At 39.6% G+C, this 144,179-nt stretch overlaps 6 protein-coding genes across 15 annotated transcripts in view; 3 read left to right on the top strand and 3 right to left on the bottom strand.

The window, feature by feature from the left end:
* Positions 1–22,509: 22,509 nt before the first annotated feature.
* On the top strand, positions 22,510–23,569 carry LOC117596625 (uncharacterized). The gene is made up of 3 exons (XM_053231905.1): positions 22,510–22,543; positions 22,649–22,740; positions 22,963–23,569. Exons 1-3 carry the CDS (start codon positions 22,522–22,524, stop codon positions 23,101–23,103), a joined length of 255 nt encoding a protein of 84 aa, XP_053087880.1. The 5' UTR covers positions 22,510–22,521; the 3' UTR covers positions 23,104–23,569.
* Positions 23,570–50,143: 26,574 nt separating this feature from the next.
* Positions 50,144–61,584, top strand: LOC117596615 (carcinoembryonic antigen-related cell adhesion molecule 6). Its single transcript, XM_034302154.2, has 5 exons — positions 50,144–50,250; positions 50,746–51,081; positions 53,828–54,106; positions 55,874–56,140; positions 57,100–61,584. Exons 1-5 carry the CDS (start codon positions 50,193–50,195, stop codon positions 57,219–57,221), a joined length of 1,062 nt encoding a protein of 353 aa, XP_034158045.1. The 5' UTR covers positions 50,144–50,192; the 3' UTR covers positions 57,222–61,584.
* Positions 61,585–71,361: 9,777 nt separating this feature from the next.
* On the bottom strand, positions 71,362–91,198 carry LOC117595718 (histone-lysine N-methyltransferase PRDM9). 2 transcript variants are annotated; one of them, XM_053231883.1, is made up of 7 exons: positions 90,977–91,198; positions 86,387–86,474; positions 85,962–86,124; positions 84,613–84,884; positions 79,569–79,636; positions 79,216–79,406; positions 71,362–74,078 (listed from the first exon to the last, which is right to left on the bottom strand). In XM_053231883.1, the coding sequence occupies exons 2-7, from the start codon at positions 86,453–86,455 to the stop codon at positions 72,970–72,972; spliced, it is 1,872 nt and encodes a 623-aa protein (XP_053087858.1). In that variant the 5' UTR covers positions 86,456–86,474; positions 90,977–91,198; the 3' UTR covers positions 71,362–72,969. The 2 variants fall into 2 exon arrangements, with proteins under 2 accessions (XP_053087858.1, XP_053087859.1); XM_053231884.1 differs by lacking the exon at positions 90,977–91,198 and adding an exon at positions 89,280–90,880.
* Positions 91,199–93,652: 2,454 nt separating this feature from the next.
* Positions 93,653–123,827, bottom strand: LOC113528801 (putative C-type lectin domain family 20 member A). Of its 3 annotated transcripts, none has more exons than XM_026917524.3 (7): positions 123,360–123,827; positions 110,976–111,089; positions 102,258–102,310; positions 101,543–101,914; positions 95,540–95,872; positions 95,343–95,434; positions 93,653–95,136 (listed from the first exon to the last, which is right to left on the bottom strand). In XM_026917524.3, exons 2-7 carry the CDS (start codon positions 111,002–111,004, stop codon positions 95,026–95,028), a joined length of 990 nt encoding a protein of 329 aa, XP_026773325.1. In that variant the 5' UTR covers positions 111,005–111,089; positions 123,360–123,827; the 3' UTR covers positions 93,653–95,025. The 3 variants fall into 3 exon arrangements, with proteins under 3 accessions (XP_026773325.1, XP_026773327.1, XP_034158431.1); XM_026917526.3 differs by lacking the exon at positions 123,360–123,827 and adding an exon at positions 115,929–116,052; XM_034302540.2 differs by lacking the exons at positions 110,976–111,089; positions 123,360–123,827 and adding an exon at positions 109,337–109,449.
* LOC128317881 (uncharacterized) lies at positions 96,134–101,148 on the top strand. 7 transcript variants are annotated; one of them, XM_053231864.1, is made up of 3 exons: positions 96,134–97,175; positions 97,278–97,368; positions 100,565–101,148. In XM_053231864.1, the coding sequence occupies exons 1-2, from the start codon at positions 96,439–96,441 to the stop codon at positions 97,363–97,365; spliced, it is 825 nt and encodes a 274-aa protein (XP_053087839.1). In that variant the 5' UTR covers positions 96,134–96,438; the 3' UTR covers positions 97,366–97,368; positions 100,565–101,148. The 7 variants fall into 7 exon arrangements, with proteins under 7 accessions (XP_053087839.1, XP_053087840.1, XP_053087841.1 ...); XM_053231865.1 differs by having other exon boundaries at positions 100,659–100,978; XM_053231866.1 differs by lacking the exon at positions 100,565–101,148 and adding an exon at positions 100,474–100,492.
* Positions 123,828–140,018: 16,191 nt separating the features above from the next.
* The window catches only part of tshr (thyroid stimulating hormone receptor), a 25,242-nt gene continuing 21,081 nt past the window's right edge, over positions 140,019–144,179 (bottom strand). Inside the window, exons 9-10 of the mRNA XM_026917399.3 lie at positions 143,266–143,454; positions 140,019–142,884 (exon numbers count right to left, since the gene is read on the bottom strand). Of these exons, the coding sequence (XP_026773200.1) occupies positions 141,435–142,884; positions 143,266–143,454 (1,639 nt within the window). The 3' untranslated portion in view covers positions 140,019–141,434. The remainder of the gene's footprint in view (positions 142,885–143,265; positions 143,455–144,179) is intronic.

The raw sequence follows: 144,179 nt of genomic DNA, 5'->3' as shown, positions 1-144,179 counted from the left end.
GAAGAAGCTCCTCCTGAGGATCTCAGAAGTGCTTGTTTCTGCTTCTACAGACAGTTACCAGGGTGGGTGGAGTTATTTTAGCAGCTCTTATACTGCATCGCCTGGTGTAGATGTCATGCAGGGAGGAGAGAGCTAAGCACACCACTCTCTGCAGGGCTTTGTGGTCCTGGGTTGAGCATTTTCCGTGCCACGCTGAGATGCACTGAGTCAGTAAACTTTCTATAGCCCCAGTATAGAATGTTTTCAGGATCACTGGGGAGACCCTGAATTTCCTCAGCAGTCTCAGATGGTACTACCTTTGTCTGGCTTTGTTCTCCTGAGCTTGGATATGATGAGCCCAGGTCAGGTCCTCAGAGTTGTGTACTCCAAGGTCCCTGAAGCTGTGCACCCTCTCCATGGGGGTCTTGCTGATCTCAAGTGGAGTGTAGTTCTGCTGCTGACTCTTCCTGAAGTCCACAACCAGCTCCTTGGTTTTGCTGATATTCAGAGAGAGACAGTTAGCCTGGTATCAAGCTACTAGCTTCTCCACCTTATCAAGGTTGGGGGGCCTTGTTGTTAAGATCTTATGGTCCGATATGTTATATTAGGATTTTTCTCAAATTCATATTACAAAAGCAAATCTTAATTTAGGATTCTTATCTTATCTTACAAAATCTTATCTCTAGTTAGGAAATCTTCAATCTTCAGCTCCATCGAGTTCGATAATCAACTCTCAAATCTGTTACCAAGCAACCAACAATGTGCAAGCTGCTGCTCTGACATAAACATTAGATTAAAATGGAAAAACAAAATTGACATGCTTTTAATTTCAATGGTGCAAAAATAGAAGTTTTGATAAGCTCGGTAGAAAAGGCAAAGCCTATTATATTCGGTAAGTTTTCACCTTCACTCACGAAGACAAAGACAGACAGTGGGCAAGAGTCCCTGAAAAATGTGTCTGCAGTGTCTGGAATTTACCACCAGAGTCAAAGAAAAAAATGACAACTCTAGCAATTGAAACAAAAAAAAGGCTGCTCTACAGGCAAGGGAGAAAATGGGAGGGGGAATGAGCGAGACTCCATCTAACCCCTTCGGAAACATGAATGTTGGGTGTCATTGTGAAGGTGCACTATGAAGTTAAGACAAAACAGAGCAGGTTGTTTTTGTAATGTTTGGATTGAAGGTAACTAATAAATGTTACGGTTAATATGAAATTTATGTAGCTATACATGTGATTATTGACACAGGCATCCCTGGTGGTTATGAGGTAGGACTGGAGTTGGAGCAGCATGAACTGACAACAATACAGCTGTCAGATCTGGTGGAGGGAACAGCAGTAGAGCCTCATCAATTACCACTCCAGTGTACATCATTATGCATTAATTCTCAACTTGTCTATGTTTATTGCTGTGCATGTAAGTCAGTATTATGTCCTTGAGGTTGAGGTCTTGCTTCATCCTCCTCCACTACATCCACTTCTGGGTCAGTCAGTTTTGTCATTTTACACATGTTGTACAGACAGCTGTGGCTTTGATGAAAAGCAATCTTCTCTGGGGAATACTGGAGGTAGCCTCCACTAGTGTCATGGCATATAAGTTAATAAATAAGATTTATTCATTTTAGCCATTTTGAGTTGTCTGTTTACTTTAAATGCTTTTGTTTGGGAATACCTGCTCTTCCAAACTCCAAAGACAAGGCCCTGTCTGGCCCTGCATCATTTATGTGCCTGGTTATATCTTGATTGTAAACAGGACAAAATATAATAACCACATTGCTTACCTGTTATCACCACTGCCATTACTTTATTATTTCTCATATAGTGTAATATGGTATAGAATTATAGAATGCAGTACAGTATAGTACACACCAACCCCCTTATTAAACATCTACATCCTTATGTCATATCGCATTTCTGCTGGTGTTTGCTCACTGATCACAGGAGTCATCAGGAATGGCTTTAAAGGATATCATGAATCACCTAGCAGGGAACACTTTCCTTCAGATATGCATTGATGTCACTGCAATAAAATCTTTTGTGTTAAGAACTATACAGATAACACATAAGGTAATGAGGTGATCATAATAGTATACTGTCAGGAACAACTAATAATATATGATAACTGTATTCCAGTAATTTTATTAATGAGTTATAATGGTATATATTAATCACAATTGTATAAATAACCTTTAAAAGTCCAGTATTTTGTAATTTAAATGGGCAGGAAGTGAGTGGCTAGGCACCAGTAAACAAATGTTTAGGTTATGACTGCAATAATGTACTAAATATTTATTAATTAAATTAATGAAATTAGTAAGCTAACTGTAACCTATGTTGTATAAAAATTAAGGCATCATGTGTTGCCCCAGGCCACCCGACCAACATCGTCAAGCCTACCCTGAAAAAATGGAATGTGTGGTTGGTTGGATTTAGCTCATGCTAAACCTAATCTAAACAAGTTTCTATTTACAAGATTGAATTATGTAAAGTGAGTGTGATCAAGTCACATAGTACAGGTACTATAACTATATTATTTAAACATACACTATATTACCAAAAGTATTCGGTCACCCATCCAAATGATCAGAATCAGGTGTCCTAATCACTTGGCCTGGCCACAGGTGTATAAAATCAAGCACTTAGGCATGCAGACTGTTTTTACAAACATTTGTGAAAGAATGGGCCGCTCTCAGGAGCTCAGTGAATTCCAGCGTGGAACTGTCATAGGATGCCACCTGTGCAACAAATCCAGTCGTGAAATTTCCTCGCTCCTAAATATTCCACAGTCAACTGTCAGCTTTATCATAACAAAATGGAAGAGTTTGGGAACAACAGCAACTCAGCCACGAAGTGGTAGGCCACGTAACCTGACGGAGAGGGGTCAGCGGATGCTGAAGCGCATAGTGCAGAGAGGTCGTCTACTTTCTTCACAGTCAATTGCTACAGAGCTCCAAACTTCATGTGACCTTCAGATTAGCCCAAGTACAGTACGCAGAGAGCTTCATGGAATGGGTTTCAATGGCCGAGCAGCTGCATCCAAGCCACACATCACCAAGTGCAATGCAAAGCGTCGGATGCAGTGGTGTAAAGCACGCCGCCACTGGACTCTAGAGCAGTGGAGACGCGTTCTCTGGAGTGATGAATCACGCTTTTCCATCTGGCAATCTGATGGACGAGTCTGGGTTTGGAGGTTGCCAGGAGAACGGTACATTTCGGACTGCATTGTGCCGAGTGTGAAATTTGGTGGAGGAGGAATTATGGTGTGGGGTTGTTTTTCAGGAGTTGGGCTTGGCCCCTTAGTTCCAGTGAAAGGAACTTTGAATGCTTCAGGATACCAAAACATTTTGGACAATTCCATGCTCCCAACCTTGTGGGAACAGTTTGGAGCGGGCCCCTTCCTCTTCCAACATGACTGTGCACCAGTGCACAAAGCAAGGTCCATAAAGACATGGATGAACTTGATTGGCCTGCACAGAGTCCTGACCTGAACCCGATAGAACACCTTTGGGATGAATTAGAACGGAGACTGAGAGCCAGGCCTTCTCGTCCAACATCAGTGCCTGACCTCACCAATGCGCTTTTGGAAGAATGGTCAAAAATTCCTATAAACACACTCCTCAACCTTGTGGACAGCCTTCCCAGAAGAGTTGAAGCTGTAATAGCTGCAAAAGGTGGACTGACATCAAATTGAACCCTATGGGTTAGGAATGGGATGGCACTTAAGTTCATATGTGAGTCAAGGCAGGTGACCGAATACTTTTGGTAATATAGTGTATGTGGTAGAATAGCGCAGCAGTAATGTGGTTGCTGTAGAATGCCAGCAACCTGGGTTTGATCTTCACCTCAGCAGGGTGTGGATTCAGTGAGCTTTTTTCAGTGTAGAAAGTGTTGAATGAATTCCATTTTCAGTTCAATTCAGTTCAGTTTTATTTGTATAGCGCTTTTAGCAATGGATATTGTCACAAAGCAGCTTTATAGAAATAAATGGAATCAAAAAATATATTGTAAATATGTGACTTTATCCCTAATGAGCAAGTCAGAGGCAAGGGTGGCAAGGAAAAATTCCCTGAGATGATATGAGGAAGAAACTTTGAGAGGAACCAGACTCAAAAGGGAACCCATCCTCATCTGGGTGACACAACTGATGTATTGTTTCTCTGTCTGATATCACTGACTAGCTCAAATCTCAACTTTTCAAGGCTCTCGCTGGTTTTCCCAGTAGAATAAGCTAGACAATAGTTAACTTAAGCTTTTTTAGGTTTCCTGACATTTTTGGCTGGAAATCATTCATCAGGGGATTTGTTCTTCAGTCAATTTAGAGTAATTTCTGGGCAACCAATGCTTCACATCTTTGCCCTATAGTCCGCCATTTTATATGAATGGAATGGGTAATAAAAAAGAAGAACAGCATCCCATTATCAGAAACTTTCTTTTGATAGATGAGGATTAACACGTGTGCATGAAAAAGAGCTATGCTCTCTAACTCTAGCCATAAGTGCTAAGATGGTAGATGTGCCTAAAAAGTGGATAGGAAATATAAATAATGCTTACCACCTTACATGAATGGCATGAAATATCATGATCTAATCTTTTGCGTGTATGAATCTGAGAGTGTATGAATTTGAGAGTCACCATTCGCTGGCCTCTAACTTTGTAATATACCAATGGGTACATGTCTTCAAGAGCCTCAAGCTGAATGAGAGACTTGAATTGTAGGACACAACTCAAAAGCCCTAAAATGTTCCCTATATCGTGCAATGAACTCTCACAATGAAGCTCAAACTCTTCCCCACAACAACTATCTGGACAATTGCAGCAAATTCTGCCAAGCCACCAGATGATCCATGTATAACAATCATGCCACACTTGTAGTTTATTCCATTAACAGACACATTCTTCATGAGATGAACATGAATGAGATCGGTGTATGTCCACTTAAGAGCCTCCACTACAGTCTGATTCAAAATGCCAACAGGTACGGTTGAGACAGCTGAGACAATCAAGCTAGACTTGTCTACAGAGGTTGATTCCAAGAGATACACGATCATAAACTGATGTTTCCTTGTCAGAAGGTATGTTTTTAAAGCAGTGGGTGTAAGAATAACTTGTTTGAATAACCTATGCTTCACCTCAAATCTTACTGTTTACATCCCTACTAAAGGACCAAAGGGCGTGATCATTTGTGGATAATGTTCCACATAATGATGTTTTGGCAAAATATTTATACCTATAAAAATCTCTTTCAACCAAGCCCTATGATCACAAATTTTGCTTTCAAGGAAAGCAACTGATTTGGCTGTATGCAATGGTGTAACAACTAGTTCCACAATGTTTTTAATGTCCAAAATGACCTGCCAAGCCACCCCGGTCCCTTACGGAGACCAACTCTCTCTGTCCCAAATCGCAGACATGGCAAAATTGCAAGCAGAGTTTTCCGACATGTTCTCGCCTCTCTCTGGTTGCATCTCATAGAGCACCAAATATAGACAACCCCAGGGGTAGTAGTACGCAACTGCCCCTATTGTCTGCCTGAACACAAGAAAAATGTGGTTCAGGAGGAACTCAAGGCTATGCTCGACATGGGCGTAATCGAGGAGTCCCACAGTGACTGGAGCAGCCCAGTAGTTTTGGTGCCCAAAGCCGATGGGACTGTCCATTTTTGTGTGGACTTTAGATAAGTCAACGCAGTGTCTAAGTTTGATGCATAATCAATGCCTTGCATTGATGAACTGCTCGATCAGTTAGGTGCGACTCGCTTTTATTCGATACTGGCTTTGACAAATGGATATTGACTCCAATATCTCACGAAAAAACAGCCTTTTCCACTCTGTTTGTGTTACATCAATTAGTGACCCTTCCTTTTGGGTTGTTCGGGGCCCCCGCAACGTTTCAGTGACTCATGGACAGAAACCTCCGCCTGCACGCTACTTATGCCGCTGCTTATTTGGATGACATTATTATCTACAGTAATGATGGCAGCAGCACATGCAGCACCTGAGGGCTGTCCTGAGATGGCTGAGACGAGCGGGACTCACAGCAAACCCAAAGAAGTGTGCTATTGGATTGGTGGAAGTACGGTATTTGAGCTTCCACTTGGGTCATGGACAGGTGCGTCCCCAAATTGATGAGACAGCAGCGATTGTGGCCTGCCCGAGACCCAAGACCAAAAAGGAGGTGAGACAGTTTCTGGGTCTGGCTGGCTGTTCGAGGTGGTCCACAGGCCAGGGGCACAGATGGCTGTAGCAGATTTCCTCTCTCGGCAAAGGAGGAGGGAGTCAGCAGCAGGCCGGATGGCTCCCCGGCCTGAGTTGGGCAGTGGGGGTATGTGGAAGCGGGGGCGTGGTTGAGTGCCAATTTGTGAATGGAGGGCGGAGCCGGAGAAGGTGAGTGGTAAGGAATGCACATCTGTGGAGAATTTTACTAACGAGGATTCTGTGTTGCAGTGAGCTGGGACGAGAATAAGAGGGAGAGAGAGAGAGGAGTGCCTTGAGAGAGAAAGCATGACCCAGCACAGAGCCATGTGCGTGCAGACGTATGTGTGTGTGTGTAAATAAAAGAGACCACTGAAAGTGGAAGAAAAAAATTGGGGAATAAATCACCTGTGAGTTGTTCAAAGCTTGCCTCCTGCTTCCTCATTTCCGCCAGAACTTGGAAGACTGCTACAGTGGAATAAAAACAATTTTTCATGCTTACCTGAAACGTGTGGTCTAGCCTACACATTTACTGGTTATTAGAATTGCAGATGTTAGCTAGATAGGTAGTTAGCCAATATTCACAGTAGCTAACTAATGTGATCAAGTGAATACAATTGTAGAAGATGCTAGCTAGCTGGCGAATGATAAGGCTTGCTAAGTCTTCCCTTGCCTTAACCCTTTGGCATCAAAATATGTACATCTAATGCTGCATTACATGGAACTGTGAAAAGCAATAAATAACACTGTAACATATAATCTGTATAAATGTAAGATGATGGAACAGCAAAATCCACTGAAGAGCAGTAAACCGAAGTGGAGAAAATGGCCACTTTTGTCCTGTGCAAAAGCATCGCCATAGGGCTTGCACTTGCACACTGTAACCATCAAGCGCCACAGGCCTAATTATTTCTTGTTGATATGAAGTAACTTAAATGTGCTTATTTTACTGCTTTTAAAATTTTTTATTTTTATTTTGTAGAACCAAAAACACGTTTAAATTAAATAAACATATGAGATTTAATCATGTTCAATTTACTAAAGCTCAAAGTAATTTTTTTGAGTGTAGGTCTAATGTTCTCCCTGTGTTCATGTGGGTTTCCTCCAGTGACAGCACATATGGCTGTACATCAAAACAGGAATTCAAAAGTGAAGCCAAAATGTCTCTGAGGCTCTTAGTGGCTGGCTGTAGTACAAATTATAACCCCACCCATTCCCATATTAAGCACTGCATGTTACTGCCGGAATCGGCGTTCAACTCCATTTCCCACAATGCACCTCAGACTGCAAACATGGACATTACTATGTTCACAGTCACCCAATTTCTGATTTCACACACCTGGACTCATTTACCAGCACACCCTATATAAACACATTCATCACAATCACTATTTGTTCAGCTCTGTGCATACAACTGACATACCAAGCCTTTGCTTGTAATTGCTCATGGTTCTTGGATTTTTTCTCTGGTTCTTGATTCTGCCTTGCTCTCTGATCATCTGACTGTGTGCCTGTCCCTCCACCTTGTTTATTGTCTACTGTTTTGGATCTGTATGCAATTTGCCAGTTCCTTTAATTAAAACATTTCCCACAACTGTTGCCATCTTTGCCACTTGACACAGGGATAGCAGAGATGTAGGGTGCACATAGAGGGCAAGTTTACTCTTGTGAAAGAAAACAAAGCCAAAGAAAAAAATACAGTACAATTTGTTGCTGGTACTTTTCTGAACATCAGCAATAAATTTGTTTTGGTACTTTGTTTAAACACTTTGCATGGCTGCTTCACTGCACATTTCAGTGCACCATGTCTTCGACCAAGTCTAGTATAACAGGGAATAGTTACAAAGCTTAAAAACATGTGAAATGCAGTTTTAATTTGTAAAATGTTAAATAAAATTGTAAATAATAACTCAAACAATGAAGATTTAAATAGTCCTGTCAAATATGTCCTGGATTAGTTTGCCTAAAAAATATCCAAACATGGAGAGCTGTTTTTTTAATATTATCAATATATTAATACAATTTATAATTAACCAAATATATTATCATTTGATTACCAATTCATTTTGTTATTTGTTTTTTTTTCCAACCCTGTTGGTTTAATATTGTACAGTTCTTGTTGCATAGTACAGGCCTACTGGTGTCCAATCAACTAAAATTATTTGTTGTTAGAGTAGTATTGGGCTAGTAACAGTCTGCTGTACTATGGTGTAAAAAACATAGCCTTCAGTTAAACCAGGCACACCAGCACATGCGAATTTATCTAAGAAGGGGTACTTTGATACATAAGGGAAATTTTAATACAACCCCTTTTTTTAAGATAGGGGCACTTAATTTTAGACTAGGGCCCCTTCTGTATAAAACTGAATAAAGATCCATTGGTAAATGTCCACAAACATGAAACACACACACACACTACTAGATCAACTACTTGAGTTGGTTTGAACGGTGACCCTTATGGAAATTGAAATGGAAATCCGTGTTGACCATTCAAATCTAAATGTCCAAAAAAGTACCTGTTCCTGTCATGTGGGGAAGAAGACCAGATGTTTTGCATGAGATATTTTATAAACAGGCAGATAAACTTGTCAGACATTAGAAACAGCTCAGACAACACATCATCATCATCAGATGATCCATCATCATCTCTTTTATATTACAGGTACGTTTCAGTAGTAGACTCTCATTCTTTATCTTTATTCAGACTGAATCTATTTCCTATCGTTTAGTAAAGCATTAATATTTTATCACTTAGATTAGGTTTGCATGTAGTGTCCTTTAAAAATGCTTGCTAATCAATATAATTATTGGGGAAATTTAGTTTTTAAACTAGCTTTATGCAGTCCCCTGCGAAGTATTGGAATGACAAGACCAATTCTTTTGTTTTTGGTATACCTTGAAAACATTTGGTTTTGAGTTCAAAAGATGAATATAAGATGATAGATCAGGATTTCCACTTTCATTTCTTGATATTTACATCTAGACGTGTTAAACAACTAAGAACATGGCACCTTTGGTGGCAGACCACCCAATTTTTAGGTGATCAAAAAACACATCAAAAAACAACAAACTGTTGCAGTCTTCTTCTGTGATGCTTTTCCAGGCTTGTAGCGCAGCTTCTTTCAGTTGTTGTTAGTTTTGAGGGGTTTCTCCCTTCAGTCTCCTCTTCAGGAGGTGAAATGCTGCTCAGTTGGGTTAAGGTCTGCTGATGGACTTGTCCAGTCTAAAACCTTCCACTTTTCCCCCTGATGAAGTGCTTTGTTGTGTTGCAGTGTGTTTTGGGTCGTTGTCTTGCTGCATGTTGAAGTTCCTCCCAATTAAATTGGATGCATTTCTCCGTAAATCGGCAGACGGAATGTTTCTGTAGACTTCTGAATTCATTCTGCTGCTACCATCATGAGTTGCATCATCAATAATGATTAGTGAGTCTGATCCAGAAGCAGCCATGCAAGCCCAAGCCATGACACTACCTTGAATTTCATCCATCACTTGGTGGTTAATCTTGATTCCAGAATTTTGTAGCTCATCTCTGTATTTCTTTGTGAATTCCAGTCTGGCCTTCTGATCTTACTGCTGATGAGAGGTTTGCATCTTGTGGTATGGCCTCTATATTTCTGCTGTCGAAGTCTACTCCAAACGATTGTGATACCTTCACCCCTGCCCTGTGGAGGTTGTTGGTGATGTCACTGACTGTTGTTTTTGGGTTTGTTTTTTATTCACAGCTCTCACAATGTTTCTGTTATCAGCTGCCTTTTTTTTCCTTGGCCGACCTGTTCCATGTCTAGTACACCAGTGGTTTATTTCTTTTTCAGGACATTCCAAATTGTTGTACTGACTATGCCTAATGCTTGTGCAATGGCCCTGATTGATTTTCCCTCTTTTCTCAGATTCAAAATGACTTGTTTTTCTCCCATAGGCAGCTCTCTGGTTTTCATGGGCAACAAGAAACACCTGTCACTCACATGTTCCAATATTTTCAATCATAGAAAAATGATTCAAACAAAAGGTGTTCTAAGTTGTTTAACATATCTAGATGTAAATATCAGGAAATGAAATCTGAAGTTTTGCTTTGTAGTCTCATATTCATCTTTTGATCTCAACCCCCGAATGTCTTGGGAATGCCTTGCCATTCCAATACTTTCAGAAGTATTGGACATATACACTAGTATTATAGGTTTATTCTGTGGGACAATTTGAGTTTAGAAGACTTGCTCTCAGATAGATTACATTATAGTAGTGAAAGCTCAGTTTGCTTAAAATTATTATATACTGTATAGTCAGGTGTTCCGATCAAAGTGGATGGTGTGTGTATACTTGCAGTTATTATTCTTTTTTCTGCTGGAATATCATTAAGTAGGAGTGCTAAGAGATTTCTCACCTTCTCATTAACTTCATTACTTTTCAGAGTCTGAGATCCCAGCAACACATCAGTAATGAAGAATTTTGTGTTTCTGCTCATGATTTACACAGGTAAGAGGAACAATAAGTGTGTCCACAGTCTGTCAGAGTCCACATCCAATTTGACCTGTTAAATCCATAGTCGTTTGGACTAATTACAAAATTAATACACAGAACAGTGCACATTAACTACACAGGACAGCAGAACAGTGTTGTAGGGAGAAACAGTTGCAAAAATTATCTGTAAACTGGTAAATGTAAAATGGTAGCAGCAGTGGTAGCAGTAATAAAAGTGTATCATAATAGTAAATAAGTGTCTATTAGCAGTATTATAAAGTGCAGGTGTGCAGTGATGGAAGTACAACAATAGCTGCTGGGAAGTTTTGACTTGTTTAGGTGAGTGTCGGGAGGCAACAGTGTGTTGAATAATATGACTGGTTTAGGAAAGAAGCTGTTGCAGAGTCTGGTGTTGGTGGCATGGTGACAATGGTGACAATGCTCCGGAGCCTTGTGCCAGATGGCAGGAGGGTGAAAATTCCATGTGAGGGGTGGGAGGTGGTGGTCTTATGGATGCAGCAATTATTGAAGGAGTCATCAATAGTGGGCATAGAGACCCTGATGATCTTCTCAGCTAACCTCACAATTCTCTGTAGGGTCTTGGAGTCTGAAACTGTGCAGTTCCAGCACCAAATGGTGAGACAGCCTGTCTGGAGGTAGTGTTGCCAATCCTGATGGACTGGGGTCTTCCAGTTAGAAAGTCCATGATCCAGTTGCAGAGAGAGGTGGTCAATCCCAGCAGGCTCATCTTTCTTATGGGCTGATGTGGAGTGATTGTGTTGAATGCTGAAGTGAAGTCTATGAATAGTATCCTCACATAAGGGGCTAACGAGCTGGTAGTCATCAAGGTCATGGGTGATTTCTTTTGGCTGATGTTGGTTGTCATAAAGTACACAGGGATAAGTGCTTGGCTGAAGGAGATTTTGGCTAACATATGTCTACAAGGTGATCAGCAAATTCCCTGAGCACTTCCCTTCTGGCATGTTGTTTTGTGCTTATATCCATGCTCTCGTTCAGTCCATCAAGGAGTGCGGTAGAACTTTGTAGATGTAGATGATTGCCTTGCCACATACACTGTATGGCCAAATGTTTGTGGACATCTGACCATCACACCAATATGGCTGGAAAATCCCATTCCAGATTTAGTCCCCCTTTGCTTTATTTTAAAAATAACCTCCACTTTTCTGGGAAGCTTTCCACTAGATTTTGGAGCGTGGCTGTGAGGATTTTTGTTCATTCAGCTAAAGAGAATTAGTGAGGTCTGACACTGAGGTTGAGAAGGCTTGGGGTGCACTTGGCATTCCAGTTCATCCCAAAGTAGTTCAGTGAGGTCGAGGTTAGGGCCCTGTGCACTGGAATTCTTCGACTCTTGGCAGACCATGTCTTCATGTATGCATCAGCAAGACTCTTAATGGGCCTTCGTAAATTCACCCATATCACTCCTGTCCTAGCTTCTCTGCATTGGCTGCCTGTGCGGTTTAGAGTGGAGTTTAAAATCCTTGTTTTTGTTTTTAAGTCCTTAAACAACTTAGCTCCCTCATATTTATCTGAACTGCTTTCCTTACATAACCCTGCTCGAGCTCTTAGATCTGGTAGTCTTAGATTGCTCACTGTTCCTAGAGTTAAATTAAAGAAAAGGGGGGAACGTGCCTTTGCTGTTTTAGGCCCTAAACTCTGGAATAGCTTACCAGTTCATGTTAGATCTGCTCCTACTTTACAGGTTTTTAAATCTCTACTCAAAACACATTACTTCTCCATCGCTTTCAATGTCCCTTGATGTTTCATCTCTGTTTTTGACTTGATGGCAATCCTGGTTTTATTTCTTATATTTTGTTATATTTTAAAATAGAGTTATTGATGTAATTTGGTTCTTAGCTGTGATTTTATTTATTAACTTTGTTTTATTTACTACTTATTTTATTTTATGCTGTAAAGCACATTGGTCAGCTGCTGCTGTTGTAAATGGTGCTATATAAATAAATTAAACTTGAAACTTCATGAAGCTCACTTTGTGCACAGGGGCATTGTCCTGCTGGTCCTGCTTGTGTCCTTTATATGCCATTTGTCCTTGATGTTTTGGAATTAACTCTGAATACTTTCTGCAAAGTTTTACTTTTTCTCTCCGTTAGCCCAGGACAGGTGGGTCTTAGCTGTGCAGAGGGGTGCCTTGTCATCAGTACTGAAGGCAATGTCTTGGTTTTCAGTAGTGTGCGCACCTCTACAGTTATCCATGGCTGCTGGATTGCACATATGCTGATGTTGCTGAAGGAAGTCAGATCATCTATGCACTTGCCGATGAAGCCACTGATAGTGTGTGTTCCTCCAAATCTGTGATGTAGACATATACACTGATCAGCCATAACATGAAAACCACCTGCCTAATATTGTGTAGGTCCCCCTTGTGCTGCCAAAACAGCTCTGACCCGTCAAGGCATTTATGCCACAAGACCTCTGATGGTGTGCTGTTGTATTTGGCACCAAGACATTAGCAGCAGATTCTATAAGTCCTGTAATTTCTGAGGTGGGGCCTCCATGGATTGAACTTGTGTGTACAGCACACACCACAGATGCGGGATTGGATTGAGATGTGGGGAATTTGGAGGCCAAGTCAACACCTTGAACTCTTTGTCATGTTCCTCAAACAGTTCCTGAACAATTTTTGCAATGTGGCAGGGAGCATTATCCTGCTGAAAGAGGCCACTGCCATTAGGGAATACCATTTCCATGAAGGGGTGTACTTAGTCTGTAACAATGTTTAGGTAGGTGGTACATGTCACAGTAACATCCACATGGACCTGAGGTTTCCCAGCAGAACATTGCCCAGAGCATCACACTTCTTTCCCAGGTAAGCGATGCACACGCACCCGGGCCATCCACATGATGTAAAAGACAATGTGATTCATCAGACCAGGCCACCTTCTTCCATTACTCCATGGTCAAGTTATGATGCTCACATGCCCATTGTAGGAGCTTTTGGTGGAGGACAGGGTCAGCATGGGCTCTCTGACCAGTCTGCAGCTACGCAGCAAGCTGCGCTGCACTGTGTGTTCTGACACCTTTCTATCAGAGCCAGCATTCACTTTTTCAGCAGTTTGTGTAGCTTTTCTGTGGGATTGGACCAGACAGGCTAGCCTTCACTCCCCATGTGCATCAATGAGCCTTAGGAACCCATGACCTTGTCGTCAGTTCACCAGTTGTCCTTCCTTGGACCACTTTTGGTAGGTACTAACCACTGCATCCCAGGAACACCCCACAACAAATGCCATTTTTAAGATGATCTGACCCAGTTGCCTAGCTATCACAATTTGGCTCTTGTCAAAGATGCTAAGAGCCTTCTAAATCCTTCATGCAGATATTCTGTCTGTTGTGGTACTCAGACTATCAAGCTATCATGGCAGTGTATCATGGCTCCAGCTCCTAGTTCTCATGGTCAAACTAAGCTACTTTTATTTCTGGAGTACTCCAGTCACAAAACTGCTCAGTGCAGAGCATTTGTCCCAGTGATTGCGTCACTGAGACAGAAAGAGGCTGAACAATTTCTTCTCTGTCCATCAAACCTCAAGGTTTAAATCTGAGTTGCATGTTTTTGAGAAACACAGAAAATAAGCATTTGAAAAGTCGAAACATTGAAGACTAAAAGTTATTATTGGCCTAACGACTAAGTGGAAGGCTGTTCCATTAGAGAAAGCTCTACGCCTTCATTATTCAAGATACCAAAAAATAGCCTGCACCTTTTGATCTAAGTAGGCATGGCAGATCATAAAAGACCAAAAGTTCGCTCAGGTACTGTGGCGAAAGACCATTCAGTGCTTTATAGGTCAATAGTAGTATTTTATAATCAATATGAAATATGATTGGGAGCCAATGCAGTGTGGATAAGATAGGGTTGATGTGGTCATATCTTCTGGTTCTAGTAAGGACTCTCGCTGCTGCATTCTGGACTAACTGGAGCTTGTTTATGCTCCTACTGGAACATCTAGACAGTAAGGCATTACAATAATCCAACCTAGAGGTAACAAAAGCATGAACTAATTTTTCTGCATTGTTTATTGACATTACAGTATGTTTCTTTTCTTAGCAATATTTCTGAGATGAAAGAAAGCGATCCTAGTGATATTATCTACATGAGCTTCAAAAGAAAGACTGGAGTCAATAATCACACCAAGGTCTTTTACTGCTGCAGATGATGAAACAGAAAGGCCATCCAGAGTTACTACGTAATCAGAAAGCTTACTTCTAGCTGCATGTGGTCCTAGTACAAGTACTTCTGTTTTGTCAGAATTAAGTAGAAGGAAGTTAATAAGCATCCAGTTTATAATGTCTTTTACACATTTCTCAACTTTATTAAGCTGGTGTCTGTCATCTGGCTTTGCTGAAACATACATCAGCATAACAGTAGAATCTAATACCATGTTTACGAATAATTTTGCCCAGAGGTACCATATATAGAGAAAAGAGCAGTGGGCCTAAAACAGAGCCTTGCGGGACAGCAAACTTTACCTTAGTATGAGAAGAGAAATCACCATTTATGTCTACAAACTGATAACGATCAGTCAAATAAGACAATATAGATAATTGGACTAACTTTGAGGGCAAGGCTGGCCTGTTAGGGCGGGACGGTGTCCATCCCACTCGGGAAGGTGCTGCTCTCATTTCTTGCAGCATAGCACATAGTCTCAGAACAGGCCTAGTTAATCGGTGACAATCCAGGGCCAAGGCCAGGGAGCAGACAAGCAGGCTAAACCGACCGTCTGCTAGCTGCACTGAGTCGTCACTTAGGTTCCACCGTATTGAGACTGTGTCTGTTCCCCGAGCTAAACAAAATTATAGACATACTCAGACAGTTTGTTTTAGTAATCTAATTAACATAAAATTAAACCATACCGAATGCATAGCCAGCACCGTTGATCTGAAGCTAGGACTGTTGAATATTAGATCTCTTACGTCTAAAGCGCTTATTGTTAATGAAACCATTACTGATCAGGAGTTTGATGTACTGTGTTTAACAGAAACGTGGATTAAACCAAACGAGTTTGTAGCATTAAATGAAGCTAGTCCTCCCGGGTACAGTTACATACATCAGCCCCGTCTAACTGGCAAAGGAGGAGGCGTCGCAGTCATTTATAATGATAATCTAGCCGTCACACCAAAACCTATTCATAAATTCAACGCATTTGAAGTTCTTTATTCTAACATAACATACGTAGCCACTAAAAATAAGTCTACCCAGGTGATTCCAGTAATTATTATTTACAGACCCCCAGGGCCATATTCTGAATTCCTGTGTGAATTTGCGGATTTCATCTCTAACCTGGTTGTTTCTTTAGACAAGGCATTAATTGTTGGAGACTTTAATATTCATTTTGATAATCCAGATGACCCTCTGAGAACAGCAGTTGTGTCCATTCTAGATTCTGTAGGGGTTAATCAGAATGTAATAGGACCCACCCATAGTGGTGGTCACACTCTTGATTTAATACTAACATTCGGATTAAATATAGAAAATATAGTCTCATGTCCACAGTCTGAAGCTATCTCAGATCATTACCTCATCTCATTTAAAATGTGTATTAATCATAGTATATGCACCTTGCCACGTCACCATGTCAAACGTACGTTCACGTCAACAACTGCACAAAGTTTTATCAGTAATCTCCCAGATTTATCAACCATGATTGGATCACCGTCTGATCCCGAACAACTTGACCAGGCAACTGAATGTTTAGAATCAACGTTCTGCAACTCGCTAGATAAGGTAGCTCCACTTAAAAGAAAAATAATTAGGGAGAAAAAGCTAGCACCCTGGTATAGCGATCACACACGAACTTTAAAACAGACCACTCGAAAACTAGAACGTAAATGGCGTCAAACTAACTTGGTAGTATTTCAAATAGCATGGAAGGAGAGCCTATTGAGCTATAAGAAAGCTCTTAGTGCTGCTAGATCAATGTATCTCTCCACCCTAATTGAAGATAACAGAAATAATCCTAGATTCTTATTTAATACTGTAGCAAAATTAACTAGGAATAAGACCACAATAGAAACACGCACACAATCATTATATAGCAGCGATGACTTCATGAATTTTTTCAATGGTAAAATTGAAAATATCAGGCTAGAAATTCAGACTATTAATTTAAAACCGGACAGTTCTATAACTAACCCTGTAGATGATAATATGATAATATTAGATAAACAACTACAACGCTTTAGTCCCCTTGAAGAGACTGAACTAATTTCACTAATTTCATCATCAAAATCATCAACCTGTATGCTAGATCCTTTACCTACTTGTTTCCTCAAACAGATAATTCCTGAAACAATCAAACCTCTTTTAAAGATAATCAATTCTTCCCTTAGCATTGGCTATGTACCTAAATCTTTTAAATTAGCAGTTATCAAGCCCCTGATTAAAAAACCTGACCTCAATCCCTGTCAACTGTCCAACTACAGGCCAATATCAAACCTCCCCTTTATTTCCAAGGTCCTTGAAAAGGTTGTAGCACAGCAGCTATGCTCATACTTACATAGGAATAACATTCATGAAATGTATCAGTCAGGATTTAGGCCTCATCATAGCACAGAGACAGCACTGGTAAAAGTTATAAATGACTTACTACTGGCCTCTGATCAGGGTTGTGTCTCCTTGCTGGTGCTGCTTGACCTTAGTGCAGCTTTTGATACCATTGATCATGCTATTCTCCTCAATAGACTAGAAAATGTAGTAGGCATTAAGGGAACAGCCCTTTCCTGGCTCAGGTCTTATTTGACTGATCGTTATCAGTTTGTAAACGTAAATGGTGACTTCTCTTCTCATGCTAAGGTAAAGTTTGGTGTTCCGCAAGGCTCTGTTTTAGGCCCACTGCTCTTTTCTCTATATATGCTACCTCTGGGCAAAATTATTCGTAAGCATGGTATTAGCTTCCACTGTTACGCTGATGACACACAGTTGTATGTTTCAGCAAAGCCAGATGACAGACACCAGCTTAATAAAGTTGAGGAATGTGTAAAAGACATTAGAAACTGGATGCTTATTAACTTTCTCTTACTTAATTCTGACAAGACAGAAGTACTTGTACTAGGACCACATGCAGCTAGAAGTAAGCTTTCTGATTACATAATAACTCTGGATGACCTTTCCGTTTCATCATGTGCAGCAGTAAAAGACCTTGGTGTGATTATCGACTCTAGTCTTTCTTTTGAAGCTCATGTAGATAATATAACTAGGATTGCTTTCTTTCATCTCAGAAATATTGCTAAAATAAGAAATATATTGTCGCTACACGATGCAGAAAAATTAGTTCATGCTTTTGTTACCTCTAGGTTGGATTATTGTAATGCCTTACTGTCTGGATGTTCCAGTAGATGCATAAACAAGCTCCAGTTAGTCCAGAATGCAGCAGCGAGAGTCCTTACTAGAACCAGAAGATATGACCACATCACCCCTATCTTATCCACACTGCATTGGCTCCCAATCAAATTTCGTATTGATTATAAAATACTACTATTGACCTATAAAGCACTAAATGGTCTCGCGCCACAGTACCTGAGCGAACTTTTGGTCTTTTATGATCCGTCACGCCTACTCAGATCAAAAGATGCAGGCTATTTGTTGGTACCTCGAATAATGCGGGCTACAGCTGGGGGTAGAGCTTTCTCATACAAAGTCCCACAGTTATGGAACAGCCTTCCACTTAGTGTTCGGGGCTCAGACACAGTCTCAGTGTTTAAGTCTAGGCTGAAAACATATTTGTTTAGTCAAGCCTTTTGTGAATAGTTTTCTTAGGTACAGGGGCAGGTCTGGAGGGTTTCACAGGCATAGAGTGTTGTGGTGAAATGGGATGTTTGGATGCTGTCGCCCCCCCACTCTCACACGTTCACTCAGGTTTGTCGACGGTGGAGTGGCTGGCTGCCTTATGTCCCAGGGTGCCCTCATGTCTGTGTTAGCTTCTGGCTCTCCCTTTCAGTTATGCTGTCATAGCTAGTCTTGCCGGAGTCCCTGCTTGCACTCTGCATGCAAAGTACATCGTGCTTAACCATTAGAGGACAAAAGCTCACCTAACAATCTCTTCCTTTCTCTCCATCTCTCTCTCTCCCTCACTCTCTGTCGAGCTACACATGCTACTTCTGAGATGCCAATGATGCCAGTGATCCTGACCCCTTCTGCTCCTCCTCGCTGCCTGACCCATCCTGATGCCCTACTTCTGGTTGGAGTTCTCATCGGTTGAGTTCGCTCGCTGCTGCTGGGGGTGGCCCCATATGGACTGCCTGAAGAACTGTTTGGATTGCTGGGGATGGTGCCACCTGGGGGCTGTGGAGATGGCTTGGGGATCACATATGGGGAGCTGTACTGTAATGGCTTGGGACTGCGATTGCTGTAGTGGCTTTGGGGCTGCAGTTGCCACGAGCAGCTTCGTACTCAGGACTCCATCAGTGGACAGTGGATAGATTTTAACCAGCCGGACCTCTTGCAAATACTGCGATGAATTTATTGGTTGCACAATTGCACTATTTGTCCATATAGTACACAATAGAAGGGATTTATTTATAATTGCACTATCCATTGCACCCAGATGAGGATGGGTTCCCTTTTGAGCCTGGTTCCTCTCAAGGTTTCTTCCTCATATCATCTCGGGGAGTTTTTCCTTGCCACCGTCGCCACTGGCTTGCTCATTAGGGATAAATTCACAGTGATAAATTTAAATATTTACAATATATTTTTGTGAATCCATTTATTTCTGTAAAGCTGCTTTGTGACAATGTCCATTGTTAAAAGCGCTATACAAATAAAATTGAATTGAATTGAATTGAAATAAGACTGGAGAGGGCCGTTCCCTTAACGCCTACTACATTTTCCAGTCTATCGAGGAGAATAGCATGATCAGTGGTATCAAAAGGTGCGTATATGATCATTATACCAGGGTGCTAGCTTTTTCTCTCTAATTGTTTTTCTTTTAAGTGAAGCTACCTTATCTAGCCTGTAGCGGAACACTGAATCCAAGTATTCAGTTGCCTGGTCAAGTTCTTCGGGATTAGACAGTGAATCCAATCATGGTTGGTAACTCTGGGAGATTACTGATAAACCTCTGTGCCTTAACTGACATGAATGACGCGGTAGCTTGGCAAGGGGCATATATTATGATTAAGACACATTTTAAATGAAATGAGACCTATAATATTGTTGGGAGTGTACCATATAATATTGTCTTTATTATCATATATCTTTATTATTTAAAAAATAATCTATTAATGTCTGTAAAGTAAAATTGTAATGAATTTGTCTTTACAGTACTCTGAGCTTTTGTGGTAAAGACATGTTGCAGTAAAGATAATTTCTGTGCTTTTTTGAGTAGAAATAGCATCTGCTACATTAGCTTTAGTATATCTTGTGTAATGGGTGTGACAGGGGAGGGATGCCTGATGGGTGGGAATTGGCCATGAATAAATTAGGGAGAAAATCAGGGGGAAGGGGAAAAAGCCCTTTCGCATTGAAAAGATAAAATTGAACCAGAAATTTAGTGGAATTTCTGACACAGACCTAACATTGCATACAATCTGTAAACTCTCCTCCACAGGAGTCGCCCCCCTCATCCTGTCTGTCTCTCGTAAGTACTATCTGATCCAGCAGGGGAAAACATGGAGTGAGGCTCAGGTTTGCTGCCAAGCCGAACACACTGACCTGGCTATCATCGCAAGTAATGATGACATTGTTCAACTTCAGAATGAAATACAGAGTGAACAATTCAGTTCCAGTGCTTGGATTGGACTGTACAATGACATCAACAGCTGGCGCTGGTCTCTTGGAAATGAGCCACTGGGAAGTATGAGACCATGGTATCCAGGAGAGCCTGACAACAGGCTCGGACTTCAGGAGTGTGGTGCAATATTTTCCAATGGTTGGCTGGATCTGAACTGTATTAAACCACTCCCCTTTTTGTGCTTTGATGGTGAGAATCTACATATTATTCTCTTTTTATCAGTAGACAATTCTTAACTGTGTGCTTCTAGTGTGCTAATTGTACATTACTGTGCTTAAGTGCCAAAAACATTAAAATATTAGGCCACATTTGAGTTATCAGATAAAAACAACTGAGCTTTATGAACATTTATGTCACTTGAAAAATGGTTTACTGCAGGAGAGGCTACTAATTTTAGGTAACGGGCCACATTACACTTGTACAGTAGTCCAATGTACGAAAAATCAGTTTAGCGGACGAACAACACATCAACAACTCCTCTTAAATGTGTTCTTGCAAAATGCAACATTATTTACAATAAAAAACATAACAGTTGTAATTGAATTAGAAATGACTCTTGCCACTGTGAAACCATTAAAATGTAGCCTGCTAATCAAGAATTACATCATTAACATAATTTGTCAGTGACAGAGTGACCCTAAATTTATTGCTCTTTTGCCCCCTAATGCAGGAGTATAAAATTTGTGAGGGGCCAGTTACATAAAATTGACAACAGTTACCTTTTAATGCTTAAGCATTTGTGATTAATTCATGCATACTAATGATATCAAATATTTTACACCTGTTTTATTTTGAATATATTAACATACCATTATAAACAAATAAGCATTTCAAATTATAGGATTATTCATTTACACAAAGTTACATGGGAAAATCTTTCAAGAAAATTTTTTAAAATATATATTTTAAAAATAATAATACTGAGTATTAGAAGTAAATTGGTTCTTATGTTTTGCTAAAACTCAGGCTTTTTTTAAGGAGCATTCATTTTGCTCTGGCACTGTAAGAGAATGGCCTAGCAAGCTGGTTCACCTTTTATAATAAACTTTGATATATTTAATTTGTCCTGAGATCCAAATTTTGTGGCTTGGTTAATTTGAAGAGGTTTTGTTTTATTTCATAGTGACCCTTCACTTTTGAGTAATGCAGAGGACTTGGACCAGATAAAACACTTTGGTTTTTTATTTAAATCAGGGAGAATAAACACATAACATACTTCTCTTTCCATTTGTCCTTAAACATTCTGTTTTTGTTATCAGCTTTTTTCTCTCTTTTTGAACAAGCCATGCCATCACTACACATTAATCAGACCATAACTGAAATAATAAAAAATCTACAAGATGCTGCAACATTCAGCCCTTTCTGAGCAAATGTCTCCAATGCTGTAGTGAGTCTTTAAATTCCATGAATAAATGTGGTTGGATAAATAGCAACTGAGGATCCACTGCAGAAGGCACCATGGCTCAAATGAAGAGTCGCTGAACTACGGACAGTTTTTTTTCCATAGGTTTATCGGATGTATTACAGTAGAGGTTCCATCCACTGAAATACTTTGTAGAGTCTACCAATTGACCACCCAGTCCTAATGAAATAACTAGGACTAGATGTTTTTTAATCTTTCCACAACACAATTTTAATTCAGAGCACAGGCTCTAAATTCACTTGGCATGGGCAGTATATTTCACACCCCTAGTTTACTGGTTCAGTCTATCTTAGTGCAAAATGTGTGCAATGTTTTTGCTCTGTTTTCACCTTTAATCATTTCTGAGAAAAATCCTTTTAGTGTTTCTATAGATTATAAAAACCTTTTACTTTTTGGAAGTTTTATCCTGTGTTTTCTTTCTCATAGACAGCAAAACTGGAAATGAAAGGTACATATACATCTCTAACAGTATGACATGGCATGAAGCTCAGGCTTACTGCAGAACACATCATACAGACCTGGCCAGTGCTAGAGATGAAACAGAAAACTCAGTTATAATGGGACTGATCCCTGACTGGACTTGGTTTGGTCTGTTCAGAGACTCCTGGAAGTGGACAGACCAAACCAACTTCTCCACCATCAGCTGGATGTCTGGACAACCTGATAATGCCCTGTGGAATGAAAATTGTGGTTTCTGATACACAGTGTTCAGCCATAATGCCTTTCTTCTGTTACTCAGGTGAGTTTAAGTTTCATTCAGTCTCATATTTAGATCAGTTGCTTTTGAATGTAAGTTTGTGTGTTCATGTTTGTGTTTTTATGTGGCTTACATTTCTACATTCAGTAATCACGGGACAACAACATATCCTAAGGGTGAAAGTCCGGTCCAACCAGGATGTGAACGATCCTGCAGTAAAGGTGGCCATCTTAGAGCAGGTGAGTCTCATCCTCTCATCCTCCTCAAGACTTATAATATACATCCTCCTCCTCAGTACTGCAGCCAGAACCTGAGACTTCATCAAGCTCGGACACTCTCACACTGTATTGTAATCAGAATCTCACTGTTGTGTTCAGTTTCTGTTGAATTTTTACAGGTTTCACAGATTAGAGTCTCTGTCCTGTATTATTTAGTAACAAAAGTATTATTCTGTTCTTCAGATCAAACAGAAAGTGAAGGATCAAGGGATGGCAGAGAACATCACAGTGAAATGGAGACAACAACCAGATGGTGTGGTGTTTCACAAGAAGAAAGAAAATCAGGCTGCAGTAGAAAATGAAACCAGGGGAAAATGTCTTTAAAACCTCTAAATCTTTATTACTTTTAAATGATTTTCTTTAGATTCATGCTCATTTTGGAATACCTGTCTAGCTTTTACAGGAAGATTTTAGATTAAATTTAAATTAAACAAAATTGTCAAAAGTACTTAAAATACTTCTGGTTTTACCTTTGTATTGTCATAATAAGGTAAATACTTAATATTGGAATTTCAGACTATAACGTCAATTGTAAGTACACAATAAGCACCTCTGGAAGCTATATTAAGGGATTTGAGCCCTGTGAATGTTTGAAATTTTAATATAAATAATCTGTAGTGTAATATCAAGTCAAGTCAAGTCAAGCCTTGTTGTCATTCTGCTACATGTGTGGACATATAGTTGAACGAAATGTTGTGTCTCGCAGGACCATGATGCTACAAAATTTGTAATTTGTAATACATAATCTGTAATTTGTACTTCAAACTGTAATAAAAATTCAATTATTGTATTATTCTATTATTATTGTTGAAGTTATGTCCATTTTCCTGGCCAAGGCTCATGGGTGTGTCAGTATACCTGTGAGTCATTTCTAATCTCTAATATTACTAGCCTACCATGCACAAAATTCTGCTGTCGTTTTTCCTACTCTGCATCCTACACCACAGATCACATTTAAACTATTTCATGATTTTATCACATTATTTTTTATCTGAGGAGTCTATATATCACTTCTTTTCAGTCAAGCTTGTGAGATGCACATTTTCAATTTTTGATCCATCATCCTCATGGACATTTAAATCATTACACCTCATACACTGAGGGCACATTTTTATCATAAATAAAATCATAAACCTGTGTAAATATGTGCTGCCCAGTCCCATTTTTTGGTTACCAAGAAACCTAGGTCCCTACACTAAGAAGTGGTACACATTATAAAATATAATTTAAGACTAAAGTACAACCAGGTAAACAGCTATTGAATTGCATTTATACAAACTAACAAATATGAGCAAGTCTTTTAACTCCCAGAGAGAATGCTTCAATATAGCCATAGTCTTTATTCTGTCCTGGTGTCTTTTTGTATTGACAAAATGATGGTCTAGCATGAAGTTGTCTGGGCTGGATATTATGTAAAGCCCCGCACCCCACGACCCCATCTCCCAAAGCCAAACCATCTTCTAGATCTGGGTACTGGGTGGTCAGGATGTTCCCAATGAAAGTCAGCAATCAGAGATTGGTCTAAGATATCTTTAGCTGAGACCCATGATTTTTCTTTAGGGCCATAATCCTCCCAGTCCACCAACTAGTACGTGGTGTTACCCTGCCGCTTGGAATTGAAGAGCTTGTTGATGCTGTATGCTAGTGCTCCCTCAATCTCCAATGGTGGTGGAAGTTCAGTTTGGTGAAGATTTGAGCACCTCTTAACTGATTTGTGGTTGACAGGACCAGGGAGGTACTAGATAGCGATTTATTGGGAAGCCGGTGGATGATACCATGATACCATCATCAGAATGTTTCCCAACGAGAAGCTGTGGGTGGGTAAAACCATCCGCGATCCTCTGAAGTCTCACACTACTGCGTATAATGCTGGGCTTGCCACCGGAAACATGGATGGGTACAAAGCTACATCCTACCATGTGCACAGAGTGGTGAAGGAGGCGAAGTGGTGCTAGGGGAGAAAATTAGAATCACAGATCCAACATGGTGGCTCTAGAAGCCTGTGGCAGGGACTGAGAATGATAATGGTCTATATACACCATCCACCAGAATGGTGAATGTGGACGTGTCTCTGGCAGATGAGCCGGGAGTTTCTTGCCTGCGTCGGTGTCTTAACTATACTGTTTCTTTCTTTTTTAAATCAATAATTTTGCACTATTGTTTTCATCTGTTGTATTTTTGACGTTCTCTTCTACCGTATTTTCATTTGCTTTTGTATTTTATCAAGACAGCGAGCGGAGGCCATCCTCTCCGGATCCACGCCGTCTAAAATAATATCAACAAATCTTCGACTAAGGTGCGTTAAACAACATATCAGACATTCAGCTTGTTCAGTTTGTTGAGTGCAGGATGTTTAGTCACTCTTCCTCCGTCGTTAGTAATTGCTTTATTTGTGATAAATGCATGTTAGTTAGCTCTCTGATGGAGAAAAATCACAGCATTAGAGGTGCGCATCCAGTCTCTAGAGAGGGTTAGTGAGAGAGAGAGCAGTGTAGTTTCTGTAGGGGAAAGTCTGGATGCCTTAGGACGGAGTTAGTAATCCCCCAACTCCGGCATTAGAGCCCTCACAGCGGGGCGAATGGGTGACGACTCGGCGGCATAATCGCAAAGCCAAAGCTAACGCTAAGGCTCGCCCACAGGAGCACCACTCCTCTCCGCTTCACGTGTCCAACAGGTTTGCTCTCCTCAGTGAAGCACCCACCAAGAAACCTGAAAGAGCTCTGGTTATAGGAGACTCTATCTTGCGGCACGTGAAATTAGCTAGGCCTTTAGGGGCACCAGCAGCTTTAGTTAGGTGTATACCGGGAGCCAGGGCACCGGACATAGCAGGTAATCCTAGGGTCTTAGGCAAGCACAGGTTCTCAAAGATAGTTATTCATGTAGGAGCTAATGATATACACCTTCGTCAGTCTGAGGTTACTAAGAGTAACATTGTAGAGGTGTGTAAATTAGCGAAGGTGATGTCCAATGCTGTAATATGCTCTGGCCCCATCCCAATGCGGCGTGGCGATGTAGCTTACAGCAGGTTACGGTCGCTGAACTGCTGGATGTCCAGGTGGTGCTCCGAAAACAATGTGGGCTTTGTAGATAATTGGACTAACTTTGAGGGCAAGGCTGGCCTGTTAGGGCGGGACAGTGTCCATCCCACTCGGGAAGGTGCTGCTCTCATTTCTTGCAGCATAGCACATAGTCTCAGAACAGGCCTAGTTAATCGGTGACAATCCAGGGCCAAGGCCAGGGAGCAGACAAGCAGGCTAAACCGACCGTCTGCTAGCTGCACTGAGTCGTCACTTAGGTTCCACCGTATTGAGACTGTGTCTGTTCCCCGAGCTAAACAAAATTATAGACATACTCAGACAGTTTGTTTTAGTAACCTAATTAACATAAAATTAAATCATACCGAATGCATAGCCAGCACCTTTGATCTGAAGCTAGGACTGTTGAATATTAGATCTCTTACGTCTAAAGCGCTTATTGTTAATGAAACCATTACTGATCAGGAGTTTGATGTACTGTATTTAACAGAAACGTGGATTAAACCAAACGAGTTTGTAGCATTAAATGAAGCTAGTCCGCCCGGGTACAGTTACATACATCAGCCCCGTCTAACTGGCAGAGGAGGAGGCGTCGCAGTCATTTATAATGATAATCTAGCCGTCAACACAAAAACCTAGTCATAAATTCAACGCATTTGAAGTTCTTTATTCTAACATAACATACGTAGCCACTAAAAATAAGTCTACCCAGGTGATTCCAGTAATTATTATTTACAGACCCCCAGGGCCATATTCTGAATTCCTGTGTGAATTTGCGGATTTCATCTCTAACCTGGTTGTTTCCTTAGACAAAGCATTAATTGTTGGAGACTTTAATATTCATTTTGATAATCCAGAAGACCCTCTGAGAACAGCAGTTGTGTCCATTCTAGATTCTGTAGGGGTTAATCAGAATGTAATAGGACCCACCCATAGTGGTGGTCCCACTCTTGACTTAATACTAACATTCGGATTAAATATAGAAAATATAGTCTCATGTCCACAGTCTGAAGCTATCTCAGATCATTACCTCATCTCATTTAAAATGTGTATTAATCATAGTATATGCACCTTGCCACGTCACCGTGTCAAACGTACGTTCACGTCAACAACTGCACAGAGTTTTATCAGTAATCTCCCAGATTTATCAACCATGATTGGATCACCGTCTGATCCCGAACAACTTGACCAGGCAACTGAATGTTTAGAATCAACGTTCTGCAACTCGCTAGATAAGGTAGCTCCACTTAAAAGAAAAATAATTAGGGAGAAAAAGTTAGCACCCTGGTATAGCGATCACACACGAACTTTAAAACAGACCACTCGAAAACTAGAATGTAAATGGCATCAAACTACCGATTTAGTATTTCAAACAGCATGGAAGGAGCGCCTTCTGAGCTATAGAAAAGCTTTTAGTGCTGCTAGATCAATGTATCTCTCCACCCTAATTGAAGATGAACAGAAATAATCCTAGATTCTTATTTAATACTGTAGCAAAATTAACTAGGAATAAGACCACAATAGAAACACGCACACAATCATTATATAGCAGCGATGACTTCATGAATTTTTTCAATGGTAAAATTGAAAATATCAGGCAAAAAATTCAGACTATTAATTTAAAACCAGACAGTTTTATAACTAACCCTGTAGATGATATTATTATATTATCAGATCAACAATTACAATGTCTTACTCCCCTTGAAGAGACCGAACTAATTTCAATAATTTCATCATCAAAATCATCAACCTGTATACTAGATCCCTTACCTATTTGTTTCTTCAAACAGATAATTCCTGAAACAATTAAACCTCTTTTAAAGATAATCAATTCTTCCCTTAGCATTGGCTATGTACCTAAATCTTTTAAATTAGCAGTTATCAAGCCCTTGATTAAAAAAACCTGACCTTGACCCCTGTCAGCTGTCTAACTATAGACCAATATCAAACCTCCCCTTTATCTCCAAGGTCCTAGAAAAGGTTGTAGCACAGCAGCTATGCTCATACTTACATAGGAATAACATTCATGAAATGTATCAGTCAGGATTTAGGCCTCATCATAGCACAGAGACAGCACTGGTAAAAGTTGTAAATGACTTACTACTGGCCTCTGATCAGGGTTGTGTCTCCTTGCTTGTGCTGCTTGACCTTAGTGCAGCTTTTGATACCATTGATCATGCTATTCTCCTCGATAGACTGGAAAATGTAGTAGGCATTAAGGGAACAGCCCTTTCCTGGCTCAGGTCTTATTTGACTGATCGTTATCAGTTTGTAAACATAAATGGTGACTTCTCTTCTCATGCTAAGGTAAAGTTTGGTGTTCCACAAGGCTCTGTTTTAGGCCTACTGCTCTTTTCTCTATATATGCTACCTCTGGGTAAAATTATCCGTAAGCATGGTATTAGCTTCCACTGTTACGCTGATGACACACAGTTGTATGTTTCAGCAAAGCCAGATGATAGACACCAGCTTAATAAAGTTGAGGAATGTGTAAAAGACATTAGAAACTGGATGCTTATTAACTTTCTCTTACTTGATTCTGACAAGACAGAAGTACTTGTACTAGGACCACATGCAGTTAGAAGTAAGCTTTCTGATTACATAATAACTCTGGATGGTCTTTCTGTTTCATCATGTGCAGCAGTAAAAGACCTTGGTGTGATTATCGACTCTAGTCTTTCTTTTGAAGCTCATAATATAATAATAATATACATAATAGTTATAGTAGATAATATAACTAGGATCGCTTTCTCTCATCTCAGAAATATTAATAAGCTAAGAAATATATTGTCACTACACGATGTAGAAAAATTAGTTCATGCTTTTGTTACCTCTAGGTTGGATTATTGTAATGCCTTACTGTCTGGATGTTCCAGTAGGAGCATAAACAAGCTCCAGTTAGTCCAGAATGCAGCAGTGAGAGTCCTTACTAGAACCAGAAGATATGACCACATCACCCCTATCTTATCCACACTGCACTGGCTCCTAATAAATTTTCACATTGATTATAAAATACTACTATTGACCTATAAAGCACTGAATGGTCTCGCGCCACAGTACCTGAGCGAACCTTTGGTCTTTTATAATCCACCACGCCTACTCAGATCAAAAGATGCAGGCTATTTTTTGTTATCTTGAATAGTGCGTGCTACAGCTGGGGGTAGAGCTTTCTCTTACAAAGCCCCACAGTTATGGAACTGTTATGGGGCTAGGCGATAAGATGTTCAAGTGTTGCGCAGGCCCCGCTTGCCCGGGAGGACAATATATATGGTGTGAAAGGAGCCAAGTGCGGAGACGGATCAAAAGACTCCGCCTAAAATGCGGCCGTCTAGAGCGGGACACGAACCGGAGAGGCTGTGAACCCCAAGCCGTAACGTTACCCACTGAACTAATTCTATTGTATGGGATTTGTGAGTGTTGCAGTGCTTGTGAAACTGGATCGGGAAGCTCAGAGCCAACGGCTGAACTCAAAAGCGCCGCAGCGCGGCGGAAAAACACAACTCAAAACTGGCCTTCCTTCTGGCCGAACTTAAAGGCACCAAATGAGACAAAAAATAATCTCTAACTTAAGATGGCTGAATCTTTATCTGGGAGTGAGGACTCTCAGTCTGTCCTCCTCTTTAGTTTTGTGCCTACTTTCTCTTTAATCCTGAGCTCCCTTTTCTTTCTTCCCCTCAATAATTTCTCTCCCTTTCCTTTTCTTTCTAAACCTAAATATTTTATTTTATTTCTTTTCTTTTCTTCTTTTTTTTACATATCAAAATCACCGATCAGAGTAGCGTGGCGCTGCTCTGTTACCTGGCACAGCTCTATGTCCGCACGCGGAGTGAGGCAATCAGAGGGCTTATAAAGAGGCGCGGCCAGGTGCTGCACGTTTACGCTGATTACCTTCCTGAGATCACCGCGTTATAAAAGCCCGTGCAGGTGGCCGCGGATCTGCCTGAGAAGGCACCTACCGCGTTACAGGAACAGCCTTCCACTTAGTGTTTGGGGCTCAGACACAGTCTCAGTGTTTAAGTCTAGGCTGAAAACATATTTGTTTAGTCAAGCCTTTTGTGAATAGTTTTCTTAGGTACAGGGGCAGGTCTGGAGGGTTTCACAGGCATAGAGTGTTGTGGTGAACTGGGATGTTTGGATGCTGTCGCCCCCCCACTCTCACACGTTCACTCAGGTTTGTCGACGGTGGAGTGGCTGCTGCTTTATGTCCCAGGACTCCCTCATGTCTGTGTTAGCTTCTGGCTCTCCCTTTTAGTTATGCTGTCATAGCTAGTCTTGCTGGAGTCCCTGCTTGCACTCTGCATGCAAAGTACATCGTGCTTAACCATTAGAGGACAAAAGCTTACCTAACAATCTCTTCCTTTCTCTCTCTCTCTCCCTCACTCTCTGTCGAGCTACACATGCTACTTCTGAGATGCCAGTGATGCCAGAGATCCTGACCCCTTCTGCTCCTCCTCGCTGCCTGACCCATCCTGATGCCCTACTTCTGGTTGGAGTTCTCATCGGTTGAGTTGCTCGCTGCTGCTGGGGCCCCATATGGACGGCCTGAAGAACTGTTTGGATTGCTGGGGATGGTGCCACCTGGGGGCTGTGGAGATGGCTTGGGGATCACATATGGGGAGCTGTACTGTAGTGGCTTGGGACTGCGATTGCTGTAGTGGCTTTGGGACTGCAGTTGCCACGAGCAGCTTCGTACTCAGGACTCCATCAGTGGACAGTGGATAGATTTTAACCAACCGGACTTCTTGCAAAAACTGTGATGAATTTACTGGTTGCACATTTGCACTATTTGTCCTTATAGTACACAATAATAGAAGGGAATGATTTATAATCGCACTATCCGTTGCACCCAGATGAGGATGGGTTCCCTTTTGAGCCTGGTTCCTCTCAAGGTTTCTTCCTCATATCGTCTCAGGGAGTTTTTCCTTGCCATCGTCGCCTCTGGCTCACTCATTAGGGATAAATTCACACATTTACAATATATTTTTTTGAATCCATTTATTTCTGTAAAGCTGCTTTTTGACAATATCCATTGTTAAAAGCGCTATACAAATAAAATTTAATTGAATGAATTGAACACTTTTTATACTTGCGTTGTGACTGCAGCTAAGAGCACTAACAGTGCTAGCAGTGCTAGCAGTGCTAACAGCAAACCAGTGCTAATGCTGGAATGCATGTGGAGTGTGTCAGCGCAGGAATCGCTTTTATTACCTTGGAGCATGACCTGAGGAAGGCTTTCAGGAGAGTGAACATCAGGAAGGCAGCAGGACAACACAGCATCTCAGGTCAGGCCTTTAGAGCCTGTGCTGACCAACTAGCACCAGTGCTCACGGAGATATATTCAACCTCTCCCTGGCACAGTCGGTAATTCCTACATGCTTTAAACAGTCCATTATCGTTCCTGTCACAAAGAAACCCCAGCCCGCCCGCCTCAATGACTATCGCCCAATAGCCCTGACCTCAGTCGTGATGAAGTGTTTTGAAAGGCTGGTCAGAGACTTCATCACCTCTTCATTACCTGACACCCTGGACCCATTACAATTCGCATACCGTCCCAATCACAAGAGATAGAGTCATACACAATTATACAATTGCGATAAAAACAGTTCAGAACTTATAAGAGTGATAGGCAAATTGTAAGCCTTTGTGAGGAGACTAAGAATCCATGTGCTTATACAGTATATATACAGAACATGAAGTGAGCAGAACTACAGAAGAAGTTGTTAGAATTCGGGGAAGGTGTGTCTGGAATGGGGTTGTATGGGCTGAATTTTACAGCATGCTAATAGTGTGTCACCATAAAATATATGAACCAGCTGGAGTGTGTTGCCTTTAAACCTACATATGAAGTAAAAAAAAAAAAGATCAGTAAGAGCAGTTTTATATTCTCTGTTATATTCTCTGTTCGACACATGAAAAAGCTGGTTACTTAACCTACTTGTCCAGTCAGCAACTATACTTAAAAAAAGCTTTAGGGTTAGGGTTAGGTAATGTGTTTATCCTGGGTGCAAATACTTTTAAAAATTTGCATTTTTTATTATTATAATCTGAAACTGAAATGGGCCTAAGTATGGGCCTAAAGTGTCAGATGTGTTAATGATTGCTCTGAAAACATTGCAGTACACTCTTAATCACACTCCTAATTGTGAAACACTTTCTTATCATTCCCAGTCATTTATTCACAAAGGCGCCAGCTGTTGATATCATTATACAGAGCAATCCAAGTGCTGGAACTGAATTGTTGTCTCTCTTGTTGTCTCTCTCTATCATCACTTTTGATGGTAGCCAGGTCAGTGTCATGACAGACAGATGACGAGGGAGATGATCACTGTGGATAGCTTCAGTCTGAAAGATATTTTACACTTAAATTCATTTTGGTGCATTGGACATTTTGTCCAAAGTGACAAATAAAGCTTAAACAGTTGAGGATTATGAATCTTGCTCAAGGACCTAACATTGTTGTAGCCCATCTGCCTCAAGGATTGACGTGTTGTGCTTTCTATGATGCTTTTCTTCTCACTGTGGTTTTAAACTGTGCTTATTTGCGTTACTGTGGCCTTTCTGTCAGCTCAAACCAGTCTGACATGCATTATACATGGAAGATCAAGGCCAGGGGAAATCCGCCATTCAAGGTTGCATCTGAAGCTCCACCACAACTGGCAACCAGTAGACAAATGAAAAAAAAAAATTTTAATAAAACAAAAGACAGAAGAATAAAGCCAAAAACAAACATTAAATATAGAAATTGAATAATAATAAAAACAGAAAAAGAAAGAAAGAAAAAGCTCTGCTGACAAGTGGCAGCAAAAATGTGCACAGTGTACTGTCAAGCAGAAAAGGAAATGCAAATCAGTAATTTAAAAAACAGTAGTTTAAAAATTAACATTAACAACTTTATTTTTTTTAAGCCTTTTTTCCTTCTTGAAAATATTGTTATTATGCTCCACTGAGCCCTTGAGTAGTGCAAAGACAACACACCTGTAGAGTGCACATAGAGGGCAAATTTATTTGTTAAAGAAAACAAAGACAAACAATGAAATGCAAAATGTTACTGATACTTTCCTGTGCATCAAATTTTCCAGGCCAGGGAGTCATTTGCACTGGTACTTTGTTTGAACACTTTGCATGGATGCTTCACTGCACATTTCAGCACGTCTTAGAAAGAAAAATATCCATTAATATATAAAATATATGGCAATGGAAAATATATACAAAAGTTGTGAAAGTAATTGATAGACAATTGCATAATGAATAGAATGAAGCTGAATGACCGACATACACAGTGAGTGTAAGCAGCCGTTAGGATCTTATTATGTGACAGTCCAATCCAAGTGCTGGAACTGAATTGTTGTCTCTCTTGTTGTCTCTCTCTATCATCACTTTTGATGGTAGCCAGGTCAGTGTCATGACAGACAGATGACGAGGGAGATGATCACTGTGGATAGCTTCAGTCTGAAAGATATTTTACACTTAAATTCATTTTGGTGCATTGGACATTTTGTCCAAAGTGACAAATAAAGCTTAAACAGTTGAGGGTTATGAATCTTGCTCAAGGACCTAACATTGTTGTAGCCCATCTGCCTCAAGGATTGACGTGTTGTGCTTTCTGAGATGCTTTTCTTCTCACTGTGGTTTTAAAGTGTGCTTATTTGCGTTACTGACCTCGTCCTCTGACCTCACTCATCACCAAAGCCTTTTCTCCATCAGAGCTGTCCCTCACTGGATACTTTTTGTTTTTTTGCACCATGCTTTGTAAACTTTAAAGACTGTTGCATGTGAAAATCCCAAGAGATCAGCAGTTTCTAAAATACTCAAACCAGCCCGTGTGGCATCAATAACCATGCCAAGGTTAAAGTTACAGAGATCAAATTTTTTCCCGTTCTGATGTTTGCTGTGAAAATTAACTGAAGCTCTTGATCAGTATTTGTACGATTTTATTCATTGTGCTGCTGCCACATGATCGGCTGATTTGGTAACTGCATGAATGTGCACCTGTACAGGTGATTTTATGTATGTTTTTCCCCTATGTTTTTTAAAGATTCTGTTAAAATTTAAATTCCTGTCAATAGGGGTTTTTTTATCATAGACTCGAACAGTATATGAAGTCATGTGCCTATTAAGATTATTATTTTAAAGCAGAAGATCACACGCAGAAGATCAGTGTAGGTGAGTGCTAACTCACCTGTCTTAGCTTGAGTTCTGTCTCTAGCTCAGTGTAGGGGTTGCTTGACAATATTGGGAAAAGTAAGACAAAGACGTAAAATAGTGAATAAACAAACAGACAGACAGACAGAAAGGTTAGCAGATCAAATTTAAAAGTTATCGTGTTAGCAAGCACAGACACATCACAGCAGAGAGGACTGAGCAGCCCGAGTAGACAACTCAGAACACCATTATCACCTTCAGTAACCTCTTTATCCGGGTCAGGGTCGAGGTGGATCTGGAGCCAGTCCCATGATCACTGGGTGCAAGGCAAGAGAATTCACCCCAGTTGGGACGCCAGTCCATTGCAAGACACCATGAAAACACACACACAAAAAATTCTGGTGTTAATTGTTTAATTAGCTATCATTACAAAAGATTTTTGTCTGCAAATCCAGCCATACTTTAGAATATAACAGAATATGAAACCTGTGTGCATGTATATGAGAAGATTTAAAGTAACCATCAGAGCTTCATACTGCTGCTCTAATTTTTCACTTCTTGAATTTTCAATTACTTGACCTAACCCTAACCCTGAATTTTTTTACTGCCTTGAATTTTCAACAGCTTGAATATTTTTAACTCAGTTGAATTAATAAACTAATAAATTTAAATATCTAAAGATTTTTTAAAGCATTACAAATTTTTCAAGCAGTACAAATTCAGGCTCAGTTTCTGTTGACTGATTTCATTTCATATATTTCACCTTTCATCTCACATTGTCATGTATCTGCAATTTACATAGCCCTGTGTACTGTGCTACTATGTTGTTATGTGTTGAACCATGGTCCTGGACAATTTGAGATTAGCATGGCGCATTTCATCACTTGTACACCAAGCATACACTATTGCTCCTGAGTAAAACAACAAAATACACAGATATATGCCAGTGTTGGCTTGTAATCAAACAGATGGAAACAGATTTCACATGACCTTTAGTAATGTAGTCAGGTAGTATTTCAAATAGCATGGAAGGAGAGCCTTTTGAGCTATAGGAAAGCTCTTAGTGCTGCTAGATCGATGTATCTCTCCACCCTAATTGAAGATAACAGAAATAATCCTAGATTCTTATTTAATATTGTAGCAAAATTAACTAGGTGTAACACGGAGTCAACAGAATGGGGATCCATTAGCAGCGTTTTAATAAAAGGCAGACACAGTCGTACAGGCGTGGTCGGGCAACAGCGAAACAGGGTAATCAGAGGCAAAACAAAGGCAGAGTGATCAAACAGGCAGATGGTCAGGGCAGGCAGCAAGGAATCAGAAACGAGAAGAAACAGTCCAAGGTCAAACACGGTAATCCAACAAAGAAGATATAAACGCTCAGAAATGTCAGCCGGGGCAAAACAAGACTTCGCAATGAGTGAGCGAGAGGCGGAGGCTTAAGTAGTCCCGGTAATAGGCTGCAGGTGAGCTCGTAATCAGTGCTGGGTGCGGGGTGAAGGGAAATGTAGTTTCGAGGGGAAAGTCAATACTCGGGTGATGGTGACCTCTGGTGACGATCAGGGGGAACCACAGAGGCCGGATTCGTTACAGAGCCCCCCTCCTGCGAGCGGCTCCTGACGTGAGAAGGCAGACGACGCCGGGGTCTTCCGCGAGGACGAGGGGCCGGTTTATCCGGATGGGTCCTGTGGAAGTCAGTAGTAAGAGACGGGTCAAGAATGTCCTTGGCATCGACCCAGGACCTCTCCTCTGGTCCTTACCCCTCCCAGTCCACGAGATATTGCAGGACTCCTCCCCGGCGCCGAGAGTTTAAGATTTCCTGCACCTGATACGCCTCCTCACCGTCGATGATGAGGGGAGGGGGTCCCTGGTTCCGGGCCTCATCTAGGTCGTCCGCCCTTCTCGGAGCACCAGCGGCCTTGAGCAGGGAGACATGAAAAGTGGGTGAGATACGATATTGAGGAGGTAAGGCCAAACGATAAGAAACAGGGGTTATTTGTTTAATGACTTTGAAAGGACCCACGTACCTGGGACTGAGTTTGCGGCAGGGTAGTCGGAGCCGGAGGTCTCTAGTGGAGAGCCAGACCCATGATCCCGGGACATACTCAGGGTTGGGACGTCGGTGGTGATCTGCCTGTTCCTTCTGTCTCCTGATGGCGCGTTGGAGATGGGTATGGGCCTCGTTCCAGGTGGTTTCACTCCTCCTGAACCAGTCATTAACTGCAGGTAATTCTGTGGGCTCCCCGGACCAGGGAAAGAGAGGTGGTTGGAACCCCAGCACGCATTGGAAGGGTGTAAGCCCGGTGGATTGTTTGCGCAGGGAATTTTGCGCGTATTCTGCCCAAAACAGATATCGCCTCCAATCAGCTTGGTTGCGGTGACAGTAGGATCTTAGAAAGCGGGTGATCTCTTGGTTGAGCCGCTCGGTTTGCCCATTGGATTCAGGATGGTAGCCCGAGGTAAGGCTTATGTTAATGTTGAGATGTTTAAAGAAGGCTGTCCATACGCGAGAAGTGAACTGAGGGCCTCTGTCCGAGACGATATCTTCAGGGAGTCCGTAGAAGCAGAACACATAACTGCACAGAGCCTCTGCTGTTTCTAGGGCTGTGGGTAGTTTGGGTAAGGGTATTAGGCGACAGGACTCAGAGAAGCGGTCAACCACAGTAAGAATGGTGGTATTGCCTCTGGAGTTGGGGAGGTCGGTGACAAAGTCGATGGCGATGTGGGACCAGGGTCTCTGAGGGATGGGTAGAGGCTGGAGCAAACCTGCCGGTAACTGTTTGGAGGATTTGGTGGCGTTGCAAGTTACACAGTTCTTAATGTATGCAATGGTGTCAGTACGGAGTGAGGGCCACCAGAATTTGTTGGTGAGGAGTTGGATGGAAGCCGTTATTCCGGGGTGTCCGGAGCCGGGGAGGTCATGAGCCAGTTGAATAGCTCTGTTCCTCAGGGAAAGAGGTACAAAGGTCCTATTAGGAGGACATGCAGCCGGTATGGGATCGGTGCCCTGTGTCTCCGCAATTTCGGTCATGATGTCCCACTGCACTGGTGCCACGATGAGAGTGGTAGGTAAGATGGGATCGGGAGAAAGGGGTTCGTAAGCGGACTCAAACTGGCGAGAAAGCGCATCTGCTTTGGTGTTCTTGGAACCTGGACGATAAGTTACTGTGAACTGGAACCGTGTGAAGAACAACGCCCACCTAGCCTGTCTGTGATTGAGTCTTTTTGCAGAGCGGAGATATTCCAGATTGCGATGGTCGGTGAGAACCGAGAAGGGAAATTTGGCTCCCTCGAGCCAGTGTCGCCACTCCTCCAGCGCCGCCTTCATAGCCAATAGTTCGCGGTTCCCCACATCATAATTCTGTTCTGCTTGGTTAAGCTTGCGAGAGAAGTAGGCACAGGGGAAGAGTTTGGGTGGACTGCCATGACGTTGCGAAAGAATGGCCCCGACGCCTGTGCTGGAGGCATCTACCTCCACTATGAATTCGCGTTCAGGATCAGGGTGATGGAGTATAGGTGCAGTAGAGAACCGTTCCTTGAGGTGATTAAAGGCTCTGTCGGCTACGGGCGACCAGGTTAAGCGTCCTCCCCTCCTCTTGGTCATTGAAGTCAGGGGGCCTGCGATGGAGCTGAAGTCTCTGATGAATCGTCTGTAGAAGTTGGCGAATCCAAGGAATCTCTGCATCTCCTTAACAGTCGTAGGTTGGGGCCAGTTCAGGACGGCCTGCACTTTACGATCATCCATCGCCACTCCCTCAGGACTGACCACATATCCCAGGAACGTGGTGGAAGTCTGGTGAAATTCACATTTCTCTGCTTTAGCATATAACTGGTGGGAGATCAAACGTCGTAGTACGGCTCTGACATGGTGAATGTGTGTTTCAAGAGAGGCGGAGTAGATGAGAATGTCATCCATGTAGACGATGACCCATCTATTCAGCATGTCACGGAATACATCGTTTATGAATGCCTGGAAAACTGAGGGACTGTTGACGAGGCCGAACGGCATGACCCGGTACTCATAGTGCCCAGAAGTGGTGGAGAAGGCAGTCTTCCACTCGTCCCCCTCCTTTATGCGAATCAGATTGTAGGCATTGCGCAGATCGAGCTTGGTGAAGTATTTGGCGGAGCGAAGCTGCTCTAGAGCCGGTGGAACTAGAGGTAAAGGATACCGGAACTTGACAGTTATTTCGTTTAAACCTCTATAATCAATACAGGGCCGAAGACCCCCCATCTCTCTTTTTGACAAAGAAGAATCCGGCGGAAGCAGGAGACATAGATGGAACGATGAAGCCCTTAGCCAGTTCTTCCTCAATGTAGGCTTTCATGGCTTCAGTCTCTGGTTGCGAAAGAGGGAAGATTCTGCCTCTGGGTGGTGTAGAACCAGGGAGCAGCTCGATGGCGCAGTCGCTAGACCGATGTGGCGGTAATTGGGCAGCGTTGGACTTGCTGAATGCCTCAGCTAGATCAGCATACTCCAAAGGAAGGTTGGCTGAGGGCGGAGGGTCCTTCTTAACGATGACTGCTTTAAGTGACGTTGGTTCCAGGGTCTGAAGACACTGTACAAAACACTTGGCCGACCAGTGAATGATTTGACCCTCAGTCCATGAGATCTGTGGTTCGTGGAGCTGAAGCCAGGGTAGTCCAAGAATAACTGGGTTATTGGGAGCTTGTATGATGAAGAAACGAATGGTTTCTGAGTGCATGGCGCCAGTAGTCAGGCAGATGTCATTGGTGGTGTGTAGGACCTGACCGGCGCCCAGAGGTCTTCCGTCTAACGCTGCCACTGCCAAAGGAGATTTACAAGGTATGAGAGGGAGGTCATGAGCTTTGGCGAAACCAGCATCAATAAAATTTCCTGCTGCTCCAGAATCGATTAGAGCCATTGTCTCTACCATCCCATTACTAAAGGCTAATGTAACAGGTACCTTAATACACTTTGAAATATGAGATGATTGACTCACCGCAGAGGGAGCGTGTTGCTTGGGTCTTGTGGGGCAGGAAGCTTTCACATGACCGGCTTGGCCGCAGTAGAGGCAGAGGTTTCTACGATAACGGCGCTCTCTTTCCTCAGGGGAGATACGAGCGTGCCCCACCTGCATCGCCTCTTGCTCAGGCATTAGCGGAGGGCTCGGTGAACGAAGCGCCGAACCCCTGCTGGGTCTCCTAGAGCGAATCAGATTGTCAATGCGAATGGCAAGATTAATCAGCTGATCCAAGGTCTTGCCCTCATCTCGACAGGCGAGCTCAGCCTGTAGCTCCAGGTTTAGACCCTTGCGGAAAAGCAGCTTTAACGGGTCATCAGACCATCCGGTTTGTGCAGCCAGTGTGCGAAATGATAGGGCAAAATCCGCCGCCGTTTTTTCCCCCTGACGCAGCGTGAGAATTTGTTCACCAGCTCCGTCTCCTCCTTCAGGCAGATCAAACACCTCTCGAAATCGCTGCAAAAACGCCTCGAACGAGGAAAAGGCTGGTCGAGTGAAATTCCACACGGCGGTGGCCCAGTCTAACGCCTTGCCAGACAGGAGAGAGCAGACAAAAGCGATGCGACTCTCTTCCGTGGGATATAGCGCCGGCTGTTGCGAGACAAACAAGGAGCATTGGAGCAGAAAGCCCTTACACTTCGCCGGTGTGCCGTCGAACTTTTCCGGGTAAGCTAAGCGAGGGCTAGCCGTAGCATGACTCGGGGGAGGTGCTTGGGGTGCTGGCTCTACCGACGGTGAGGCAGATTCGGAAGGAGGTAGCCGTATCGCTTGCAAAGTTTTTACTAATTCCTCCGTGAGTGATGTGAGACGTGCTAGCTGTTGTTGATGGGCGGCTAGTACGTTAGCCTGGGCAGAGACTTTGGTAGAGAGTCTGTAGACCGCTGCTGGATCGAGAGGTGGCGAAGTCTTCTGTAACGCGGAGTCAACAGAATGGGGATCCATTAGCAGCGTTTTAATAAAAGGCAGACACAGTCGTACAGGCGTGGTCGGGCAACAGCGAAACAGGGTAATCAGAGGCAAAACAAAGGCAGAGTGATCAAACAGGCAGATGGTCAGGGCAGGCAGCAAGGAATCAGAAACGAGAAGAAACAGTCCAAGGTCAAACACGGTAATCCAACAAAGAAGATATAAACGCTCAGAAATGTCAGCCGGGGCAAAACAAGACTTCGCAATGAGTGAGCGAGAGGCGGAGGCTTAAGTAGTCCCGGTAATAGGCTGCAGGTGAGCTCGTAATCAGTGCTGGGTGCGGGGTGAAGGGAAATGTAGTTTCGAGGGGAAAGTCAATACTCGGGTGATGGTGACCTCTGGTGACGATCAGGGGGAACCACAGAGGCCGGATTCGTTACACTAGGAATAAGACCACAATAGAAACACGCACACAATCATTATATAGCAGCGATGACTTCATGAATTTTTTCAACCACAAAACTGAAAATATCAGGCAAGAAATTCAGACTATTAATTTAAAACCAGACAGTTTTATAACTAACCCTGTAGATGATAATATAATAATATTAGATCAACAATTACAATGTTTTACTCCCCTTGAAGAGACTGAACTAATTTCACTAATTTCATCATCAAAATCATCAATACTAGATCCTTTACCTACTTGTTTCCTCAAACAGATAATTCCTGAAACAATCAAACCTCTTTTAAAGATAATCAATTCTTCCCTTAGCATTGGCTATGTACCTAAATCTTTTAAATTAGCAGTTATCAAGCCCTTGATTAAAAAACCTGACCTTGATCCCTGTCAGCTGTCTAACTATAGACCAATATCAAACCTCCCCTTTATCTCCAAGGTCCTAGAAAAGGTTGTAGCACAGCAGCTATGCTCATACTTACATAGGAATAACATTCATGAAATGTATCAGTCAGGATTTAGGCCTCATCATAGCACAGAGACAGCGCTGGTTAAAGTGGTAAATGACTTACTACTGGCCTCTGATCAGGGTTGTGTCTCCTTGCTGGTGCTGCTTGACCTTAGTGCAGCTTTTGATACCGTTGATCATGCTATTCTCCTTGATAGACTAGAAAATGTAGTAGGCATTAAGGGAACAGCCCTTTCCTGGCTCAGGTCTTATTTGACTGATCGTTATCAGTTTGTAAACATAAATGGTGACTTCTCTTCTCATACTAAGGTAAAGTTTGGTGTCCCGCAAGGCTCTGTTTTAGGCCCACTGCTCTTTTCTCTATATATGCTACCTCATGGTAAAATTATCCGTAAGCATGGTATTAGCTTCCACTGTTACGCTGATGACACACAGTTGTATATTTCAGCAAAGCCAGATGACAGACACCAGCTTAATAAAGTTGAGGAATGTGTAAAAGACATTAGAAACTGGATGCTTATTAACTTTCTCTTACTTAATTCTGACAAAACAGAAGTACTTGTACTAGGACCACATGCAGCTAGAAGTAAGCTTTCTGATTACATAATAACTCTGGATGACCTTTCTGTTTCATCATCTGCAGCAGTAAAAGACCTTGGTGTGATTATCGACTCTAGTCTTTCTTTTGAAGCTCATGTAGATAATATCACTAGGATTGCTTTCTTTCATCTAAGAAATATTGCTAAAATAAGAAATATAATGACACTACACGATGTAGAAAAATTAGTTCATGCTTTTGTTACCTCTAGGTTGGATTATTGTAATGCCTTACTGTCTGGATGTTCCAGTAGGAGCATAAACAAGCTCCAGTTAGTCCAGAATGCAGCAGCCAGAGTTCTTACTAGAACCAGAAGATATGACCACATCACCCCTATCTTATCCACACTGCATTGGCTCCCAATCAAATTTCGTATTGATTATAAAATACTACTATTGACCTATAAAGCACTAAATGGTCTCGCGCCACAGTACCTGAGCGAACTTTTGGTCTTTTATGATCCGTCACGCCTACTCAGATCAAAAGGTGCAGGCTATTTGTTGGTACCTCGAATAATGCGGGCTACAGCTGGGGGTAGAGCTTTCTCTTACAAAGCCCCACAGTTATGGAACAGCCTTCCACTTAGTGTTCGGGGCTCAGACACAGTCTCAGTGTTTAAGTCTAGGCTGAAAACATATTTGTTTAGTCAAGCCTTTTGTGAATAGTTTTCTTAGGTACAGGGGCAGGTCTGGAGGGTTTCACAGGCATAGAGTGTTGTGGTGAACTGGGATGTTTGGATGCTGTCGCCCCCCCACTCTCACACGTTCACTCAGGTTTGTCGACGGTGGAGTGGCTGCTGCTTTACGTCCCAGGGTGCCCTCATGTCTGTGTTAGCTTCTGGCTCTCCCTTTTAGTTATGCTGTCATAGCTAGTCTTGCCGGAGTCCCTGCTTGCTCTCTGCATGCAAAGTACATCGTGCTTAACCATTAGAGGACAAAAGCTTACCTAACAATCTCTTCCTTTCTCTCCATCTCTCTCTCTCCCTCACTCTCTGTCGAGCTACACATGCTACTTCTGAGATGCCAGTGATGCCAGAGATCCTGACCCCTTCTGCTCCTCCTCGCTGCCTGACCCATCCTGATGCCCTACTTCTGGTTGGAGTTCTCATCGGTTGAGTTCGCTCGCTGCTGCTGGGGCCCCATATGGACGGCCTGAAGAACCGTTTGGATTGCTGGGGATGGTGCCACCTGGGGGCTGTGGAGATGGCTTGGGGATCACATATGGGGAGCTGTACTGTAGTGGCTTGGGACTGCGATTGCTGTAGTGGCTTTGGGGCTGCAGTTGCCACGAGCAGCTTCGTACTCAGGACTCCATCAGTGGACAGTGGATAGATTTTAACCAACCGGACTTCTTGCAAAAACTGTGATGAATTTATTGGTTGCACAATTGCACTATTTGTCCATATAGTACACAATAATAGAAGGGATTTATTTATAATCGCACTATCCGTTGCACCCAGATGAGGATGGGTTCCCTTCTGAGCCTGGTTCCTCTCAAGGTTTCTTCCTCATATCGTCTCAGGGAGTTTTTCCTTGCCACCGTCGCCACTGGCTCACTCATTAGGGATAAATTCACAGTGATAAATTCAAATATTTACAATATATTTTTGTGAATCCATTTATTTCTGTAAAGCTGCTTTGTGACAATGTCCATTGTTAAAAGCACTATACAAATAAAATTGAATTGAATTGAATTGAATGACCTGAAACAATTTTAATACAGAACGCTATTTTAACATTTATCTGTAAGAGAGTCTGTCCACTTTTGAACTCTTCTGAAGCATGTCATGTGTTGTTGTTTTTTTCAGTGTATTGCATTGTTCAATGATACTTTATAAAATAAATAAATGGCCTCATAAAGAAGTTACTGTGAGGATGAAACAAAAATGAAACAAAAAACTAAAAAAAAAGACTAAAAAAAAAGAAAACAAATGAAATGAAATGTCTGTTATGCAAGAAAAAGATCCATTTGAAAGAATGTACCATCACAAAGAATGCTTATCGAGGGTAAGCATTTAATTTCAGCAGACACGAAATTAGGCTTTTGACAGATCTGAACTTGTGACATTGGAAATACAACTTAAAAGTCATTTGTAAAGTGTGGAATCTGAAATCATGCATTAAGTTTTTTTTTTAATTATTATTTTGAGGTCAATTATCTAATGTCTGCTAGGTCAAAGACCCAATTTTAAAGACATTTGTTTGTGAATAGTACAGCACGTGTTGCATGGATGTACAGATCTGTGGATCTGTTTTTTGCAGAAGCCACATTCCACTGATATCCTACATGAAGTACTTTCATAGGTAGATAAATCACACATAACCTAATCCCTGTTCTGTTTTTAATAAAGAGATATTAATTTCACTTAATCTATGCTTATACACTTCATGCAGTTATCTAATCAGCCAATCATGTGGCAGCAGCACAATGCATAAAATTATGCAGATACAGGTCAAGAGCTTCAGTTAATGTTCACAGCAAACATCAGAATGAAGAAAAAGTGTGATCTCAGTGACTTTAACCGTCCTGTGAGCGGCGGGTCTGCAGGCTGAAACACGTTGCTGATCAGAGGAGAATGACCAGAAGCTGACAGGAAGTCCATAGTAACTCAAATAAGCCAAAAAAAAAAAAAAAATACAGAATATCTAAATTCAGAATACAAGGCTTAGTGAGTTCAGGTAAAGGCACACTGAGCGTTACTTCGCAACAAGTCTTTCTTTCTTTCTTTCTTTCTTTCGGGTTTTACAGCAGTTGGGAAACCAACTTTTGGTGCATTTTCGCCACCTACTGGGATGGAGCGTGAAGCGTTGGCGTAGAAGGGAAAAAAAAAACCTTGACCTCTGAATAATTCTTCTAAAGTATATAAAGTTCTTTTAAATTACTTTAAAGAACTTTATATACTTTAGAAGAATTATTCAGAAGGCTCTGTAATGTCAGACAATTGATACCAAAGCTTTTTATTCTTCTCTGACCTGGAGTCTTTCTGTTTCATATACCATACAATTTAGCAGCACATGCACAACAGTCTCTGGAACACAACATTTATTACAATTAGATTCATGTTTTCCTATGATATAAATTTGAGTTATTCGGTGCAGAGTGTCCAGTTTGTAGTCGAGATATTACTGTATCTTTCCTTCTATTACCATATTCAACCATTTCACAACCAACTTGTTTTTGAATATTATACAGATGACGCCCCTTTTTTCCTTGTCCCATCTCTCTTGTCACGTTTTTTGGACAGCTACTTTAATTAATCCTTTGACTTCTGACTTCCTTAATGGTATATTTATATCGATTTTTGAATGCTTGAGAGCCTGCTTAGCTATAATATCCACCTCCTCCCTTCCACTCCAACATAAGCAGGTACCCATAAGAAGACAAGTGTAATTCTTAGTTGGCATATTCTGAACAAACTTTGAAATATTTCCATTAAAATGCCTTGCCTTGATGATGATTTTCCACTCAATAAACTTGCAAGTGCTGAGTAGGAATCAGAACAAATCACGACAATTAGTGGTATGATTTCTTCTGCCCACTGTAGAGCTAACTGTAACTGAATAGCAACCATCTCTGCTGTATATACTGATAGATGATTAGATGTTCTTTTAGCAATTTTATATTTAAACTGAGGAACGCGCGTTGCCGCAGCTGTACGCCCAGATTCTAGCCATCAGTATATACTCACAGGTAAAGAGAGTACTTCCAAACACTGCTGCACTAATATATCCTTTGCACCATACCTTTGATTATCGTTTATAATATTTGATAGCTGGAGATCAACTGATGGCATTGGGAAGAACCACAGTTGAGCTAACATCAATGTTATGTATTCCTATTTGTTGAACCTCCTTATTTGCAGTCCATCCAAAGCTATCCAATTGTGTATTCTCATATTCCCAGCACTTCTCTAATATTTTTTTAACTGGATGACTAATTAGATGACCTTTTACAGACGTCCAGTAAATCATTTTAGTTTAAGTCCATGAATGGCTAAAGGCATTTCCCCCATTTCCACCTGCAGTGCTTATACAGGTGATGATCTAATAGCTGATATTGAATCACATTTATCTTCACTTAACAATGATGATGATGCTAGTCTGCCATAATCGATTTTTGATCTAATTAATGCACAATAAATTCTTCTTAGTGAATGATGTTTGGCACCCCAATCCACCCCTGCCATACACCTCAAAACATTTATCCCCTTCTGACATTTGTCTACTCCTTTCTGTATATGTGTCTCAAATGTTAATTTAGAGTCCATCCAAATCCCCATATACCTGATTAGTGAAACATGATCTAAGGTATGATTATATAATTTTATTTTAACTATGGGAGTTTTCTTTTTTTTTTTTTTTTTTAACATATCACCTGAGTTTTTGCATCAGAAAACCAAAATCCCCATTGATTAGCCCAATTTTTGACTTCTACTGCATCCTGCATTTCCCTCTCTACCTATTACACATTTCATCCTCTCTTCCATAAAGCTCCTTCATCATCATATAATGATTTGCCTATTCCTGGTCCAATTTTCTCAAATATGTCATTTATCATAATATTAAAAAGAATGGGGCTACAAACACTGCCTTGAGTGGTTCCGTTATCTGTGGAATATACATTTGAATAGGAAGTTCCCACGCATACTCGTATTATACATTCTAGTAAAAAATTAATTATCCAGTTATGTAACCTCCTCCTAATGCCCATTCGATCTAGTTTAATTAACAGTCCTTCCTTCCACACCATATCGTAAGCTTTTTCAATATCAAAGAATACTCCATTAACAATTCTTTTTTAACTTGGACTTTCCTAATTTCAGCTTCTAAACATATGATTGCATCTAATGTGCTGTGTCCCCTTCTGGACATACATCAGCCAAGACATAACCATTCGCTCCATTAGTTTACACAGATTAGAAGTTAAGGCTATAGGTCTGTAGTTTATTGGTATAGAGTGATCTTTCCCAGGCTTTGCAATAGGAACCACAATTCCATGTTTGCAGAAGGAGGGAGTTTTCTTAATTTCCATGTTTCATAATATAATCTTAAAATAACATTTAATGAATTCTCTGATAAATGTTTAATCATATCATAACACAGTTCATCCTTTCCAGGAGAAGTATGTCTTACCCATTCAAGAGCCTGTTTAAGTGCATACAAGGAAAAAGCAGCATCAAGAGTGCTTCCAGAGGGGCCTGTTTGAACCAAAATTTCAGGATTCTCTCTCAGGCTCTGCTATTTATATCTTCTCATATCATCTGATATGTTTCCATTACTACGCACTTTAATAAAGGCCTTAGCCAATATTTCTGCCTTTTCACTATTATTGATCATTTTTTTATTCCCACTAATTAAAACAGGAAATTCTGGATCCCTCCCATCTTCCTAATCATTCCCAATATTTCAATGATGTCAGTATTCTCTCCAGTGATTTCTTTTGGCTGATTTCCTTACTACTATGTGAGCTCTCTCATACGAAATAAAATAATAAAAAAGAGTATGACTTTCTTACCTTTCTTAATAATCTGTTTCTAATTTTAATTACTACATTCATCTATCCACCAAGGCACATCTTTCTTTCTCTGCCTCCCAGTACTTTTACCAATCACTTCTTCTGCTGTGTCACAAACAGTCGCACAAATTCTATCATTATATTGCTCTACATCATCTATGGTCTTGTTTAATAATCTTAAGTCGCATACCTCTTTAAATTTATTCCAGTCCGTTGATTTAAACTTCCATCTGGGGATTCTTTCCATACCTGTCTCGGATATTTCTAACCCCATCTTACAATATATTGGGAAATGGTCACTGCCTATTAGATTATGATGCAACACTTCTCACACACATTCTTTAGCTAATTTTTGAGACATGAGTGTTAAAACTATGACAGAGTATCGCCCTTTAGATATAATCAATCTAGTAGCATTACCATTGTTTATACATACTAGATTTTTTAAATCTAGGAATTCTTCCACTTCTCTCCCTGTCTGATCAGTATACATGCTACACCATACTGTACTGCGTGCATTAAAGTCCCCACACCAAAACTCACCATGGTTACATTCACCGCCTTTATTTCCTAATGCTTCACTATTTAGCCTTTCGCAAGGATTATAAAAATGAATTATTCTGATATTCTGTGTTCCAGCCCAAACCTCCACTACCACTTCACATTCTTCCTTCACAGCCACTCTTTTAAACGCTACCCCTAATTTAATAAACGTTATCACCCCTCCACCATTTCCAACTTTCCTGTCCCTTCTCACTGCTGAGTAATCTTGCAACACAAAATTCAGATGTCATTTGAGCCATGATTCCTGAATACATATAACATGAGGTTTATTATTAATATCATCTGTTAATTTCTTAATTTCTTTTCCGTTCAATATCAAACTTCTAGCATTCCACTGAAGAATGATCAACACCATTAAGAGCCACCACATACTGTCTGTTTGCCACTTAAACTCTTCATTTATATGATCCACAGTTATACCTTCTGCATCCAAATATTTTCCAACTGCTCTAAGAATAACTCAAATTATCTCTTTTCTGCTTTCTGCTTTCCACACAGCAATTGACTACTCCTGCTATGAATGCAATAAATAACATTTTATCAACCATCATTACATTTTCATTCACTCTGCAACAATTCACACATTTCTCAACCATTACAGGGGATTTTTGCATCTGATCTTCCTGCTGTGTTGTTTTCTGAACATGCGTTATTGCGTCTGCATATGTTATTCCTTCTGAAACTCTGATTTTCTGAAATTTCACAGCATCCTTTCTGACCCGACAGCCACAATAACCCGCACTGTGATCACCTCCACAGTTACATGTCGGATTTACTCCACGCTCACACCTTCCGTACTCATGGTCTCCACCACACCTTGCGCAATACATGCCGCTGCCACATGACCATACTTCTGACACTTCAGGCATTGGCGGTGGTACATACGGGTGGACCACATAAATTAAAAAGCCAACAAACACTTTATCTGGCAGTTTTTCTGCATCAGTGAATCATTACAGAAAGACTATCCATCTTCTGCTTATTCTGCTGATTGTAGTCAGATTTTGGAGCCAGAGGCCAATGCAAATATTTAATTAGTGCAATACAGGAAAACAAACAATAAGAAGATGAACAAGAACAAGGCAAGCATGGAAACACACAAACATAAAGTGAACATGACAAACACTAGCACAGGAGTGCTACCAATGTCAGAACTTTGAATAGAATACGAGTGCTCATTAGAACTGAACGTGACTCATGTGCTCATGTGATGTGCAGGGGCTGATGGGTAATGTAGTCTGGCACTGCTTTCAGCACTGAGATGACACCTCCAATGTATGCAATATAAAAATTGATCATTAAACAGACAGAACAAGGAAACTTTTCATTTATTCTAACTTAGTTTAAGGCAAGAAAAACAATTTACGGTCAGCTGCATTAGAAGGGAACAGAAGGTGGCCAACTGCAGTTCAATAAGAGATTATTTTTCTTATTGTTGTGTAACATGGAGAAAGCACTCGTTACAGGGATTTGCTCAGTGACATCCCACAAATACACTTTCATGATACTGTCATATAAAATTCCTATTTGTAAAGCATACCATGAAGCTGTAAAAAATAAACACTATGTTCTGTTAGATATGTTTTGACTACTTTTAAATGTACATCTATCTATCTATCTATTTAATATATATATATAAATAACATGAAGAATAACAACAAAAATCTGTCAGAAGAACCCGATGCATACAGGAATAGAGAGAATCACAGAGCATATACATCACAAGGTGAGTGTGAATAGAGAGTCCTTTTATACTGTTGTCTGTAATTGTGAACAGGTGTGTGTAATCAGTAAGATGGCGAACTTGAACATGGCAGACTCTGTTGGTGCTGGGTGTTGTAGTCTGTAGCAGCCATGTTTGTAAGCTGTGTAGTACTCTGGGTAGTGTAGTTGAATGCCGTTTCTGGCGTCGACGTGACCTCTTTCTGTCAGGTTAGCTTTAGCTAATATTTTTACTTGATTTTTTCATGAATATATTCATCTTTAGGTATTTTTACATGAAATTACATTTTCTGATCTTATGTAATTTTCTTATTGCTAATATTTATGCTATGTAAATAAAACTGTTCTTGGATCTTTTATCAATTAGATTATTACAGGGATTTTTATTTATTTAAGTAGTGTAGTAGATGTAAATGTATAAGTAAGAGTAACAGCATAACTGTTAACTGCAAAATGCTTGCTAAAGACTGATAGATCTTATGCAGTTATAATCATAATCATAATCGAGATTTTACTTTATTTATTTGGTAGTTAATATATTTGGTAAAATGAACCAGTTTAAAAACTGACTGTGTATATATATATATATATATATATGTCTGAAATTACTCAAAATTTTGTGTGTAAGATCACTGCTTCAGATTTTTAAGTACATATTACATTTTACAGTGTAGGTATTAAGCAGAACAAGACATGGCTTTGCTGCAGAACATTTGCTCATCAAATAACACCAATAAAACACATTTATCATAAGGAAAATGTTGGGGCAGTTATCATGGTCAACTGCAAACAGAACACTATTCCCAAAAATAATTTGTAGTGATGTAACTTAAAATGTAAGCTTGGCTTATTTTCCATTCACTAAAATAGGAACAGGACCATTTAAAGACCACTAGAGGGCCTCACTACATGTTGGCTTCACTTTTCCGGCCCTGTTGGAGCAGCCACACATATATACACTCTTTACATCAAACTGACATATTATAACCAAACCTGGTTCCCAGCTGTGGCTCAGGGTATGTTTACAATGGATTTGTACAATTTGTGGTTGCTTTTGTTACTTCTGGCAGAAATGGGTAAGTATCTATACATCAGAAATTTTATGCCTCCCAATAAATGAATTCAAAATGTAAGTTGTTAATCTTTATAAAGAAAGGATCAGCATATGTGTTCAGCTCCACACATAAGACTGTTATACCACAGCATGATTGCTGAATCTGATTCAGGAACTAACTCTTGTGGACATTTCACCATTCCACAGCATTAAATGTAACTATAAACTGTTAAAATGTGTTGTTCATTAATAAATACTACATTGTAAGCTCTGCTTCACGTCGCCTGCATCACACCAGAACAATGTGGATTATTTTCATATAACTGCATGGTCTGTCAAGTGCTATTCCTTACTTAATCAACAGAGCATAAATATTAAACACATTATTACTGTCAGCATTACATTTAATTTTTAAAATAATCTTTTAAAGAAACTTATAATTTTACTTCTCAATGTAGGCTACAATGTCTAATGCATATTGTTTTATGGACACTTCTAATATCTCTTGAACCCTCAGGTGTCTGTTCTGGTGCCCAGCTTGTGATGCCAGAAGCGGTGAGCGGTGTGAGGGGTAAAAGTGTGAATTTCACGGCATCAGGTCCTCCTTCGGCTGAGGTCCAGACGGTGACGTGGTCGTTCATCCCCAAACCCGGTACCACTGTTCCCATCTACACGGCCACGAAGGAGAACGAGAAGGTGTCCAGCGCGTACAGCGGCCGCGTGAAATATTACAGGAGCACGTACACGCTCCAGCTCAACTCGCTCAGGGCCGAGGACAGCGGGACCTACACCCTGACCATCGTCGACTCCAACCTGGACCAGCTGGTGGACCAGACTGTGCTCGTGGTGCTGGGTACGTTACATCTATTTTTGTGCTTCAAAATACTTACATTTTATGCATTCCTTTATGTACACTCTAAAAGTTGTTTATTTGTACATGCAAGTGTGCCTTTTTTTTGTATTCACGCGCATTACTGTGACTTGTGCTCAGGTGGCTGGTATATGATCCATCCATCCATCCATTTTCTGTACTGCTTATCCTACACAGGGTCGCTGGGTGCCAACCCACCGCAGGGCACAATCACACACACACTCGCACACTACAGACAATTTAAGAACACCAATCAGCCTACAACACGTCCTTTTTATTTTATTTTATTTTTATTTTTTTACAGAAGTGGACAAATTTGTTGGTACCCTTCCATGAAAAAGAAGAGCCCACAACTATCTCTGAAATAATTTGAAAACAATGTTAATGGCATCAATCACTGTTAATTCCATGTTTAACACAAATCAGATATTACTTTTGATCTTCGATTAAACTGAATATTTTACATAATGAACCAAATGAAAATGACATGGACAAAAAAGATGGTACCCTTAATAGTTTGTTGCACCACCTTTAGCAGCAATCACTGCCAACAAGCGATCGCGGTAGTTTACGAGGAGACTTCTGCATCGGGTAACAGGTATTTTGGCCCACTGTTCCTGAGCAAACTGCTCTAACTGTCTGAGGTTTGAAAGGTGCCTTCTGCACACTGCATTTTTCAGATCTTTCCACAGATGTTCAATAGGATTCAGATCAGGGCTCACAGAGGGCCATTTAAGAATAGTCCAATGATTTTTCCCAGCCATTCTTGAGTCCTTTTAGCTGTGTGTTTTGGGTTATTATCCTGTTGGAGGACCCATGACCTGCGACTGAGGGAGAGCTTTCTGACACTGGGCAGCATGTTTCTCTCCAGGATGCCTCGATAGTCTTGAGCCTTCATTGTGCCCTGCACAGATTCAAGGCCCCCTGTACCAGATGCAGCAAAGCAGCCCCAAAACATGACTGAGCCCCCTCCATGTTTCACAGTAGGTATGGTGTTCTCTTCTTTGAAAGCTTCATTTTTTCTGTCTGTGAACATACAGCTGATGTGACTTGCCAAAAAGCTCTAGTTTTGTTTCGTCAGTCCAAAGGACATTCTCCCAGAAACCTTGTGGCTTGTCAACATGCATTTTAGCCAATTCCAGTCTGGATTTTTTTTATGTTTTTCTTTCAGTAATGGTGTTCTCCTGGGTCTTCTTCCATGGAGCCCATTGTTGTTTAAAATGCGATGGATGGTGTGATCAGATAGTGATGTTCCTTGACCTTGGAGTTCAGCTTGAATGGCTTTGGATGTTTTCCTTGGTTCTTTGTCTACCATCCGCTCAATCCTTCTGATCAGCCTGGGGTTGCGTTTCTTCTTGCGGCCATGTCCTGGGAGGTTGGCTACAATCCCATGGACCTTATACTTTTTAATAATATTTGCAACTGTAGTCACAGGAACATCAAACTGCTTGGAGATGGTCTTATAATAATAATAATAATAATAATAATAATAATACATTTTATTTATAAAGCACTTTACATTTTAAAGAAAATCTCAAAGTGCTACAGAAAAGAGTCATAATAACATACAGCAATTAAAACCAGCTGCCAACTGAGATTAGCACAGAAATTTAAACTCTAAATATTAAAACACTTTTTAAAAAGGTACGTTTTTAGACCCCTTTTAAAACCATCAGTCATTTGTGGAGCCCTCAGATGTTCAGGGAGGGCATTCCACAGGCGAGGAGCAGCGGCGCAAAAGGCTCGATCCCCAATGGTGCGGGTCTTAGTCCTAGGGGGGAGGAGACGATGAGTGTTTGTAGAGCGGAGAGGACATGCTGAAATCTGTGGGGTGAGGAGTTCTTTAAGGTAAGTGGGATATATAGCCTTTACCTTTAAGATGGCTATCTACAGTTTTCTTTCTGGGCTCCTCGGACAACTCTCTCCTTTGCTTTTTCTGGTCTATATTCAGTATGGTGCACACAATGATACCAACCTACACAGTGGCACATTTTCTCTCTTTAAATAGGCTGATTGGCTGTTACACAGATTGAAGACACCTGTGACACTAATTAAGGTTAAATTAGTTTGAAACATGATTAGAATGCAATAATTTCTAATCTTTTTAGGGGAACCAAGAAATCTGTCCAGGCTGTTTTAGATTATCTTGGTAAAATAAACAATAAGTCATTTCTCTTCACAATTTTATTGGTTTAATCTATCACATACTATAGGCAGGCAGGTATATAAGAGACTATTGCTTTTGGTTTAATCACTTTTCAGGAGCAATGAATCATTCTTTCAAAGAACTGTAAGGGTACCAACAAATTTGTCCACATCTGTATTTGTTTTTTATTGCAAGTTTAGAAACATAAAAGCGATGCTGAACACTCAGATGGGAACTGGGTTTGGCCATTTTGAACGGAGATTCGGAAAAAAATGCACCAGTTCTGTGCAGCCTCATGTACTCATTTAAAAGGAGTGTGAGACTGAGACTGCAGTGAGATTTTGAATTCTCCTCTGTTGAACCAGAGGTATAAGAAATATCACTGAGCACTCACATGGTGAATGAGACCGATTATAGCTGTCAGAATCTAAATCAGTCAAGTTTTTTTTTTTTTCCAAAAAGTACACCAACTGTGGTGGAAAATTACAAATGCAAAATTAATGTTTTGAATATTATGAATATATTTTAACTGTATGCCTCTTTGACCCTCTCTTTTCTAACAAACCCATGCATCTCCCACAGAGCCTTTGGCAGATGTGAATATCTTCTCCAACCTTCCTGAAGCAGTGGAATTCAACAGCACTGTAGTTCTTACCTGCTCTGCCAAAGGGTCTGATCTCTCCTACAGCTGGCTGAACAATTCAGCTCCCGTGGTGGTGGATGGGAAGCATGTGGTGCAGAACGGCAGAGAGCTCGCCATTAGTCAGGTTTTTCGTACAGACCTGCAAGGGCCAATCTACTGCATAGCCAAGAACCAAGTGGAATCTGCAACCAGTTCTGCTTTCACCCTCACTGTCAACTGTAAGTCCACAAAAACTAGGGTTGTTGAGTGTACATCTGAGTGCTAAAGAGTGTCTGCTAACATGCACTAAATGCTGATGGGTGCAACAATCGATTTATATTTCAAATATACAAATAACACAAATAACCTGGAAAGTATGCAGAGCATGATTTAAAAAAATGGTTTAAGCCATGGCCACAGCACGAGTGTATTACGTGGCTGAAAAAAAATGCAAAAGTGCAAATGCACTTCACTCTGGAATTGTTTGGATGCCAGGCCCTTCACTCAGCCTCCCGCCACCCAATTTATATAAATCTTTGAACTGTTTCAGTGGCCTTGCTTTCATAATGAATCCAACAGAGAGATTTTTATCATTTAGAGAGTTGGATAAAGAAAGGCTTTGGATGCTTTGTTAGATAACTACACAGTTATGCTAACAATGCTAACAGTAATAGTTTCATCTGAAAATGAACTTGTTATAAATAAATAACAGGGCAGCAGAAGTACTTTTAACCATCCTCATAAATATGTATGAGTCAAATTCTGCTGAGTTTTAGTGCTATAATTTGTATGGCTGAATGGCTGAGTGGGCAAAAGCTAAATGCTAAAATGCTAACATCAGTCACCCGGCACACTGGAGACACTGTACTCCAATTCTAGCTGCTGTAACAAGCAGAGTACCTGCATAAGTCACTCAGGATAAGTGAAATCTAATTGTCATTAATCATAATGAGCCGAATCCCGTGTGTTTTAATGCTGTAATTGGCTTTCGTGCACTTGAATGGCCAGGTGGTCAAAAGCTAACTGATAAAATGCTAACATCAGCCAGCCCTATTACAGAGCTCAGTCACTCAGGATAAATCAAATGTAAACTAGCCTATAGCCATGCTATTCACTGTTGTTAACAGTTAGTGAAAGTGTTTTAGCTGTGAAAGAGCACTGCAGAAGTGCTCCGTTGTATTTCAGCATTGAGGTGTCGAGTGGAACTGACAGGCGAATCAAACATGAGCTAGTCAGTTGGAGGAAGTGTCTGGCTTTATCAGCTACCTCTGTGTAAGAACTGTGTGCTGGGTAAAGTGTAAAGCAGAATTAATTAAAGTTGCTTGTTGTATAGAGAGAGCGCCATACATCAATACCTTTTTATTATGCGGTGCCTTACTATTGGACTGTGTATTATTATTCTTACTACACTACTGTTCATTGTTATTCATTTCCCCATTATTCTGTTATTCTATCATCATTATTCTTTAGTTAGGTCATTTTATCACCTATATCTAAATAACAAAGTAAGACAATGACCTTAATAAATAAACAGGCAACCTTGTTATTTGAAAGTGATGTCTAATGATGCTAATGATAATGCTAATCACAATCATATGTGAATTGTAAATTCACATATTAACAATATATTTTTTTGAATCCATTTATTTCTGTAAAGCTGCTTTGTGACAATGTCCATTGTTAAAAGCGCTATACAAATAAAACTGAATTGAATTTAATTAATTCTTAGGATAGCTGAACTTGGTAATTCTAGCTGAAATGTACTCTACAGGCCACTGTAGGTCTTCGGGGCAGAGCTTTGTGAACATGGGCGGAAAGTGGCAGGGTGAGCTCGAGGAAAAAAATGTAAAAATAATAATTAAATTGTTGAACCCACCCAATTAACCTTCAGAGACCTATTCTTGAAAAAAAAGACTAATCTTTTTTAAGTTGGCAAAGAATGACTAATTACTTTTAATTGTCTTACTTTGCCAACTTAATCACACATCCTTCCCCTGAATCTTCAGATGGCCCTGATCTTATTACTATAAAACGAGAGCCTGCTGATGATGTCCTGAACAAGGGATCCAACCTCACATTGTCATGCTCAGCCCAGTCCAGCCCTGCTGCTGAGATCATATGGCTTTTTAATGAAGTCAAGCTTCCCCAGAACACTGCTACACTAGTTCTCTCCAACTTTGGAAGAAATCAGAGTGGCAACTACAGCTGCATTGCCTACAACAGCAAGACCAAGCGTTATGTCACTTCAGAGGTCACCACACTGACTCTCGCAGGTGAGTCCAAACCTCCATGTACATGTGAACTTAAAAAAATATTTTAAATGGGTAACAAGACCTTAATGCAGGTTGTAATTGAAAAATAAAAACTGTAAATTTCTGTGGTCAGAGGAAATCTTTTTACTGGTCATTGTAACAAACTAAAACTTCTTCTCAGTATCTATACCATGTGACACCAGCCAACCGCATCTTTTTAAAACTGCTGCTCATGCAACGTCAGGAGGTGGCTCATGCAACACACTCCGTTATCTGCCCCTTCTGCATGTATGAGCTCACAATTATAGGGTGAACACTTTTCTGTTGTGCCACTCGGGAGACCAGTATCTATACCAAGTTGCTCACAAATCAAGTCCAGTCATCTTTACTTACTACTACAATACTCCTTGGATAACTTGGGAATCCAGAAATCCAAATACACAAACAGTGTATACTTGTGAAGCGTTTAATCTCATCAGTCTAACAGTCTGGTGGTGAAGGGTAAAGTCCATGCACAAATCTGTTGTCACTATTCACTTGAATTGAAATCCATATTCTGCTTGGGGGTTGGGGTTCGATTCTTGTCTCCACGATTCCCAAATCCTGTGTGTGTGTGGAGTCTGCATGTTCTCTCATGTTTCCTCCGGGTATTCCAGTTTCCTCCCCAGTCCAAAGACACGCATTGTAGGCTGATTGGCATCTCTAAATTGTCCAGAGTGAGTGTGTGTGTGTGTGTGATTGTGCCCTGCAGTGGATTGGCACCCCGTCAAGGGTGTCGCCCGCCTTATGCCCTGAGTACCCTGCGATATTCTCCAGACCCTGTGTAGGATAATCGGTACAGAAAATGGATGAATGGATTCTACTGAATTGGTCGTGATATGGCAGGTCATGATATGCTATAAAATAAGTATGGATTGCATTGTAATGTCTCTATTTCTGTATGTGTTTCTGTATCTTGCGTGGTTTATGTACAAATGCAGGAGAGAGGGAATCGGATGGCCAGTTGTCTGAAGGAGCCATCGCTGGAATTGTCATAGCTGTCCTATTGCTCGTGGCAATCATTATGGTCATCATCTACAAGAGGCAACAGATTCAAGATTGAATTTACTGTTCATTCTACAGTTATTATTACCTCTTCTTCAACAACTGCTCTGACCTGCTTAGCAACCTGCTGAAGAGTCGCTTTCTGTCCCAGACGTACAGCACTTTTTCAGCTTTTTCTATGTGTTCAGTAAATGTTATATTTCCAACTGTATAAAATATATTATTTATGATATCTGACAAAGGTATTAAAGGAACACTCTGTAGCAAGATTTCCCAGTTTAGAATACTTGGGAAACCCCCTCCTGATTATGCATCTTGGAGGTGGATGCAAAATTTTAAAAACTACAATGGTTATGATGGATATTTGGGTGGGAGGGGAATGGAGGGAGAAGGGAGGAATGGGGGCAGTGCTCAGTGAAGCCAGATAGCTAATTGGCTACTGCTAATAAGCAATCACTTTGCTTTTTAAGTAATTTATTACAATGGAATGAATGGATTACTCAAGGACAGAAATGACTCAACAGATGTAGATTTTTTGAGTTACTGTTACACAGTGATTATATAACCATACATGTTCAAGCCAGAATATATAGCAACTGTAGGTCTTTCAAAATTACACTGAGCCACATAACTGAAGTTAGCAAAAACACAATTAGCTACCATAATGTTAGCTAGCAATGTTACATGAGTATTTACTTTTATTAACAACTTACTAGCCATCTTACTAGTAGTTACATAGGTGAGAAAAAGCCTTTGCAAATGGACATTACCTAGTTCTCCTATCACAGTTTGGCTCCTTTTGTCAGGTTGGCTGGGCATGGAGCTCTCCTTTGGTGTGCGTTTTGTACTAAACACAGGCAGAATCACTCTTTTCTTTAGCATCTTCCTTGGTGGAAGATGCAGTATCTAGTCATGCTAGATATATCTTGTTGTCAGGACTACATTACCCAGCAGCACGTCACGAGATCATGCGCACCTGAGTCACATTAATGTCTAATGAGCACTGGTATTTAAGTTCTGTCTTTGGCAGCACACTTTGTCTAGTGTTTGTTGTGTTCTTGTGTTTCTAGTTTATGTTCTTAGTATTTGTGTTTGTGTTGCACCAATTAAACAATATCTGCACTTGCATCTGCTTCTGACTCCACTCCCTGAAATTTGTTGGTTGCTAAAGGTGGAAAATGTTCTAACATGATTTATCTTTGTTTCACTTTCACGAAATCCTGCAATTTTTATAGACTTTTTATATCCACTGTATGTCTGCTTGATGAAAATTAACATGACTTGCACCTTTGCTTTAAGTCTAATCACAGAAATCCACTTACATCTTAATTATTGTGGTTCAAAATGCCTAAATATTAAGTTGAACATTTTTAAAACTATGTTTAAAGCAGCCATGTAGAACTGTGTAGTCCTATCTCACTAAGAGAACAAGTATTTACTGCATTCCGTCTGTTTTCACCTGCCAGAAACTGTACCACTTTTAGCTCTGCAGCTTCAATACTCTGTTTTGTGCTTATCAGCATTTTCAAACAATAATTCATGTAATTTCATTTGACAATCATTCTATATTGTCACCTCACATCTAGTTTCTAGTTACTCATATCTTTGACCCATGTCTATTCTACTGTATCAACGGGTTTTTCTGGCCAATTTATTCAAAAAAACAAACAACAGAACCATTGCCTAATAAGTAAAATAAATAAATTTAAATAAATAAATTTATACTATTTATATAAATGATTTATCTAATGTCTCAAATATCCTTACTCCAATAATGTTTGCAGATGACACAACCCTTCTCTCTCATTCAAATTTCAACTCGCTGATTAAGAATGCGAATATTGGTTTAACTGCTTATGCTACATGGTTTAGATTTATTATAGTCTAATTTATCCCTATCTTTCATACTGTAATATAGTTTGGGCAAGTACTTTTCCTACTACTCTTCATAAAATTTTGGTTCTAGAGAAATGTTTTGTTAGGATTGTAACCCGATCAGAGTCATATATTTCATCGTCTCCTTTTTTTTTCAGAAATTTCAGATTTTTACTATTTATAACATTAATATTTTTCAATATTTAATAGTTTTCATTTATAAGATACATTTAAGTGAAGGGAATATTCCTGAGCAAGGAATTCAAGCCTTACTTTAAAGCAAATTCATAGGTCCATTCTTACTCAACTCATCAATCTTCAGATTTTCATTTTCCTAAATTTCTCACTTGTACAGGTCAATTCTCAATAAGATTTAGGGGTATCAAATTTTCCCACCTGGTAAAAAAAATGTTCGTCTATAATATGCTATAAAAGTTTAAAAGATCATTTAATTGCTGTCTTGTAACTGTTTTTCCCTTTATTATGTATTCCATGTTTCCATGAATTATTTTTTATTTATTTCATTTATAGTGATATATATTATTATTGTTGTTCAGGTGTATAAACCAATATCCCCCTCATGTTACTTATACATGCTTACACACATATATACTCAAGCATCTTTTATAGATGAATACATACATGTATGCACATTCATACAGTGCATGCACATACACACTGACATATACATATATACATGCTGTTCACCTATTTCTGTATTTATATTTTTGTTGTTATGATATATATTGGTATTATTAGTTTATCATTCTGATGTAGCTTTATTATCTTCTGTATGTTAATTTAGCGTTCTCTATAACTTTTGAAAATTTAACATTGTTAAGGTAGAGGCTTTAAATAAGCCTTCACGGGTATTTGTCTCTCCCTGCACTGTATATTTGTATTCTTACTACTTTTCTTTTTGTGTATTTTTAATCATGCAAAATAATAATAAAGAAAGAATAAAGAAATAAGGGCCTATGTTCCAAAGAACACACAAAATCAAGCAGTCAGAGCATAAAACCAACAGTGAAGCAAATGGAATGTGTTGAAGTAAGGAGGGTTGGGATGGTATGATATCAAAGCAACAATACAGTTGGGATAAGACAAAATGAAAATACAACAATAAATATACATACAATTATACATATACGCAACATACAATACACACAGTATACAGTATGTACACAAAAACATCCACATTAAATATTTACCATAAAAGCTTAAGCAACAGTGAATTGCACAGCTCCCTAGATCTTGCTATTTATTTTTTTAATTGAAACTGAGTGTTCAAATATACAAATGAGTTCTTGTGCCAGCAGAGTTATAAGAGTATCTTATCACTATACATGCACCTTCTCCCAGAGGGCAGGAGCTGATATTCAGAGTGGAGGATATGGGATGGATAGATGCATGGACTAATGAGAAATGGATTAAAGTGACATGTATTCCTTCTTTCCTATGACTCTTATGGCACTTTTCACAATGGAGGCAAGCTGTGATTTTAATTGTGCTGTGGGATTACCATACCATACCTGTATCCCATAACCGATCAAGCTCTCTAGAACCACTCAGTAAAACAAAAATGTTTCTGGCTGATCTTAGATTAGACACTCTAAGACTAGATTATCAACTTGGGCTTTACAGGTGAATGTATTATCAATATGGACAACTAGGTATTTGTAAAAGCATACTGGTCAAATGCCACAATACCATCCAATACCATCTTTTCTCTTTTTCCTCACGTTTAAACTGGGTAGTTAACCTCACACCAATGCACAAAGGTTTCTATTGCAGAGTGTTAATCTGTGTGAGAAACTTAACTTAATAGACTTAAGATAGCATTATCAGCAGAGAACATCACTATGTAATTGTGTGGATGTTTGCTCACACACTCATTCATGTAGAAAGTAAAAGGATAGATGAGCTCATACAATCCTGAGGAGCACCTCTGCTGAAGGTGTTGGGGTCAGAGAGATTGGTGCTCGTATGTTTTATATATTGGATGTGATTTGTGAAGAATGAAAAGTACCATTTAATATTAAAAGGGTTGACAGTAATCTGTTTCAAAGTATGTGGGGCTGTGGAGTGTTAAATGCTGAATTAAAATAAAAAAAAAGGCATGTATATGCATTAGTGTCTTCTAGATGATTAAGGATCAGATGGGTGATGGTGTTAATCACACCATCAGTGCCCCACTCCTATCTGTTAGCAAACTCAAATGGGTCTAACCATGGCTTTACTTCAGCTTTGAGAATGGATACCACATATTTCTTCATGCACTTCATCAACAGAAGATAAAGTCACAGGACTGCAGTCATTATTGTCATTTGAACAAGGTTTCTTTGTCACTGGTGTAATAACAGTTGGGAAAAGTGTGTGAGTCCAATGAATATTGGAAAATAGGGACCCAAGCTGGGGTCAGCTCCTCTGTCTTCAGCAATTGCTACGAACTACGAATTTTGCACTCAAGGCTCCATCACTGAACAGTTGATAACTTCAACAAAATAGACTTCGAGTTAAAACTGTCTGGCTGCTTTATGTCCCAGGACTCCCTCATGTCTGTGTTAGCTTCTGGCTCTCCCTTTTAGTTATGCTGTCATAGCTAGTCTTGCCGGAGTCCCTGCTTGCTCTCTGCATGCAAAGTACATCATGCTTAACCATTAGAGGACAAAAGCTTACCTAACAATCTCTCCCTCTCTCTCTCTCTCTCTCTCCCTCTCTCTCTGTCGAGCTACACATGCTACTCCTGAGATGCCAGTGATCCTGATCCCTTCTGCTCTCCAGACCTGCCTGATCCATCCTGATGCCCTACTTCTGGTTGGAGTTCTCATCGGTTGGAGATCACTCGCTGCTGCTGGGGCCCCACATGGACGGCCTGAAGATCATTGGGATTGCTGGGGATGGTGCTGCTTGGGGACGGTGGAGATGGCTTTGGACTGCGGTTCATATGGAGAGTTGTACTGTAGTGGCTTTGGGGCTGCGGTTGCTGCAAGCAGTTTTGTACTCAGGGCTCCATCAGTGGACAGTGGATAGTTTCAACAATCCGGACTTCATGTGAAAACTGTGATGAATTTACTGGTTGCACATTTGCACTATTTGTCCGTTATAGAAGGGAATGATTTATAATCACACTATCCGTTGCACCCAGATGAGGATGGGTTCCCTTTTGAGTCTGGTTCCTCTCAAGGTTTCTTCCTCATATCATCTCAGGGAGTTTTTCCTCACCACCATCACCTCTGGCTTGCAGTTACAGTCAGGGAATTGTATAATATTACTCATATGTTAGAAGTTCCTGATACAATGCCCAAAAATTATAGCTACAACGTAGGTGGATGAAATATACTGACAACTCTGTATACAGTACATTGTATTGAAATTTTATGTTGTTGTACAGATTACTGTATTTAAACTGTTATTATCTTTTGATTTTCTGGATCAATTCTTCAGCAATTTTGTATTTTTTATTTTTTTTTTACCCACAAGATGATTCCACTGGGCAACTGCAAGAACAGCCCTCATTGGAGGAACACACCATTAGGGCTGGCCTTCACTCTCCCTCACATGGTGTTTCAACCTCTATACTCAATCAATATTGTGTTCTTATCAAGGAATTCCCATTTCCCTCCACTTGCCCACTCAATTTCTCTCTAGTGGCCCAGGAAAACCCCACATTGATGCATATACTATGAGATGTTCTCTTCTTCCCACTATATTTTGACCCCACTGTCCCTGTTCACTGAAGAGTAAATTTACATTGTTTTAATTCTTTCTATCTTCAGACCTAAGATGCAACAGATGTTCCACCAAATTTGAATGAACACTGCTCCTCCATAATGATGATAATCAGGATAGGCTTCTCAGTTCCAAGCTTGGGAGGCAAAAAATTTAAAATCTGTTCCCAGAAGCATCAAAATATATCATTGCTGGCAAATGCCAAAAACAATACAGAGCTTAGTGTCAAAGTTATTTACACCTGTATGTCAACTCTGTTTTAGATTTAATTCTCTCCTCTTGGTCTTTTGAATATGATGTATGTATAAGCAGGGGCAAGTACATTTATGATTTATATTCATATTGACTAGGGGTTGCATGAATACTATTTTTTACTAGTCGACCAGTAATTCAAAAAAGTAGTTGACTAGTCTTTATCATAGTTAAAGCAAAAGATGTTTCAGGATGTCACTATTTTTACGCTGTGGGCTTTGTGCAGCATAGACCGCACCAAACCACACTTCAGTTAACAGCTGTACATATGCTACGAATTACATTTCCAGCTTCAATGCTTTTTTAGGCTACACTGTTAACAAAAGTAATTAAATCAGTGCAAAATTTGTGCAAAATAATTCATCATTGTATGATATTACACTATTTAAGGATGTGCCAGTTCTTAAAATGCACTCTTGTGAACAAACTGCTCACTGACTTTGCTGATTAACTGACAGCGTGGCACAGAAACTGCATGTGCCAACCACACGTCCCCAGCTAGCAGACACCCACGTGTCCGCAAGACCCATCAGCTAGGCCCCAACATGGTGACTGATATCAACAGGTTCATAATCTCATGCTCACACTGCGCCCAAGCCAAGGCCCATCAAACACTCCCTGCAGGAAAATTAATCTCTAGAATGGGCCAACCAGAAGACAGGAGGTTTTAAAGAACCTGCTGTGCCACCAACCAGTTTGCTGAATGCCTGACACTCTTTTTTTGACCTACATTTTGGAATTGTTTACCAGCCTGCTGCTTTTAATAAAGCATCATTTGCAACTGTATCCTCTTTTGACACATGACGTAGTGTATGTTTTATAATATATTTATGTGTAGCTTTCTTATTTTTAAACTTTGTGCATTTTATTTGTGTGTTTTCTTTCCTGTCACAAATTCTACAAATTTTCAAAGGATTCACTTAATTGGAGTAATCAAATATCCTTAAGATATTAGGCAAATTATTAAAAGTTTTTATCCTGTTGATACAATCATCATCTAGTTGTATTTCATTGGGAGAATTTTTCCATTGGACTGGTGCCTCTTTTCATAGAATTATTATTAAATTATTAGTATTACTAATTTATTTAAATAATAATTACATATACAGCCTTAGGAGTACACCCTCCTTAATTTCTATGTTTTTATTTATCAGGGCCTAAATAACAATTTTGTGTTCCTCACCAACTTCTATACACAAACAAATAACCTCAGGTGACAACAAAAAAACACAACAGATTTCAATATGTAGTCATTTTTATCCCCAAAAGTAATGTAACATTCAGAAACCAGGTGGGAAAAAATAAGTACACCCTGTAATTCAATAATATGTAGAACCATCTTTAGCAACAATAACATGAAGTAAACTTTTCTGTAGGAGTTTTTCAGTCTCTCACATCGTTTTGTAGAAATTTTGTCCCACTCTTCTTTACAACATTGCTTCAGTTCATTTACAGCTCTCTTAAGATCCCACCACAGCATCTCAGTGGGGTTCATCAGTCCAAAGGATATTGTTCCAGAGCTTTTGTAGTTTGTTAAGATGCAGTTTTGCAAACTTAAACCCTGCTGCTATATTCATTTTGGAGAGAAGGGGCTTTTTCCTAGCCACCCTTTTCATGAAAGTCATACTTGTTCAGTCTTTCTCTGATTGTGCTGTCATGAACATAAATGTTTAATGTGCTTACAGAGGACTGTAGGTCACATGATGTAGCTTCTGGGTTTTTCTTTATATCTCTGAGCATTAAACGGTGATTAAACATGACCTTGGACTGAATTTGCTGGGATGCTTACTCCTGGGAAGATCGGCAACTGTCCTTCTCACTGTAGAATGGTGAATTTCAAATTGCTTGGAGATGGCCTTATAACCTTTTCCGGATTGATGAGCAGCAACAATTTCTCCTCTGAGATCATGGCTGATGTTCTTTCTTCTTGGCATGATGTAGACACACACCTAGGTGCTCCATAACACCAAACTGCCAAAAGTTCTGCTTTTATAGGGATAGTAACACTTCTTGATGATTAATTAATCTTGTGCATTTCGTTAGTAACACCTGGCTTGTGAAAGGGTGTAGTGGTTTGTGAATGTTGGTTTACCTTTTGGGAAAAATGACTACATACTGAAATCTGTTGTGTTTTTTGTTGTCATCTGAGTTTATTTGTTTGTTAGAAGTTGGTTTATAGGGTGTAGGGTATAGGGTGGAGGTTGTACAGGGTGTATATATATATATACACACACACGTATATATAATGTGGAAAAAGTGTTTACACAGAATTTTGCATTGTGCTGCTGCCACATTATCGGCTGATTAAACAACTGCATGAATGTGCAGGTTAAAGTGGATGGTGAGTGCACTCTCTTATAAACCCCTGTTTAGAGTAAGGAAGCATCATCACCATAAAAGAGATCAGCAGGAAGTGAAACTATCTGCAGTTATGAACAAGAACAGGAAATGGCTATGGTTTAGGCATAGCAGAAGTGGGAGCTTGACATTTATAAAGTACAAAGCCAGTTGGCAAAAGTATTGCCTGTAAGAAAATATTAATCAGAATATAATGGACAGTAGTTTTATTTACAGGTTAGGGTACCACACTATTTGGCAACATAATCATGACAAATGACAAAAGCATATCTGGTGTCAGTGTAAATTTGATTTGGCCTGGAAAAGCCTGTTGGATGTCATTACAGCTGAATAATATACTTTGACATCTTTACTTTATGAAAACTGATATATTTTACCAAAACAACACTGAGATGTTTCTATTTAGGTTTAAGAAATGTAGTGATAAATGCATTCAGTCAGCCTAAAATTGTCTAAAAACTTGCTTAATAAGTGTGTTTTTCTCATGAGTTTTTGGATAGATACATACCATAGTAACTACTAATTACATTTCTGAAAAAGCCAAACCAAAAAAGTCACTGAGATGACATTTTCGATCATGTTGTGCAGCAATACCCCAACTTTAGTCCCAAATATGGTGACTGCAACAGAAAAATCACATGACATCATTTTCATAAATATCCTAATAGGACCTAGGGTTATAGGACATTTCTGCCTGAAAATAAATGCAGCAGAAGACTAATAAATCTGCGCTACAGCCTTTCTCCAGTGGAAATGATGGATGAAATCCTTCTCACAAGTGGTCACTGGAGATGCATTCATAATGCCAGGTGTGAACAGCTATGTGCTGTCTTCTTGTGACCAGATCAATCGAGGCGGATGTTAATACCAGTTGAGAAAAGGGCTTGAGAGTGATAAGTGGCTCATGAGTCAATTTCATTTGTCTAGTGAAGTCTGCATTTCCCAACCAACTATAAGCCTATTACAGACAAGTCTTACATACACACTGCATTCATATCGCTCATGCTGCAATACATTACATTTTCAAATACAGCAGGGGATAACAATAATGAGGGATATTCACACCATCGCAGGGTTTCTAAATGTACTCAGGGCAACAGTTTGTACACATATAGCCATAAAATCTATCTATCTATCAAAAGACAAACCACTTATAAATGTTCCAAATAAACCATTTTCATTTTACTCTATTTTGTGCAACAGTAGCTCTGCTTCATTGTCTCACAGTTCGGATTACGACCACACCAAGGGTTCCTCTAACCCATCTTATGTATCTTATGTTGTTCAAAATGCTAATTTTCAGGCACACATGCACAGGTAGATGTACTATAAAATATAGACACAGGACACCAACCAAGTCTGGATGTTTGCTTTAATTATTTATGCATTTAGGGACACTGAAGTGATTGTGAGCTGTATTTGCTGCCATTGTTCACTATCTCACCAGAAGTTATGAAAAGCTACTACTTATGCTTCCGCATTTGTAACACAGAACTGTGAAAACACGTCTATTAAATACAAATATGAATTCAGAGCAACACTGTTTACACTCTTTACAGTGTTTACATTTTCAGAATCACAAGCATTGGTTACATAAGTGCATTTAAAGCAGGGCCACATCAGCGTTTTTGTGAGCCCTTGAAGGGTGTAAATTAAAGCTATTTATTTTTACTGTGTAAGTCACCGTATTATTATTATTATCTCTTTTACAACATAAAACCAATAACCTAGGCTCTGAAACTACAGTAGACTTATAATATGACATTCATAGGAAAAAGGTATAACAGAAACTATTCAGCTGTATATATAATATCATTTAGCTCAGTAGCTGCGCTGTGATGACATTAATAAAATGTCTAGGACATTATCATAACAATTCCATATTTAACTCACCCATCATATAAATGAGATATCAAGTTCTGCTATTACTAACATGTTTTATTTGATTTTATTTTAGGGTAAAATAGGTTGAAAATTGCTTGTGCACTGAATGATTAAAACAACTTTTATTTGAGCGTGTCATCCTTCTGACCGTCTGCTAGCTGCACTGAGTCGTCACTCAGGTTCCACTATATTGAGACTATATTGTGTATACACACTATATTGTGTCTGTTCCCCGAGCTAAACAAAAATGTAGAAATACTCAGAAAGTTTGTTTCAGTAACCTAATTAACATAAAATGAGATTATACTGAATGCACAGTCAGCACCTTTGATCTGAAGCTAGGACTAAATATTAAAATAATTTGCAAACTTCTAAAATAAATAAATAAATCTCTTATATCTAAATCTCTCTTACATCTTATTGTTAATGAAACTATTAATGATCAGGAGTTAAATGTACTGTGTTTAATAGAAACGCGGATTAAACCTAATGAGTATGTAGCATTAAATGAAGCTAGTCCGGATACAGTTATATACATCAACCCCGTCTAACTGGAAAAGGAGGAGGTGTTCCAGTTATTTATAATGATAATCTAGACGTCACACAAAAACCTAGTCATAAATTCAGTGCGTGTTAAGTTCTTTACACTAACATAACATACGTAGCCACTAAAAATAAGTCTACCCAGGTGATTCCAGTAATTATTATTTACAGACCCCCAGGGCCATATTCGGAATTCCTATGTGAATTTGCGGATTTCATCTCTAACCTGGTTGTTTCTTTAGACAAAGCATTAATTGTTGGAGACTTTAATATTCATTTTGATAATCCAGAAGACCCTCTGAGAACAGCAGTTGTGTCCATTCTAGATTCTGTAGGGGTTAATCAGAATGTAATAGGACCCACCCATAGTGGTGGTCCCACTCTTGATTTAATACTAACATTCGGATTAAATATAGAAAATATAGTCTCATGTCCACAGTCTGTAGCTATCTCAGATCATTACCTCATCTCATTTAAAATGTGTCTTAATCATAATATATGCACCTTGCCACGTCACCGTGTCAAACGTACTTTCATGTCAACAACTGCACAGAGTTTTATCAGTAATCTCCAAGATTTATCAACCATGATTGGATCACCGTCTGATCCTGATTTGAGCTCCATCAGTGGACAGTGGATAGATTTTAACCAACCGGACTTCTTGCAAAAACTGTGATGAATTTATTGGTTGCACAATTGCACTATTTGTCCATATAGTACACAGTTATAGAAGGGATTTATTTATAATCGCACTATCTGTTGCACCCAGATGAGGATGGGTTCCCTTTTGAGCCTGGTTCCTCTCAAGGTTTCTTCCTCATATCATCTCAGGGAGTTTTTCCTCACCACCGTCGCCTCTGGCTTCTCATTAGGGATAAATTCACAGGGATAAATTCACATATTCACAATATATTTTTTTTGTGAATCCATTTATTTCTGTAAAGCTGCTTTGTGACAATATCCATTGTTAAAACCGCTATACAAATAAAATTGAATTGAATTAAATTAACTTGATCAGGGGACTGAATGCTTAGAGTCAACGTTCTGCAACTCGCTAGATAAGGTAGCTCCACTTAAACAAAAAATAATTAGGGAGAAAAAGCTAGCACCCTGGTATAGCGATCACACACGAACTTTAAAACAGACCACTCGAAAACTAGAACGTAAATGGCATCATACTAAATCGGTAGTATTTCAAACAGCATGGAAGGAGAGCCTTTTGAGCTATAAGAAAGCTCTTAGTGCTGCTAGATCAGTGTATCTCTCCACCCTAATTGAAGATAACAGAAATAATCCTAGATTCTTATTTAATACTGTAGCAAAATTAACTAGGAATAAGACCACAATAGAAACACGCACACAATCATTATATAGCAGCGATGACTTCATGAATTTTTTCAACCACAAAACTGAAAATATCAGGCTAGAAATTCAGACTATTAATTTAAAACCAGACAGTTTTATAACTAACCCTGTAGATGATAATATAATAATATCAGATCAACAATTACAACGCTTTAGTCCCCTTGAAGAGACTGAACTGATTTCACTAATTTCATCATCAAAATCATCAACCTGTATATTAGATCCCTTACCTATTTGTTTCCTCAAACAGATAATTCCTGAAACAATCAAACCTCTTTTAAAGATAATCAATTCTTCCCTTAGCATTGGCTATGTACCTAAATCATTTAAACTAGCAGTTATCAAGCCCTTGATTAAAAAAACCTGACCTTGACCCTGTCAGCTGTCTAACTATAGACCAATATCAAACCTCCCCTTTATTTCCAAGGTCCTAGAAAAGGTTGTAGCACAGCAGCTATGCTCATACTTACATAGGAATAACATTCATGAAATGTATCAGTCAGGATTTAGGCCTCATCATAGCACAGAGACAGCGCTGGTTAAAGTGGTAAATGACTTACTACTGGCCTCTGATCAGGGTTGTGTCTCCTTGCTGGTGCTGCTTGACCTTAGTGCAGCTTTTGATACCATTGATCATGCTATTCTCCTCAATAGACTGGAAAATGTAGTAGGCATTAAGGGAACAGCCCTTTCCTGGCTCAGGTCTTATTTGACTGATCGTTATCAGTTTGTAAATGTAAACGGTGACTTCTCTTCTCATGCTAAGGTAAAGTTTGGTGTTCCACAAGGCTCCGTTTTAGGCCCACTGCTCTTTTCTTTATATATGCTACCTCTGGGTAAAATTATCCGTAAACATGGTATTAGCTTCCACTGTTACGCTGATGACACACAGTTGTATGTTTCAGCAAAGCCAGATGACAGACACCAGCTTAATAAAGTTGAGGAATGTGTAAAAGACATTAGAAACTGGATGCTTATTAACTTTCTCTTACTTAATTCTGACAAGACAGAAGTACTTGTACTAGGACCACATGCAGTTAGAAGTAAGCTTTCTGATTACATAATAACTCTGGATGGCCTTCTGTTTCATCATGTGCAGCAGTAAAAGACCTTGGTGTGATTATCGACTCTAGTCTTTCTTTTGAAGCTCATGTAGATAATATTACTAGGATTGCTTTCTTTCATCTCAGAAATATTGCTAAAATAAGAAATATATTGTCACTACACGATGCAGAAAAATTAGTTCATGCTTTTGTTACCTCTAGGTTGGATTATTGTAATGCCTTACTGCCTGGATGTTCCAGTAGGAGCATAAACAAGCTCCAGTTAGTCCAGAATGCAGCAGCGAGAGTTCTTACTAGAATCAGAAGATATGACCACATCACCCCTATCTTATCCACACTGCATTGGCTCCCATTCAGATTTCGTATTGATTATAAAATACTACTACTGACCTATAAAGCACTAAATGGTCTCGCGCCACAGTACCTGAGTGAACTTCTAGTCTTCTATGATCTGCCACGCCTACTTCGATCAAAGGTGCAGGTTATTTGTTGGTACCTCGAATAGTGAAGGCTACAGCAGGGGGCAGAGCTTTCTATTACAAAGCCCCACAGTTATGGAACAGCCTTCCAGTTAGGATATAAACACACACACACACACACACACACACCGATCAGCCATAACATTAAATCCACCCGCCTAATATTGTGTAGGTTCCCCTTGTCTTGCCTGAGTCCATGCCTCGACGGGTCAGAGCTGTTTTGGTGACACAAGGGGAACTACACAATATTAGGCAGGTGATTTTAATGTTATGGCTGATCAGTGTGTGTGTGTGTGTGTGTGTGTGTGTGTGTGTGTGTGTGTGTGTGTGTAGGTGCCATGTTCTAAGTTGTTTAACACGTCTAGATGTAAATATCAGGAAATGAAAGCTGAAATTCTGGTCTATCGTCCAATATTCATCTTTTGATCTCAAACCCAAATGTCTTCAGTGTATAGCAAAAACAAAAGGTTTTGCTGTTCCAATACGTTCAGAAAGTACTGCATATATTTATCTATATTTATGCATCATGTTAGCCCTGTATAACCACTGGAACAAATAAGGACAAAGACAATTTACTACTCCAAATTACTTCCCAAACTTTCATTAAGACATACAATCATATAAAATACAATACAATACAATCATATAAAAAGAAACTTTTATTACTCTGTTTGCAATCAAAACAACATCAAAATGTTGGCTAGTGTAAACTTGAGTAAATGACCTTATATGGTATAGGCATTTCTTGTATGAGCTAAAACAAGTCATGGTATCCCACCACCTCTGCTTTATTCTTATGCTGCACTTGTTACTACAGTGACAATAATGTTGAATTAGAAATTTATGAATGCAAAGAATTTATGCATTTTATTTTATGGATACTTAAGTTCAAAAGCAAACATTAAAATAAGAATACTAAATCACTCTGTGAACAAAAAATGCTCTGCCTTCCACAGAATTTCAATATACAGTGGCTTCGAAAAGTTTTTAGCCCACTTGAGTTTTAACACACATTACTTTTTGGCCATCAAGCTACACACAATAAACCACAATTACAGCTTTGACAGCTATTACAGCTACTTTGCACAACTGGATTTGGGCAGTTTCTCTAATTATTCCTGGTAGATTCTCTCAAGCTTAATCAGCCTGGATAGGGAACATCTGTGGACTGCAATCTTCATGTCTCTCCACAGATGTTTTATGGGGTTCAAGTCTGGGCTTTGGCTGGGCCACTCAAGGACATTCAGAGACTTTTCCCTGAAGCCACTCCAGCATTGTCTTGGCTGTATGCTTTGGGTCGTTGTGATGCTGAAAGTTAAACGTCCACCCCAGTCTGAGGTTGTATGCACTCCACCATGAGGCTGCCACCACCATGCTTCACAGTAGGGATGATATTAACCATGCCTACTTTTGTCTGACATGCACTGTGAATTGTGGGACCTTATAAACGCAGGTGTGTGCCTTTCTAAATCATGTTCAATCAATTGAATCTGCCACAGGTAGACTCCAGTCAAGTTCTAGAGACATTTCAAAATAGTCAAAGCAAACAGAATGCATCTGAGCTTACAGTAGCTTGCTGTGAATGACCGAAAGAATAAAAAAAATAATAAAAATAATAAAAACAATTAAAAAGAAACATCTACATACATCATTTTAAGCCAACACAATAATCATACTTACTTTGACAAATTCACTTTGTATAATGGCTCAGTGTTAGTGCACTTGCAGGTCACAAAACTCCATAAAAGGTGAAGCTCACAGAGCTGAAATGATGAGTGAATGACTAAAAGTGTCTCAGAGGTAGAAGTGTTTTTGAACCAAGTCTATGCCATATTAATGAACTCAAACCATTCCCCATTCTTTGCAGAAAGTGAAGTTGCCCCACAAGTCCAGCTGAGAGGTGGTGTCAGATAATACTGGAGAGTTCAAAACATCTGCATAAATCATTTGACATACATGTCAAGTGGCTCATATCTTGTTTTAGGGAGAATAAAATTGCCGTTTTGGCATATTTTTCAGTGATAACTTGAACTAGTGTATGCTAATGCTAAATTGTGAAGCTCTTAAGCGTAAACGCTGGAAGGTCTGGTAATATAATCGAAGTAAATGTTGCTGGATGTTGTGATAGTGTAATAATGTGAAGATTAAAGCATTAAATTGCACAAGCTGGGTTTCCACACTGTGAACAATGATACTATGAGCAGGCTTCTTTACTGTGTGAATGCTCTGATGTCTTCGGAAAATACTCAGGCCATTAAAACTCTTTCCCTACTGTGAGCAGTGATACGGCTTTTCTAACGTGAATGCTCTGGTGTCGTTGAAGACCACGCTGCTGAATAAAACTCTTTCCACACTGTAAGCAATGATACGGCTTCTCACCTGTGTGAATGCTCTGGTGTCGTACAAGATCAATCTTTTGATTGAAACTCTTTCCACACTCTGAGCAGTGATACGGCTTCTCTCCTGTGTGATTGCGCAGGTGTAGTTGAAGACTTCGCTGCAGAGTAAAATTCTTTCCACACTGTGAGCAGAAATATGGTTTCACTCCAGTGTGAATGCGCTGGTGTGTCTGAAGATCAGCCTTTCGCTTAAAACTCTTTCCACACTGTGAGCAGTGATACGGCTTTTCTATTCTGTGAGTGCACTGATGTGTTTGGAGATTGCTCCATGTAGTAAAACTCTTCCCACACTGTGCGCATAGATATGGCTTCTCGCCTGTGTGAATACGCTGGTGTCTTTTAAGAGCACCGTTTTGAGAGAAATTCTTTCCACACTCTGAGCAGTGATATGGTTTCTCTCCTGTGTGAATGCGCTGGTGTTGTAGAAGAACAACGTTTTGATTAAAACTCTTCCCACACTGTAAGCAGTGATACGGCTTCTCTCCTGTGTGAATGCGCAGGTGTCGTTTAAGATAACACGTTCTGTTAAAACACTTTCCACAATGTGAGCATTGATACGGCTTCTCTCCTTTGTGATCGCGCTGGTGTCGTAGAAGATAACCCATTCTAATAAAACGCTTTCCACACTGTGAGCAGTGATACGGCTTCTCTGCTGTGGGATTGTGCTGGTGTCGCTGTAGAGCACTCTGATCAGCAAAGCTCTTTCCACAGTCTGAGCAGTGGTGAACTTCCTTCTGCATTTCTCTGGGAGACGTGTCTGAACTGAGAGTACCAGATGATGTTTGCTGACAACTGGAACCTTTTGTAGGTATCTGAATCTCATATTTAAACTCTCCTGATTTCTGCAGTCTCACATACTCCTCGTAGTGGCATCTCTTTATGTGTTTGTTGAGGTAAATTTGAGATGTATAGGAAAGTGTGCACAAGGAGCAGGAGAAGATTTGGAACCGAGCTTCAATTATTTCTGGAGAAGTCAAAGAAAAAATATCAGAAACTCAATATGAAATGCAACAAAATTATACAACTATTGCTGGGAACTAACCCAATGTAATGGAGTGATTAAAAAAAATTGGGGGTAAAGCAAATATTATTATTATTATTATTATTATTATTATTGTTGTTGTTATTATCAGCAGCAGCAAAATTACAAACACCACAAAACACTATTAATGTATATAACTCTGGTTCAGTGGATTCTTGATGACCACAGATGGTGCTAAGCCAAGTAGTCATGTTATATATCACAGCCAGTAATATTGTGTTCTAACAGCTGTCTACTAATCTTTTTCCAGTTTCTAAAGACTCAGTAATCTGTTATTCACAAAAGCATAGCATTGTATCTTATTCTTACTGACTACCAAGAGCACCTAGAGCTAAGGTAAGGCAGGCTCAGGTAGCACACCAAACTTACTGTGTGACCACACTTAATCATGAGAACTGTAATAAAGAGCAGAATCATCATCAAATACTATTCAGCAATCTTCAACTCTAGCTAAAGAAACAAGACACTGAGCCATTAACATCTGGTCAGCTGGTAGACAGGTTCTGTACCAAACACTGAGAAATCCAGTTTCAACAGAGGAGTCACCTTCTTTCTGTCATTATCATCTCGGGGAGTTTTTCCTTGCCACCGTCGCCACTGGCTTGCTCATTAGGGATAAATTCACAGTGATAAATTTAAATATTTACAATATATTTTTGTGAATCCATTTATTTCTGTAAAGCTGCTTTGTGACAATGTCCATTGTTAAAAGCGCTATACAAATAAAATTGAATTGAATTGAATTGAATTAAGCAAATATATAACTGGTCTGATGAATGTCATGGATATAAGTAGTCAAATTTAGTAAATTACAGGTGAGGCATAAGAGAGAGTGTCTAGTATCACAAATTACTGTGTTTAGCTGATTAGCTGCACACGAGCCAATGGCAACTGTATATAGCCTGCATTCACAAAGCTGCTGTATGCGGAATCACGTCCTGTAGTCCTTAGTCCATGTTCTGACTAAACAGCCATTGCCATAGTTGAAGGTGATTTGGATGTGTACTATACACTCAGTTTGCCGAGGTGTAATTTGACAAGGTCTCCTTCCTGAGTGTAATCTGTTACAAGAATTCTCTGTGAAGAGATATCAGCTATGGAAATTACTATCTGTACCATATGGGCACCAAAAGGAGAGGCTGGTTACAGCTATGAATTTTGTGTAGCATTTGGAAGATGAGATGAAAAAGAGTGGCATGAATCATGCTCTATATGTTTGTGAGGCTCAGGGTCACCAGCATGGATTTGACATGAAGACAGCAGTCTGTATATGCTGGTAAACAGAACTAATGAAGCCAGACTTTGCCTATCCAAATGATGACTGGGGCATTCTCCCTTACCTGAAGCAAGTCCCTGCCTTGAAAATGACTCTGCAAACAGACTGATCAGCCCAGGTAAGTAAGTAACTGCATGGAAGGAAGTGAAGTGGGAAATCACCCACTTCAGTCATGTCAGTAGGTGCCACACAAGATGAAGGAAACCTATAGAAGCTTTCCAGTCTTCTGGTCCTACATTATAAGAAAAATGCAGGGCTGCAATCCTTGTAAAAAATATTATCAAATCATTGCATGCTGGAGTTGAGATTACTCCAAACCAGAAGAACATTCAACCTCAGCATGACTGTGAGACCCCAGTCAACTTAAAAATTTCTATTTGCCGTTGGGGCTTTTCTGTAAATACAACTCATGGTAGCAGTGGCTAGATACAGATGCATCCAAAATGGTGAACAACGTCTCCCTCTGTCAACTGCAGATAACACGTTATGCAGCAGGTCACCCAGACGTGTCTCTAAAATCTTTTGTCAACATTATGTTAATTATTCATTGAAGAAAAATGCAAAATGACTGGTGCATTGCTTGGACTCTACTAACAAAGAGACCAGACCAGTGCAGCTCACTGTGGGCCCTGAGTGATCAGAGGCCAGCCTAGCCAAGGTCAAGTGCCATCTCCCCAGTCCCAGTGGAAGGGAGACACCCTTCTCCACACCCTACACCAATATCACTGAGAAGGCAGCACAAATGGAGAGTCCTGGATCCCAGGATCTTCCCTATGTGATGAGCCCATGCCAACCAACAAGCCTTCAACCAAGCATGCAGAACTCGATTTGTATATGGAGCAGCCAGAGCTCTTACTAAACCCAGATTTACACACATCATCTATATCTTATCCAAACTACATTGGCTCCCAGTATATAATTAATATAAAATATAATTTTGCACTGATTATAAAATACTACTGTTACGTGCAACAGCACGTCATTTTAATCAGTATTTGTGTGTTGTAATTCTCTTAAACATTGCAGGTTGCTCATTGGAGCACGTTGCCATCATTCACTGCCTCAACCAATCCAGGCCATGAAGAGGAGGAAGTACAATCCATAAAAGCTGCTCTGGAACTGGAACCGGAAGAGGAGAGTAGAGAGAGACGAAAGAGCTGAGAGCATGATAAACACAGAAGTTGTGAACATTTGTGTTGTCTGTAGTTGACTTACTGAGTCGTGTCCTGATTTGTTTGATTTGTTTGATTTGTTTGTGATTCCTCCCACAAGACCCAGCCTATGTATGCTGTCTGTTTTTCTTTTGTTTAACAGGGCTCGGACACATTAGGAAAACACATTAGGAAAGCAGCAAGTGCCAACCCATGTATTTATATTTAGTGAGGAAAGCCTAGTGTAGGTAGACATCTTTGGTTTGTTTTGTTTCTAGGTGAATGCGTGTAAATTTGAGAATAGGGAAGTTTGTTTTTGGTTACATTATGTTCTTTCCTTTAGCACCGCCATAGTCCAGCTCCTTTTTCTTTTCCTTATTATTAACACTCCGTGTAAACACTTTGTAAATATTTATCTTATGTCTGGCATGCTAATGTGTGTTTAAATGTAAAGCACTGGTGAACAAGAAAGCACAGTAAACTCTGTATACTAACCAGGTGGTTGTGGACTTATGTTTTCCCTCTGTTGGTATTAATCAGCCTAGCTGGCTCATCCACCCGCTCACTATAGGGTTAGTCACAAGTTACTGACCCTGACTCTTCGCTGGACTTATCGCAGGGTCATAACAACTACCGAAGACCTATATAAATGCACTGCAGGACCTGAGTGAACCTTTCGTCTTTTATGATCCGTGATGCCTGCTTCGATTAAAAACAAGCTCTTTATTGTTAAGCTCTTTATTAAGCACTGAATAATGAAGAAGGTGGAGGTTTTTCTTAAAAAGCCCCATAGTTGTGGAACTGCCTTCCAATTAGTGTTTGGGACACAGACACTGTCTTTAATCTAGGCAGAAAGTCTGTATAGTCAAGCCTTTTGTTAATAGTTTTTCTCTTTGGTAAAGGCACAGATCTGGAGGGTTTATGGGCATATGGGATATTTGGATGCTAACCCTTACCAGTTTGCATATCACTAAAACCTATCCACCTATAAACCTATCCATCTACAACCCTACACCTATGCGATATCTAGCCCTGGCTCAACTTGACAAGAAGGGAATTTTGAATGCTGTTCACTGACTTCAGATCAGTATTCAATACAATAATCCCGCAAAAACTGGTCACAATTAGATCCTGGATTTTCTGAATGAATGACCACAGACTGGATCGGATGCAACACCTCTAGCACCATCACACCCAGCACCTGCACAGCCCAAGGCTGCATGCTCATGACAACGTAACAGCATATAGGGACAATATTATTATATTGCACAAGCCTTGTCTTTACGCACTGTCCACTTACACCAGTATTACACAGACGTATTGCACAATAGTCAAGATAGTCAACCAGGGATTTATATGCTGCTGTGGTGATAAGGCTTTACTCATCACACACCAAATCCACTCACTGTGCTGCTGAGTGCTATACATACTGTATGTTCACATGTTGTATTTATTGTATTTTCCTCATTGTACAGATTCTTGCTTGGTGTCTAGTTATTGTCTTGTATTTTGTTGTCCATTTTGCACTGATACTTTTTCTTATATGGCACCGCACGTTGTCAAGGAAGTTCTATAATCATTTCTATAATCACTTCTATAAATACCTTGGAGAACTCCATTTCATTCTATTGTATACTTGTATATGGATAGAATGACAATAAAGCTCTCTAATCTCTCTCTAAATATAATCATTAATTAATTTTAAAAACTATTAACTTGTACATATTTATTGCGTTTCTTCTGTTATTCTGTCATTTACTGTCATTCTTCTTAAATAATCAAACTTTGTTGTTGTTAAGTGAAAATTTTCCTGAAAAACCATACAGACATTATCATGAAATGCTGCTTAAAGGTTCCCATTTTCACTCGTAGCAGCACTGCGTTTTAGTGGATTCTCATAGAGTCCAGTGAAATTCTGCTAAACAATGCCTTCAGCTATGATAAAAGCTTATTGCTTTATTACATGGCTACTGATGTACACTATAAACAGGTGCCTGATTTGGGAAAGCCACTGGTGTTTTGAAACATAGTTTACTTACTCAGTCATATAAAATAGAAGATAGAGAGCTTGCCAGAAAGGTCCAGTGGCCTCAGGTTCAAGAGTTGAATAAAGTTATGTTCAAATTGCTATTTGTTGTAATGTTTTGTGAATAAACAATGACTTCTTTTTCCATTTTTCAGCATTTTCTAGTGTTTCCAGGGCACAGTGGTATAGACATAAATACAAATACAGCAGTAAACAGATACAGCTAGTGGTATTGTGTTACCACTTAGTGTAAAAAAACAACAAAGCTGCTGCCCCGTGTTAGGAAGGTGTATTACTTTACACATCAGTCATTTCACTAGACCAGTGTAAGCTGTTGACCTTTTTAATAGGCATAGAAGCATCCAGTGAGCTTTGCATCATCTCTTGCAGTCAATAGTAATGAAAAAGGAAATAAGTTCTAGTTCAGTCGTTCTGTGTTCCTGCTGAGGAAAACCTTGAAGCACACAGCTTCCTTGATCTGAACTCAGTTCAAGAAGACAATAACCTAACATATTTGAGGTTTTAGGTATACAGAACTTTTTAATCATAAAATGATCAAAAGTTTTAAGACCTAAGTATTGTTGAATCACTACGTATGGACCTTACCATTTGCAGAGCACTTTTTATTCCAGAGCTGGTCAAACGTAGGGCCTAGATCTCTGGCATATTTCTCTTCATACCACACCAAGAGCTCCTGTCCTGGATTAATGGGTCGACAGCAACGGTACAGAATCTCCCCTCGATACTGATATGCCATAAGATTTTGCTCTCCATCATTACAAGCACAATTCACATACCTAAGAGTTTGAAGTAAAGTGGTAGAAAGGGGATCAAAGAAAAAATACCCAGATGTCAGAGATACAGACTGAGAGAAAGCAAGGAATGCATTCTTCCAACAAATAAGGAATTGGAAAGACTTAAAGACTAAATAAAGACCCAACAACTGATGTATTCCTCACCTCATCCAGTTAGCATGCATCTCTCTCTTGGCATCTATGTATTTTTCACACTGCCTACTCATATGTATCTGCAAAAAATGGCACATTTACTTTTTATTCATTAAATCATTCTATTCCATCAAAATAAACAAGCTATACAGGAACAAGAATAATCCATATACAAATATTCTTCTACTAAAAATGAAGGTAAATGAATCTTTTGCTGAAGACAGCGATACTAATGAGAAAGCCAATATAAAAAGAAAGAAAATCTTAAGGTTTTAATTCTATATGTATGTGACTAAAAGAACACGTGTTGCACGTGAATGGGGCTGGCAGAAATCCTGTTTTGCATAATTGTGATTTACTGCAGTTTTTGGATATCTATGCGCTAGGGCATTCTCTGTGCTTTCTCCAATCAAAGTTAAAGTTCAGCTGTATGGTGAACATAGCATGGAGCAAGATTAAGTTACCAGAGTCAGCTTCATTTATTCACACCTTACATCACATCTTCCTTAATAAACTAAACTGCCTTTTTAACTAGGCATTTTTCAATAGCCTAAGAGAGTAGCTTAAATGCTCCATGAGTAATTGGTCAATCTGTTTCTTTAGTGCATTAAAAAAATGCCATTTTCAGTATTCAATCATCAGGTTTAACAGTATACCTACTTCAGCTTAGGGATAGATACTGCACCAGGACATGAGCAAGATTCACCAGAGCTGAACCATTCAGAGGTTTAAATGACACATGCAGGACTTTAAGGACACATTATTTATTAGCCCACTGGGTAAGTAACAAGCTGTTTTTCCTGCAGTGTTGTTGGTGAGCTTGTCTTTACTGATGGCATCATGAACTCAGAAGTACACAGGGGCATTCTGAATGCAGACTTGCAGAAATCAGTGAAGTAATAACTCAAGCAACAATAGTGAATTTTTTTTAAGAAGATAATGATCCAAAGGATAGCAGCTACCTTTTGAAAGAATATTTTTACAGCATTCTACTACAAAATACTAAAGAATACTTCCCAGATGCCTGACCTAAACCCTATAGAACATCTATGGGATGCAAGAAAGCAGAAATTGTCAACTGTCAGTGCTCTAGTGTGGATGAACTGAAAGATTATTTGGTTGAAACTTGGAGGAAACTTCGACCACACCACCACAGAAACTGGCTGATTCCAGGCCCAGACACTGTCCAGAAGTTCTGTGAAACAAAGGATGACAAACTAAACACTAAAACACTGTAAATGTAATCTTTAATGAAGCCACTATTGAGTGTCCAAATACTTTTTGTCTAATTATAAACAGTATATCTATTACATTGATAGCTTTAAACATAATCTATTTGGGAAATGTTTTGCTTGAAAAGTGTGCTTGTGGTATCTTTCATTAAAATAAATGCCACATGGTATGACGTTGTTTTCTAATGCAGTAAAATTCATACATTTATAAGTCTGGCTTACGTGTCCAAATACTTTTGGGGGCCACTATACATATCCAATTAAAGCTTTTGTTTGGCACATTTCAACAGGAAGTAGTTTTTTTATGGCTTTTGAATCTATTTGTCCCCCAGCCAAATAAAAATTGACATGAAATCTGCTTGTCCCAGGAGAAATGTGTAAAAATTATTTGAATTAAATGATGATGAAACCTAAGGACACATTCAAAAACCTTGGGGTGACTTTGGTGTGGTTTATCATTTGATTTCCATAGATCTAACATGGACTAGCATATCTAGTCTATGCTTTTATAGCTTCTATATTGGAGTATTCCACATTGACTACAAAGTTAATTGTGGAAAAATCACTTCTCCGGGAAGATGAATGTGTCTTTAGGTTTCACTGAATAACCATCAAGCTCTATCTTTCAAATAAGATCAAAAAAAGGCAAAAACTTGTCTGTCTGAACTAACCAGTTTTTCAAGCCTGTCCATTAATCCTTTCTCACAGTACCGGTGGAATGGAAATCAACTTATCAGACCTGCTGGTGAGCAGGGAGATGGGAAAAGCGAGGGATGTGAGCCTCCTGCTGGGCAAACTCACACCTCTCCACAATAACACTGGTACAGAGATAAAACGGACAGCACAACTAAAGCTTTTTTGATGGTACAACACTGTACTGCCACAATAAATTTATAATATTGAAACCTAGTAGGCTAGGTAAAAAAAAAAATAATAATTAAAAAAAAAAAAAAAAAAAAAAAAGAAAGAAATACTTATGAAAAACTGCAAATTCTTAAAGCATTGAGTGTCTACTTTCATATGAGCTATTAACTGCTACTGTAGAGCATGAGTTCACAAATAATGCGGAACACCGGCATGCCCAAAACAGGTGGAAATTCCATTTTTTGGCCTCTGGTAAAAAAGAAATATCAGTTAAAATATCATGGTCAGTAGTGTCAAATGCTGCACTGAAAGTCCAACAGTACCAGAATAGAGATATATGATCCAGAAAGGCTGCTGCAAAAGCAGCTGCAGAAGCAAAATATCACGCATTTGAGGAGTTTGGAGAGGCCACGGGAAAAGACTTTTGTGTGGCCCCAAAAATGTTCTGGTAAACGATTCAGCACCTGCCCTGCCTTCGGGAGGCAGTTTTGGAGACCACTTCCAGGGTTGAAGTTACTATGGTGGTTAGAAATCTTCAGGCCGTAGGGGTGGATGAGATGTTGAAGGCACTGAACAGGGTTGGAGTTGTGTGATTAAAAGGCCTCTTTAATGTTGCATGGAGATATGTGGAGCAGTGCCTTTTGACTAGCAAACAGAAACTGTGAGGCCTATATTTAAAAAAGGGTGTGTTCCTATAGGGGAATCACACTCCTTAACATTCTAGGAATAGGCTATAATCAAGATTATGACTATGAGAGCAGACTCAAGTCTGATAGGTGAACCTAAGATTCAGGAATAACATTGCTGGTTCCACCCAGGCGGTGGCACAGTGGACCAGTTCTTTACTCGTGCACAACTTTGTGAAAAGTCAAGGGAGTATGCTAACCCAGTTTTGTGCATGTTTTGTGAATTTAGAGGCCTACGATCATGTGAGTCAACATTTGTTGTGGGCGGTACTGCCGGAGTATGAGGTATCTCAACTTTATGCAATGAGACTTGGAGGCTGCTGGATTGTAGCACCATTCTTTCCTGGGTGACAATAAACTCCACACTCACACTACTGAGAGGCAGGTTCAGTCTGTTCTTCTTCCCATACAAGGCAATGCCTCTTAAACTTCTGGGAAGACCCAGCCTCCTGCAATGCTACTGGCTGATCTTCCTTCCAAAGATCGGTTGTCAGTGGTTACCTCGTAGACCAGAAGAGTCCACAGGATGTGTGGGAGTATGTCATGGCAATATAGCCAAGCCTTAAATTTGTCTGGCAGTCCTGACCTGTCCACAGCAGTCAGCCATTCTGGTAGTTCTTTTCCCTCTGAATTGACTGGTGCTGTGTCTTTGACTGTTGAATATTTTCCTCATGCTCTTAACAGGCTTTTCTGGCATAGTTGGAATCAGTGTGCTCGCCATGGTGAAACTGAACTTGACCAGTTTATGAGCTGCTCCAGACCTTGAAGTATCCATCTGTATCCTGGCACAGATGTTTTGTTACTATCAGATTGTTCATAAATGGTCTGATTGGTGGTCAGTGCACACCAGACCTGATCAATGGGCTCTGTAATTCTGTCATGTTCATTGCAAAGGAAAAAGGATGACTGAGACTCTGCTTCCAGTTATAATCCCCTTTTGAAACACTTTGACCCTTTAATTCTGAGGAACTTCCACAGTCTGTGCAGGAGATTGGAATTCCTCTTGTATACCTTCAAGTCAAGTCAAGTCAAGTGGAGTTTACTGTCATTTCAGCCATATACAAGTACATAGTGAAACCTTAGTGTACACCTTAGTACACCATAGTGTACCTTGTATGGTACACCACTCTGTCTGGGTGCTTAACTAATTCTTGCATACATCCTGGATTTCCTTCCAGCTAAGATCTGCCTCATCAAATGAAATCTTAGGTGCTAGACGCTCTATACAGGTCCTACACTTCACTAGGTCCTGTTCCACAGCTGTATCTGTGTAGGTGTTGTGCAATTGCTGGTCAATCTCCACTTTTGAGCACTCCAAGTGGCCATAATCGATTCGTCCAAGAAGCCTTCCCCTCATCAGCCACTATCTTCAGCACCTGGTGCCAGCGATAACACCACTCTCCCAAGGCCTTTAGGCAGCAGCTTAGTAAGTGCTCCGTTGTGCTTCTCCCATTGGAAAGAGGGGATGTCAGTGACTCTGCCTTCCCCAGCTACAGAAGATTGATGACGTTGGCAGGACATCATAGACTGACTGGATAAGGAACTTTTTGCGTTGAGGTTCAGCCACAGGTCACCCCACCTGTCCTCCACCTGTTCCCATCTTGTCCATCTGCCCTGTTGCTGCATGCTCTCTGTTACAATGCTGGTTAAACTACTGGGAAAACACAATCATCTGCAAAGGTACTGGCTGAACTTCCTTTGAAGGCTCACAACAATTGTCAGAAAGATCCAGTTATGATGCCACTCAAGTGATGCCGTTCTTAGCACTGCTTTAACGTTTAATCTTAATTCTGTCATGTTCATCTCCCTGTGATTGGCATTTATCAACACAGAAGCATGAAGAAAATCAACAGCACCAAAATTCTGGCTTTGTTTAGTAAGGTTAATCTAGCCCATTTACCACAGAGCAGTGGCGGATCTGCCTTTTGAGTGTAAAGTTAACAGTAAACAATCACATTTCTTAAATTAAAAAATCTTTTAGGCAAAATTTTAGGCACAGTCCTCACATCAAACCCACATATTCAGTTTCCTGCAGTTCATTTAAGCAAATCAGTCAGTAAATTTCTGTCTAGGTTTTAAGTGCTAGTAAGTTTAAAGCAGCTGAAAGTGTGTTTAAAGTGTCTCCACACATCAGTGGTAACAAGAAACTGGTACTGATTTGAATTAACATTTATCCTGTAGCATTCTGTGAACTGTCGAGAGAAAAATGTAGAAGGCAACATTATCATATTATTATAAATGTTTAATATTTATAGTAAATGAATAATATCTTACCACCCAAGAGTATCCACTGTTCATAGCTTCCTCTCTGTCTACTAGCTCTCCCTGGTAGGGTCCGAAATGTGCACCAACTGGAACAGTCTCCCCTTTATTAAACACTCCCAGGCCTGCATCAGGAATACTGGACTTCTGAATCTCTAGTCCAGGAGGAAGAGTTTGTCTGGCTCGGTCAGTGACCCCCATGGGAACAGCAGTATCAGGGATGAAGAGCGCCGGACCGTGGACCTCACACTTTTTAAAGAAGAAGGACTGGCAAACTTCGCAATCTGGAAAGAGAGAAAAAAAATTCCCCTTTTTAACCTGCTGTAAAGGGAATGGGCGGGGCTAACCTGCTGTAAAGGGAACGGGCGGGGCTAACCCGCTGTAAAGGGAACGGGCGGGGCTAACCTGCTGTAAAGGGAACGGGCGGGGCTAACCCGCTGTAAAGGGAACGGGCGGGGCTAACCCGCTGTAAAGGGAACGGGCGGGGCTAACCCGCTGTAAAGGGAACGGGCGGGGCTAACCTGCTGTAAAGGGAACGGGCGGGGCTAACCTGCTGTAAAGGGAATGGGCGGGGCTAACCTGCTGTAAAGGGAATGGGCGGGGCTAACCTGCTGTAAAGAGAACGGGCGGGGCTAACCTGCTGTAAAGGGAACGGGCGGGGCTAACCTGCTGTAAAGGGAACGGGCGGGGCTAACCTGCTGTAAAGGGAACGGGCGGGGCTAACCTGCTGTAAAGGGAACGGGCGGGGCTAACCTGCTGTAAAGGGAACGGGCGGGGCTAACCTGCTGTAAAGGGAATGGGCGGGGCTAACCTGCTGTAAAGGGAATGGGCGGGGCTAACCTGCTGTAAAGGGAACGGGCGGGGCTAACCCGCTGTAAAGGGAATGGGCGGGGCTAACCTGCTGTAAAGGGAATGGGCGGGACTAACCTGCTGTAAAGGGAATGGGCGGGGCTAACCTGCTGTAAAGGGAATGGGCGGGGCTAACCTGCTGTAAAGGGAATGGGCGGGGCTAACCTGCTGTAAAGGGAATGGGCGGGGCTAACCTGCTGTAAAGAGAATGGGCGGGGCTAACCTGCTGTAAAGAGAATGGGCGGGGCTAACCTGGGTGACCAGGAGGACTGGGGACTAAGTAGAAACTTTAAAACTTTTACAAGGTTTACAAACTCTCTTAAATTCTTAGTGGCTGCTCCACTTTTCCCCAGCCGAGAGACCAAATATAAAGCTGCCAGTTCACACTTTACCAAAAACTAAACTGCTGAATAAATAATCAGAGACAGAGACTCAGACCCAAGTGACTCCCTTTTGGACTTTTAGTGCACTACAGGGAGAATAATCAGTGAGAAAGTGCCCTGAGGTCTTACAGAGGAAGTCTTTATCATCAGCTTCTTCCTCTTTAATGGAGATAAATTCAGGTGTGCTGGTAAGGCCGTTTCCATGGTTACTGATGCTCAGCTCCAGGGTCTCCTCTTTCATCACACTGCCTTCTTTCCCTCCATTAGTCTCTGTTTTCATGGCCTCAGACAGCTAAAGATCAAACAACAACGACACTTATTCAGCAAACAACATCCACATTGTTTATAAAGCTGTTTATACCAGTATAGACTCTAGTTTGTTAATATGAAATCAGTTTTAAATTTTTAACTCCTCAGTAAATATCATTAAGCTACGAGTGATTAGCAAGACAGCTTGCAGGCTATCAGTGAATTAAGGCAGTAAAAGACAGAAAACTGGTCAAACTTTAACATTACGTTATTGATTTCTCACACAAATCATCATTAAGCTTTACCTGTGAGCGAGCAGAATCAGGAGCCGAAGACTTCCTGGAAGAGTGCTGTCTGTCTCCAGCTGAACTCATAGTGTTTTACTGCCTTGACCTACAAAAAGATCATCTATACATGACAATGGACCATAATGGGTAACTTTTTTCATCAGACGAGGAATTTTCTATTTCTATACGAGATGTATTTCTTACATGAACATTTAGAAATTACGGTATGAAGTTCATTTTGTGTTTTTTTACTGTTAAATTGAGAAAACAATACGTTTGCTAGTAAATGGATTATCGAGGGGTTAATGTAAGTAACGTGTTCAGTAACATTGAGAGGGTAAAAATGGGACTGTCCTGCTTATACTGAGGCGTGACGTACAGTCCCTGTGTCACAGAAACGATAAGGTCCAATCACGTTTCATCTTTAACAGAGATGGTCCAGTTTATTGTGCACAGCGTAATCTGATGCAGGAACACTGTCTGTGTTTAAATGTAAAGTCTGTATGAATTCATTCCGAGTGAAGATTCCCAATTAACTGTTTATGTGTACCCTAAACTGAACAGTCTGTAAACGATGTTTATTTATATACATGTTATATAATACAAATCAAAGATATCCACGTACCGGGAGCAAGATTTAGTGCCAACAAGTTTTAAATTATTTTATTCTTAGTGAAACATCATCAAAATATGATTATTAACCAGACAGTGAGAAGAAGAGTTTATGACTGAAATGAAGTTGCTCAGGATTTAATATTTACCCAAGATTTGGGAACAAGGATGCTCTGGTGGTTTAAAAATAGTATAAAATTCAGCCATTATCCATCAGTCTATGCCTTTACTCATCTCAAGCCTGGATTTAGGGGGTGCTGGGCTGGGCTACATCCCTCCAAATTTTTCCTACACCCCCAACACTCGCCTCAAGGACCCGATTATCTAGTACATTAATAAATCGAGTTGGCTGCTGCCTCATTTCATTCGGCCTGCATGAACTTGTAAAAATAATGATGAAACAGCCCACAGGATCTACTACTCTACATTTCACACCATAGAGTAGTATGAATGTACATCGCTAATGTACAAGAGCTCACATCTCACAGTGCTGAAATGATGCTTAAGATCAACGCCTATCTGTTGTGTTTTATGTAAGTCACACTCAGGTCTAAAAACAATTCAGCAATACGTGACATAAGGAATTACTTTCAGTGTGAAGAGGACATATTGATCAATCCATGTGAAATCATTGGCCCCCTGACGAACATTCTCAGATTTGCTTCATACTTTCTAGAAATAATGTCACTATTCCCAATCCCACTATTCCCCTTAGACAGCAGCCACGGTGTTCTGGCATCTCCTCCTGTGTCTGTCTTTTTGTGTATTTTTTGTCAATAGCGATCCGGACAACTGTCCTGGATAATCAGTGCCCTGAGTTTTTAAACTCAGTCCGCAGATTTATTAGCGCTGTTCCTGAAGTGCGTTCCCGTGGCTCTCCAAGCTGCGTGAAAAAGGAAAAGACGGAGAGACAAGTACGCTGGAGCACTGGTCAGATTTAGGAAGAAAGGCCTGCAATCTCCGCTCCTGGGAATATTCCTGTCTTATGTGCACTCAATTTATAACAAGCTCAACAAACGCAAATTCCTCGCAAGCACAAAAAAGAACTTTTTACTGACTTCAGTTTACTGCTTCATGGAGACGATGTGATTCCTGATGCTATAGTGGAATTCCCAGGATTTCAACTATACATAGCGGATCGAGTCCCTGATCTTTGCAATAAGAACAAAGGAGGAGGTGCTTCTATATTAATCAAGGCTGGTGCAAAGACATATCAGTCATATCAAAAATATGCCCTGTCAATATGGAAGTAATTCTTCTCCCTTTCTACTCACACCATGAATTTACATCCATTATACTGCCTGAAATTTATATTCCCCCACTGGCCAATGCTTACCAGACACAACGAGAATTAGTAGACATGGTCAAAGAGATTGAAAAAGCACACCCTCATTTTGTCGTGACTCTAAAGGGTGACTTTATAACTTTAAGTGTGGATCTCCCCTCATTCCAGCAGCGCATTAAATGTACCACCAGAGAGGGAAAAACTTTGGACCACTGCTATAGTCGTACGAGTAATGTATACCATGACACTGCCTGTGTCCCTCTTGGACTGTCTGATCACGCTACGATCCAACTCATTCCTGCATAGAGACAGAAAGGGAAGGTAGTGATGTCTGGAAAAAAAGCCATAAAGACATGGACTACGGAAGCGACTGAAGACCTACAACACTGCCTCAGTGCAACAGACTGGGACGTGTTTAAATCAAGTTCCCACAGTATGGATGAGTACACAATCACACTGTCAGGAAAACTGTATTCCCACTAAAACCATCACCTGCTTCTCCAACAACAAATGTTGGTTGAATGTGGAGCTCAGACAGCAAGAAAAAAAGAAGAGGCTTTTAGGACAGGAGAGAAGGAGGAATTCAAGAAGGCAAAACTCAAGTTTGAGAAAGCTATCAAAGTAGCCAAACAGCAAAAGCTGAATCAACAACTTTCTGCTAACGATTCCTCCTCAGTCTGGAAGCATCTTCAGACCATCACAATGATATAAAGAAAACCCCCCTGTACTAATGACCCCCCACCTTCTAAACCAGTTAAACGACTTCTACTGCAGATTTGAGAGACAGATGGCCCATCAGTGCCTATCACCTACTCAGCCGGTCCTCTGTCCCAGTCCTCCCACCCCCATTCATCATCACAGAACAAGAAAGGAGAAGACAATTCAAAAAACTAAATGTAAAGAGAGCTGCTGGCCCTGGAACCCTCAAACACTGTGCTGATCAGCTGTGCACCACCTTTACGTTCCAAAAACAACGATAACTGGCCTTATCGATTACAGACCAGTAGCCCTCACCTCTGTTATCATGAAGACCTTTGAAAGACCGGTGATGTCATTTCTCAAATCCAGTGCTCAGGATCTTCTGGATCCACTGCAGTTTGTCTACAGAAGCAACAGATCTGTAGATGATGCAGTTAATATTGGGCTTCACTTCATATTAAAGCACCTAGACTCTCTGAACACTTATGCCAGGATCCTCTTTGTAGATCTCTGGTCGGCCTTCAATACCATCGTCCCTGAGCTCCTACAAGAGAAACTCATTGCTTTGCAAGTACCTGGCTCCATCTGTACGTGAATCACAAACCTCCTTTCTGACAGGAAGCAGTTTGTGAGAATCGGTCAGAACATTACTGAACCCCCGTCACTCAGCACTGTAGCACCACGAGGTTGTGTTCTCTCACCACAGAGATGCAAATCGACTTCAGGAAACACACATCCCCCCATCCTTACTAACTCTTCAGTGAGCACTGTCACTTCGTTCAAGTTTCTGGGAACTACGATCACACGGGATCTCAAATGGGAGATCCATACATCATCCATCAATAAAAAAGCTCAGCAAAGGATGTATTTGTTACAGCAGGTGGCAAAGTTTCATCTGCCCCAGGCTATACTGGTGCAATTCTACACTGCCACTATAGAACGCATCCTTACGCCAGTCATCACCATCTGGTTTGGTGAAGCCTCCTCCAGAGAAAAGAGGAAGCTGCAATGCCCTATCAGGACTGCTGAGAAAATCAACAGCTGCAGTCTGTCACTACCTGAAGAGCTGGACATCGCCAGGAAGAAGAGGCGAGCGGGAAAAATCATCAGTGACACACCTCACCCTGCTAATCACCTATTCCCAAAACTACCATCTGGAAAGCGATTCCATTCCAATTCCGCTCCCCGATTCCACTCCGATTCCACTCCCCGATTCTGCTTCCCCACAGTCGGTGCGTCCCAGTAAGAATGTTAAAGTGGACAGTAAACACTAATAAACACCATGTAGTGCACTTAAACAGGACAGTAAACACTAATAAACACCATGTAGTGCACTTAAACAGGACAGTAAACACTAATAAACACCATGTAGTGCACTTAAACAGACAGTAAACACTAATAAACACCATGTAGTGCACTTAAACAGACAGTAAACACTAATAAACACCATGTAGTGCACTTAAACAGGACAGTAAACACTAATAAACACCATGTAGTGCACTTAAACAGGACAGTAAACACTAATAAACACCATGTAGTGCACTTAAACAGGACAGTAAACACTAATAAACACCATGTAGTGCACTTAAACAGGACAGTAAACACTAATAAACACCATGTAGTGCACTTAAACAGGACAGTAAACACTAATAAACACCATGTAGTGCACTTAAACAGACAGTAAACACTAATAAACACCATGTAGTGCACTTAAACAGGACAGTAAACACTAATAAACACCATGTAGTGCACTTAAACAGACAGTAAACACTAATAAACACCATGTAGTGCACTTAAACAGACAGTAAACACTAATAAACACCATGCAGTGCACTTAAACAGGACAGTAAACACTAATAAACACCATGTAGTGCACTTAAACAGACAGTAAACACTAATAAACACCATGTAGTGCACTTAAACAGACAGTAAACACTAATAAACACCATGCAGTGCACTTAAACAGTAGAGATGTATTTGGGATTCTGCCACACAGCTTCAGTTAAACTTACCTCAGGGTTTAAAGCAGAAAGGAGTTTTAAATCCTCACAGTAACGCGCTTTTCATTTCAGATCAAATTTAAGTGTAAGTGTAAACTCTATTAGAAATATTTTAATGCGGTTAGTTCGGGCAGGTAAACAGATGCTCAGGAGAGAAAAGCTTTTCTTCTTCAGTGTTTGCTGGAGGTTGGAGACGCCGCTAGCGGGCGCGTTACCGCCGCCACCTGGACTGGAGTGGAGTTTCAGCGTGGAATAGAATGTGCTGTAGTGCGCGGAGATTTGGCTCCTGTGATAAAGAGAAAAACTCTGTAATGACGCGTTTTCCAAATTAAATACACGTGACAAATTTAAACTACTTTTTTTTAACAACATGCCCAACACTAATGTACAGCTTTTGGAGATCCTGTTCATGAAGCAGCGGTTATAAAACCGATTAATTTTACAAAGTGTGTGTTAGAGAAGCTGTAGCTCTGATGCAGGACATCACACGAGTCCTTCTATCACCGAGTAATTTAATACGTAAACATTCAATACATAAACATTTAATACATAAACATTTAATGTATTAACATATTTAAAAAAAAAAAAAAAAAAAAGGGAGCTCTATAAGATTTGATAACAGGAGGCAGTTAAATGTAATGACTGCTGTAATGTAACTGCAGCCTGAGCATTAGCAGTGGAAGGAGTGTGATGTGGATAATGTGGGTCTGTAACAGACTTAATCACAAACTCATAACACATAAAAAGATTTATATTCAGGATTAGATTTTAAAAATCAACAGTAAAATGCTCCAGAGAATATTTACATAATGGATCACTCGGTTTTCCACAGATTATTACCTGTAATACCGAGAAAAGATTAAAGAGCAGCTTTATTTACATTAGCATAAACATTAGCATTAGCAAAATTACACAAGATCAGAAAATGTAACTGTAATTTCATGTAAAAATATCTTTAGAAGAAGATAACAAATAATCCAGTAAAAAAATTAGCTAAAGCTAACTTAAACATACACTCACCGGCCACTTTATTAGGAACACCTGTTCATAAACGTTAGCATGGAAGCTAACTTTAAAAATTTCACTTGTGTTAAGATTTCATTTTATTCGTTTCTTAATCAGTTTGTGTGCGTTTTTTTTCCCCTAATATTTTCTTTTTTTCTCTTTTTGTCTAGTTTTGTATTTTGACTTTTTGTAAATTTTGACAAATAACTCCTGCCGTTGGATTCTCACCCCAGAGGACGTTTTTTTAAAAAATAAAATTAATAATGAATATAAACTGAGCTGTAAGTGTAATAGATGAGAACTTGTTCAGCTTTTCCTTCAAACTGTGGGCACAAATTTTGGCATTATTTAAATAATTCCTTTTAAAAGCGTAATTAAAGGCATGATAAAGTAGTCCACATCCCGTAAACACTATGATTTCATGACCTCAGTTTAGCATCTCATGACATTAAGCTACGCGTGAGTAAATGTTGGAGCACAAAATAAAAACAGAAAGTAAAGGTGTCACTGTTCCTTTCTCTATCCATCATCAACACAGACCATCAGAACCTGGAGAACATCAGGAGAGCACCACACCTTTCTCCTTACCAAGCCAGATGGACTCTATTCCTAAATCTAACCCTAACCTCAGTAACCAAAACTAAACCTTTTGGCCCTTTTAGTTTTTGAAATAAAAGCTGCTGTTTTTTTAAAACTGTCAGACTATTCATTTACCTCATTTACATTTATCTCTTTCAGTCAATGCTTTTATCCAAAGCAACTTACAAGTGAAACTAATAATTAAGTTACTAATTATTAATATTATTATTAATTATAAGTATTACTGTGCCATTATTATGGTTACTTTATTTAAGGCAACACTTCAGTAGAGAATCATTTTAAAGTCCTTCATGTCTGAGTTAAAACAGGAAGAACTGACATAACCTCACTGCTATCTTGTGGTGATGCTACGTGATGACGTCTTAATAATATTTTCTTAATAATGTTTTTCAGTGAATGTGGTGTCATTTAAATTTATGATATAGTCACATAAATAATAATCTGTATTTCATTTTATAGTAGTTGTAATTGAGGAACGGATAGCAGTGAATTTCCTCAGTCACATTACGACTAATTCATTCTGTGCGATAGTGACATGAGTGTACATACTAGCTAGAGAAGATGATAAAACGTAATGATCTGTAGACAAACAAGCCTTTTGTTTTTATTATTGTTTATGTGCCTGGACTCTGGAGGTTCAGAAGATCATATTGTTAAGCACTGATCAGGTCTCCTAAACATTATTGCTGAGTTTAATTAATGTGATGTCTCCAGTTTGTTTCTACATTTTTAACAATATAGCAAGTAGCAGAATATTCTCCAGTTCCCAGAATGCCTTGTGGCCTACAAACATGGCTGTACAAACAACTATATAAACCCTTGTGTAAAGCCTATGGACATGTCATTGTTTACCTATTTACATTTTGTTGAACTTATATATTTTACTTAAGCGAAATTTCTGCCCTTAATTTGGATTAATTCACAATTAGAATGAATTCGTGTGGAATTATAGAGACATTCTATCTTTCCTTCCATCCATCTTTCCCTTCAGAAAATAAGAAGCAGCTTCTTCATCATTCAGGTTAATTAACCATGAGATTAATAAACTCTACAGGACACAGAAGTCTGTTTCTTTGTCTCATTTTCTTTATTTAAATGATCATCATGTAAATATGTTATAGAATCAGATGATTAAAATGCTGAAATTGACATTTTCTGTATCAGTCCAATCCTGAAAACAATAAAATTAAGAAGTAAAGGTCTCAGAGTTATTAAAATTATTAGTGTAGCTAATATACAGGAAACAGATTTATTGTTTAGTGAGCAGTGTGATGTTAAACGTGATTGCGTGGACAGGGTGTATCATGAGCTGTGAATAGAATAGTATTGTTATAGAGCTTTTTACAGTAGAGAATGTTTCAGAGCAACTTTACAGACATCATCAGAGCTTTAGAGCCCAGTGAGTGAAACGAGGACCACAGTGGAGCTCCTGCAGATGGAGCTCAGGAGGAAGCAGGAGAGACTCAGCAGAGGGAAATATCCTGCACATTATTCCCTGATTCTCACATCACATACTCTACTGCATCAGGAATAGAACAGTTAGTTAATGCTCATGATAAGGAAAGCAATAAGAACATCTATATATGAGTTACACAAGATTACAGATCTAAAAATGTCATTTGAAGTGAGTATACAAAGATTTGAGTGTATTTTTACCGAAAATATTTTGGGTGAGATAGACTTTCATTACATATTAGCTACATTAGCATCTAAAGAAGTAAAGACCCTCAGCTGATCAACTACATTTTGAGGAAAGAGACATTATAGACAGCTAAATGAAAAATACAAATATTACCTTAGAAATATACTGAAATAGAAACTTAGTGTAAAGAGCTTTTTCCTTCACCATCCCTTTAATAGTGAACTCTCATTAAACTTCCCAGAGTCAGCGGTGGAAATTCCTTCAGTAACTGTATTTCCTCACTATACTAAAGTATTATTTTGGTGTATTTATACTTTACGTAAGTGTTATTAATTATATTTTACAAGAAAACGTAATTTTTAATTTATTTAATTTTCTTTTTACACTTTCAAAGTACTTGTTGAACAAATCTGTTGTTCTTTCCCCCAGTCAGTGTGTCGGGTATTTCCCCCTCGCACTGAGTGCGGAACTGCTTTCAAACAAACCTCGTCTTTTAACAGGTTTAAATAAGTCATAAAAGTTTCTTTTCACAGGAAGAAATCACAATAACTGAATTTCATCAGTTAAAAACATTTACTTTTTACTACTTGACTACATTACAAAAAACATTTTAAACTTTTTTTTTTTTTTTTTTACTTTTTTTGACAGGATACTTCCACTTTTAATTGAGTAAGCTACTGACACATTATCTACACTTTCACTTAAGTATAACTTCTCAGTACTTTTTCCACCTCTGCACAGTTTGATCATATTACTCTCACTAAAATAGCTACTTTCAGTTTGAGATTCAGCTAAAGGCTTAGAGTTCTCTTTTTTATGTAGTGTTATTTTCTATCTCCTTGTGAAACACCTTTCCATCTGGCTGCTCTCTCCATTTCAATGTGATGTTCTCTGCCATCCCATGATCCTTTAGTTTCTGCTTGATCTGAAAAACAGGACTTTTATTACTAAATAATCCAGAATAGAGACATTAGTCTCCTGTGAAAATGCTGTAAAAATGCTACAGAACAGTGCGATTCTGATTACAATCTCACGTTCTGGCTGCAGTACTGAGAAGGAGGATGTTATATTATTATTATATTATATATATTATAAGTGGAGTCTTGAGGAGGATAAGAGGATGAGACTCACCTGCTCTAAGATGGCCACCTTTACTGCAGGATCATTCACATCCTGATTGGACCGGACTTTCACCCTTAGGATTTGTTGTTGTCCCGTGATTACTGAATGTAGAAATGTAAGCCACATAAAAACACAAACATGAACACACAAACTTACATTCAAAAGCAACTGATCTAAATATGAGACTGAATAAAACTTGAACTCACCTGAGTAACAGAAGAAAGGCATTATGGCTGAACACTGTGCATCAGAAACCTGATCATTATAAAAATAACCACAGTTTTCATTCCACAGGGCATTATCAGGTTCTCCAGGCATCCAGCTGATGGTAGAGAAGTTGGTTTGGTCTATCCACTTCCAGGAGTCTCTGAACAGACCAAACCAAGTCCAGTCAGGGGTCAGTCCCATTATAACTGAGTTTTCTGTTTCATCTCTAGCACTGGCCAGATCTGTATGATGCGTTCTGCAGTAAGCCTGAGCTTCATGCCATGTAAAGGTATTAGAGATGTAAATGTAGCTCTGATTGCCAGTTTGAGTGTCTGTGAGAATAAAAAAACATGATTACCACTTGTTGATTATAAGTTGTAATGGGGTAGTAAGACACCCTGTAATCAGGATGAGCATCTTAACAACCCTCTTATTCAGAGCGCCAAAGAATGAACCCAATAGCAGAGTTTGATTAGTCAAAATGAGTGAAGTGAAGTTGGGCTTGAACCTGGTTCTTATGATTGCAAATACATTTCTCTGGAAATAGAAACTGTTATTGTGTTAGAGTGTTTTATTGAAAATGATCAGATGATCAAATGATCCTCGATCTGGTGTCTTACCTCAGGAGCTCCGCCAAGCTGACCTAAAAATTTCTCGATTCTTATATTAATCTAGTCCTATTTCTTAAACTGTTTATAGTATTTATAGTAGCTGATAGTATATTATAATATTCTCATTCGAAACGCTTTTTATAACACTAGTTTTATTTTATTTTGTTCTAGAACACCCGCTTCTAGCCGGTTAGCCCATTAGCATCGCTAGCCCGTTAGCACAGCTACCACAAGTTTGTTTACGCTTCTCACCGATTATTTCTGTTACACTACTGCTCTAAAACACCATGTCGGTTGTGTGTCTGCCTTTGAGTGCAGGTGAGGATACACCCGAGCTGCACTCGGTGGATCTGGAGTTGGAGGCCGTGGAGAAACAGATCCGCGACCTACAGGTGAAGCAGGCCCAGCTGCGACAGCGGAAAGCCGCGCTGGAATCGTCCCGGACTGACGCTCACCTGTCCCAGGTAAATCCGCGGCGGGAAACAAACACTCCCAAAACCTCAACTCCGCGTATTTCTCTGTCCAGGCCTAGTGCACCAAGGTCGCGGCCCGCCCAGGTTTCGTTCACTCCGGCGCCGGGGTACCACGGAGCCTGGATGCAGCAGCAGCGGAAGACACGAGCCAGGACCCGGGCGAGGACCTCTCCCCCTCCGCCGCCACCCGTTTTCGAGATCTCGACCAGGAACCGCTTCGCTCCACTTCGCGAGTCGGAAAGCGACGCGGTGATCATCGGAGACTCCATCGTCCGGCACGTCCGTGCTACCACGGCTAAAGGTAAGGTGCGCACTCGCTGTTTTCCTGGTGCTCGTGTTCTCGATGTCGCTGCACAGGTACCCGCGATACTGAATGGGAAGAACATCGGAGCTGTGGTCCTCCATGCTGGCACGAACGACACCAGGCTGAGGCAGACGGAGATCCTGAAGAAGGACTTCAGAAGCCTGATTGAGAAGGTACGCAGCACATCGCCCACGACGAGGATCATCGTGTCAGGACCGCTTCCCACGTTCCAGCGAGGAATTGAGAGGTTCAGTAGGCTATTTGCTTTTAATGAATGGTTACAGTCATGGTGTCAAGACCAGAAATTACCCTTTATTGATAACTGGAATATTTTCTGGGAGCGTCCTAGGCTCTACCACACTGACGGCCTGCACCCAAGCAGAGCTGGAGCAGCGGTCCTCTCGGACAACATCTCTAGGACACTACGCACCATCTGACTGGTAAGCCATACCTTAGATTGCAATTATAATGGCCACTGTCCAACTCACCAGACTGATACAATTGGCTTAACCCAACCGTCTGCTAGCTGCCTAGAGTCGTCACCTAGGGTACATAGCATTGAGACTGTGTCTGTTCCCCGTGCTGTATTAAAATTAAGAAAGAATAAAGTCTGTTTTAGCAATTTAATAAACATACCTACATTAGATAATAATACTGAGAGTGCAGCCTGCACCTCTACTCTAAAGCTAGGTTTGCTAAATATCAGAGCTCTTGAGTCTAAAACGCTCTTAGTTAATGAACTGATCACGGACCAGGAGTATGACGCGTTATGTTTAACAGAAACGTGGATTAGGCAGAACAATTATGTTGCATTAAATGAAGCTAGTCCGCCCGCTTATAGCTACATACATCAGCCTCGTTTAACCGGTAGAGGAGGAGGCGTCGCAGTTATTCATAAGGATAATCTGACCATCATACAGAAACTAGGACAAAACTTTAATTCATTTGAAGCACTTTATAGTAACATAAGTGCAGTCGCTAATGATAAGTCATCACAATCCCTTCCGTTAGTTATTATCTACAGACCCCCAGGACCGTACTCTGAATTTCTTAGTGAATTTACAGATTTCCTATCAAACCTAGTTGTTTCTGTGGACCGAGCGATAATTACTGGAGACTTTAACATTCATTTTGAGAATATAGGCAACCCGCTGAAGATAGCGTTTACATCCATACTTGACTCATTGGGAGTCAATCAGTGTGTTGTAGGATCCACACATAAAGCAGGTCATACGTTAGACTTAATATTATCTTTTGGAGTTAATATAACAGATATAGTGATAATCCCGCAGTCTGAGGCAATATCAGATCACAGTCTGATTTCGTTTTGTGTGTGTCACAGTAGCATTGTACACACAGAACCGCGCTACCGATTTAGCCGTACAATAACACCTGCGACCGCGCAGAGCTTTATTAATCACCTACCAGAATTATCCGCTAATATAGGGTCACCTTCAGACCCTTTAGAACTCGAACAGGCGACAGAATTTTTAGAGTCGACATTCCGCTGTACCTTAGATAATGTAGCCCCACTTAGAAGAAAAACAATTAAAGATAAGAAACTCGCTCCGTGGTATAGTGACCACACCCGCTCTCTAAAACAGAACGCCCGAAAGCTAGAGCGTAAATGGCACCAGACCAAACTCCTAGCGTTTAAAATAGCATGGAAAGACAGTATTTTAGCCTATAAAAAAAGCTCTAAGGCAAGCTAGGTCCACTTACTTATCAACGCTTATAGAAAATAATAAAAGTAATCCTAAATTCTTATTTAACACCATAGCAGAATTAACTAGGAATAAGACATCGACAGAAATTTCCACAATAACAGCATACAAAAGTAATGATTTCATGAAATTCTTTGATAGCAAAATTAAAAACATTAGGCAGGAGATACAGGCCCAAAGTCCAAATTATACAATAGACTGGGAGGATAGACTAACCATAGATCAGAGCTTAGAAAGTTTTACTCCTCTTGAAGAGAATGATTTAATCTCGCTCATCTCTTCTGCTAAATCATCAACCTGTCTATTAGATCCGGTACCAACACGTCTTCTCAAGCAAATAGTTGGAACCGTAACTGAACCCCTGCTTAAAATAATTAACTCCTCACTGAGCAATGGGTACGTTCCAAAATCACTTAAATTAGCTGTTATTAAACCACTAGTAAAGAAACCAGACCTTGACCCTAACGACTTAACTAACTATAGGCCGATTTCAAACCTTCCCTTTCTATCTAAAATACTAGAGAAGGTAGTAGCGCAGCAGCTAATTTCATATCTACAAAGTAATAATATCTATGAACTTTATCAGTCAGGTTTCAGGCCCCACCACAGCACAGAGACAGCATTAGTCAAAGTAGTCAATGACTTGCTATTAGCCTCTGATCGGGGTTGCATTAGTCTATTAATTTTACTCGACCTTAGCGCAGCGTTCGACACTATCGACCATAATATCCTTCTTCACAGACTGGAAAAGGTCGTAGGAATTAAGGGCTCAGCCCTCGACTGGTTTAGATCTTATTTAACCGATCGCTATCAGTTTGTAGATTTAAACGGTGACCACTCAGCACGTTATCGAGTAGAATATGGCGTTCCGCAGGGTTCAGTCTTAGGCCCACTGCTTTTCACGTTATACATGCTCCCTTTAGGTAACATAATCCATAAACATAATATTAGCTTCCATTGTTATGCTGATGACACACAGTTATACGTCTCAGCTAGGCCAGATGAGAATAGCCAGTTAAAGAAAGTTGAGGCATGTGCGATAGACATAAGAGACTGGATGCTAAGCAACTTTCTCCTGCTAAACCCAGAAAAAACAGAGGTTCTGGTACTGGGACCACAAGCCGCTAGAAGTAAGTTTAGAGATCACACTGTTACTTTAGATGGTCTCTCTGTTTCAAGTAGTCTAACAGTAAAAGATCTCGGTGTGATTATAGACTCTAATCTCTCATTTGAGGCGCATGTAGATAATGTAAGCAGGTTAGCATTTTTCCACCTCAGAAATATTGCTAAGATTAGAAATATACTTTCGCTAAGTGATGCTGAAAAACTAGTCCATGCATTTATCACGTCCAGATTAGATTACTGTAATGCTTTACTATCTGGATGCTCATCTAGATGCATAAATAAGCTTCAGATAGTTCAGAACGCAGCAGCGAGGGTCCTGACTAGGACTAGGAAGTATGAGCATATCACGCCAGTCTTATCTACATTACACTGGCTCCCAGTAAGATTCCGCATCGATTTTAAAATATTACTCCTAACCTATAAAGCATTAAACGGTCTCGCTCCGCAGTATTTAAGCGATATGTTAGTACCTTACGTTCCGCCGCGCCTACTTCGCTCTAAGGATGCAGGCTGTCTATCAGTACCACGCGTTGCCAAAACCACGGCAGGGGGCAGAGCTTTCTCTTACCAAGCCCCAAAATTATGGAATAGTCTCCCAGTTAATGTACGTGAAGCAGACACGGTCTCAGTGTTTAAGTCGAGGTTGAAGACTTATTTATTTAACCTAGCATTTAGCGACTAGTGTTTTTATCAAAGGAGTAGATCTGGGGGACTCGTGGATGTTGAGTTTTATCTCCACACGGTGACTGTGAGTGTACCTAACCACTTTCCTTCTCCTTCTGCCGAGCTACACTCCTGAGCTGCCGGTGATCCAGACCTCCCCCCCTTCACTCTGGACCTGTCCACCGGCAATGCTTCATACTGCCACGAAAACGCTTCAGCTGTTTTCCATGGACTACACCAACACACATTGTGCTCACACACACGCACACTACAGTGTAAACCCATATGAGGATGGGTTCTCTGTTGAGCCTGGTTCCTCTCAAGGTTTCTTCCTATCACCATCTCAGGGAGTTTTTCCTTGCCACCGTCGCCCTGCTTGCTCATCAGAGACGGCACACACACACACTTCACTTTACTTTTGTTTGTGTAAAGCTGCTTTGAGACAATGACCTTTGTAAAAAGCGCTATACAAATAAAAATGAATTGAATTGAATTGAATTGAATACAAATGCTCTAACACACTGATACACCAGGCAGGAATGCTAGAAAGGCCTAGAGAGTGCAGACAGAATAAAGTGAGGAATGGAGTGCTCATCTGCAGCGATCAAACCCAGATCCTCCCTGGTAGAGGAGAGCACCCTACCAAGTAAGAGCGGCTGACATTACAGGAACCAAAACAAAAATGTGGCAAAATATAAACCACAGAGGGCAAAACAATAGTGAGAGGGAGTACGAGACAGCCAGCTCCTCGGTCCACCAATCTCTACTCAGAAAATAAAATACCGTTTACTAGCCTCTTCTAAACAGAAGACTCTGAGTGTTTTACCCATGTGCATAAATAGGCTGCGACCAGTTGCAGTAATGCCCGCACTGCAAGATGGGTGATGTCGGTCTTACGGGAATAGACTGTTAGCAGAAGGAGGTCTAAGTGCATCAAATGTCAAAGTTCGTAAGGATCAGTTGTTTGTTTCACCCCATTAAGATGTGGTATTGATCATATTTAGAACACTGTTAAATTCAATGAGAACACTAACAACACACTGTTGACAGTGTTTTTATTAGAACAACATTCTATACTGACAAAACAAATGCTGTTCCTTACCATCAAAGCACACGATGGGAAATAGGTACGTACACAGTTCATCAAACCAACCACTCAGACTTATCACAGCACACTCATCACGTGCATAGTAGTTGTCAGGCTGTTCTGGATACCACGTTCTCATACTTCCCAGTGGCTCATTTCCAAGAGACCAGCGCCAGCTGTTGATGTCATTGTACAGTCCAATCCAAGCAATGGAACTGAATTGTTCACTCTGTATTTCATTCTGAAGTTGAACCATGTCATCATTACTTGCGATGATAGCCAGGTCAGTGTGTTCGGCTTGGCAGTAAGCCTGAGCCTCACTCCATGTTTTCTCCTGGTGGATCAGATAGTACTTACGAGAGACAGACTGGACGAGGGGGACGACTCCTGTGGAGGAGAGTTTTAAAGGTTTTATGTAATGTTAGCTCTGTGTCAGAAATTTTAATTATAATTCATTTAAAATGTTTCTGTATGATTTTTTCCTCTTTTTTTCCTGAGTGTAAATCATGAAGCTCTACATTTTATTTCTGTTTATAAAAACATCTACGTAAACTTCATATATCTGTAACTAACTACATCTAGTGCTGTGTCCCCTATAAATATTATAACTCATGTTGCTAGAAGTGTCCTGTATCAGACAGTAGGGCTACCAGTTTAGGAGGATGAAGGCTACCAAGTGCCCCCTTTCTGTAAATCATCACCAACACACACACACACACACTTCTCTCACCTGTGAAAAACAGGAGTATGAACAGATGCTGCTCCATCATGTGTTGAAACTCACTAAGAAATAAGAAATGTGATTATAAAAAGTGACTCCAGTAAAACTGATAACTGCAAGTATCACTTCACTACATATCACATCACTACACATCAATATACATCACATCACTACACAACACATCACTACACATCACATCACTACACATCACTACACATCACATCACTACACATCACTACACATCACATCACATCACTATACATCACATCACTACACGTCACTACACGTCACTATACATCACATCACATCACTACACATCACATCACTACACATCACTACACATCACTTCACATCACATCACTATACATCACATCACTACACATCACATCACTATACATCACATCACATCACATCACATCACTACACATCACATCACTACACATCAGTACACATCACTACACATCACTACACATCACTTCACATCACATCACTATACATCACATCACTATACATCACATCACTACACAGCACATCACTACACATCACATCACTATACATCACTACACATCACATCACATCACTACACATCACATCACTATACATCACATCACTATACATCACATCACATCACATCACTACACATCACTATACATCACATCACTACACATCACATCACTACACATCACATCACTACACATCAGTACACATCACATCACTATACATCACTACACATCACATCACTATACATCACTACACATCACATCACTACACATCTCATCACTACACATCACATCACTACACATCACTATACATCACTACACATCACATCACTACACATCACTACACATCACATCACTATACATCACATCACTACACATCACATCACATCACTACACATCACATCACTACACATCTCATCACTATACATCACTACACATCACTACACATCACATCACTACACATCACATCACTACACATCACATCACTACACATCACTATACATAACTACACATCACATCACATCACTACACATCACTACACATCACATCACTACACATCACATCACTACACATCACATCACTACACATCAGTACACATCACATCACTATACATCACTACACATCACATCACTATACATCACTACACATCACTATACATCACTACACATCACATCACTACACATCACTACACATCACATCACTATACATCACATCACTACACATCACATCACATCACTACACATCTCATCACTATACATCACTACACATCACTACACATCACATCACTACACATCACATCACTACACATCACTATACATCACTACACATCACATCACTACACATCACTATACATCTGGTCACTACACATCACGTCACTACACATCACTATACATCACTACACATCACATCACTACACATCACTACACATCACGTCACTAAACATCACTACACATAACATCACAACACATCACATCACAACACATCACATCACTACACATCACATCACTACACATCACATCACTACACATCACATCACTATACATCACTACACATCACTACACATCACTACACATCACATCACTATACATCACATCACTACACATCACTCTACATCACGTCACTACACATCACTACACATCACATCACAACACATCACATCACATCACTATACATCACTACACATCACTACACATCACATCACTACACATCACTACACATCACATCACTACACATCACTATACATCACATCACATCACATCACTATACATCACTACACATCACATCACTACACAGCACATCACTACACATCACATCACATCACTACACATCACATCACATCACTATACATCACTACACATCACATCATTACACATCAGTACACATCACTACACATCACTACACATCACATCACTACACATCACTACACTACACATCACATCACTATACATCAGTACACATCACATCACTACACATCACTACACATCACATCACTACACATCACTACACATCACATCACTACACATCACATCACTATACATCAGTACACATCACATCACTACACATCACATCACTATACATCACTACACATCACATCACTACACATCACTACACATCACATCACTACACATCACTATACATCACATCACTACACATCACTATACATCACTACACATCACATCACATCACTATACATCACTACACATCACATCACTACACAGCACATCACTACACATCACATCACATCACTACACATCACATCACTATACATCACTACACATCACATCATTACACATCACTACACATCACTACACATCACATCACTACACATCACTACACTACACATCACATCACTATACATCAGTACACATCACATCACTACACATCACTACACATCACATCACTACACATCACTACACATCACATCACTACACATCACTACACTACACATCACTACACATCAGTACACATCACATCACTACACATCAGTACACATCACATCACTACACATCACATCACTACACATCACTACACATCACATCACTACACATCACATCACTACACATCACATCACTATACATCACTACACATCACATCACTACACATCACATCACTACACATCAGTACACATCACTACACATCACTACACATCACATCACTACACATCACATCACTATACATCACTACACATCACATCACTACACATCAGTACACATCACATCACATCACTATACATCACATCACTATACATCACTACACATCACATCACTATACATCACATCACTATACATCACTACACATCACATCACTACACATCACATCACATCACTACACATCACATCACTACACATCACATCACATCACATCACTACACATCACATCACATCACATCACTACACATCACATCACTACACATCACATCACATCACTATACATCACTACACATCACATCACTACACATCAGTACACATCACATCACATCACTACACATCACATCACTACACATCACATCACTATACATCACTACACATCACATCACTACACATCAGTACACATCACATCACATCACTATACATCACATCACTATACATCACTACACATCACATCACTATACATCACATCACTATACATCACTACACATCACATCACTACACATCACATCACATCACTACACATCACATCACTACACATCACATCACATCACATCACTACACATCACATCACATCACATCACTACACATCACATCACTACACATCACATCACATCACTATACATCACTACACATCACATCACTACACATCACATCACTACACATCACTATACATCACTACACATCACATCACATCACTATACATCACTACACATCACATCACTACACATCAGTACACATCACATCACATCACTATACATCACATCACTATACATCACTACACAGCACATCACTACACATCACATCACATCACTATACATCACTACACATCACATCATTACACATCAGTACACATCACTACACATCACTACACATCACATCACTACACATCACTACACTACACATCACATCACTATACATCAGTACACATCACATCACTACACATCACTACACATCACATCACTACACATCACTACACATCACATCACTACACATCACTACACTACACATCACTACACATCAGTACACATCACATCACTACACATCACATCACTACACATCACTACACATCACATCACTACACATCACATCACTACACATCACATCACTATACATCACTACACATCACATCACTACACATCACATCACTACACATCAGTACACATCACTACACATCACTACACATCACATCACTACACATCACATCACTATACATCACTACACATCACATCACTACACATCAGTACACATCACATCACATCACTACACATCACATCACATCACTATACATCACTACACATCACATCACTACACATCAGTACACATCACATCACATCACTACACATCACATCACTACACATCACATCACTATACATCACTACACATCACATCACTACACATCAGTACACATCACATCACATCACTATACATCACATCACTATACATCACTACACATCACATCACTATACATCACATCACTATACATCACTACACATCACATCACTACACATCACATCACATCACTACACATCACATCACTACACATCACATCACATCACATCACTACACATCACATCACATCACATCACTACACATCACATCACTACACATCACATCACATCACTATACATCACTACACATCACATCACTACACATCACATCACTACACATCACTATACATCACTACACATCACAATACATCACTACACATCACATCACTACACATCAGTACACATCACATCACATCACTATACATCACATCACTATACATCACTACACATCACATCACTATACATCACATCACTATACATCACTACACATCACATCACTACACATCACATCACATCACTACACATCACATCACTACACATCACATCACATCACTACACATCACATCACATCACATCACTATACATCACATCACTACACATCACATCATTACACATCAGTACACATCACTACACATCACATCACTACACATCACTATACATCACTACACATCACATCACTACACATCACATCACTACACATCACTATACATCACTACACATCACATCACATCACTATACATCACTACACATCACATCACTACACATCACATCACTACACATCAGTACACATCACTACACATCACATCACTACACATCACATCACTACACATCAGTACACATCACTACACATCACTATACATCACTACACATCACATCACTACACATCACATCACTACACATCAGTACACATCACTACACATCACATCACTACACATCACAGCACATCACTACACATCACATCACTACACATCACATCACTACACATCACATCACTACACATCAGTACACATCACTACACATCACTATACATCACTACACATCAGTACACATCACTATACATCACATCACTACACATCACTACACATCAGTACACATCACATCACTACACATCACAGCACATCACATCACTACACATCACTACACATCACATCACTACACATCACTACACATCACTACACATCACTACACATCACTACACATCACATCACTACACATCACGTCACTATACATCACTACACATGATTCTATCTGAAGATAAACTTAGACAGACCAAGAAGAAGACAAAACAACAAGGAAAAACAGACCAAAAAAGAGATGAATAACAAAGAAAAGAAACAAACTAATAGGAGATAGTGTACAACAATTTGTGGGAAGGGAGCATCGAGATCGAGGACATAAATGTGCGACTGTTGGTCAAATTATCACAAAATTAACAAGAAAAAAATAAAACTCAGAAATTATTTCATTACACACACACACACACACACACGGTATTAGGAGATATCAGCTCCCAAGTATGTCAGCAAAGGGTCTAAATGTGATTCGTTCCTGTTTTTAATGGCTGCTGTGAGTTGAAGACGTTAAGCCAGTGAGGGAGGATATTTTAGTTCTGTCTTTCCAGTTGAGTAATATAACATTTTTGGCAATTGTTAATGATGTTATTATAAATGGTTGGTATTGTTGGGGTATTTAAAGTGATGATGGATCACCCAGTATTGTGATGGAGGGGCAGTGTAGGATCTCACACAGCCTGTTCAGGACACGACCAGAGAGCATGAAAATAATCATCTATGGAATTAGGGCAATGTTTACAATATTTACATTTGCTATTGCTTAAACTCATATGATATAACTTATGTGTGTATAAATGAGTTTTAGTATTGAGAATATATTATTGGATATGGTTTTCCAATTTATTACTGTGTTCTTCAGGATGAGAGCCGATAACCATTTTTCTATTGGGAAGTCGTCATAATTTAATAAGTGTTTATACACTTGTGATGTTATTTTTCTTGATTTGACTTTATTGAGATTTTCATGGAGCTCTCGTGGCCATTTATAGTGTTTAACACTTTTTTAGAAATAATATTTTAAACTCTCAGTACTAGATTTATTTGAATTTTGCTACAACACTTTGGCTTTCTTAAGAAAGGCTTGTGTAAATACAAGAAGCAAAGAAAATTTAATTAAAAATCATAATTTATATAAATAAATTAAAATGATGTACACAGTGTAAACGATGTAGAACTCACAGTCATGTTTTTAGTGTTTTACATTTAACATTAACAGGATGAACAGTATTCAGTATACACTTACAGTATTGTATTTCTATTTATATTTGTATTTTCAATCAGCACTGATGTTCAGGATTGGGTTCAAGTTCTTCTAATAGTCACATGTTAAATAGGATAACAACATTAAACTGTTTTTAACATGATCTGTACAACAGAAAAATCGTAAATGCTAATCTAATAATGAACTATTTATTAAACTAATCACAGGAAATGCATTAGTGAATAAGAGCGTTCAGCTCAACACTACTCTGTGTCCTGTGTTAAGTAGTCAGATGTTCACAGCTGATAATTTATGATTATTAAGACTATAAGACTCACAGCACAGCTGGTGGAAAGTGTTTTTTTAATTCTGTTTTTTTTTTTTAAGTGAACAATAACAACATTAAATGTTTTATACATTAGAGACTTTTCATTACTGTAGTAATCTTCATAGATTTACAGTCAATTCATTAGTAGTCACTGGTTATTTAATGTGCTTTTCATAAATACCTTGTGTTGACCTTCTAATATTTTACTGTGTAAACCATTCGTAGATTTTAAACTCAAATTGAAAGTGTTATATAAATAGAGATCTCACAGAGCATTAAAATATCTAATGTAAATTTATCAGTGGATCTGATTCTTATGCTGCAGTCTGTGTTTCTAAAACATTGATCCATGAGTCTCTTTTAAACTGTAGTGTAAAGATGTCTGCACAAACCTGCTCACACAAACGTACTAAAAACATTAATTATCACACGCCAAGCTCTATAAAACATTTCCCTTATTAAGTGTTAGGAAATAACTGAAGTATGTGGGTAAAGTAGTGAAACATACCTGAAATGTGCAGAAGGTAAACTGTCAGTGTTGAAGCTTTTATAGATCTTAGTGTTTTTCAGAGAAATTCTGCAGAGTCTGACTAACTGAGTTACTGTTTATCTTCTTTTAGGCTTGATGACTAAATGCAAACCACCTCCTCCTCCTTCTTTTGTTTTACTTTACAAAACAGATTGGATGGAAATCTGACATGGGCAGGGCACGACTAAAAAAAAAGAGCAATAGAGATGTTTTTCAAATTGTCTTTAGTGTGTAATGTGAAAACAAATTGTTCAGTTTAGTTTTAATTATTATTTAATTATTATCATCAGGACAGGTTTGGGAACAACAAGGTCAGGACTGACACAAATCTAACACAGTGTAGGATTAAAGGCTTTATATCATGGATCTACACTCATTATCCCATCATAATGAAGTGGGGAGATAAATAAATATAGTTTGCAAAATTATTTAAAAATAAAACCATAAAAATTGTGAGTCCGTAAGTATTCACCCCCATTAGTGTGAAACTAAATTAGATCTGGTGCAAGAGTTGAGCCAGAGGAGGCACTGCACACCCACAACTACACATGGCTTAGACATATGAGTTATAATTTCTAGCAAGTCTAACATTTATTTTTTCTTAAACAGTTCATTTTTAAAAAACAGGTTTTACTGTGAAATTAATCTGGCTGATGATATTACACTTTTTTTTGTGTCCTCTGTGATAAAACTCTCATAGACAGACAGCAAGAAACTTGAGACGAAAGAGTTTCTATGACTTTGTTTTTACTGCAAAACCAGAATTTTGCATCACCTGTTCATATGCTGTTTTCTGTGCCTTAGCGGTTTAAATATAGGACATTACTGAATCAGTTACAAGGAGCTCAGTTACATGTTTAATCTCAGCTGTTGGAACAGACAGGGGAAGTTCAGGACAGAGAAGAGTATTGTTGTAGATCTTCCTTGTGGCTTGATAGCTAGTGAGTAGAGCAGTGCTGGAGCTTCAGAGGGAGTGTGGTGCAGCCGGGTGTGATAAGTGCTTTAACGTAGGTGGGCACTGGTCTGTTTTTTGCTTGGTATGTTAGTATCAGTGTTTTATATCAGTGAGAAATTGGCAAGATTCATCCAGCTGCATTCTGGATCAGGTCACAGGGTGTGCAGGGGCAGACCTGATAAAGAAACAGATACAGGGAAATGAAGGAAGCCCAACATCAGCCAGTGTATGTGTGTTAGCAGAATCCAGCCAATTTCAGAAACACAGTGGAATAGAGTGTGGCATGGGGAGGGAGAACCGCTAAACCACGCTACCTGCTCGTATTCACGGGTCTGCAGGTGATGAAACAGTCAGCATTGTGAAAGAGCTCAAAGAGCAGAGAGAAACCACTCATTAACAGAGCATTTATCTAATAACCAGAGAGTTCCTGTGCCTCCAAATGTTTAGGAATACACTCATTACTGGCAGGAAGATAGGAAAAAGGAGTCTGTTACCAGCTTTGGTACGCGCGCACACACACACACACACACACACACACACACACGCATACACAAAACAATAGAATATCCAGGTTTTAGATTAATTAATGGATTAAATAATTAACTGTGTAGGATTTTAGAAATTATTATTTAAAATAAAAATAATAAATCATTGTGTATTTACCCTGCCTGTCCGGTGTGTGATGCAGCCATGATGACCTCGCTAGGGACAAGATGACGGTCCTTAAGCAGACCCAGCACACACAAGTGGATGATGAAGGTTGTTCAGTGGAAAAGGCTGAAAATATTATTAAGATGTCAGTATGTAGCATCACACAATGATTTTGAAATATGAAATGTTGGCTGACACCGGGACATTTTTGTCATTTCCTCAGGAAAAGAAGAAAGTGATTTATAATTATCTTTTATATTAATTTATTATTAATGCTTTTTTTTTTGCTTTAATGTTATGTAAAGTGGTAGCTCTGTGTTCAGTAGGTTGGTAATTAACAATGAGCTTTTCACATTAAATATTTTGACAGTAGAAAATGTCCTTAGATGTCTTTGGATTGAATCCTATCTAAACCCTGTGGAATGACTAGAAGACGGCTGTGTACAGGAGATCCCCTCGCTATCTGATAGATCTGGAGCAGTTTTGCAAGGAAGAGTGGAATAAAATGACCAGATGAAGATGTGCTAAGTTGGCAGACTGTTACCCAGAAACACTGAGTGCTGTAGTACAAGGGAAAAAGTGATTTAACAAGGTATTAGTTAAGGGGTGTGTACACTTACCCAACCAGTTTATTGTAAGTTTTTATTTTTCTTTTATTTGTTATTTACTTAAATTTTTTGGTTGCTATATCACACTAAAGATGAAAAAAGACCTGCAATAATTTATTTTGGTTTAATTTTTTTTACATCACAAAAAGCTTTTAACAGGGGTGTGTATACTTTTTATATCTGCTGTAATTACATTACACACCTTCACATGGAAAACCAAGCCAGTCTAAAGAGAGCTTTAGAAATATAATTTTGAGAAGCTGAAGCAGAGTGTGTGTCTGAGGAAAAACATCACGCTGAGCCAAAATTGATACAAATCCATTTAAGTTTGTATTTCGAAAAAGTTGGTGAATTAACCATCTGATCATACAGTGAAACTGTGACACAGTAACAACCCTAATGTGAAATATTCCAGATCTTTGTCTAAATTGCGGCTGTTTGTAGTTCTTTTGTAGTTTGTAAAAGGAAACTTTTCTCCTTATTAAGAGTTAAACAGCTCGAGTGTTGAAGTGTATTAGAAGAAAGCTGAAATTTAAAGCTAATCACTGGGCCTAATTTATCAGCCTGGGTACGAATGGATTTATTCATAAACTGTACAAGGACTTACACAAGAAATCTGGCATTAATGAAAATCCTGTAATTTTGGAAAAATATTCAAACTCGATCTGTGTTACTGAGCATGTAATTTTATGCATAAGACAACTAACTAATGTAAACCTCGATTTTTTTGGCCTGTATATAATTTGCAGTGAATTATTGCACTTTTATATATGACTTACAAATGTATAGTAAGTTTAAATAATTTATGTAGCTATTTTAATTTCACAATTTAATGAAAATTTTGTGAAACCCAGTCAATACCTATTAATGGGATTAGCTAAAAAACATATATTAAATGTGAAAAAATATGAAATATTAAATATGACAATAAATAAATGCAAGCCAACATGAACACATAAATTAAGACAAATAAAAGCACTCATTCAATTAAGAATGTCGCTGTATAAAGGAGGATATGCTGCAGTGACTCAGGTGGTGTGTAAGTCAGTTCTGTTTGCAACATGTTCTTTATTAACACTTTATTACTTATTACAGCACAAAGTTACAACTAAGTGACCGATGTTGTGTGTGTTAAGCTGCAGTATACTGTATAATCCTACCATCGGGATTCCTGTGACACTCACTCGCCCTCCTGCTTTTCCAACATGACACCAGGTGCATTGGGACATTTTGCTTTGAATAACAAAAGCAGTTTCTCTGTGTGATGTGCTTGGTGTCCATGGTCACCTGGGTACATTAGATGCAGATTTTTTTTCCCCTCTGTTTTCATGTCAAACAATTTTCTTTTCACCTCACATAATTCACATCTAATTCACCTTTTCAGTAATTCGGCTCCAGATTTTGGCCTTTCAGGTTCTGTTACACTGTTGAATAATATGCAGTGACCCCGTAAAGTTTTTACACACTTAAGACACACTTTCAAATGTATGAATTTCACTGCATTAGGAAATGTCAAACCAGCTGGCATTTATTTTAAAGAAAGCTACCACAAAACACCCTTTTTAAGCAAAATATTTTCCAAAAAAAATCATTTTTATAATTAAAAATATATGAATAATAGATATACTCTTCATAAAAAAGCATTTGGACACTTAATCCTATTCTGCTTGTCATATTTAATCCATAGTTCATGTGATGAACTACACCGTGTGGTTACGCTGCAAGGGGACCTGGATGAAATGAAATGTAATTGACTACAAACATTCACTATAAATTACATTGGGACCAGCTAGTTAAAAGTAATTGAAAAATGACTAAAGAGTGAAGTAAGTTTCAGGGAAAGGGCTAGCATCATCAGTTTGCAAAACGAAGGCAATTCTATTCACCTGATCAACAAAACTTGTTAAAAAAAAAAAATCAAAGAAGGACTTCTGTAAAGACATGCAGACCCAGAGAGACCAGCAGCAGACTAACTGTGTGTAAATTAAAGAAAATCAAGAGAGAAACAGCAGCAAGGATTTCCTCAGACATCAGCAAAAATTAGCAGATACAACTAGAGTTCAAACTTTTCAAACAGAGGGAGAGTACACATGCCTTTTTCCACTGGTGATAAACTGAGCTGCTTATTTGCTTCCATCAGGCAAATCAGCTTATGCAAACCTCTAAGTACTTTTGTCCTCCTTTACATAAAACCCCGATTAAGCCAAATCACAGTTTGGGTGGGTGGGGGGGGGGGGGGGGGGGGGATCTCAGGCAAGGACGCAGGGAGAACAGGTGCAGAGGAACATTCAGCAACATTCACCCCGACATTCAGGACTCATTTTACTGTAAATGCAGCTGCAACTGATAATATATAGATAAACAAATAAAGAAATATGCTATAGAAATATTTTAAAATTGGGCATTTTGCTTGTATTTCCTCATTTGTAAGTCGCTTTGGATAAAAGCGTCTGCTAAATGAATAAATATAAATGTAAATGGGTATACTAGAGAAACAGGCTACACAAACTTAAACTTAAAATTGAGTATTTTGAGTAGTTTTTGAGTTTGAATGTCAGACATAGTATTTCTCTTAAAGCACAGCGATTTTCCAACAATTACAATTTTTAATTTATTAATGAACAACACACTGCACTCTTTACCTGTTATGTTATGGCTACATTTAATGTTATTGAACATCTGCAAGTCTCGAGTTTTCAGAACAGAGGAGTTTCTGGTTTCTCTGTAACATGACAAGAAGCATTTTTTTGTCTCATTACCTTAAAGAGAATAAAAGAGAAGCTGGTGTGGAATGACTGTATGTCGCTGCTAATAATGTAAGTGATAACAGGAACTACGTTCTGTGTACGTTCTAATCATGGTTCTAATCTGTTTATTATTAGATTATGTGAAGCATGCCCTGTGAAGTGAGCTGTGATAGGAGCAATAATGTAGTATGTAGTAATAATGTACAATAAAGTGTGCTTTAGCTTTTTAATGTTTTTTTTAATGTTTTTAATCCATTTATTATTCGGTCATGCAGAGCGTCCACCATGCAAGGCCATGTGAGCACAGTGACCTAATCGTTAATGATGCAGATGTAAATATTCAGATCCGTGCCGCTACAGAAAATTAATCAACACCTTCTGATTTGAGAATTAAACCGTGCTGTGGTAATTATTGTAACACACATTCTCTGTTAAAAGAAAAATTACTTCATTAATTTGGGCGTCTCATAAATGTAAAACAGCTTCCTCTGTCCCTGTTCTCAGGACATAACATTTAGTGTGTTTGATTATACAGACGTTCCTTCATTACACTGACATCTCTGTTAGAATTCAACCAGATGATTAAGGTGCCTTGCAGAAGTTTCCGACGGCCTCTATTCTGGCCAGCAGCATCAGGCAATACTGTGCTCACAGGGCCTAGTTCGTGTAGCAGCCTGAGGTCACGTAGCTGTTCCCACAGTCCATCGTTTATGCCTGTCGAGATTTGTTTTCCCAATGTACAGCAGCTGGTGATGATAGACCAGTGCTTCTGATGTGCATCTCTGGTAAAAGTTTCCTAATTGGTGTAGACCACACGTAACATGCACCATATTTGTGGACCCAAAGTGGCCGCTGTAGGCTACCATGCATACATCTTCTGAAGTCCATAAATCAAATGTGAAAGCCTGGTTGTAGCTCCCAGATAATGCACATACAAACACACACCCCTTCCACACTAGATCAGCAAGGTGTGTGAAGCTGAGAAATATAAGAAAATGAAACCATAAATAGTACATGTACTCTTATAACAAGTACCGCATCACGTTCATTTTGTGACTTTGACTCAAAATCTTTCTCCTTATTAAGTGTTAATAGCTCGAGTGTTGGAGTACTGTGTTAGTAAGGAGCTGAAATTTGGAGGTAAACCATCAATGCTATATTTTTATTTTGTTATGTGACCTTCAGAGGCCATTTTTCTATTTAGTGACAAATCAGCTGCTTATTTGTCTTCTTTCAGGCAAACTGGCTTATGCAAACCACTCTGTCCCTTTTGTCTTACTTTACATAAACTCTGGTTAAAACTAAATCACAGTGACTGACACACAGACCGAGCTGAGTGAGAAAGTTTGCACACCCTCAGGACACAACATTTAGTGTGTTTGCTTATATAGGTGTTCCTTCATTACATTGAAATCTCTTTAGAATTCAGCCAGATAATTAAACGGTGAACTTTTACTTCATTTCCCTTTTTTCACTCGGAGCACAGCGGGATGCAGACAGACAGATGGACTGTGTGGAAGGTCAGTGGGGGTATTCCTGTTACATCATCTGCAAAGTTCCTCAGAAATAAAATGACATCCAATAATAAATTAAAAAAAGAGCACACTCACCGCAGCCATGAAGAGATGATAGGAGTTTGTCACCAGCTTTAGAGGACAGGTTACCTGCAGCTCTGACTACAGGTCACACACATCCAAGATGCACAAGAAATTCAACATGGTACGAGGTGAGCAGTGTAAAAGGAGCAGAGAGACATGATGAGAAGGTATTTATAACAAACCCTGCATCACGCTCACTGGGTGACTTTGTCTAAGGTCTCTGCAGGGTGCACACACTAGAGCAGAGGTCCCCAACCCCCAGGTCGCGACCCAGTATGGGGCTGTGGAAGAGTTGCTACGGGGTTGCAAGAATGTTCTGGGAAAAATGTCTATATATGCCACTGTATTATTTATTGCGTTCTTTAAGAGCCACTATCCGAATATTCAGCGAAGCTGCAGCTAACTAGATAGGCCAGATTCCTCTTTCAGCTACAACTGTCGCAGAGGACATTGAAGGGCAATTGTTAGAAAGGCCGAATTGACCGATGTTGACAAAAAGGCAATACTACTGGTTTATGTGCGATATATATTTCAAGACGATGTGAATGAGGATATATTGTGTGTGCGCTCAATGCCAACAAACACAACTGGGGCAGAAATTTTCAAGTCTTTGAATGACTACATATCAGGCAAACTTGACTGGCCATTTTGCGGTGGAATATGCACAGACGGGGCTGTCCGGTCTCACTACTCGGGTCAAAGAAATTGTGCCTGAATGTGAATCTACACACTGTGTCATACTGGGGGAAATGCTGGCTAGCCGTAAAATATCACCAGAACTTCACTCCGTGCTGAATGACGTTAAAATAATCAACCACATCAAAGCAAATGCCCTCAACTCCTGTCTTTTCGAACAGCTTTGTGAAGAAATGGAAGCAGAACACAAACCCCTTTGTTACACTCTGAAGATCCTTAGGGAAGATCCTTAGCCAGAATTATGGGTTAGGAGAGCCAATACAGAGATTTCTTTCAGAAACAAAGTCACCACTGGCAGCACACTTCAGTGACGAGGAATGGATAGTAAACTCATGTACCTGTGTGACATCTTCAACCTGCTGAATGAACTCAGTTTGTCACTTCAGGGGAGAATGACAACTGTCTAAGTTGGCAGACAAAGTGTCTGCATTCAAAGCCAAGCTGCAGTTTGTTCAGGGAAACTTGGTTTCCTCACTGTGCACATGACAATAAACGCTTTGAATCAACTGTGGGGACAGCGAGTGCCAAGCAGCACATTTGACATGTTTCCAACACTGTGTGGATATTTGGGAAAGAAAGAACCTGGGCCTTCTCTCTCCCAGCTGGTGTGCGATCACATAGCTTTGCTGTCAACCGAGTTTGAGTGTTACTTCCCAAAAGCAGGCAATCCAAGAATTGCAAAGGAATAGGTCCATGACCCAGTTGCAAATGTGCCCCATGAATCGTCCCTGTCAGTGCATGAAGAGGATCAACTCATTGAGATCGCAGATGAAAAGTATGTTTCAGACATCCTCTCAGACATGCAGGCTTCTGGATTAAAACAAAGACAGAATATCCAGAGATAGTTGCGAAGGCTCTTAAATGTTTACTCCCCATTCCAACTTCATACCTTGGCGAAGCTGGGTTTTCTGCACTGACAGCCATAAAACAAAGTTACGGAGCAGATTGAACATTTGCAACATGCTTCGAGTCTCACTGTTCCCCATCCCTCCTCGCTGGGACTGTATTATTGCAGGGAAATAAGCCCAGCGCTCCCATTGATTGAGTGTTATGGTGAGTAGAAATGTTTTGTTGTTTAGTTTGTTGTTGTATGCAATTGACATTGAGGTGTAATTTGACGATTTCATGTAAATTAAATGTTAAATAAATTAGTAAATTAATGATTGTTCTGATCGCACCTCAATCCTCATTTATTATTACTGCTTTTTTTCATTATTGTTTTAAAGTATGGAAAGTGGTAGCTCTGTGCTCAGCAGGATGGTAATTACAATGAGCTTTTCTTATTAAATATTTTGACAGTAGAAAATGTCCTTCAGATGCCTTTGTCCCGTATCTGACTCACTGAGCTGCTGATCTTAAACAGAATCTGCCTCATCTTTCTCTTCTGTGGGCCATTTCATTAAGACAAGTAGAAACGGTTTGAACATTTTTACTGGATGATAATGTACTCTAAAAATGCCTGGTTATCACATAATCGACCCTTTAAAAACACACAAGTCGGGGATAAAAATCAAAGGAAAATTTATTACAAAATCTTTGTAAATTCCTGTACATACAGAAAAAAAATTGCCCTCATTGTTATTCTTTCTGCAGGATTATTTTTACGAATGTGTGTTCGGTGATGCAGGACGTGTGCAGTAATTCTGATCTGTGTATAAAACACAGAAATGGGTGTGTCTTCAACATGTACTCACACTCATCACACTAAACACCTAAACACTCCATGTGTACTACACACACCTCATTTTAATACACACTGATTCTTCTGATCCTTATTATAAGTGCTTGTTGTACTTGTAACACTTGATCATTAGTAGGTCACATTATCATATCTGTAGTGCCAGGAACTCAGTAACTTCTCTGACACGCCCTGTTAAACCCTGTCTATATTTTATTATTCTGCGTTTAAAACTCGGTTTTGTTTTGGTTTCAGTAAGAAGCGATAAAAAAGAGCAAAAGCTTCGTATATTGTCTTTATACTGAAGAAAAAAACCTCTTTTCCCACAGGATGTATGTCACGAGAGGGAGGCGAAGGCAGATGCAAATGCAGTTAGAAGTTTTATTAATGAGGCTGGCAAACGAATCCTAAACAATGTCATGCTATGGCGCTGCTTCTCTTCAGCTGGGACTGGGGCTCTAGTCAACACAGAGGGAATCATGGATAGCTGTAAATACAAATCTAGTTTGACACTGAACCTGCAGGCGTCTGTTAGATAGCTGAAGATGAAGAAAAATTTCACCTTCCAGCACGATAACAACCCAAAGCACAAATCCAAGTCAACAACGGAACAGCTTCAGAAGAAGATGATTTTGGAATGGCCCAGTCAGAGCCTAGCTCTAATTCCTATCAAAAACCTGTGGAATGACTTGAACAGGCTGTGCACTGGAGTTCACATTAGTTTGATTCTTACGGCTCTGTGCAGAGAGACCAGCCTCTCCTCCGTTTATTATAATTGACTTATGTTACATTATATTTTTATTTGGTTAAAAATGATTAGTTTTATTTGTCTTAATTCATGGGTGTGTGTCAGCGCACTTTCTTTATTTTTATGTTCTTTAATTAATGCCAATAAAATGTTGTGGATGGAGCTCTGAGTCCCTGAGCGAGTGAACTAGCATGAGGACGTGTTTCTGATCGAGACTCTAAAGCTCTTCTATCAGTCGCTCTGGATAAAAGCGTCTGCTAAACGCTGCAAACGTCATAAACACAAACAGTTTAAACTCCACAGAATATTCCAGAGAGAAAAGCGCAGTAATCCCTGCAGATTATAGGATCTGAAGTCCATCAGGTCGAAGTTTAAATTTATTAGATTTCCTATACAGTTATACAGTTGGGGCATAAGTTTACATACATGTTGCAGAATCTGCAAAATGTTAATAATTTAAAAAAAAATAAGAGGGATCATAAAATTCGCATCTTGTTTTTTATTTAGTTCTGCCCTGAATAAGCTATTTCACATAGCAGATGTTTACATAAAGTCCACAAGACACAACAATAACTGAATTTACACAAATGAACCAGTTCAGAAGTTTCCATACGCTCGATTCTTAATCCTGTGTGTGTTTCCTGATGATCAGAGACTGTTTTTATGTTTTGTGAAAGTTGTTCATGAGTCTCTTGTTTGTCCTGAGCAGTTAAACTGCACACTGTTCTTCAAAAAAATCCTCCAGCTCCTGCACCTTCTCTGCTTTTCCAGCATCTTCTGCGTATCTGACTCCTTTCCATCAGCAGCTATATGATGCTGAGATCCATCTTTTCACACTGAGGACAGCTGAGAGACTCGAACACAACTATTACAAAAGCTGCAAACGTTCACTGATGCTCAAGAAGGAAACGCGACACATCAAGAGCCAGGGGAGTGTAAACTTTTGAACAGGATGATCGATGTAAATTGTTATTTTGTCTTCTGGGAAACGTGTAAATATCTTATGCAGCTTCTGAAGAGCAGTACTAAATGAAAAAAAATAAGATCATTAAATAAAATAATAATAATAATAGTTGGACAGGGTGCCATCGCAGGGCACTCACACACTACAGACAATTTAGCAATGCTAATCAAAACCAGAAACCAGAAACCAGAGAACCCAGAGGGAGAACACACAAACTCCGCACACACGGGGCAAAGGCAGGAACCTCAGAGATGTGAGGCAATATCACTAACCACTAAGCCACCACGCCCTTCTGTTGCTCAGACTCAAGTTCCTGTTAACATATCCGGATTTCTGTAAAGCTGCTTTATGACAACGTCTATTACTAAAAGCACTATACAAATTAAATAAAATGTAATTATTTGTATAGTGCTTTTAGTAATAGACGTTGTCATAAAGCAGCTTTACAGAGCTTTAAATTTACACACACTCAGGAGAATGAGTAAAGTACAAATGTTTTTCTGAATCTATGGGATTTTTATGAATACCAAATTTCTTGTGTAAATGCTCGTATGAATGATTTATGCAGAGGGGCTTCAGGTCCATCACCTCTCCAACTACACGCCACTGAGACACTTTCTTTCTGGATGCTATTCAGTTGTCTTATGTCTCTTGTCTATAGCCTGTCTCTGTGTAATCATATTTGCTCTTGCAATGTCTCTTCTCTTTGCCTGTCCAATGTATAATGTGTCTGCTGCACTGTCTCATCCTGCTGTACTGTTTGTTTATTGCACTGTGTTGTTGCTGCTGCACTGTATGTTTTGATGTACTCCTTGATGATGGCACCAAACCAAAACCAATTCCCGATTCTGATGTGAAAACACTCAGAGTGCAGAGAGAAACCACTCGTTAACAGACTGGGAGGTGAGTGCTGTACTGAGCAACAGAACAGTTCATAGCTAACTGACAGACAGAGCAGCAGTGACAATAACAAGCTAGTAGAGGGAACCCACTTAGCGAATAGCCACAGAGTTCCAATGGCTTTAAAAGTATAAGAATATAGACAAGTTTCTTTCCTTCATTTTTTTCTGATATTGTTTTGTCCAAATTTGTATTTCGACTTGTTCTTCTTTTGTAAATTTTGACAAATAACTTCTGCCGTTGGATTCTCACCCCAGAGGACTTTTTTAAAAAAAATAAAATTAATAATGAACATAAACTGAGCTGTAAGTGTAATAGTTGAGAACTTGTTCAGCTTTTCCTTCAAACTGTGGGCACAAATTTTGGCATTATTTAAATCATTCCTTTTAAAAGCTTAATTAAAGGCATGATGAAGTAGTCCACATCCCGTAAACACTATGATTTCATGACCTCAGTTTAGCATCTCATTAAGACATTAAGCTACGCGTGAGTAAATGTTGGAGCACAAAATAAAAACAGAAAGTAAAATAACAGCATGTGCTGGATCAAGTGCTGTTTTGTGTGCTGCTGAATAATGAACCATTTTGTTAAATTAAACCAAATGTTGCAGTGCTTAATGTGATCATTACAAGGACTATTTATGCAGAAATGTAATGGCAATACACTAGACTCCTATTAGTTCACATCTGCGAGGTTTTTCTTGAGCAGATACCTGTGAGATGGGTTTTTCACTAGCATATAGACCACTGCCTTTAAACCCCCAAAGTTCAGTAACTCTGTGTACTTTTCCTTGAAGCTGTCACTGGCTGAGAGAAATTACGAAGCGTGCAACCAGGAGCGATCACGCTGTTCCTTTCTCTATCCATCATCAACACAGACCATCAGAACCTGGAGAACATCAGGAGAGCACCACACCTTTCTCCTTACCAAGCCAGATGGACTCTATTCCTAAATCTAACCCTAACCTTAACCTCAGTAACCAAAACTAAACCTTTTGGCCCTTTTACTTTTTGAAATAAAAGCTGCTGTTTATTTTAAACTGTCAGACTATTCATTTACCTCATTTACATTTATCTCTTTCAGTCAATGCTTTTATCCAAAGCAACTTACAAGTGAAACTAATAATTAAGTTACTAATTATTACTAGTTAATGTTATTAGTATTACTGTGCCATTATTATGCAACACTTCAGTAGAGGATCACTTTAAAGTCCTTCTTGGAGTTAAAACAGGAAGTATCTGAGGGCCTCTCTCAGAAGAACTGACATAACCTCACTGCCATCTTGTGGTGATGCTACGTGATGACATCTTAATATTTTCTTAATAATGTTTTTCAGTAAACGTGGTGTCATTTAAATTTATGATATAGTCACATAAATAATAATCTGTATTTCATTTTGCAGTAATTGTAAGATTTTATATGACAGTATCATGAAAGTGCATTTATGGGAGATCACTGAGCAAATCCCTGTAATGAGTGTTTTCTCCATGTTACACAAGAATAAGCAAAATAATCTCTTATCGAAACGCAGTTGTCTTTCTGTTCCCTTCTAATGCAGCTGACCGTAAATCATTTTTCATGTAATAACTAATTTAGACTAAATGCTGCTTCCGTTTAGAAAGAGAAGAGGAACAGATAGCAGTGTATTTCATCAAACAGTGAAGACTAATTCATTCTGTGCGATAATGACGTAACTGTAGATATTATCTAGAGAAGATAAAATTTGAGGATAGGGATTACAGATGAACAAGCCTTTTGTTTTTATTATTGTTTATGTGCCTGGACTCTGGAGGTTCAGAAGATCATATTGTTAAGCACTGATCAGGTCTCCTAAACATTATTGTTGTTTAATTAACATGATGTCTCCAGTTTGTTTCTACATTTTTAACAATATGGAACCTGCACAGCGTAATAAGATGTGGGAGTTATGATAAGGTGATGTGTCAGCAAACTCCAGTTCCCAGAATGCCTTGTGGCCTGCAAACATGGCTGCCACAGACTATGATTCCCATCACTCACTCAGTCACCAGACTTCTAATCATACACACCTGTTCCCAGCCACACCCACAACTATACACACACTCGTGTAAAGAATATGGACATACCTGCTATCATTTACCTATTTACATTTTGTTGAACTTATATATTTTATTTAAGCGAAAAATCTGCCCTTAATTTGAATGAATCCACAATTAGAATTAATTCGTGTGGAATTACAGAGACAGGTGGAGAGTTTTAAAGGTTTTATGTAAATGTTAGCTGACCAAGAAGAAGAAAAAACAAGGAAAAACAGACCAAAAAAAAAAAAGAATAACAAAGAAAAGAAACAATAATAGGAGACGGTGTACAACAATGCGTGGGAAGGGAGCATCGAGATCGAGGACATAATTTCACCAACGGTTGCACATTTATCGCTAAATTAACAAGAAAAAAAAAAAAATCTTTTATTTTACTCACACACACGTCTCAAGAACCAGCTGTCCACCGCAGGTGAGGCAGTGGGGTTAGCATTCCAGGGAACAAGGGATAAACTGGGAGTTTCGGTAAGCTTGATGTCTGGCTATCACCCTCAATACAATGGCCAAGTAGAGATCGGACGCTTCCTGCACACTTTCTGTGCCAACAACCAGGAGGACTGGGCACAATTCCTCCCATGGGCAGGGTACGCACAGAACTCTCTCAGACACTCTGCCACCAAGCTTACCTCGTTCCGGCATGTTCTAAAGGAAGTTTGGTGGCAGAGTGGCAGACAGAGCAATAATCAAAAAACCAGGGAGAGGCAGAGGTCAGGGGATCAATAAACAGGATGTCAGAGAGTAGACAAAATGCACAAAACAAAGAACAAAGTCAAGATCAAGAGAATAAACAGGCTTAGTAATGTCAAAGACACAAAGAAATTGAGTGTATACTTCACAAAGTTCTTGTAACCGAGAGTCTCTTTTAAAGAGTGTGTGTGTAATTGCACGCAGGTGTGCACAATCAAAAGTCCGGCGACTGAGAGTGAGGTAGTGTGTGTGGTGGGAAATGGAGTCCAGGGCGGCCATGTTTGGAGGTTGCGGTGCATGTTGGGAACTGGAGTCATTAAATTAATAAAAGAAAAGAAATAAGATGGTCTTGGCGGGTTTGACCGTAGTCTTACACTGAACCATGGCTGGGCAAAAAATAAGTTTTAAGTAGTTTACATGAACATGTTTAATTAATTTTTATTCTTAACATCTTTTTCCAGAATTAGAAATATTTACAAAATACTGAACACCTCAGTTATCAACTAATTTAAAATTATTAGATAAAATAGAAGGAAATAGATAGCAATTAATTTCAGGATAACATGTTGTCCGGAATCTTCGAAAAAAAAGAACTTTCTGAAAAAATAGTAATATGTATTCAATTTTCTGACTGAACAAAGGTCAAAAATTAGAAAAAAACATAAACCGTATTTTCTTGTAAAGGACCTCCTCAACTGAAATTACTTCACTGCAGCATGTTTAAGAAAAATGAATTCAAGATTCAGAAAATACAGTAAGACTGAACTGAATTTGGAGATCTCACAGAAGAGGATGGTTAAGATTAAAGTGTTAGTAATACAGCTTTCACATGCAGGAAGAGTAATTTATTTAAACTAGTTAAATAAAGTCATCTGTCATAGACGACTTGATTAAAACAACACAGGTTTGATTTGATTTTTTGTTATTGCGTTTTACCCCTCTCAACCACCAGGGGCAGTGATTAACACCTGGATATTCTCTTGTGTGTGTATGCCAAGACCTTCATCACAAAGTCATATGACATCAATGATTTATACTTACTGTAAGTACTGAACGTAAACATCACTACGTGACGAGACCACTTGTACAGTTCGGAGCTATCCTGGGCAGCTTGTGACTTCAGTCGGGGTCACAGTTTTCTGTCCTCCAAAGCCAGAAGTCCAGATTTCTCTCTACAGTTTCTTTTCTCCCACTGTGGTAAGGATATTCATAACCTTTTCTGTCCGAGCTTACACTAGAGCTGCTACTGCTAGCATTTACTTCACTGTGTCTGATATAGCTAAGCTGTTGTTTGCTATCTTTCCAGTGCCTTGCTCCATCTCATGCTCTGAGCTATCAGGACTACAGGGCCGGAGTGTGTGCTTCGCTCCCTTGCCCTCCTGCCGAATAATTGATCCTCCCATTCAGCTGCACCAGTGCTAACAGATTGGAGTGGCATTCCACTCCGTTTTCCTTCAAACAACTGGAACCATCAGAGCTAATAGGCCAGAAAGTACTTCCTCCATTTCCTAACAGCGGCTTAGACTCCAATACAAACCCCTCCTGACAGCCCGAGGTCTGAGCCCCACAATTGAGACGCACAAGAACACCATGTCTGTCACTGCGCTAGGTATATTTTTTAACCATAAATTAAACCAATAGCCAGGCCACACTTGTCATTGCTGGCTCTGGCGGCGTATGGTAAGTTAGTTAGTATGGTAAGAGTTCGGCATCTAGCAGCTCACAGATGCTCAATGCTCCAGTGCCCCCCAAAGGCCCAAAGGCCACCCTGGAGCTACAGGCGCCTAGAGCCGGCTCCGGGGCCACAATATCCCCCTCCCCACCCCCTCACGACAACTCCCATTCCCCTACTACAGTATACAGTACAGGCGAGCACTAACAGGAACTTGACAAGTATGTTCAGAAACCATAATGACATTTATGCTACATTAAATGCACATCAAATAATTACATTAAGTTACATTAAATACTATAACACCGTAAATGACTTTGTTTACCCAGGTGTTAAACACCACCCCAAGCAGTTATCTGGGGTTCATAAAACCACAGGCTCCTCGGATCCAAGAGCTATGCGATGGTTCTGTGAAAATAAAATACAGATTTAATGTAGTAAGATGATCATGTAGACGTTTAAATATTTGCTTTTAAATATTCATGTGTGAAATGGCCAGAGTTACCATATACTGTATACCACACTTTACCATGACAGTCATGATTTAGAGGAAAAACTTACATTTAGTAACTCATCGCACCGTATTAAAGTTTCTCTCATCTCATTGTACTGCATCTTCAGGATACTGTGAGCCTCCCGCTCTCGCTCCCTCTCCTAAAACACAGCCGTGAAGCAGAAGAGGTTTAAACTTGAGTGTTTAATTTTAACATCCACAATCAGCCACTTTTCATTCAGTAAAAAAGAAACATCTTAAAATATAAAATACAATTTTTAATTGGTTCAAGTACATATAGCTTGTGGTGTAACCCGTCATGCAGCACAAACCTCACAAGTCCTCACATTTCTATTGCTATATTTCTGAAGTAAGGATTTTTACACTCACCATTGTTATCTCCTCACACTGCCTGCGTGTCTCAGAGAGCTCTTCCTCCAGCTGCTGAACCGTGCTTTGCAGTGTGTTCACCTGGGACATCAGGTCCGAGTTCTCACTCTCCAGCTGAGCACTGGACCCCACTGCTGGCTCGTATTTCTTCTCAGCTTCAGCCAGAGACACCTGGAAGGTCACAATTGCAGTCATGATTACATTTCTGAGGCTTCCCACTCTGACTCATAATCCTAAAATACATCCAGGAGGGTTAAACTTTAAATAGTAGTACTATAGCATTCATGGCTTAATGAGAGGAGAAGCTTACCTTTAGTAAATCATCACGCTGTTTTAATGTCTCTTCATACTGTGACTTCAGGATGCTGTAAGCCTCCCTTGCTCGCTCACAATCCTAAAACACAGCCATGGAGAAAATAAAAATGTTTACATGATGTTATGTTTACTTTTTGAAAGCGTGTATTAAACAAATGCTGTGTAGTGGTGTAACGATCTACAAAACTGGGACACATTATTTTATGACAAATAAACTTTATTATTTAGTCCATTAAACGTATTGTTCAATACCCAGATGCGTTGAATTGAGAGCCTCGTACTAAACACAGCTTGCCATATTGTTACATTGGTATTACATTTCCATATTGTTAGAGTTTATATACTTTCAACCACTTAATGTACTTGAGATCATCAGGTACATTATATTATCGAAAGTATGTGCACCCCTGATCATCACACCCATATGTGGTTCTTCCCCAAATCGTTGCCACAAAGTTGAAAGCAATTGTAGAGGAAGTCTTTGTATGCTACAGATTTAAGATTTCCCTTCACTGGAGCTAAGAGGCCCAAACCTGTTCCAGCATGACAATGCCTCTGTGCACAAAGCAAGCTCCATGAAGACATGGTGTGTGAAGGTTGGTGTGGAAGAACTCAAGTGACCTGCACAGAGCCCTGACCTCAACCCCACTGAACACCTTTGGTCTGAACTGGAACGCAGACTGTGCTCCAAGCCTTCAGCAGTGCCTGATCTCACTAAGAGTTCACTTGCTCTCTTGGCTGAATAGGCAGAAATTACCACGGCAACACTTCTAGTGGAATTCATTCCCAGGAGAATGAAGGCTGTTATAACAGCAAAGGAGGAGCAGCTTTGGAACAGAATGTTCAACAATCACATATGGGTATGATGGTCAGGTAGTCATAAACATTTGGCCATATAATGTACTAGCCTCAGCAAGGTCCCAGTAGAAAAGGTGGGCACTCAGGGAGCTTTGGCTGCAGGGTTAAGGCCTGGGAGGCATGTTGGTGTTGTGGGGATCGCAGACATTTCCAGGACCGGTGTCCAGTCATGGAATTGGAAACACTGGTCCAGCTCCCTGATGTGCTGCATGCTTCCCATGATTCAATTGGGATGTACTGCTTAACTGTGAGTATTCAAGGGAGTACATATCTGTGTACCACATTTTTACAGTACTTGTGTATATTTGTTTGTACAGCCACCTTGGGTATGAGAAACTTGCTACATTAATAAGCATTAAGCATGCAGGGTTGCAGAGGCGGCTGACCACGGCACGCTTTTTTGTCATGTTTTTGTCAAAGCATTGTCTATCAGTGATTCATAGAATTATGGATTATATACTGGTTATTGTTCTTTAATACAAAAGCCGGTCATACAGACAAGTGAAAACATTGAATATGCTTTCAGTGAGAATTCACTCAGTTTATAATGAATCATGCAAGGTATCTTTTTTCCACATCACTTTTCAAAACAAAATTACAGCTCCTATCTCCTCCACTTTGACGTTTAATGTGTCATTTCTGTAGGCATAATAGTCATTTAGTAGTAGTCATTTCTGTAGGCTCATTAATAAGGTAAGCAGAACGTAGTAATTTTCAGACTTTTTCGATCGCTTTAATGGGGTGGCAGTCTAGGGTGGAGAAAACTTCTGTGTTAGCTCACTGTTAGACAATGAGAAATTTTCCAGAGATGTTGTAGTGGGGGTTCTGTTATTATATTATATTCTCATCATATGACATACGTAACAGCACTGATCAATAATAACTCATCATTGACGCAGCACAGATAACACGAGTCGTCACATTATTTTTGAAGAAACTGCTTAATGCAAGGATTTTCTCACTTACCTGCTTTATAACATTACAAGCTATGTCTGCCTCACATAGCATTTCCTCCAGCTGCTGCACTGTGCTTCCCAGTTTGTGCATGTGGTATATGAGGTCCGATTTTTCGTTCTCTAGCTGAGCATTGGACTCCATCGCCTGCTCGTATTTCTCCTCAGCTTCAGCCAGAGTGACCTGGAAGTTCAACAACCAAAGCCTCTTGGCTTTATTTACTTCTACACACACATTCAACACAGTCCTAAAACACAGTCATGAAGTAGAAGAGGTTTAAACTTCAGTGCTTAATGTTCACATCTACAGTGAGCTTCTTCAGTTCCACTTTTTGAAAATGTGTACTAAACAGATGTTGTGTGTTGGAATTAAACCTGAAATATGGACTGTATTATTATGCTATGATTTTTCAGTCAGTTCCAAATTTACACATCAGCTAGAGGTGACAATTAATACAGGTTAGCCATAGCATGATGATTTTTGACCCCTGCTCAAGTGATATGAGAGACACTTGAAAACTACACTTTTCTGTTTGTGCAGCTAAAGCAGCAGTCAGACCTAAAGCAGAGAAAAGCATTTTCTGAGAAAGGTTCACTGAAGGGGAAAGGAGTTTTGTGGTAAAATTATGTTTTTTCTCTTGGTCTGCAAGGATTTTCCTGTTAGTATATTACCTAATTAACAAGCTCTTCATGAGCTGCGTCAGGTGTGAAAAGGTCGTAATGTTGCTTGAGGAACATCATTTCCATTGTTCAGGTATTTCATTTTTATTTTTTCCTGTATGATTGTAAAAGGCACTAGTTTTATTATATGTACCTGCTCGCTTGTTATTATAGTGTTAAAAGGAGAGAAAACAAAAAGTCACCAGGTCTGTTCAGACTGTAGTGCTGCTCATCATGAACATGAAGAGCCTTCACACACAGTTCACAATAGCAGACCCTCTTTGAAATGCCCAGAGGTACTGGATTTACTTTTCTGACCCACAACTGACACATAGTGTACTACAGCAGGCAGGACTTAGCGAGAGGAAAAACTTACCTTTAGTAACTTCTCATGCTGTTCCTTCATCTCACTGTACTGTGAGATCAACGTGATGTGAGCCAGACACACGTCCTCATAATCCTAAAACACAACCAAGAGGTTCACACTTCAGTGCTAAATGGGTTGCTTCACTTCAATTTAAAAGGAGTATTTTCAAAGCACTGTGAATTTTGATCAAGGAGAAACTGAGGACTTGGACCCATGGACTTAGGTGACTTTTTGTTTTGCAAACAACGAAAGTCCCAAATAAAATTTCATAATGAGATTAATTGTCTAAAAGAGTACTTGTATCAAAACAAATCTGAGTGACTCATAATTGCACTATCCGGTGTCACCCAGAAGAAGATGGATTCCCTTTTATGGGTTTCTTGTCACTGGGTTTTTCCCCATCACTGTCATCTCAGACTTGGTCATTAGGGATCAAAATCTACATCCAGATTTCTGTAAAGCTAAAACTTATCTCATAGAACACCTCACTGAGACTCCCGCGGGGGGTGGTTTTACACTTCATATGTTTACCCTAACTCAAAAAACAAGCAGCTCAGGAAGAGTCCATACTCTGGTCCATACTCAACATGGGGGTAATCAAGGAGTCTCACAGTGACAGTGGTCCCGTGCAGAGAGTGTCCGGTTCTGTGTGTACTTTAGAAAAGTCTAAGCAGTGTCTAAGTTTGATGCGCATCCAATGCAACACATTCACAAATTGCTTGATCAGTTAAATGTGGTTCACTTTTATTCGATAACGGATTTATTTTTTCTTTATTTTTATGAACGGTGATTTAATTTGTGAAGAGATGGGCTGAAAAGTATACAGAGAAAAAAAATCAAGCATCTGCTTCGGTCTCTCTGAAATCTGCCTTCAGTTCCTCACTCCCATCACTGGATAATAAGGTTTTCCCATGATGGTGAACACTGACATGTGAATTCATGAGCCTCTGTATTACAAAAACAGTGACTCAGATATGGAGTTAAAAATTGGAGGGAATGCTCATGATTAAGGCTCAGACTCGATTTTGCCTTAGTTTCATAAAAATAAAGCTTACCTTTAGTACAGTTTCATTAAACAAAGTCCACTTGGAATCTAATTCCCTCAGCTCCTGACTTTTTCGCTCCCTCTCCTAAAACACAGCCATGGAGCAGAAAAGGTTCAAACATGTGCTTAATGTTCACATCTACAACGCACCACTTCCACTCAAAAAAGTAGCATCTTAAACTAGAAATACAATTTAAATTTCTCATCATGCAGCACAAACATCACAAGTCCTCACATTATTTCTATAGAAACTGCTTAATGCAAAGATTTTCTCACTTACCCTTGTTGCCTCATTACACCTTCTCTGGGCCTCAGAGAGCTGTTCCTCCAAATCATTCACTGATTCTTGCAGTATGTTCATGTCACCCATCAGGTCAAACGTCCCATTCTCCAGCTCAGTAATGGACCCCATCGCCTCTGCGTATTTCCTCTCAGCTTCATCCAGAGAGGCCTGGAATGTTCAACAACCAAAGATTGTTGGCTTTATTTACTTCTACACACACATTCAGACACTTTTGAGGACTTGATGCATCATTTATCAGAGCAGCCTGAAATGTTTTGGGGACAAATCACATTAACAGTTGTGATTTAATGAGAAGAAAAGCTTACCTGCAGTGATTCTGTTTTCTGCTTTAAAATTTTTACTTGTGCATCAGCCTTGGACTTCACAAATGTGAGAATACCCTGCCCTACGGCACACTCCTAAAATGGGGCAAAAGAGCTTCTAACTTGAGTGCTGAATGGTCACATCTACAATCCACCACTTCTATTCAATAAAAAAATCATCTTAAATGAGAAATACAATTTTTATTTTGTTCAAGTACATATATCCTGTGGTGTAACTCATCATGCAGCACAAATGTCATGAGTCCTCATGTTATTTATAAAGGAACTGCTTAATGTAAGGATTTTCTCACTTACTGTCGCCATCTCGTCACGCTTCCTGCGTGTCTCAGAGAGCTCTTCCTGCAACTGCTGCACTGAGCCACACAGTGTATTCACCTGGGATACCAAGTCCAACTTTTCAGTCTCCAGCCGAGCATTGGACTCCATCACCTGCTCGTATTTCTCCTCAGCTTCAGCCAGAGTGACCTGGAAGTTCAACAACCAAAGCTTGCTGGCTTTATTTACTTCTACACACACATTCAGACATTTCCGAGGACTCAACTCATGACTCTTCAGAATAGCCTGAAATGTTCTGGGAACAAAGGACAAAATGTCACCACACTGTGACTAAACAGGAATAAACACACACACACACACACACACATACACACACAGTTCACAATAGCAGTAGTGGTTATATGAAAAAAAAAAAAACTTAAAAAGAGGTTAAAAAAGGGTAAAAATGAAACATTTACTGCTTAATGTCTTCAATGAGCCTCTGCAGTTACACTTTATGAAAATGTTTATTAAAACATCAGTTCTAAAGCCAGAGGTGCCAATAAATAAGTAAATGGCAGCAATATATAATCAGCCCTAACAGCAGAATGAAGATGTAGCGATATGGGGGCGATATATAATCAGTTTACTGAATCTACTGTGTCCATACAATATTAGAATATGTTGATGATGGATTGCAGAAGATTTTCACATACCTGTTATTAAAGTGTGATTTATTGATGCCATGAATAAGTACGCTACAAATAAATAAGGCTTTAAATCTGTCACTGAGGATGAAAATCAATGAAGCCATTGAAAATATGTCACAGATTTCCAAATATTTTTTTAGCCAAAAATGGTTTTCATGTCATTCTTGACAAAGCCATGGATCTTTAGACAGGATACAAGCATTTTTTTTCCTTCACAAGTAGGATTTCAGAAATATATCATGTGTTGGGGATTTTGTTTTATTAATGGCAAGAAAGCTTAGACAAGTTGGAAATACGGTTGCCCCAAAATCTAAATTTTGATCAAATCTGGCTATATAATCTTAGATACAGTTTAGGAGTCAATTTATATTTAAATTCAAAATAAATTTTTAAATATATTTTTAACCATATTTTAAATCACATATACAGGGTGTCTGAAAAGTCAGGAACCAATGGGAGTTAAACTACATAAATGTTGTGATGAGTTGCTACAATGTGATTTTGCATTTATTTACTTATTTATTTACACTTATTTATATATTTTTTTCTTACAGGTGAAAAAGAGCATTAACATTGGGTGAAAGGGTAGGGACAGTGCTTCCTGGTACTTCTTGATACTCTTATTGGTTCCTGACTTTTCAGACACCCTGTAGATAATATAGATTTTATTATTTAGATTTTAATGGAAAAAAACATGGATGGCTCAAGCTAGCCAGCTAACTGTGATGAGTGATATATATTTTCCTCTTCAACAGTGAACTGTATAGTCAGTGTTATAGATTTAGCTATACAGTATGTCTGTTTGTTGATTTTTCTAAAGCTAATTATTCTATTTACATACAACTCATTTAAAGGTCAGAAGCGCTATATTGTTTACTTCTGACGCTGTGAGGAACCATGTGGACGTCAGTCCGTAAACTGGGAAGAAACTCATAGTTAAGAAGATGACCCCAAGTTGACAAGTAGTGACCTCGAGTCGAAAGCAACATAAAACCATCTTCTAAACATCCATATTCGAAATGCCCAGAGGTGCTGTATTTTTTTTCTGGTCCACAACTGACACACAGTGTACAACAGCAGCCATAACTTAGTGAGAGGGAGAAACTTACCTTTAATAACTCCTCTCTGTGTGTTAAAGTTTCCTTCATGTCGTTGTACTGAGACTTCAGGGTGCTGTGAGCCTGACGCTCTGCCTCATAGTCCTAAAACACAGCCATGGAGCAGAAGAGGTTTAAATTCATTTCAATAAAAAAGGAGTAACCTGAAATTACAGTGAACTTTAGTCAAGTAGAAACTGAAGACTTGGAAGCATGTGAACTTAAGTGACTTTTTGATATGCATCTCCAAATAAAAGTTCTTAATGTGATCCAGAATCTAAATGAGCTCTAGTACCAAAACAAATTTTGAGAAAAGAAAAAAGTTCTTAAAAGTTAAAAGTTAAATAAATAAATGTTCAAAACTTGAAACATGAAACACTGTCTGGCCAAAGCTTGTTTTATCTCTCTTTCTGAAATGTCACTGACGCCCAGGAGAGGCTGGTATCAAAGAGCTAGCAGCAGAGCCTTCAAAGATTTAATAATTTCAGTATGAGGTTTCATTTTTGACACCCACATTAGATTATTTTCAGTTAACAAACATCTTAAAACGGATGAGTTTGTATTTCTGTTCACCAGCAGCCGTATGAAACAACGCTGTGAGCTAATCGGCCCAATGTACGTCTAATCTGCCCTAACGAGCCTACTGCAGTGCAGTCACACAGCCTATCAGTGACAGGCGTGTCAGATTTCACCTGCATCGGGGCTGATATTTTTCAGCCTGCTTTGGGGACGTGTCTGCAACACATCAGCAGTCATGTTACAGATTCAGTCGTAGGTGTAAAGAGCGTTACAGACTTGAAACTCTAAAAAAATTTAAATCAAGAATCACTGCTCAACCCTAATAGTTTCACTGTTAAGCTATTGATAGAAATTTTATCCTCATGTCTCATATCCTCTTTGGGATAAATTCACAGGGATAAATTCACATATTTACAATATATTTTTTTGTGGATCCATTTATTTCTGTAAAGCTGCTTTGTGACAATGTCCATTGTTAAAAGCGCTATACAAATAAAACTGAATTGAATTGAATTGAATTGAATATCTAACATCACTACCAGCCGTCACGGCTCACGCCCCTCAGGCTCCAAACACAAGTGAGTGTGCAGATATTTTCTTTTCTCAAAATGTGCCATATTGTTTGTTACTAATATTATTTTAAAAAGTATTGTTTAATGTGAGGCTTTTCTCACTCACCTTGGTTTTTCTCTCGCACTCACTGAGAGCCTCACAGAGCAGTTCCTCCAGCTCCCTCACTCTGTCCTCCAGGCTGGACCTCTCGCTGTCCACTGGACCACTGGACACATGGACCTTCTGATTCTTCTCCTCAGCCTTGCTCAGAGAATCCTGAAAGTGCACCATCCAAATGTACACTACATTCAGGCGTTTTGAGGACTGACAAAGAATTCAGGGAGACAGAAGAGTACTAAAGAAGAATAAACAAATACACAAACACTTTTGTGTTTTCTGTAAATTGGCAGACAGAATGTTTCTGTAGACTTCTAAATTCATTCTGCTGCTACCATCATGAGTTCCATCATCAATCAAGGTTAGTGAGTCTGTTCCAGAAGCAGCCATGCAAGCCCAAGCCATGACACTACCTCCACTGTGCTTGACCCATGAGCAGATCAGGAGCAATCTCATGTTAGTACATCAGTGGTTTCTTTCTTTTTCAGGACATTCCAAATTGCTGTATTGGCTATGCGCAATGCTTGTACAATGGCTCTGATAGATTTTCTGTCTTTTCTCAGCTTAAAAATGGCTTGCTTTTCTTCCATATACAGCTCTCCGGTCTTCATGTTGGTTTATCCTTTTTAACAACAAACCCAGGGCTCAAACCAACAGTAGACATTCAGAGCTATTAATTCTTTAAACAATCAATCTAACAGGACACACCTGGGCAACATGAAACCCCTGTCAGTCACATGTTCCTATATTTTTGATCACTTGAACAAATGAGTGGCTTCAAACAAAAGTGCCATGTTCTAAGTTGTTTAACACGTATAGATGTAAATATCAGGAAATGAAAGCTGAAATTCTGATCAATCGTCTCATATTCATCTTTTGATCTCAAACCTAATTGTCTTCAGTGTATAGCAAAAACAATAGAATTGGCCTTGCTGTTCCAATACTTTCGGACGGGACTGTATCTATCTCAGTGAACCAGGACACATGAGCAATTTAAACCAGGGGAAAAGCTATACAGGAGATATGTTAGCATCTATTATTTTAAATATAAATTATAATCAATATTTTATTAAAAACTGGAAGCTCTGAGTGATAATGAGTCTCGTTACATACTGCACCTAAACCCTAATCTAGGACAATGGCTAACAGCTGAGCTAATGTAGCTACCTAGCTAATACCTAGCTCCTGCTGGAGTCACCAAAGTGTCCATAACTGAGTGTTTAACTCAGAGTCATACATGCAGAAGTACAGGTGTATGTGAGTGTGGTTTGGTGAGTACCTCAGGGACAGCGCTGTCAGTCTGTGTGACACGGAGTCCATCCACATCAGACATCGAGCCTGAATCCAGCAAAGAAACATCTACAGAGACCTTCTGGACTGGGTCTAAACACAAACAGTGTAAACAGTCAGTACACTCTCAGTTAAACACACAAACACTTTTGGAGACTCATCAGTTCTGCAAACAGCCTGAGATTTACTGAGGACAGGTGTAAAAGACAAAAGGGGTCCAGAGAATATCGAAACATGAACTGAAAGATAAAATCTCAGCTTCAGCATCACAGACAGCTGCTGGACTGCAGCGAGACGGGATCGGATCTTTGTGAAAATGTAAAAGGTTTCCAGACACAACCAGATGTTCCAGATGTTCTGAAAAGATGTAATGATAAATTCTAAATATTTAAGGAAACATTTGTTTTTACACCATTCAAGGAAAATTTATAAAGTTCTCAAAACAGAATACACTACGCTAGCTAATCTAAAATCGTTAGCTGCATTATTCAGTTCTTTATTAAACAGGATTACTGTACGGTGGCTCATTTCAGGCAGAATGTAAATTATTTAAGGTTAATTAATTATTTAAATGCACTTATTATTTCTAGCAGTTTCACTATTTTGTTTTGTCTTTTTATTTTGTTTCTCCTGTTTTTACTCTCACACCAATAAAGCACATGAAAACTGAAAACTGAGAGAGAGAGAGAGAGAGAGAGAGAGAAACTGAAAGAAACAGAGAGAGAGAGACAAACACAGAGAGATAGACAGAGAGACAGAGAGAGAGAGAGAAACTGAAACAGAGAGAGAGAGAGAGAGAGAGAGAGAAACTGAAAGAAACAGAGAGAGAGAGAGAGAGACAAACACAGAGAGATAGACACAGAGAGAGAGAGAGAGAAACTGAAAGAAACAGAGTGAGAGAGAGAGAGAGAGAGAGAGAGAGAAACACAGAGAGAGAGAGATAGACAGAGAGAGATAGACAGAGAGAGAGAGAGAGAGAGAGAGAGAAACACAGAGAGAGATAGACAGAGAGAGAGAGAAAGAGAGAGAGAGAGAGAAAAAGACAGACAGACAGACAGACAGACAGAGGGAGAGAGAGAGAGAGAGAGATGGTGTACCCTGGGGGAGAGATGTGTCCGCGTGCTCTGCTCTTCTCTCTCCATCTCTACGTTTCTGAATGTAATAAAAACCTCCTGCGGCGGCGGCTGCAGCTCCAGCAGCATACAGCAGGGGGCGCAGTGGAAGATCTGCTGCTAAACTCATGAAATGCAGAACTCCGTTAAACAGGCTGTGAGTTAGAAAGTAAACACCGAAACTCCGCCTTTCTGTTCTTCACCTTTTTTCTGTTGCGTCACAATGACAGGACACACTCCAGAAGATGCACAAGTTTCATCCAGCAGGCTTCCATCATCATCATCACCATCACCACCATCATCATCATCACCACCATCATGATCATCACCACCATCATCATCACCACCATCATCACCATCATCATCATCATCAGTGATTAATGATGTACACCTGCTCTTTTTAAGAGTTTTATAAGACCAGACTGCAATATTTTATTTAATTCCTCTCCTCTCCTACTGTCCCTAAACTGACTACTGTGTGTAATAAAACTACATTAACACATAAAATATAAATCTGTTTCTAAACAAATCACACCAGGAGTCTAATATATAAAACTATCAGTGCTGTAATACAGAGCAGCTGCTTTTCCTCCTATGCAATAAAACTTAATTAGACAATATTTTAATTTGGCCTAAGTAAACAAACCTGAAGACAAACAATAAATGAATATGAATGATTAATTTATTCACTTAACAGTATAAGTATGGAATCCATTTTATATTATTGTTACAATAAATAAATTACAGTAAGAACATATTTTATTTCCATAACAAAAACAGATGTAACAGATAAATATAAATACAAATATATCACTGAATACAAAGATGTCTTTTCTACATGTATAATATAATGTTTCCTAAAAGCATATGCAAACAAAACAATACAAAATATTGTGTAAATTCATTACCTAGAATATACTTATTTCTTTTGATAAATAAAAAGTATAAATAATACTATACAGTTAAAATGGTTTAGGACTCCTTCATCATTACACCTGTGTGTTTTTCCAGATATTAGGAAAAAGACAGATCCAATAGCTTGTATATATGGCATCATCATTAAGGGCAGAAATTCTTAAAGCAGTATTTTAAGAGCAGCACATGCATTCTCTTTAACTGAGAGACTTGGATAAGCAGGAAAACCAACAGCACAGGTTATATGGTGAGGAGGCATTTTAATGTGACTGGACTTTGGATAATTTTCGGTAACGTGATAATCCTAAAGCAGGAGTGTCCAAACTCCAGCCTACTGCCATTTCTGAAACAGTCTGAGAGATACTTCAGAAATAAAATTAAAGTTGTTCTGCTGTTAATAAAGTTAAAATATGAGGTTCCTAGTCTGAACACTGGCTGTAAAATCAAAACTAAAAACATATCTTTTTATGCTTGCTTTTGAATTTTTCCTGTTTATTTATTATTAATTTTTGTTATTATTATTATTATTATTATTATTATTATTATTATTATTTCTTCAATGACATTATCATTATTATTTATTTATCGTTCCCTGTCTGTATTTTCAGTCTTTTGTTATTTTATAATTTTATTCTTATGTATGTACGGCACTTTGGGCAACTATTGTTGCTGTTGTTGTTGTGAATGTGCTTTATAAATAAAAACACTTTACTTACTGACTTGTGACGTCATCTACAGGTGCATAAATACATTAGGCCTTGACTGTATACTGTACAATAACAGTTAATATAATAATATCAGTTACAGTATGTTTTGTAATCGTCACAAATAGGAAAAAAGATTGAAATAAAGTATTGTTTTGGTATGATGATCTAATTAAAGGTATCAGATCAGTATTGGTATTGAATATTTTTAATCAATACCCAGCTCTATGGCAGAAACAATGGCACAACTGTAGAAAATGGTGAGATTGGACTATATTTTCAAAAGGTATAGTTAGGTCTCCTACTGCAATATCCAAACAAATCGCCTTCTATCATTCCCTGTAAGAACGGCGTGTGCACGGTGCAGCGCAGTGACTTTTTCAGAAATGACTTCACTTATTCATCTACATTTCAGCTATCGGCTTCTCGTTGATTTCTAGAGCCCAGTTTCTTGATTATAGTTCACATTAAAAAAAGCTGCAGGTGGAACAGAACAGTGCAGATGTAAAAGCACCCAATGTTCAGAAAATGTGACTTCAGACAACTTTATATCTATATTTTAGTGGTAGCGTCACAAACACAGAGGCTCGGATACAAGTGTGCAGGTTTTTATTTAATACCATCAGCCCAAAACCCGCAATCATTTAAAAACACGCAGGGAGCTACATTACACAGATAGCGGACTAACAGTGTGTTTGAAAGGCAAAAAAGACAAAATCAGCCAGAAGTAAATATCTAAACAAACTGACAAAGTTCACCAGCTGCTGTTTTGTGCAGTCTAAACAGTCTACGCTCACCGTCCACTTTATTAGGAACACCTGCACATTTATACAGTTTTCTAATCAGCCAATCAGGTGGCAGCAGCACAGAGCATTAAATCATGTAGATGCAGGTCAAGAGCTTCAGTTAATGTTCACAATGAAGAAAAAGTGTGATCTCAGTGTCTTTAACCGTGACATGGTTGATGGTAGCAGGAGGGCTGGTTTTTCAGAAACTGCTGATCTTCTGCAGGGATTTTCACACACAGCAGTCTCTAGAGTTTACACAGAATGGTGCAAAAAAACAAAAAAAATAAATCCTGCATTCAGAGGGTTTGCAGGCTGAAATACCTTATTGATGGGAGAGATCACAGGAGAGTGACCAGACTGTAGACAGGATGTAGTAACTCAAATAATCACTCTCTACAACCATGGTGAGAAGAAAAGCATCTCAGCATGCACAACACATCAAACCTTGAGGTGGATGAGCTACAACAGCAGTCGAAGGTTAAAAAAAAAAATCACCTGGTCTTATTCCAGTCTCCAGCTGTCCGGTGTGGGTGAGTCTGTGCCCATGAGAGCCTCAGATTCCTGTTCTTGGCTGACAGGAGAGGAACCTGATGTGGTCTTCTGCCTGTTGTAGCCCATCTACCTCAGGTTTTGATGTGTTGTGCATGCTGAGATGCTTTTCTGCTCACCACAGATGTAGAGAGTGATTATTTGAGTTACTACATCCTTCCTGGCAGCTCAAACCAATCTGGCCATTTTCCTCTGACCCTCTCTCATCAACAAGACGTTTCCACACACAGAACTGTCGCTCTCTCTCAATGTTTTTGTTTTCTGCATCATTCTGTGTAAACTCTAGAGACTGTTGTGTGTGAAAATCCCAGGAGATCAGCAGTTTCTGAAAAACTCAAACCAACCCTTCTCAAGTCACAGAGATTGCACTTTTTCCACATTCTGATGTTTGATGTGAACATTAACTGAAGCTCTTGACCCGCATCTGCATGACTTTTTTTTTATTATTTTTTATTTTTATTTTTTTTTTTTTTGCATTGCACTGCTGCCACATGATTGGCTGATAACTGCATAAATATGCACAGGTACAGGTTTTTTGAATGCTCATGAGTGACTGCATACATCTGATTGTGTGACGCTGTGTAAAGTGCACATTTGACTAAGAATGCTATTGGTATTCTTACAGCATTGATACTTCTGATAATTATGTAAGTAAAATGGAAAATATCTTCTAAAATAAACTCAGGATAGCCTTAGGTAAAATTATTAAACGTGTTGTACGTAGTTAGTAAAAAAAATAGTGACAAAGTGTGAACAATCACAAAGCCAGGATCTAATATTTTTAAAGCTATGCTCAAAAGTCAAGAAAATACTGTTTTATCCTCAAGTCTTAAAAAGGGTCTCAGGAGGTGGCAATATACTCACATTTTTTAAACCAAAACCGGTTGTAAGATCTTACAGCGAAACTCCACTGCAGTATTTTATGACCACAGAAAACAGCAACTCAAAAAAAAGACATCATTTTAAGGTAACCAGCAAATTCACCGTGGCATTTACTCTTGCTGATTTGTTTTCTCTATCACTAAATTTTATGTTGATGTTTTAGTGCTAATCTCACAGCAGGCAACAGGACTGAGAGTTTATCAGCTTCACTCTGCCATCACACACAGCCAGGTTTCCAGCAACCAAGAACACTACAACATTTTATAATAAATAATAATAAATGTATTTAAAAGTTAGACCAAATTTAGGCATCTTTAAAGCATCTACTAAAAACTCCTCAGAGATGCTTTGGGTGTGAACTGCCATGACTGGGATGTTTGTTCTTATTTGGTACAAATAAAATAATTCAGTCCGGTGTATTTATTTAGCATTTGGATGAAGTCGGCTATTTATCTTCAAGTGGAATTAAATATTCCACTTGAAGATAAATTAAATATATATAATAAGTAAATATTGAACATCCACAAAACTAGGTTGTTATATAAAATATGAGAGAACATTTTTAAGGAAAATACCATTGTATCCTTGTGTCTGTTCTAAGATGGACTTTCTGGTGGGAACACACACATAATTAGACCAAAATTATATCATTTACGCACATGTTAATTCATGACCATGAAAATAGCAGAATGTAAACATAAAATTGTCTGGGACCCAACAAAAATAGCAGTAAACATGAATTAATGAGCAAATATGTTATATACATATATAATTATTGCCAAGAAATTGTCTCTAGAAAAAAAGACTTTTTGTTCATCAAGTAATTCTACAAACTTAATCCTTACTGCATGTCTCAAGGACAGAAGAACATATAAGAACTAAAAGTAATGTTCTGGTTCAGTAATATACCCCAGTTGAGTTCAGCCTTTGAATGTGCTTGGATTTATTGCCAGTAGGTTCACATTTGCTGTCTCTTGATGTGTTATTGTCCTTGTTGATACTGGATTGGTAACAGGTAGCAGTGGCCTGAACATTCCATCGCGTTAGGATTTTTGTTTTTATTCCTCGCCTGTTTGTGTCTCCGCTGCTTGCTTTTGTGGAGATGGTTTGGCCTCGGAACAGTTGGGCCTGCTGCTCACACAGGCCGATCTTGCTGAGCAAGATAAATACATCGCCCTGAAAGGCCTTGGTAAATATGGCATAGAGAAAAGGATTAGCACAGGAGTTCAGCGGGTAGAAGAGCACCAGCAGGATCTTGGAGTTTGAAATGGTTATGAGTGGATGATCCAGCGCAGCCGATATGGCATAGAAGGAGATTGGTGCCATGCAGAGAAAGTCAGTGAAAATTAGCACAGCCATGCGCTTAGCAATGCTGCTGTCTTTGCTGGCTGAGGTGTAAGTGGGGTTGCGCACTGTACAGTAGATCTTAATGTAGCAGGCACAGATGACCACAAAGGCCACAATGTTGACGACTAACATAAATAAAATGTAGACCTGGTCCAACAGGTTCTGAGTGCTCATGGGCAAGCATATGCTGACCTTCTGGTAACTGCTCACCCCCAACACAGGCATAAGGGCAAGCAGGAGGCACAAGAGCCAACCCCCGAGCATGACAGCAGAGGCATGGGACAAACGCAGCTTACGCTCTAATTGCATTGCAAAATTGATGGCATACCAGCGCTCCAGAGTGATAGTGGTCAATGTGTAAACTGACAACTCACTTGCAAAGATGGAGATAAATCCAGCAAGGGTGCACCATGGTCCTGTCTGCCAGTCTATGGCATGATTGTAGTATTCTGACTGCGTGTAAAGGTCCACTGAGGCAATGAGAAGCAGATAGATGCCCATGCACAAGTCAGCAAAGGCCAGGTGGCACATAAGGAACCGGGAGACAGACAGTTTGTAATGACTGGTGAGCAGCACAAAGAGCACCAGCAAATTTCCAAATACAGCCAACAAACTGACAAACCAAACAGACACTCTCAGGAAGCTGAAACCCATGATGTCCTCACAGGGGTTGAAGTCATCAGGAGCTGGGGAGCATGTCACAGCTTCTCCATCCTCACATACAACATAGTCATAATGACTGTCAAAGTCCTGGCTGCTGGCTACCTGGGGATTCTTCAGTGTGTCCCCAAATCCCATATCATGGTCAGCATGCCCACCAAGAAAGTCATGATAATGTAGGCTACTTAGGAAGTCATGGTGGTCATAGATGTTCCTCAGTAAGGGGTCAGTGCCTTTGTCTATACCACCCATGACAGGTGGAACTGTAATTGTGCCTACTGATCTTTTATAGTGCTGGCCATGCATTGCAGTCAAGTTACAAAGGATGTAATCCAGGTACCTATTATTGATAGAAGAAGGAAGTTAGTTTGTGTTGGAAGAAAAAAATTTAATAGTTCTTTGAATGTGAACACACTCATTAAAAATACTGAGTGTCTATGCAATAAAAGTGCTTTAGGCTAGAGTTTTCCATAAGCACATAATTCTTCAGGTTAATGAAACTGAATTAAACACTACCACCTCATGCAAATAACGGCCCTTATTCATCAGTTTGATCATACAGATGAATGAAGATGATCATGAATGAGAATAATCATGGTGGAATTTGATACCATAATCAACTGTGATGTATAAAGGCCAACATACTTACATTAAGTGGCAGAGGTTTAGTTTAATTCATGAACTGTTTCAGTCACAAGCTGTGTAATTTTTCTTTACAAACCCTTTCTTTTTCTTAAGGTTCTTGAATGCACAGCAGTGACTAGGATAAGTCATATCAGCACCAGTCAGATGTCTGAAGGTTTTGATTGGTGGAAGCTTCTTAAGGGCCCAAACATTCCGAGCGCTGAGCTCCCGGAGTGACTCCAGTCCTCTGGCTGGAAGGGAGGAAACCCCTGAGTCTGAAACATCACTGCCAAAAAAATGAAATGAAAGATTTCACACAATTTAGATTTATGTTATATACAAGACTGCATTTTACACTACACATAAAATGAAATCCTTTTTCTTCCCTCTTTATCATGAACTAGAGAAAAGAAGATAATGTAGAATAATGTAGAATGGGAAAATATGTTCAACCTGCAATCTGAGATATTTAATCAGTGACGTATGATTCCACCTTTGATAGGCTCTTGTTAGAGAGTTATTTCAGTTTACTTTGCTATCTCTGGGAAAGTAACTGGGACACACCCTGAATGGAACACTAGCCAATCACAGGGCACCATGCACACACACATTCATACACAAATTCACACGCTCATGTACACCTAGGAACAATTTAATGTAACCAATCCATCTACTGACATGTTTTTGGGACATGGGAGGAAATGCACACAGGAGAACATGCACAGAAACTCCACACAGACTGCAACCTGAGATCAGGATTGAACTGGAGACCCTGCAGCTGTGATGTTCCACTGTGCCACCCGTTTGAATAAATCACATAAAAGTATTTTAGGGTGGTTTGAAGGAACCTGAGTCTAGGGAAGAATTTTATCGATGTGATTAACGTTTTATATTTTAATCCCTTGGCCATGGTTGACATAAACAGTCTGTATATCTTATTTTGAATTAAAGACTTCCCCTTAGGTTCTGGAAGAAAACAAGAGACCGTACGTGGTTAATATAGTGAAGCCA

This window comes from Pangasianodon hypophthalmus, chromosome 30 (genome assembly GCF_027358585.1).
Source record: "Pangasianodon hypophthalmus isolate fPanHyp1 chromosome 30, fPanHyp1.pri, whole genome shotgun sequence".
Taxonomy (NCBI): domain Eukaryota; kingdom Metazoa; phylum Chordata; class Actinopteri; order Siluriformes; family Pangasiidae; genus Pangasianodon; species Pangasianodon hypophthalmus.
The sequence above is the reverse complement of the archived record's forward strand: the minus strand, read 5'-3'. Positions and strand labels throughout refer to the sequence as shown.

Bases quoted from the DNA above. Each gene is read 5' to 3' on its own strand.
- LOC117595718 (XM_053231883.1), bottom strand. From the start codon at position 86,455: ATGAGTTCAGCTGGAGACAGACAGCACTCTTCCAGGAAGTCTTCGGCT. The intron at 86,125-86,386 runs GTAAAGCTTAAT...TTTGATCTTTAG, and splicing joins CTGATTCTGCTCGCTCACAG to CTGTCTGAGGCCATGAAAAC. The intron at 79,637-84,612 runs GTAAGATATTAT...CATTTTTTGCAG, and splicing joins ACAGTGGATACTCTTGGGTG to ATACATATGAGTAGGCAGTG.
- LOC113528801 (XM_026917524.3), bottom strand. From the start codon at position 111,004: ATGGCTGCATCACACACCGGACAGGCAGG. The intron at 102,311-110,975 runs GTAAATACACAA...CTTATTTCTTAG, and splicing joins TCACACACCGGACAGGCAGG to TGAGTTTCAACACATGATGG. The intron at 95,435-95,539 runs GTGAGTTCAAGT...TTCTACATTCAG, and splicing joins GCCTTTCTTCTGTTACTCAG to TAATCACGGGACAACAACAA.
- LOC117596615 (XM_034302154.2), top strand. From the start codon at position 50,193: ATGTTTACAATGGATTTGTACAATTTGTGGTTGCTTTTGTTACTTCTG. The intron at 50,251-50,745 runs GTAAGTATCTAT...TTGAACCCTCAG, and splicing joins GTTACTTCTGGCAGAAATGG to GTGTCTGTTCTGGTGCCCAG. The intron at 54,107-55,873 runs GTAAGTCCACAA...CTGAATCTTCAG, and splicing joins TTTCACCCTCACTGTCAACT to ATGGCCCTGATCTTATTACT.
- LOC117596625 (XM_053231905.1), top strand. From the start codon at position 22,522: ATGCCTTTCTTCTGTTACTCAG. The intron at 22,544-22,648 runs GTGAGTTTAAGT...TTCTACATTCAG, and splicing joins GCCTTTCTTCTGTTACTCAG to TAATCACGGGACAACAACAT. The intron at 22,741-22,962 runs GTGAGTCTCATC...TCTGTTCTTCAG, and splicing joins AGGTGGCCATCTTAGAGCAG to ATCAAACAGAAAGTGAAGGA.
- LOC128317881 (XM_053231860.1), top strand. From the start codon at position 96,439: ATGTCGGTTGTGTGTCTGCCTTTGAGTGCAGGTGAGGATACACCCGAG.